General features: G+C 49.9%; 1 protein-coding gene across 3 annotated transcripts; it reads left to right on the top strand.

The window, feature by feature from the left end:
- The first annotated feature begins 39,716 nt into the window (after nucleotides 1-39,716).
- Mapt (microtubule associated protein tau) lies at nucleotides 39,717-140,980 on the top strand. 3 transcript variants are annotated; one of them, XM_052759680.1, is made up of 15 exons: nucleotides 39,717-39,854; nucleotides 93,041-93,152; nucleotides 96,252-96,338; nucleotides 99,509-99,595; nucleotides 104,765-104,830; nucleotides 108,181-108,921; nucleotides 112,230-112,285; nucleotides 114,828-115,025; nucleotides 116,729-116,861; nucleotides 117,966-118,019; nucleotides 119,619-119,884; nucleotides 132,094-132,186; nucleotides 135,601-135,682; nucleotides 136,691-136,803; nucleotides 140,576-140,980. In XM_052759680.1, the coding sequence occupies exons 2-15, from the start codon at nucleotides 93,053-93,055 to the stop codon at nucleotides 140,789-140,791; spliced, it is 2,292 nt and encodes a 763-aa protein (XP_052615640.1). In that variant the 5' UTR covers nucleotides 39,717-39,854; nucleotides 93,041-93,052; the 3' UTR covers nucleotides 140,792-140,980. The 3 variants fall into 3 exon arrangements, with proteins under 3 accessions (XP_052615640.1, XP_052615638.1, XP_052615639.1); XM_052759678.1 differs by lacking the exons at nucleotides 114,828-115,025; nucleotides 117,966-118,019 and having other exon boundaries at nucleotides 39,722-39,853; nucleotides 93,052-93,152; XM_052759679.1 differs by lacking the exons at nucleotides 96,252-96,338; nucleotides 99,509-99,595; nucleotides 114,828-115,025; nucleotides 117,966-118,019 and having other exon boundaries at nucleotides 39,722-39,853; nucleotides 93,052-93,152.
- Nucleotides 140,981-142,833: the final 1,853 nt, after the last annotated feature.

Below are 142,833 nucleotides of genomic sequence, written 5' to 3'. Positions count from 1 at the left end.
GATCGGGTGAAGCCCTCAAGCCAGGACTCCGACCTGAGGCATTGGCAGACACTCCCACTGCGGCCAGTGGCCATCTGGCCTGGCCAGAGGGGCCGCCATAGGTCCTGGCTCATCCCCAGCCCAGGCAGCCTCCCCACTGCTGGCCTGCGTCACTGGACCCATGGGGCAGGCTGCACCCCTGCCAGGCCTGAAGGGAAGGGCTGGACAGAGTTCAGACCTCAGCCCCCTCAGTCCTGAGTGGGAGGCAGGCAGGAAGCTTCCTCTCCCGGGCATGTGCAGCGGGAAGCTGTGAAGATGCCAGCCACAACAGGTGTGACAGTGTTGGGGTGGACACAGGCCTTCAAGGAGCAGAGCCTCGGGGTGGGTCAGGACAGGGCAACTAGCCGTCCTTGTTGACCAGAGTCCAGGTGAGCAGGAGCAGTTCATAGATCTGAATTTGCTTAGTTTGTGCTGCTGGGACATCAAAATGGCCACAGAGATTCAGAGAACAGGCCTGTGCTGGAGTTAACCCAGTATCCCAGTGCACCCCAGTGCAGCCAGATCTCAGCTCCTCACTGGAAAATCATTCCTGTCTATGAAAATCCAGCTCCCCTGGGCGCAGCCCTCTCTCCCCACCCCACCCCACCCCACCCCACCCCCAGGATGCCTTGGGGAAGCTTTTGTGTGAATAACCCAAGCTCCAGAACTCACTATGGACTGGCTCTTCCCCCACCCCCAACCCTGCTCCCTGCCCTCACTCCCAGGTGTCTCCCCAAAGGCCAGGCCTCTCCTCCTAGGACTCTCCTGAGCCCCATTCCTGGGATCCCAAGCTAAGGCAAAGGAACCAGAGCCTGAGTGTGACCTGCAGAATGATCTAGATTCCCTGCCTGCACCTGCTGAGCTGCTGTGTCCCAGAGGGCTGGGAAGGGCCAGGAGAGGCCCAGGGCCTTTTTTTTTTTCTTCCTATCAAGAATATACCACAGCAGTTCTGCCTACTGCAACCAGGTCTAGGCAACAACTCCAAGTAGATGATGCAGCCTGGGGTGTTTAAACACAGACACACAAACTCAGCTGCATATCAGGTACTCAGTTGGGGATACATTTGAAGAGTTCCTGGGCCCCAGATTCTGACCGAGTGAACTTGAGTGGGACTAGGTATCTATGGATTTGAAGGGTTCCGCCTCTGCCTAAGGCTGAGCTTCTTCAGAATTGGGCCCTGGTCCCTCCGTGCATCTGGGCTAGCAGGTGGGAGGACATTGATGAAAGCTCAAGGTACAGAACCCAGGGCAGCCCCCAACCAGCCTTGGCATATACTTCCAGCCAGCTCCTCATAGATTTCATGCCCCAGGCAGGGCCCTAGACACAGAAGTCCATCCCCAGAGGCTCAGGCTCCACTCAGCTTTACTGGCCAATCCTTGGGCAGGAGGAATTGAGTCAGATTCACCAACCCACCAATCAGCTTTACCCATGCCCTATACTCTAGAACATTCTGACACCAAGGCAAAGGCTAATTTTATCTGTTCATCGTGTATTGAGCCTGATACATGACAGGTGCTCAAGAAAGCAGTTGTCAAATCAATTGTGGGGTAGAGGAATGCTCCCCTTGGCCAGCTGGGACTATGGGGACATAAAATATTTTTACCCACTGACAGGACAAAGTAACACTAGCTGGCCTGGCATTTGCGTTCAGCGTTACCATCTGGGAGTGATCGGAACCCTGTGCCTGGCACAGTCAGAAACCTCGGTGTTGCGGTTGCCACTCTTGAGTGCCTCTGCCCCTCCTACCCAGAGGCCTCCTCCTGTGTACCTGCCCCACCTCACTTTGCAAGTCTGCTTTCTAGGGCTTGTCCTCAGTAGCTGGACCAAGCCATACCCTTCCAGAGCAGCCGAGAGCTGGCAGAGTCCACCTGGAAAGACAAAGGTACAGGGTGCTGCACATGTGTACCCACACACGAGCAGAAATGTGTACTACACTATGGGCTTGTACAGACACACAGCATCCATTCATGCTACATTATAGGTACTTGTACAGATACACACACACATACACAGAGACATACACACACACACACACACACACACACACACACACACACACGCACACACACACACACACCTGTAGCAAGCACACATTCCCTAGTGTACACCTGACCACACACATACACACATAGGCTCTAACCTGTTCCCCTCAGAGTCAACCCTTCCCCACTAGGCTTTTCCTAGTTCATGCACAGTTGGAGGCTCTGAAGATGTTTGTCTGAGCACGTAGGAGACACCAATCCCTGGCACATGGAAATCAAGCTGACGGCCAGGCAAGAGTGGCACAGGGGCTTAGCCACTTGTACTTTTCATGGTTCCAATAGTGGCTTTTACTCAGACACTTGCTCAGCTTGGGGACAGGTCTGGGTGATGGATTCCCCAGATGAAGCCCCTCCCACTTCCTTGGATATGGGCTCCCAGGCCCACTAAACCTCTGCTTCCTTGAGAGTCTCCTGTAGAACTGGAGGATCCAGGGCAAGACTAAGACTCCAGGTGGCCCGTTTCTGCACAGAGGCTGCATCTGCTCCCCGCTGGGGCTTCATTTAATCCCAATCAGCACTCCATAGGTCTTAGACTTGATCTTCTTAATGTGTTTGGTGATAGATTTCTGGATTCCCCAGCAGAGAGCCAGCAAGGACCTGTGGAAAGATCTGGTTCATGTGAGGAAAGGAAAGCTCAGAAAAAGCCAGGGCCTACCCGTAGTCACAGCAGAAAAAGGGCTCAGCTCCAGGTTCCTACCTCCCAGTCCAACATGTGGAATCAACTCCTGTCCTCAACCCCCTATGGTGATATTTTATTTGTGCTGAAATGTGATTTTATTTGTATGTTAATAAAAAGTTGCCTGGGGGTCAGAGCTAATAGCAAGCCATAGCAGGAGCCAGGTGGTGGTGGCACACACCTTTAATCCAATCACATGGCAGGCAGAGTCTGTGTGTTCAAGGACATAGCCATCTTGGAGACACATGCCTTTAATCTCAATACCAACCATAGAGACCTGGAGGTCTGTATAGACAGACAGTGATGAGAAGATCATGTAGTTAGGTTTACAACCAATGAGAAGGCAGAACAGAAAGTCAATAAAAAGACAGACACACAGGAAGTAGGTCTCTTTCTGAGGGGAAGGACGGCAGCGGCAGCGGGTGATAAGGCGGTTTTAGTCTCAGCTCTTAGTTTTTGCTCTGACCTCTTGGGCTTTTAACTCTGCATTTGGCTCTGTGTTTCTTATTTAATAAGACTGTTACATCTACAACCTCCTCCTCCTTTGGAAACATATGCCTCTCCCACTCCAGGAAAACTCTGGGTCCATTTCTCCCTTACCTCATTTCCCCCAACAGACATTCACACCACCAGCCCCGCATTCTCAATGAGAAGTTTTTCACTTGACGAGGTGTGGTACCTCAGGCACCTCCCTAGCTAGGGAGAAAGGGGGGGGCACAGTTGAACCTGTCTCCCCAACCTGATCTTAAAGCCAGCATCACTTTTGTTTATCATGAGACTTTGGACAAGTGGGGCCTTCCCTCTGAACCTGCTTTCTTCTCTGTAAAGTGGACTGATAATACCTACCGCTTTGCTTCAGTTTAACACATGCAGACACACATCTAATACTTGCTGCATGCTTGGAAAAGCTCAGAATGGCAGGTGGTGTGTCATACACCATCCAGATTAGCAGGTTTCCAAGACAGTATCCTCTTCCCTGGAGGCAGTGTGTGGATGGTCTGGGGTGTTGCTACCAGGAGGAGGCATTGCTGTGGGTTACCAGAACAACCAGACCATTGCGCTGTTTATTCTTCAACTCTACGCTTGTGTGCTCCTGTGCTGCCACCTGCTGGTCAATGTGCATGCAAGCAGGCTCTGGAATAACTCCATAGGGTGAACTGCTGTGGTGTTCCCGGTTGGTCAGGATTGACCCTTTAGGATCTGATTTGTGAGGGAGTGAAAGCAGCCTGGGAAAAGCTTTCTGGCTCTGAGAGGAAGTAGCTACAGCACAGCCTCAAGGAGAACACGTAAAGACGATCTCTACTCCACATGGGTCTTACCCACAGACCACAGTGAACCAGTGTTCTTGAGAGGGAAGGTTTCTCCACAAGGCCTGCCCTAGTGTGCACACCTCCAAACTCATGAGAACTAATCTGTTGCGGTAGTTAATTTTGTTTCTAAACTCCCATGTTGCTGTTGTTTGAGACAGGATCTGGTCTTGAACTGATGACTCTGAAGTGCCAGGATTCCAGATGAGAGCCCCACGCAGTGTTTTCAAGTGCATGACATATCTTTGTATCTCTGGTCTGAGAACTCTCATTTGGAGTGTTTCCTGATATGAGAGTCTGAGAGAGAGCCCAAATCTCACTCCTGGCCCCTCCTAGGATGACCCCACCCACAAAATGACTAGAAGAGGGTTTCAAAATCATGGTGATCACAGAGACCTTGTAGAACTCTCCAGAGCTGCAGACACAGAGAGAGAACAGTCTGCCCAAGGTCACCTAGCCGCCCATCCCCATGGGGCAAAGTGCTGTCCATTATAGTCTTGGTTTTCCTCTCTCTAGGACTGGCACACCATAGTCACTTGCACATCTTCCTTAGAGAAATGTTTGTTCAAACACTTTGCCCATTTTGAATCAGGTTACAGTCAACTACAGTACCAGGCACATAGATCTGATGATTTTTTTATTTCCAGAGGACTAGGGATGTGAAAAACCTTTAAAGCTTACAATGCACTTTACTAAATTACTCTTCAAATCATGTGTGCCGATTTCTCCTCTCGTGAGCTAGAGCATGGAAGAGACAGGAAGTTAGCTCTGTTAACTTGGCGTGATTGAAAATCTATCAATTTTGGTTTGTATGTCTCGAAGCTCCTGAAGCTGAACTTCTACTTCCATATTCTGGTATGTTAAGGGAACATTCCTCATTCCAGAGCTTAGAGCATCTGGTCAATTACCATCTCCTGCAAATCTTACCCTGAGAAACTCTTTGGGAGTTTCTCAGTATCTGTCATATCCTTTGCACTGTTAAAGCCATAGATGGAAGGAAGAAGTGGGGCTGGAGAGAGTTTGGACCACAGGTACCAAGTTACAGATGGTATTCTTTGGCACTGAGGGTAACTACATTAATAATAGATTGTAAATTTCAAAATAGCAAGAAGAATCTCCAAATGTTCTCATCACAGTGAAATGATAATGGTTTGAGGTGATAAGTATTCTACTAATGACTCAAATTTGATCATTTACACATCATATGCATGTAACCAAACACCATACAGACCTCTCATAAGCACATGCAATTATGTTTTCAGTTTTTTTTTTTTAAATATAAAGCCTAGCTGGGTGTGCTGGCACACACCTTTAAGCCCAGCACTCAGGAGACAGAGGCAGGCAAATCTCTATGAGTTCAAGGCCAGCCTGATCTACAGAGCAAGCTCCAGGCCAGCCAGGACTATGTAGTGAGAACTTGTCTCAAAACAAACAATGGTGTAAAGCCTGTTTCTAGATGCCCGTCCCATTTCCTGGGGAATTAGGTGAAGCGAGATTCTAATTAGTCTTAACAATTAAAAACCCGGAGTCAGATATTGAGGGTGGAAGCTGAAAGATCAGAGAAGCAGAGCAGCAACCACTAGAAACTTTTTACCTCTACAAAACCTCAGACCCAATGGGGGGGGGGGCGAGATCCTGTCTCCACCCACCTTATATTCCTGACTCCATCTGCCAGCCCTGTTTCTCTTTTAGACTGGTTCAATCTCATGTAGCCTAGGGTGGCCTTGAGCTCCTGATCTTCCTGCTTCCTCCTCCCAAGTGCTGGGAAAGGTGTGTGCCACCACTGCCTGGCCTCTATGGTTAACAAGTGGCTTAGCTCTGCCCTCTCATCTCCAAGCAAGCTTTATTTGTCAGAACACAAACAAAATATCACACAACAATTAGGATCCTTGTTAAAAAAAAAAAAAAAAAGAATACAGCTAATGTCTGTTATGTCCCTCCAGTGCTTGCCCAACAAGTCAGTTCCCACCCTTCAGCCTGGGGTTTAAGGTCATCCAGGATCCATCTCTTGCCCTGGCCAGACTTACCTCCCAGGAGCCCCTGAGGACCTGGGTGGTTCTTATCTGGGTCTTAAGCACGCATCCTCCCCATACCCATGCTCTGCTGTTCCGCTAACCCAGAACTTTATCCTTCTTCCCACACTGAATCTCCACTGAGCTGCCGCCAGCGTGTGCCAGTCCCGCTGTGCTGGGTACTGTCCAAGGTCCTGGAGAGAAACTTGAGACAAGATCCCCAACTGAGAGGGTCTCACGGAGGAAGGCAGGTGGGTGGGGTGGAGAGCACAGGCATCTCTCCCCTCTCTGCTTTTCTCTTTCTCTCCCCATCCCTCTTCCCCTCCTCCTCCTCCTCCTCCTCCTCCTCCTCCTCCTCCTCCTCCTCCTCCTCCTCCTCCTCCCATTCCCTCTTCCTTCACTCTCTCCTTTTCTCTCCAGGGTCTGGTAGCCCAGTCTAGCCTCAAATTCTCTGTGTAGCCAACCAAAGATGACCGTGGACTTTGTATCTTCCTGCTTCTGCCTTTATTCCCAAGGTTCTGGGATTATAGGTATGCACTGCCTCGCTTGGCTGTGCTTGAACTCAGCCTTTGTGCATGCAACACTCTTACAACTGAGCTACATCTCCACCATTTTTATTCTTATCTTTTAAGATGGGAGATGGTGCTGCCCAAGCTGGCCTCCAACATCTGGGCTCAAAACATCCTTTAGAACTCAGTTTCCCTAGGAGCTAGGACTAACAGGTATGTGCCACCATACATGTCTGTATTAGTGCATTCTGATAAGGACCCTTTGGAGGCTGACCATGGAGGCATAAACCTGTAATCCCAGCACTTGGGAGGAAAAGACAGAAAAGTATCCAATTTGAGATTAATCTGAGCTACATAGCAAGAATCTTTCTTTAAAAAGAAATGTGAGCTGCCTCAGTTTACCATGCAAATCTGATGGCCTGAACTTGATGACAGAATTTACGTGTTCTCCATGGTACATATGCCCCTTACACATCATACATACTCAATAATAATAATAATAATAATAATAATAAGAAGAAGAAGAAGAAGAAGAAGAAGAAGAAGAAGAAGAAGAGTTCAAACAGAAAGAAAATAAACCCTTTTGTCATCAAGGAATAGAAACTTCCTCAAAGGAACTCAAGCAAAATAGCCAAGGAGACGGACACAGAAGTTTCACAGAACCAGGACAAACAGCCCAGGCTGAGCTTGTGGGAACAGGGCCGTGAAAGCCTTTCCATGCTGCGGCTTCTGTGTGCCTCCACTACCTCCTCTGCCCTCACTGAGCTAGTTGACCCTCTCATTTTGCTTTTGGTCCATGGAGGAGGTATTGGCCCTGACTCCACATCCCTGCATCTCGGTCTAGGGGTCACCACCAAGGGCAATGGAGTTTATACAAACGGAGTTTATTCCACCATTCAGAATCCCAAGAGAATGATTCTGCTTGGCTTTAATTTACCATTCGGCCAGGCTTTTAACCTTGACTGTGGATGAGTCTTTTGGCCCTTGACTCCTGGATCCACCTGTGGTCAACCACTGAGGCTGAAGAGAGGCCAAGAAGAGCAGGGTCAGATGGTATGAAAGTGGTTCCAGCCCCGGGTAATTCATGTGCATAACAATTCTCCAGCTGGGGAGAGCAGGGGTTCTAGAAATATGGTCCTTGATCCAGCAGCCTCAGCACTGGCTGAAATTTTGTTTAAACTGCATATTCCTAGGCCAGGCCCAGCCCAGATGAGTCTAAAACTTAAACTAAGTTGCAGTCCATTGGACAATTATATGTGAGCCAGAATGGAAACATCATTACTCTAGAGCAGAGGCCAACCGATCTTCCTGAAAAGGGCCCAGACGGTAAAGACCTCAGGCTTTGCTTTCTCCTTTGAAGCCCATGGGTGTGTCTTAGGGTTTCTGTTGCTGTCAAGAGACACCGTGACCATGGCAACTCTTATAAAGGAAAACATTTAATTGGGTGGCCTACAGAGGCTCAGTCCATTATCATTATGGTGGGACATAGTGGCATGCAAGCAGACACCGTGTTGGAGAAGGAGCTGAGAGTTTTACATGTTGATATGCAGGCAACAGGAAGTGAACTGACTCACTGGGCATGGCTTGAGCATATATGAGCCCTCAAAGCCTGCTTTCACAGAGACATGCTTCCTCCAACAAGGCCACACCTACCCTAACAAGACCACACCTCCTAATGGTGCCACTCCCACTGGGGGCCACTTTCTTTCAGACCACCTTGGGGTGTAATGCCTAAGCAGCCATACTCAACAGATAACAAAGATCACGCAAACATAGCAGGCAGAATTCTCAGTGAGCCCACCCACCCACCAGTGTCTTTGACCCACGTAAGGCTCTCCCTCTTGGGCACAAGCCAGAATCTGGCCATGAAATGATGCCTCCCCAGTGACCAGATTACACCATGTGCAAAGTGAAGACATTTCACAGAAACAAGACAAGTCCTTAGTCAGCTGCCTCTGAGGGAAGCAAAGGAGAGATTGTCCCAGGTGTGCCTTGGTTTTGTTGGTGGTGGTGGTGGTGGTGGTGGTGGTGGTTGGTTGGTTGTTTTTTTGTTTTGTTTTGTTTTTTGTTTTTTTGTTTTTCGAGACAAGGTTTCTCTGTGTAACATTCCTGGCTGTCCTGGAACTTGCTTTGTAGATCAAGCTGGCCTTGAACTCACTGAGATCCACCTGCCTCTGCCTCCCAAGTGCTGGGATTAAAGGCATGAGGCACCACCGCCCGGCTTTGATCAGGTGAGTTCTTTAAAGAGAGTTTAGTGGTAGAGCTGGAATGGCCCAGTGGTTAAGATCTGTGACTGTCTGGGACCTGGGTTCTAGTTCTAGCACCCACATGGTGGCACACAACCATCTGTGACTCCAGTGCCAGGGGATGCAATGTCTTCTAGCCTCTGTGGGAGACCAGGCATGCACATGGTGCACAGACATACATGTAGGCAAAACAACCATACACATAAAATTTTAAAAAAAATAAAGAGAGTTTAGAGGTAAGAGACAGTAACCCTTAAAGATGCTCACCTAGAAGGTGAGCAAAGTGTCACCTTGAGAAAGGGTCTGTGGAGGGGACAAAGAGTGACTTCCAGACAGCAGCAGGGCATGGGGCACTTAGTCCTTGACCACAGAAATCAAACGATCTAACCACCTGAGGGTGTTGGGAGAGACTGTGGTCACCCTGGGATCACAGGCCAAGTGGAAACCTTGATTTCGGCCTGGTGAGATGCTGGGTAAAGGACCAACCTAACCTACCACCTGACTCCTGATTCTCAGAAACCACAAGTTAGTACGCGAGTTAGAATCACTCACCCTGCAGCAATAGAAAAGTTGCTCACCGTGGCTGTGCTCTGACAAGATTTTATGAAAGCAGAGGGTAGGACGGGTTAGCAGTTTGTTGAACCCAGTCTGGAGGCATGGTGTAAGAAATGCTATATTATATATGAGCAAACAATCCAAACCCAAGAGCTACACAGAGAACTGGACTACTCAGGAGACAAGAGAAGGGACAGCCTGGTGCTGCTCACTTTAGGCTCTTGGCCCCTGAGATGAGGGTAGGAAGGGTGGTTATCTGTTTCCTACCAGACCTGTGATAATAGAGTTTCTCAAGCCACGCATGAGTCATGCCATGTGGAAATCCCATGCAGCCACCAGTCTGGAGGAAGGTCTGTGAGTTGGTCATGGGGAACCAAGGCTAGGCTCTGTGGTTGAGGTGAAAGAGGCAAGACTGAAGACCAGATACAAAAGAGATTCTCACCTTGGTCCAGAACAATGAAAGGATACATAAGACACTTTTGACAGCGGGTTGTCTCTGAGATATGGGCCTCAGAGGCAATAGGTGGCTGGCTTTCCCCCCAAATGCCCCGTCTTAGTCATATACTGCTCCATAACAAATGAACTCCAAACACAGTATAATGCAGTCCTACACTTAATGTTTTTAGACAGGGTCTCACAACTGAGACTCGTCTTGGAATTCACTATATGGCCAGACTGCCTTCCCCCACCCAAAAGTTCTAGGATGATGGGTATGAACCGCCATGCCAGGAAAAAGGTTGGGGGCGGGGGCTATAAAGATGGGTCAGATTGTAAAGCTGCCTGTTGCACAAGCCAGGAGGCCTGAGTGTGATATCTACAGCCCATGTAACGGTGGAGGGAGAGTACCAACCGCCCAGCTGGCCTCTGACTTCCACACGTGCTGTGGCGTACATGTGGGCACGCTCACACATCATGAACACACACAATAATAAAGAGGTTTTGTTTTTTGGTTTTTTGTTGTTGTTGTTGTTTTGGGGTTTTTTGTTTGTTTGTTTGTTTGTTTGTTTGTTTTACATTTTTCCTGTGGTGCTGGGGATAAAACCAAGGCTTTGCACATACAGGCAAATGTTCTGCTTGTTAATGTCTTCTAGACTTTAGATTTCCATTTTTTGTTTATTTATTTGTTTGGGGGTTTAGTGGTTTTGCTTGTCTGTTTTTCATTTGTTTGTTTGTTTGTCTGAGACATGGTCTCTTGTACCTCAGACTGATCTCAAATTTGCTGTGTAGCTGAGGATGATCTAACTTCGGATCCTCCTGCCTCCTCCACAAGTGCGAGGCTAACCAGCGTGTACCAACACACCTGGTTTTATGAGGTGCCAGGGATCAAATCCGGCTTCAGGCACACTAAGCAAGCACTCTGACAACTGAGCTAGACTCCCTCACCCCACCCGATGTTTCCCCCCAACAAAGGTCACTGTGTTGCCTTGTAGATGGAGTTCATTCTTTCTGGATGCTTCCCTTCTGTCTGTGGTGCTTCCCACAGGACTGGGTGGCTCAGATGTGGGAGGCTGGCAGCCATATTTTCGCTTGGCATTGACTGGAAAAGGAACCACATTTCCTGGGTTTGGTTGTTTGATCGGGAGCCCACCTTGCTGGTCTGAGGTATGGCTTCAGTGAATTAGCAAAGGTCAGATGGGTAATGAGGGGACAATGAAGTCCCATCCTCCTCCCGTACCCACATGGCCTAGCAGTCACCTATATGGACCTCTAGAAGCTCCTTGTTTGCTGGTTTGAGCTGCTGTAACAAAACAAAACTTTCAGGCTGGGAGGCTTAGAGGCAGCAGATATGTGTTTCTTACAGTCTGGGGAGTGTGAAGAGCAGATGAAGTCTTGAGTGAATGCTCATCGTTGACATGAACACAGCCAAGTCACAGATGCCAGTGCCTTACACCCACGGAAATGGCAAAGCCTTCATCCAGTCTGAATACAGATGTTGACAGTGTACAGTGTATGCAGAAATATCTATGGCAACTTCCTCATCCTGGATGACAGAGCCTGAGACTGCTCCCCTACAGAGACCACCTACTCCCTACAGAGACCACCTACTCCCTACAGAGACCACCTACTCCCCTACAGAGACCATCTACTCCCTACAGAGACCACCTACTCCCCTACAGAGACCACCTACTCCCCTACAGAGACCACCTACTGAGAGTAGCTAGCTTGCCTCCTGCAGTACATAAATACACTTGGTTCCCAGACTGCTGGCACATCTCCATCAGAGAGCATACAGCCCTCCCGTATCAGAGGGCTTCCTTCCTTCCTTCCTTCCTTCCTTCCTTCCTTTCTTTCTTTTTCTCTTCCTTTCTTTCTTTTTCTTCCTTCCTTCTTTCCTTTCTCTCCTTTTTTTCTTGTTTGTTTGTTTATTTATTTATTTATTCCTTTTTTGGTTTTTGAGACAGAATCTCACTATGTAGCCTTGGCTGGCCATACAGACAAAGCTGGCCTTGAAATCACAGAGAGATCCACCTGCCTCTGCCTCCTGAATGATGAGGTTAAAGGCGTGCACCACATCCAGCTGGATGGTGAGTTTTAATGCCGTCATTGGCTCCTACAGGTTTCTTGTGGTTACGGTGACATCTGGCAATTCCAGACATCAGAAATCTATTCTCAGTCTGGAGATCAAGTGTGAAGGGCAGGTTCTGGGATGGCTGTGTGCCCTCTGAGAGGTCCCGGGTAACTCAGGGTCTAGTGACCCCAGGGTCCTATAGCTTGTGGTTGCATAGGCTCGAGTCCCTTCTTCTATATCCTGTGACCTCCTCCTATCCCTTGGGAGTATTTTTGTGCAGTGAGAGTAGGAAGAAGGGCCTCACATAGCCCAGGCTGGCACTGAACTTGCTGTATAGCTGAGAATGATCTTCAACTCCTGATTCTCCTGCTTCTACCTCCCAATGCTGGGATTACAGGCCTGCACCATCACACCCAGTCTGTGCAGTGCTGGGGGTCAAATGGGACTTGTGTATACTAAGTAAACATGCTCCCAACTGAGTTCCTTTCCCAGCCCCACTCCCCTGGGTCAGGAGGCCACCTCTGCCTGTCTCTCAAGCTTGGCTTTAGAACCACATGGGCGATCTAGGACAAACTCCTCCAGAAGTTCTTAAGCTACATCTGCAAAGACCCTTTAGCCAGATAAGGTTCCATTTACAGCTTCTGGGTGGACATCTCTAGGGGGAAGTGGCCGTGCAACTGACTATATCATCCTTCTGATCAAAAGCACAGGCCCCACTGGGGACCAGTGATGTCCTGTCTCGTCTCCATCTTTAGCAGAGCTACAGTGACAAGATGCTTAGTTAACCCCATATTAGAGCCAGAGAGAACCTCAAAGAAACCAGGCCGGGTTCCTGGGATGCCTCTGCTCCTGCCCACAGCAGTGCTCACACCCACCGCTTCCTGCTGGGTTTCAGGGCTGTGGCTAGGAGATGAGATAATGCCCTCAAGGGGAGTCAAGCATCTTGAATGGCATCCTGGGAATTACAGGGCTGGTGCTCTAAGATGCACAGCCCCCTCCTGCAGCTTCCGCTCGGCCGGCGTAGAAGGTTTTACTAGTGCCAGGATTGCAATTAAGAAGGAGACCATTCGCCAAATGGTGCGTTCTGGGGCCTCGGCAGCAAGCTTTCTATGCAGCTTGTCCCCGCCAAGAGAGAGGCTTCCCAGAAAGCTAGAAAGCAAGCTGCATCCAGACAAGACCCCGGCCAGATGCCCTCTGGGATCATTAGGTCAACAATAGTGAATGACACCCAGCAGTCCTGGTCTGCTGTGCTTGAGGGACAGCGGTAAGAATGAAGTCTGTGACAGCTGGGGTCTCTGCACAGGACAAGGGAAAAAGGAAGACCAAGAGGGCCAAGGAGAACTGGACAGATGTGGGTGGCAGGAACGGGAAGGTAGACTAGACTTAGGCTCTCTTCCTAGCTAGGCTGCTAATTAGCTGTGTGATCTAGGAAATTTTTACAGAACCCTTAGGATTTATAAGAAAAAGACAAATGATCCAAGAGGGGGGAAACGGAAAAAGAGTCTGAACAGGCATTTTGCAGAAGAAATACAGATGGTCCAAAAACACACAAAAAGATGGCTGATCTCCCTAGTAAAGAAAGAAACAGATTTTGAACAACCAGAACATAAGTGAGGAATTTGGTGGCATCTGACTCAAACCCCCCAGTGAATAGCAGCATTGACTTCTTAGTTTTGATCTTTCTTTCTTCCTCCCATTCTTTATTTCTTTCTCTCTTCGTTATTGTTTTAAGAGAGGGTCTAATCATAGGGTGAGGCTGACCTAGAACTCACTGTGTAGTCATGACTGATCTCAAACTCAAAGCAGTTCTCCCCCCAGCCTCCTGGGGGCAGGAATTAGAGGGCGTAAGGTTGTTGTTGGTGGTGGTGGTGGTAGTTGGTTGAGATTTGTATCTGGTTTTGGTTTTTCTTTTTCTGTTTGTTTGTTTGTTTGTTTGTTGAGACAAGGTCTCACTATGAAGCCCTGGCTGGCCTGGAACTCTCTCTGTCAGTGATTCTCAGCCTTCCTATTGCTGTGACCCTTTAATGCAGTTAGTTCCTCATGTTATAGTGACCCCTAACCATGAAATTATTTTCATTGCTACAGCATAACTATTACTTTGCTACTTCTATGAATCATAGCGTAAGTATCTGTGTTTTCCGATGTGTTTTCTTAGGTGACCCCTGTGAAAGGGCTGCTTGACTCCCAGGGGGGTCATGACCCACAGGTTGAGAATCACTGCCCTATGTAGCCCACACTGGCCTCAGTCTCACAGAGCTCTTCCTGCCTCTGCCTCCCAAATTCTAGGATTATAGCCATACACCACTGTACCTGGATTGAATTTCTTTAAATTTCTCTTGACGCTGTGACTGCTCTGGGCTACCATCTCCTTGCTCGGCCCTCCGAGGTCCAGCCTCTCAGACTCCAGCTCATTCTTTCCCAGGGCCCTTGCCCTGGTGTCCTGCTGGCAGGCTCTGGGTTTCGTCTTCACCAGTGCTCAGGGTAGATGCAGACGGTCCAGTGTAAGAAGAGCTAGAGAGAAAGGCAGGGCCCACAAGGTAGGACCTTGAAGACAAGAGTCCTGTCAAGTACAGCTCAGGAAGAATTAAATGTGGGTGACCACCTTCACCCAATGACCCAAGCCCTATCAATTCGTTCAATTCATGGTAGACCACCGAACACAAGATGGACCAGAGTCCCAGTGGTGGGATAGTTGGAGGCGCATGGAACTGAGAGAGGAATTTGAGATGCATGGGTGGATTTTTGAGGGAGCTTCCTTCAGGGCAGTGTCCCCTTCCCTAAGCAGAGGCCACCCTTCCTTCCTCAACTCACTTGAGACCATGGATTCCCTCCTGCTCTTGCTTCTTCAGATCCTTGCTTTGAAACCCAAATTATTCTGAAAGATTTCTCTCAGCGGGGCTAAAGAGATGGCTCAGAGGTTAAGAGCATCAGCTGCTCTTCCAGAGGCGCCAGGGTCTCTCTTCTACACCATCCATCCTTCTTCTCTCTCCTACTCCATCCTTCCTTGTTCTCTTTCCTCTTTTTGCCGTTCTCTCAACCCACTGTCTTCTTTTTCTAGCATTTGGCTATAGTCTTATCTTACTCTTTTCTTTACTTATTATTTGTGTGTGTATGTGTGTGTGTGTGTGTGTGTGTGTGTGTGTGTGTGTGTGTGTGTGTCTAAGTTAAAGGTCTCCATTGCTTATCTTCCTTAGTCACTCTCCATCTTAATCTTTGTAACAGGATCTCTCACTGAGCTTGGAGCTTGTCCCTTTGGTCAGGCTGGCTGGCTGGCAAGCCCTGGAGATGCTCCTGTCTCTACCTCCGCAGTGTTGGGATGGCAGGCACACCAAGCCTGGGGCTATTTCCATGGGTGCTGGGATCTGAAATCAGGTCTTCCTGCTTGGGAATCACGCCCCTTACCATCTCCCCAGCCTTTCTGTCTTCGGTTGGTTAGTGAGATCAGTCATTATTTAAGAACACCCCCCCCTCCTTGGGAGGGCTATATTTCTGATACCCCTACATTAGAGGCCTCTCAGCTTGTCCATGTCTCCTGTGTTTTGGGCTTTGTTCCTCATGCTGGACACTTCCAGAATGTCCTCCTGCCTGCTTGCCCACAGTTGACCCCACCTTGTGCAAGTCTGGAGGATGAAGGGGAAGGTGTTGCCTTGAGGCAGGCTACAGGGAAAGCAGAAAAGCTTATACAGTCAAACACTGGCCTGGATTTTCTGTGCCCACTGGAGTAGCATGGCTACCTCCAGTTATGGGGGTTTATTCACCATGTGGCCACCAGAGGACAGAGCCTCTTCCAGCTCCAACTAGAAAAACCTTTGAAGTGGACTCATTTGGATTATGAGCTCATTTGCATGGCCAGAGAGAGGATAGCTGGGCAGGAGCCCTCCAGAGCCACAAAATTCAAATAAAAGGATATCCCTGTCCTTGAGAAGGAGAAAGGATCTCAGCAGCTCAGGCAGTAGCTGTCTGTCTACATCATCGCACATCAGGCTGGTGGCCTGGTCCTGTTGCACATGAAGATGGGCAGGTAGGACCCCACGTGACCTCCCCCCACCTCTAACACCAGCCCTGCCTTCCCCTGATGCTCCCAGCCCTCACTGCTCACACCCTGCCTTCAGGACACTGGCTTCTGAGACGCTGCTGCTGTCCTGACTCTTCAGCAACCAGCCCAGATGGAGAGCGCTACTCAGACTTAGTCAGCACTTCGAGTGTTGAGATCTGATCCGCCCTGAAAGGCAGCATTTGTGTGGGACAGAGGGCAGGTTCTCACCTCACCCCAGGATGCTGCTTTTCAAAGGACTACAGACTTTTAGAGCTAAGAGACTCTTAGAGGTCTTCTCCAAACCCCTTCTTTCCTAATGAGACAGGAGGTGCAGGGCTGGGGAAATGACTCAGTAGATAAAGTGCTTGTCACACAAACATGGGGGACTTGAGTTCGAATCCCTAGAAGCCACATAATGCCAAGTGGGGTAGCACACCTGTCATTCCAGAGCTCCTATGGTGAGATGGATGGTAGAGACAGGAGAATCCCAGGGAGTTTGCAGGTCAGCTCAGGGAACACAGCAGAGAATGAGAGACCCTATGTCAAACGGTGGATGGTGAGAATGGACACAGTGGGCTGTTCTCTGTATTCCACATATGTGCTGTGGCATGTGTGTACCTGAACACACCACACACACACACACACACACACACACACACACACACACACACACACACAGTAATGATAATAATAGTAACATACTTACACCAGACTTTTTAAGTATTAAAGTTGAAGCTATTTCTGTAACTACATGAATATAACTCATTATTTTTTTCTTTTGTGCATTTGTCTGCAAAAGGCTTCACCTCTACATATGACCAATCGTTGGTGGAAATGAAACTTGTGCAGCCTCAGGCATGTTGGAGTTCTGTTGCTGAAGCAAAACACTTCCGGGCCCTGGAGAAGTCAGAACTAAGGCAGTTCTTGTAGCACTGACTGTGCTGCCCCCTGGTTTATCTAGCGGACTCTCACCCTTGCTGTCTTTAAAAAGAACACCAGATGATCCCTATAATCGTCTAGCGTAACCTTAACCTTTCTTCTTCACTCTGTTCATAATTTAACTCCATATCCCGACGCCAGGGCCACTGGCAAGAGAAAGACTTTATTGTGGATGAGTCAACAGAGCACGCAGGCCCGAGATGCTATTGTTGAACACAAAAGCCCCTCTGTGAGTGGTGGAGCCAATGCGCCACATCTTGCGGGAGAGAAAGAAGGGTACTCCCTGTGCCCATGCTCTGTGTGACCCTCCTGAATCTGTAAACAACCAAAACACAACACACAAGTTATGGGGTTTTCTTTTTAGCATGCTGGCACTTTTAAGTCAACAACATGTTTGTTAGTGAGCTCTATGCCCTGTTTTTTACAACCTTCTGCATTTGAGCTGGGCAGTGGTGGCACACCCCTTTAATCCCAGCACTCAGGAGGCAGAGCCAGGCAGATCTTTGTAAGTCTGAGGCCAGCCTGGTCTACAAAGTGAGTTCCAGGACAGCCAAGGCTACATAATGAGACCCTGTCTCAAAAAAAATTTAAAATTCAGGTATGGTGGCACATGCCTTTAATCCTAGCACTCAGGAGGCAGAGAAAGGCAGATCTCTGTGAGTTCGAAGCCAGTCTACAGATAAAGTTCCAGGACAGCTGGGGCTACACAGAGAAACCCTGTCTCAAAAAAGAAAAAAAATTAAAAACAAAAAGCTTCCTCGTTTGAATGGACTCCACCGCTGTTTTGAATTGGGTGTCTTTTTTGAATGTGGATTGATGTCTGTGTCGGGGTGTTGTAACAGTCAGAAAGGGCAAATTCATAGTGTAATAACAAATAGACCTAAATGGCACCAGACTGTTGTCTGTTTACAAACCCTGTGGCCTCTGAGGACCAGCAGTCCTGGAGCATCCACAACATCTCAGCAGACGGAAAGACCCCTGGAGGCCCTGGGACAGCAATCAAGTGACTCCAGCTGGAGATGTCACTTGCCTTCACAACCCTCTAGTCCAGAGTAACCAAACAACACCACCTAAGAAGGGGTCCACAGGCCGGGCGGTGGTGGCTCACGCCTTTAATACCAGCAGTCGGGAGGCAGAGTCAGGCAGATCTCTGTGAGTTCAAGACCAGCCTTGTCTACAGAGTGAGATCCAAGACAGGCACCAAAACTACACAGAGAAACCCTGTCTCAAAAAAAAAAAAGAGGGGTCCACAGAAAGAGGACTCCATGCCTGTGTTTGCTCACCAGGGGAGGAGAGTGGTCTATTATCCAGCCTAGGCCTCCATGGGTGCAGCATGCAGGGATCTCACTTTAACACTGGGACAGGGGACAGTCTCAGGAGAGCCTCGTGCCAAAGCACTCAGAAGCCTAAGCACTAATTATGGGCAAGACTTTTGTAATGGCTGGTTTTGTGTGTCAACTCGATACAAGCTGAAGTCATCAGAGAGGAAGGAGCCTCAGTAGAGGAAATGGCTCCATGAGATCCAGCTGTAAGGCATTTTCTCAATTAGTGATCAGTGGGGGAGGGCCCAGCCCATGGTGGGTGGGGCCATCCCTGGGCTGGTAGTCCTGGGCTCTATAAGAAAGCAGGCTGAGCAAGCCAGGGGAGCAAGCAAGGAAGCAGCTCCCATCCATGGCCTCTGCATCAGCTCCTGCCTCCAGGATCCTGCCCTGTTTGAGTTCCTGTCCTAACTTCCTTCAGCAATGTGAAAGTGTAAGCCAAATAAACTCTTTCCTCCCCAACTTGCTTTTTGGTCATGGTGTTTTGTCTCAGTAATAGAAGCCCTAACCAGGACAACTCTGAATGAGGCAGAGGAATCAGGAACGAGCATTTAGATGTATAACCAGTGTCACAGGGTTGCTGCAGAGGTCAAGGACGCGGTTATAATGCTAAATATCCCACAATGTACAGGACTGTCCATCAAATCAAGATGTGTGCGCTCATGATTGAGCCACTGTTGCTGTACTATGTTGTTTTCCTGCCGCTATGCCCAAAGCACCTCGCAACGCTACTGAAGGGAGGGTTTGTGTAGGCTCACAGATCCAGAGGGATCTGTCAGTGGTGGCGTGGCTCCACGCGCTTGAGTGGATCATTCAGCAGCAGGAGTGTGTGCCAAGAGGTTCCTCACCTCTTGGTAAACAGGAAGCAGAGGGCATGACATGACAGGGGTAATACGTTCCCAAAGATCCATCCCCAGTGACCTATTTTCTCCAAGTAGGTTCTGCCTCCTAAACTTTCCAGAAGTTTCTAAAATAGCACCACAGCTAGGTGCCAATCTTTCAATACATGAGCCTTTCAGCAGGGGACACATCATATCCAAACTGACCCAGCATTGGCATAGCACAAAGTTCATTCTGGGGGGGGAGCACAAAATCAAAACAAGTCCCTGTCTTGGTCAATGACCTGTAGCACAATCCTATCTGGTCTTAGTAATGAAAACCTGGAATCAGATATCAGGGTGAAAGCTGAAAGATCAGCGAAGCAGAGTAGCCAGCCACTAGTTCTTACTTCTATAAAATCCTCAGCCTGAAAGGGGTGAGCTCCTGTCTCCTCCGCCTTACATTCCTTTCTCCGCCCAGCCATATCACTTCCTGTCTCAACCTCCCTAGTGCTGGGATTAAAGGCATGTGTGCCACCTCTGCATGGCTCTGTTTCTCTTTTAGACTGGATCAAGGCCCAGGGTGGCCTTGAACTCATAGAGATCCGTCTGCCTCTGCCTCCCTAATGCTGGGATTAAAGATGTGTGCCACCACTGCCTGGCCTCTATGGCTAACTAGTGGCTTAGCTCCACACTCTGATCTTCAGGCAAGCTTTATCCGTTAAATCACAAACAAAATATCACCACAATGACCACGGCAACTCTGATAAAAGGAAGCATTTAACTGAGGCTTGCTTACAGTTTCAGAGGTTAGCCCATTATCATCATGGTGGCAAGCATGAAGCATGGTGGCATACAGGCAGGAGCTGGAGCAGTAGCTGAGAGCTACATCTTGATCTGTAGGCAGCGAGACAGAGACTGTTCCTGGCATGGACTTTTGAAATCTCAAAGCACACTTCTTCCAACAAGGCCACACCTACTCCAACAAGGTCACACCTACTCCAACAAGGCCACACTCCCCAATCCTTATAATCCTTTCAAATGGTGCCACTCCCTGGTGACTAAGCATTTAAATAAATGAGCCTCTGGTGGCTTGACCATTCTGTTTGTTTGTTTGGTTGGTTGGTTTGGTTTGTTTTTTGAGACAGGGTTTTTCTGTGTAGCTTTGGAGCCTATCCTGGAACTCACTCTGTAACCAGGCTGGCCTCAACTCACAGAGATCTGCCTGCCTCTGCCTCCTGAGTGCTGGTATTAAAGGCATGTGCCACCACGCCTGGCTGGCCTGGCCATTCTTGTTCAAACCATCGCACTCCCCAAATCACAACAAACAAAATGTCTGCTGTCAGGTACATCCTTCATACTGAATGAAACCTATCGAAAGAGCCATATAGGAATGACCCTGAGACAGGCCACAGGAAGGAATGGCCAAGGTGAATGAGGTCATACTTCTGATTACTGGTTACCAGGCCTTTACACTTCCTTTCCTGTAAGGACAGTCAAAACATCTGCAGGTATTGCCAGACATTCTGGAGACAAACTGCCTCTACCTGAGACCACTTGGCTAGAGCCTTATAGTTTACAGAGGCCAAGTTCAGCTAGGCAGAGGAGGGAACCAGGCCTAGGAGCATTGATGCCTGAGTTTAAAATATACTTCTACCACTGAATAGGTCCTAGATCTCCCTCTTTGGACCTTAGTTTCCCTATCTGTAAATTGGCAGGATTCAATGGGACAACTTCTGGAATCAGTTCAAAGCTTCGAGAATTTTTCAGTTTGACCCTGTTCTAATTCTTCCCTCACCTGGACACACACATACACACACACACACACACACACACACACACACACACACACGCACGCACGCACACACGCATGCACACATGCACAACCACACCATGAGGATATCACTCCACTTGACTTTTCCATTGTAGTAGATTTGAGACAGGGTCTCTTGTGGCCCAGGCAGGCCAAGAGCTGGCTTAGACTGAAATGACCTTGAGTTCCTCATCTTGCTGCTGGAATGACAGGCCTGTGTGGCAGGCATGCACTTAGGAAGTGCTAGAGAATCAAACCCAGGTCCTTTGACGTCTCAGGTAGTCACGCTACCCATTGAGTCTAGGTAATAAAAGGGGTGGGGTAACCCCAGAGCCGGGAAGGCTGGTGGCCAGTAGAGTGGTTGGTGGGGGTTGAGGTGGAAAAAGATAGTGTCCTGGTTAGTTTTATGTCAACTTGACATAGGCTAGAGTCATTTGGGCAAAGGGACCCTCAATTGAGAAGATGCCCTCGTAAGATCTACCTGTAGGCAAGTCTGTAGGGCATTTTCTTAATTAACAGTTGATGTGGGTGGGCCCAGGTCCCTGAGGGAAGTGCCATCCCTGAGTGGGTGGTCCTGGATGGTATAAGAAAGCAGGCTGAGTAAGCTATGAGGAGCAAGCTAGTAAGCAGCGCCCCTCCATGCCCTCTGCTTCAGCTCCTGCCTCCAGGTTCCTTCCCTGCTTGGGTTCCTGACCTGGTTTCAATCAGTGATTGTCCGTGATGAGGAACTGAAGTAAAAAGCTACCACAGAGGCAGACCTGGTGGTGCATGTGTGTAATCCCAGCTCTGGGGAAGCTGAAGCAGAAAGTTCATGAGTTCAAGGCCAGGCTGGGCCACAGAGTGAGTTTGAGACTAGCCTGAGCTACAAAGTGAGACCCTGTCTCAAGAAGGAGGGGACTGAGGCTAGCTAAGTTGGCAGAGCATGCATGAAGCCCTGGTTCATCATCCAGCACTGCACGAAAGTGGGTGTGGTGACACCTACTTATAATCTCAGAACTCCAGAGGCAGAGACAAAAGTACCAGAAGTTTAAGGCCAGCCTGGGTTACATGAGACTCAGTCTCAAAGAGAGATGGAGGGGAAGGAGAGAGGAGGAGGCAACATATACAGAGAAAAGAACATTCATGTCTAAGAAAGATGAAGGGGTGTGTGTGTGTGTGTGTGTGTGTGTGTGTGTGTGTGTGTGTGTTGATTATGTTGTAAACAAAATTCACCCCAAAGCCACCGACAGCATCTAAGCAGCTCCACTAGCGCTCTGGTCTCTGGTTCAGCTGTGATCAGCCAGGGCCGGAAAAGATAAGGAAGACAGGTCCCCACCCCCACCACTCACAGCTCCACCTGCTTCGTTTCAGAATCCAATAAAGCTTGACAGTGGCCTTGAGAGGGAGTGAGAGGAGTCTAATGAAAAGCATTCCATCTGAACAACGACTCAGGCCTTTTGGAAAACAGAGTGGCTCACTCACCTCCTCCACACGTGTCCCTGAGCAAGGGCCATCCGTACCTTTCCCTTGTCTTCCATGTGGTGGTTTCTTTCCAGCTGCATTGCCATTTTCTGGGGTCCCAGACTGTGGTGTACCCCAGAACCACACCTATTTCTCAGGAGTATCCTACTGGCTTGTTCATTTCTGAGTTCTTCCTGCGAGCCCTGTTTTAGAACGAGGATGTGAAGAAAAACACAGCTGAGGGATTAGAATGCTTGCCTAGCCATGCATGAGGGCCTCGGTCCCATTGTCCACCACACACGCGCGCGCGCGCGCGCACACACACACACACACTCAGAGAGAGAGAGAGAGAGAGAGAGAGAGAGAGAGAGAGAGAGAATAAAGCTCAGTCTGGGAGATGAGAGCATCACAGCATCTCATTCATCTGAGTCACTCCCCAGTGGGACACCTACAGTGACATTTGACACTGAAAGTGGAGGCAAGAGGATCAAGAGTTCAAGGTCACCCTTAGCTACACAGTGAGAGCAAAGCCAAACTATTTGAAATACTATCATTAAATAAAACACAAACAAACAAACAAAAAAAACCTACCAAGGCTAGAGAGATGATTTAGCAGTTAAAACCATATACTGCTGGTGGTGGTTTGAAAGAAAATGGCCCCCAAAGGGAGTGGCACTATTAAGAGATGTGGCTTTGTTGGAGTGGATGTGGACTTGTTGGAAGAAGTGTGTCATTGTGGAGGCTGGTCTCAGATATGCTCAAGCCACACCCAGTGTGTCTCATATATGCTCAAGCCACACCCAGTGTCTCAGTCCACTTCCTGTTGCCTGCAGGATCAAGATGTAACCAGCATCACGTCTGTCTGCACAACGCCGTGTCCCACCATGATGATAATGGACTAAACCTCTGAAAATGGAAGTCACCCCAATTAAATGTTTTTCCTTTATAAGTGTTGCTGTGGTCATGGTGTCTCTTCACAGCAATTGAAACCCTAACTAAGACACTGCTCTTGCAGAGGACCTGAGCTGAAATCTCAGCACCCACAATGGTGGGCTCACAACTGCCTATTACTCTAACTCCAGGAGATATGATGTCCTCTTCTAGCCTCTGAGGGCAACTACACTCACATGTAGACATACACATAGATGCATAACTAAAAATAAAACAAACTTTTTTAAATTATTGAATTAATATATTACTAATTATTAATATATTGAAAAACCTAAAGAGGAACCTACAGACTCCAAGTGCTGTCTATGACATCTAGCATAGCTTACTTCAGAAGTTTCTAACCTTGTGACATTTCAATGCAATGCTCTCATCACTAGAGTTCAAAAACATATGTGCAAAAAAAATCTCTTAACATTTTTGGCAAATTTATGAGTGTTGTGTTACATTCACAGCTACCATGAAAGGCATTCAATCCATAGGTTGTTTGTTGGACACTCCTAGAGTGGAGGCAAGAATGGATCTAGAGATGTTTGTGAATGGAAGGCTAGAGCTGCAGGAAGCCCCATCCAAAGCAGGAATCAGCCCCCAGCAATACACCTCACAGCCCAGAGGGTCTCTCCAATGGATGAATGGAGTCAGCCCCCTGCGATACACCTCACAGCCCAGAGGGTCTCTCCACTGCCCCAGCTGTCAGCTCCACGGCTCCACATTCCCAGGTGGAAGGAATTGACATTAGCTGTCAGAACTGCAACCTGCTATCTGCCCAGCCATGAGCTGTAAAAACTGTCTGGCAGGCTGATGCTTCAGAAATTTCCATGCACAGTGAGATGTAAACTACTGGGGCAGCTAACTAACGCCCAGGGCTCTCCCAGGGCAGTGAGGTGTTTGAAATGCTGCATGATGCTGCAATAAGTTTCATTTAATGTCTTACACCACAGATAGTGTCTTCCACAGACACAGATGGAATAGAAGCCAGTGCCCTGGAGGCAAAATCTCCTACCTGACTCCTGAATACACCAGGGACTTTGTCACAGCAGACGACACTGTGAAACTAGAAGCTGATTTTTCAAGGCACACCAGGTAGTTTGAATTCAACCATTTCACACTGCCTGCATGGCATCTGACCCCTAATTATCCTTTTGGTTTTTTCATACAAATGTTGTTTAAATTGAATTTGAGACAGGATCTAACATAACCCAAGCCAACCTCAAACTTCCTATGTAGCCTGGAATGACTGAACTTCTGATCCTCCTGCCTCCAGCTCCTGAGTGCAGGACTTATACATCAGCAGTGCTAGGGATCGAACTTAGGGCTCCATGAAAGGCGGATGAACACTCTAAATTTCTAACCTTTGCCTTTTCAAAGTTTAATTTTAAAATTAGACCTTACTGTTTATTTAGAGCAATTTTAAGTCTATAACAGAATTGAGCAGCCAGGGAAGAGACCTCACAGGCCTCCAACTATATACAGCCTTCCTTGCCCATCATCCACAGCCTGAATAGAGAGGCACACTCATCACTCTTTAAATGACATTTGAAACATGAACCTAATTAGTCTTATCAATAAAAAACGGGAGCCAGATATTGGGGTAAAAACCTGGAAGATCAAAAAAGCAAGGGAGCAGCCACAGTCACTTCCCACCTCTCTGGATCCTCCCACCAAAAGGGACCAAGATCCTGTCTCTGTCCGGCCTTATCACTTCCTGTCTCCACCTCCCAAGTGCTGGGATTAAAGGCATAAGCCACCACTGCCAAGCTTCTATGGTTAACTAGTGGCTAGCTCTGCCCTCTGATCTCCAGACAAGCTTTATTTGTCAGAGCACAAACAAAAGATCACACAACAGACATTATCAACCAAAGCCCATGGTTCATACTGGGGGTTACTCTCTGTGGTGCACACTATGGGTTCGGACAAACATGTAATGACGTGTGTACTAGTCTGGGTTTTCTTTTCCATTGCCTGAACAAAACACCTGCCAGAGACTTGAGGAAGGAAGGGCTTATTCTGACTTACAGTGTGAGGTAGAGTCTATCTTGGTGGGGACATCACGGTAGCAGATACACAAGACCTGGTCACAGTGTTTCTGTAGTCTAGATGCATGATAGCCAGCCAGTACAGCTTAATCAACAAGCCCCAGGTCCTAGGAGTGTACTCTAATCTCAAAACCCAAGGTGAACTCGAAATCAAAAATCTAAGGAATGTCATTCATTTGACCTCTAGCCTCCACACACACACACACACACACACACACATATATATATATATATACATGCACACATGCAAAATAAATAAACCCTGTCCACTTGACAATGGATATTAACCATCAGAACATGCACCACCATCCTAGTACAGCATGGAACAGTTTCACAGCCTGAAGCCACCGTGATCAGCCTCTTCTCCTCCCAGCCTTCTCCCCTGGCGGATGATGATCTTTGGGGGCTATATTTCGAGATGGGATCTTTTTATGTAGCATGGGCTGGCCTTGAATTTGCCATCCTCCTGCTTCTACCTCCCAAGCACTTGGGTTACAGGCATGTGCCACTACGTCCGGCTGAGATCTTTTCACTCTGCCCACATCTAACAGTATATAGCTGAAACCCTCCCAGGTTGGCTCATTTTAGATTTTTAAGAAGAATAAAGGTTAATAGGTCACTAAGAAGTCATCATGCTGAGCAGCCAGGGGGCTGTGTCACAGTTGCCTTCACTGGACTTTGGAGACAAGTTCATGTTTGTTAAAGGATAACTAGGATGAACATCCTGCTTCTCTGGGAGAAAAAAACCCAAATGCTATGTAATTATGGTCAGCGATTGTTCTTGGGATAGGAGGTTCTACCTAGAACAGTGGCGTGGGCCTATTGTACTAGAGCTTGCAAGGAGGAGGCAGGAAGATCAGGAGTTCAAGGGTATCCTCGGCTACATCATAAGTTCCTGGTCAGCCTGGGATACATGAGACCCTGTTTCAAAAAGCAGAAAACAAAAGCTTTTACCTGAATAGAGAACAGCTTGTAAAATAATGCAGCCACATACAAATGAAAGCCTTCAGGTCACAAGACTAAATGCAGACTTGTAGGTGTTGATACATTTTAGAATTCTGGTGACTTCTTCCAAACAGAGGGAAGCTTGCAAGTGACAGCATCTGCTGAAGTGAGAGGATGCCTGCTCCTCTTTGGTAAGTTTTGAATTTGAGCACCTCTGAGCACCACCCAAATGAGGGGATTGTCCTCCAGGCAGGGATAGTCAGTGTCAAGGGAAAGTCAAATATGGGGCAGTAGGGTGACTCATCCACCCAGGACCATCCTCGATTCTTGAGTGGAAATTAGACTGCTGTATCAGCCCCCTCTGCAGTGACCCTGAGGAGGGGAAACCAGCATCAGTGGGACCCTAAAAGGAAAGGAGAAGAAAGATTCCAGAAATGTCACACAGGCCTGGGAACTTAACTTCAGCCAAAAAAATCAGTGACATGTAAATTAGAGAAATTAAGCCCCAGGTCATTTTGTATATCAATATATTTACATATGAGCTCATGAGTGGATCATGTTTCTTTTTTTCTTTCTTTTTTCTTCTTCCTTTCTGTTTTTTGTTTTTCAAGACAGGGTCTCTCTGTATAACCCTGGCTGTCCTGGACTAGCTCTGTAGACCAGGCTGGACTCCAACTCCAGGATCTACAACTCAACCCCCGCCCCCAGGCCTGGAATTAAAGACCTGGACCACCACATCCGGATGAGTAGATCGCATTTCAACTGCATCAGAGAGAAGGGATTGGCACTGGAGAATCTGACCTTAGGCTCCTTGAGCCAGCCAGTGCTGTGTGCATGTTGCTGAGGTATTATGCATCCTCACCCACCGGGATCTCTCCAGCTAGCTTTGAAGGAGAACTGTCAGGCATCTCATTACAGCACCGGCTAGTGATTAGACAGATCAGTTATATGGAATGCAGGCTAGACTGTCTCAGCACATCCTGAATGTGGGCCTCTGAACACAAAAAGAGACAATAGAGGGATACAGGTTTTGAAAGCAGTCGTCTGCTTCAGAGAAGATACCTTTTTGAGAAATGTTTTCAGGAAATGTTCAAAGAGAAAGACTGCTTGTTCATGATAGGAATTAGCAAGTGAATTGGCTTCTTTGAAGCTTCTGGGCTCCTCTCCAGTGTTTCCTGGTACTGAGCTGGTCACAAGGCCCTCTATAATAAAGTAATATAATTGTCATTGTTTATTATTATAATCATAGTCATGTGTATTGCTAATGCTACATTCATTATTAAAAATTTAAATTTTAGCCACACTTGTCAAAATATGGCCACTACTGTGGAAGACCAGCTCCAAGCTGTTGAAGGGTTCTTGCAGGGATGAGGAAGTATTAGATAGAAATACAGACATAGACGACTAGAAAGACAGAGATACAGGATAGCTTCAGGAGGGCCCTGAGTCAATATCCAGCCACCTCCAGTTTTATTATAGTGGGCTTTTTATACACTACCAAGGGGAGAGGCAAAAGACCTCCCGCTTTCAAGATCAAAGCACAACATACAGCCAAGTGTAGGCCCTTCACAGCATCTGGTAACCATGCCCCTGGCCAAATCATCCTATTATGCAGCCCTGCTGGGTAAAGCAAGCTCAGACTTTCTGATCTTGAGTAAGGCCTTACTAGGGAGCCTCTGTGGGCCCCCATAGACTACCCATGTTATGTGTAAATCTGGTCAATAATACAGTAGCAAGAATATCATGTGTGGCCAAGCATGGTGCACACCTGTAATCCCAGCACTCAGGAGACTGGAGCAGGAGGATCGTGAGTTGGAAGTCAGACTTGGCTATTGTGAGAGTCTGTCTTAGAAAAAACAACAACAAAACAATATCAAGCTTAAAGTGGGGGATGGGATGTTTTCTGTGCTGTATGGATGGCCTGATGCAGACACAGGGTCTGGACAAATAAAAAAGGGAGGCCTGAGTGTCTGGTGAGGAGACGTCATGACAGAAGCAGAGACTGGACTGGTGCCATTCTGGCAAGAGGCCACATGCCTTGAAGTCAGGCAGTCCCAAAGCTGGAAAGCCACAGAAGCAGAGCATCCTCTAGACCTGTCAGGAGGAGGCTCATGTGACCCATTGTAGCCTTCCAGGACTATAGGACGAGGCATCTTCTCTACTGTAAGACATATGCTTATAGCAATTTGTTAGAGCATCATCTCCCTTCTCAGGCCTGGATGATATGTCTGTTATCCAACAGTCCCAGCTTGGTAAGAGTGGGCCAAGAAGTGTCCAGGTGCTGGGTGGCACATGGTGGCATGTTCCTGCAATCCCAGCTCTTGGGAGGCAGGAGCAGGAGAATGAAGAGTTTGGGGTCAGCCTGGTCTCTGTCAGCTTTTCTCAGAACACTGAGGGCTAAGGTGTAGCACAGGGTGCCCTCTGCTGACTCCCGACACACACAGAGCCCTGGGTTTCCTCCTCAACACCACACACAGAAATAAAGAGGAGCCAGGTGTGTTAGTGACTTGTCTTGCGGTTGTGACAAAACACCTCCCGATAAGCAAATGTGAAGAAAGGCTGGTTTAGTACCATTGGAGCGTTGACAATCCATCGTGGATGCGAGCGGCGTGGAGGCAAATGCATGAAGCAGCTCATACCACTCGGAAATTGGAGAGGTTGGAATGCACATACTCAGCTCACTTTCTCCTTTTGATTCAGTCAGGACTCCGGCCCATAGCATACTGCCATTTCTTCTGACCTCAACATGCTCAGCTCTCCTTGTCACCGGTCTGTGATTTGTGATCAATTACTCAGGCCATTTGTCACACCTACAAGCTTGAACATCTCACCTTGAGCACTAAAAAAAAAAAAAAAATTACATCTGTGTGTGTGTGTGTGTGTGGGTGGGTGTGTGGGTGGGTGGGTGTGTGTGTGTGTGTGTACAGCTGCTAAAATGCATGTGTGGAGGTCAGAGGACAACTTACAGACATCATTCCCCTCCTTCCACTATATGGGTCCTGGGTATAGAACTCTGGGCATCAGGTTTAGCAGTAAACATCTTTACCCACTGAACCATCTCACTGAGCCAACCAACCTCCAACTTCACTGTCCAAGCAAAATGGTTGAGCCGCTGAACCTTGAGAAGAGTTCCCTTTTCACCAGTTGTCTCTCAAGGCGACATTCTTTGGTTAACCTGTAGTCTGTCTCCTGTCACGTTTGGCCTGTACTCATATACTGAGCCAACTCACTCATATACAGAACTCTTCCATCAACAGGATGAATGGGACCCTAATGTAACCACAGGTATGTACAAGGGGCTGGGATGTGCATCTCTGGTGGGCAGGAAGGAGGGATCCAGGAGGATTCACATGCAATGACTTGTGTCCTGAGCTCCTGCTCAGCACCCAGCTCAGGTGCACCGCCTGCATCTATCAATGACTGTGCCTCAACCTGCCTGACCTTGTATTTTGGCTGGTCTGACAAGACCCGGTTAATGGAGGGTAGGTGTGAGGCCATTTGGTATTCCACAGTCAGGCACTCAGTTTTCACCAGCCCTCTTACAGCATGCCAGTTGTTTCTCAAAAGATCTACATCCCCTGCTCCCGGGGGCACAGTCTTGCTCTGAGACTTCAAGGGCTGGCTTTAACATAGTGATTCGTACACTGGAACACAGTATAAATGCCACACAACACCTCTGTCATAGTGGCTACCTCTAGCATCTCAGACTCTGTGAAGTTGACAGCATAAGCTTGAACTGCTGCTGGACCTGAGCTGGGACCTGCTGTAGAGTCTTTCTTCTTGGGGAGCCATTAATGCTGTCAGCCTTTTATGTCGGGGGGAAGGGGGGTATTGGTCCAAACAACATCCCCAGCTGGGGAATATGCTATCTCTAGCCTCCAAAAAATTCCTGCATCTTGTTCTCCCTTTATCACTTTGGGGAATATAAATTGTGTGTTCTTTATCCAAGATTCTTGAGAGCAGAATGCTTCAATTTCAAGTTCTTCTGGATTTGGGAGTATTTGTACAGACATAATAAGATGTCTTAGGGATGGGAGCCAAGCTGAAACCCAAATTCATTCACATTTTATATACACTGTATTCACAGAGCTTGAGGGCATTTATACAGTATTTTTTAAAATAACTTTGTATATTGAAGTTTTATTTTGAGAGACTAAGGAGATGGCTGAGTAAGGAAGAATGCTTTCTCTGCAAACACGAGGCCTTGAGTTTGAATCACCAGCCCTGACACAAAAAGCCTGGCATGGTTGGATGTGCCTGTACCCCAGAATTGCATGGCACAGACAGGGGGGTCTGAGAGTTTAATGGCCAGCCAGTCTAGTCAAGGCAGCAGCTCTAGTTCAGTGAGAAACCTTATCTCAAGGCATCAAGGTGGAAAGTGACATCTAACAGCCTTCTCTAGCCTCAGCACATGTACCCACACACACATGTGCATGAGTTATACACACACACACACACACACACACACACACACACACACACACACACAGAGTTTCATCTTTCACTTATAGTACCATATCAGCACTCAAAAAACTTTGCACTTTTTTGTGATTAGGGGTGGTCTATAAGATGTGATAATTTCACTGTCTTTGGAGTATGTGTCCGAAACACAAGACCCCTAAAATTATCACTGGTTTGGTATGCACCCTCCTCTCTCTCTCTCTCTCTCTCTCTCTCTCTCTCTCTCTCTCTCTCTCTCTCTCTCTCTCTGTGTGTGTGTGTGTGTGTGTGTGTGTGTGTGTGTGTGTGTGTGTGTGTGTGTGTGTGCACGCACATACATGCTCACACAGGACCATACATAAATGTGTATGGAGGCCAGAGGTCAACATTAAGGGTCTCCCTTTATCACTCTTCACCTTATTTTTTGAGGCAGGGTCTCTCACTGAACCTGGAGCTCACTGATTCAGCTGGACTAACTGGCCAGCAAATCTTGGGGATCCTTCTACCTCCACCTCCCCAGGGTTGGAACCACAGGTGCACACTGCAGGATCTGGCTTTGTACATGAGTCCTGAGATCCAAACTCAGGTCCTCATGCTCGCTGGTCAATCATTGTACCAATGATCTCTTTCACTTCATCCCCCCTTCAAATGGAATTTGTGTGAATTACCGACACTTTAAAAATGGGCTTTTTGTGAGTCTTCTGTTATTGTTTTGTTCTGTTGAGATTGAGTCTTTCTCGGTGACCCTGGCAAACCTGGTACTCACTATGTAGCTGAGACTGACCTTGAACAAGTGTTCCTCCTGTCTCAGTGTCCCGAGTGTTGGATTATAGGCATGCACCATCACACCCACCTTCATCTGCTGCATTTAGCATGATGTCATTGACTAGTGGACCCAAGTGATGCTCTAAAGAGTGACCAGATGGCACAGGTCCCTCTATATCAGGCTCAAACAGGAAACAGAAACCACAAAGTCATCTGACCCTTAAAACTTTAATTAAAAAGAATCTTTGGGCTAGAGAGCTGGCTCCTTCCCTGGCTCAGCTGGTAAATTACTTGCCATGCAGGCATGGAGATCTGAGCTCAGATCCCTAGCACCAATATAAAGGGCAAGTGTGGTAGTGCACTCTGGAACCTCAGCATTTAGCAGGAGAGGGAAAAGATAGGTGAATCCTTGAGACTCTTTGGTTGGCCTGTCTAGTTAATTGGTGAGCTCCAGCTTCCGTGAGACAGCCTGTCTCAGAAAGTAAGGTGGAAAAAGCAATTGAGGAAGACTTGGTATCTCTGCACACACAAATGTACAGGTGCTTATGCACGTGTGTGCACGCACACACACAACACACACAAGCACACAAACTTGTACACAACACACAGAGAGTCTTTACAGGCTGGGGACATAGCTCAGTTGGTAGATGCTTGCTTAGCATACACAAGGCCCCACGCTCAGTTCTCACCATCCTTTAGCCATTGTTGTCTAGCTCATGCCTGTCATCATAACACTTGGAAGCCTGAAGCGGGAGGACCAGATGTTCAAGGTCATTCTCAGGAGCCTGCCTACATTAGGACCGAGTGAAGCCTGGGCTGGGCAGTATTTGGGTAGAGAAAGTCCCAAGAAACACTGCTCCGGGCAAGCCAAAGCAGACAAGTGAGTGCAGCACAGAAGCTGAGCGCTCAGAAGCTGGATTTCCAGCAGCACCAAGCCTGGTGCAAATATCCCCAGTGGGAAAGCCACAGCAAGGTAGACACCAGGCGCTGGGTATGCAGCTAGGGCTTAGTGCACCTCTGGCATCCTATAAGAAAAAACCAAAGCCAACCACACGAGAACCAGAAGGGAAAGCCTCTTCCTTCTGGGTGCTCACTCCAGGGCATTGCTTGACAAAGCTTAACCAGACTCAGCACTAAAATGAACCACTTAATACGAGCCCAGCTCCATTAGCACCAAACAAGTGAGGAAGGACTTGAGGATGAAGGGCAGCAAACTGAAAGATACCCAAACTAGCCAGGCACAGTGGCTTACACTGGTAATCCCAGAACTTGGGAAACAGAGACAGGAGAATTGCTGCAAATGTGAGGTCAACCTGGTCTACGTAGCTAATTGTTAGCCAGCCAAGATTACAGAGTAAGACTAAAGCTAAAATAATAATAGGAAAAAACTTCTACAAACTAGATTTTCACAGAGGCTGGAAAATTTAGCACAGTCAGGATTATAAACATTTGGGATCTTCTTTCCAGAAAGGGAGAGAATGGAATAAATTCACAATATGTGTCTGAAACTATTAATCTCTTCTGGCAAAGACAGTGCCTCTCTCTGGCTTGGTAGGCACTGGGAGCTGCTACTCCGCTGAGCCTCCGGCAGCTCAGTATCATCTTAGATTCTATGCTTTGTGAGCCAAAGTGGTGAGTAATGGAGCTATGAAGGGACCGTCACTCCTGCTCCTCCATATCCCTGAGGGGAGCATCGATCTCCTCAACTCTCCTGTTTGCTCCTCACTTAGGATGCTGCCGTGGGGTGAAGAGTAGGGGCTCCCCAACTGCTGCAGTTTCACTCCAAGCCCACACAGGGTGTGTGTGTGTGTGTGTGTGTGTGTGTGTGTGTGTGTGTGTAGCAGTGATGGGACAGGGATACTCAATTCTTGAGTACATCAGTCTCAGTTTTTACATGGGAACCATGGAAATCATGGCTGTGTGGGGCTTATGGACCCAAAGGACTCCTGTCAGCCAACCATGGGACAGGACTCCATGTCTCTCTTTGGAGCCAGAGCCTCTTTCTATATGGAGACAGAAAAAGGCCCCAGACTAAATGAAGACCACAGCATATACCCTTTAATGAAGCAGGTACTAATTACCCTTTGCTTGTTTACTTATTCCCCTTTTCTTAAGATATAGTCCTATGTAGTCAGGTTGGCCTTGAACTCACCATGGAGTCCAGTATAACCATGAACTTTTGATCTTCCTGACTCTACCTCCCCAGAACTGGTATTCCAGGCATGAGTCACCAGGCCTGGCTTCCTTATATTTTTTTAGACTTAGCATAGAATCAAGTCCTCAAAAATTTGGAAGCTGTAGTCTAGATGGGCTGAGGGTCACCAGCACCATGGCTTGGGTCCCCTGGAAATGAACACAGGTTGCAACAAACCCTGTAATATTAATCAGCAAAGGGCCACATCTGGCCTCTATTGCTCTGGGGCCTATCAATTCCCATGACCATCAGTGGGTCTGACTCTATAAGAACATATTCTGGAGCTGGCGAGATGGCTCAGTAGTTAAGATTGTGTGCTTTGCCCACACCAGGTGGCTCACAGTCACCTGTAACTCCAGCTCCAGAGGGATCCAATTCCTCTGGCCTCCACAGGCACCTGCAGGCCCATACCCATACCCCCACACAGACACATATATAATTAAAAATAATAAAAAGAAATCCAGCACCCCATGTCCCTCATGCTGGTAACTACTGGTTATGTCTTGCAGGTCCCTTGGGCATGTTCCTTTTTATTCCTCGTTAGATCATCATACCTGACTGAGTCATACTGTGACTTAATCCTTGTTTTTATTTTAGTTTGTATTTATGCCAGGAGAGAGTGTAGGGGACAGACATTCTGCTGAAGTTACGTGTTAGTCTAGGGGAAGGCTGCATTTTCTTCCAAAAGAGATTGACAAGGGCACTCCTGCGGGCTCAGAGCTGTCCAAGGAATCTGGAAATCCAAACATTTTAGCAACATCACCTACAATGTCTTCCTTTCCCAACAAGGGCTCTGACCTTGCTGTTGTGCCCCTGCCTTGCTGGGAAGCTCAGCCTTTGGTGCTACTCAGCTACCCTGAGCAAACTCCACTCAGTGTTTCAAACGCCTTATACGCCACACCAAATACACCACATACCATGCCAAGTGACATTAACAACTGACTGCTGCCTGTGCTGAGCTGGCTGTGCTCAAATGACCATGGGTGATGGGGTCCTCACTAACTAGCCCTAACACCCTGCTTACCCTCTACTCTCTTGGACCATTCCTAACACCAATTGCCCTGGATTGAGGGCCATAAGCAGCAAAGAGTCTGTTTGTTAGAATAGTCTATCAACACCTGCCCAGGCTGGGGCTAAGAAAAGCCGAGCCTCCATTCACCATGAAACAGCCTGGCAGAACTTGACTTCCTCTAAAGTTAACATGAGCCATAATGAGTGTCTGTTGTGGACCAAGAAGACCTGGTCTTTATTCCCACACCTCCGCCAGTCGTTGAGTATGGGTCTTCTCAGAACAAGAGAATTTATTTATTTTTGGTTTGTTTTTGAGACAGTGTCATGTAGTCCAGGCTAGCCTCAAATTTGCTTAATAACCTATGATTATCTTGGACTTCTAATTCTCCTGATCGTTAGACTTACAGGTATGTGCCACCATGTCCACTTGAACCAGGAGACTTTTGTAGCTGAGGCTATCCCTGAATGTTTGAACAGCCAGAGGCCTGTCTGAAGAGAGCTCTCCAGTACTGGAGCATGTCCTCCTCCCTGAAGAGATCTGGGCAGGACATCACCATGTCACCACACACCGTAGCACAGTAATTTAATGTTTTGATAACCACACATAAAATGTATGCTATGTAATTGTACACATTCTAAAGATTTATTTCTTTTTACGTGTGTGTGTGTGTGTGTGTGTGTGTGTGTGTGTGTGTGTGTGTGTGTGTATCCACATGAGTTTATATGTACCACATGCATGCAGGTGCTTGTAGAGGCCAGAGAGCATCAGATCCCCTGGAATTGGAGTTACAAGAAGTTATAAGCCACCTAATATGGGTACTGGGAACCATACCTGGGACCTCTGCAAGAATGGTAAGCACTCTAACCACTGATCCAGCTCTCTGGCCTGTAATTATACACATTTCACTTTATGCATTTAAAAATGTTCTTCTGGAAAGGGATTTCCTGAGATGTTAAAGGGTTCCATGGTGTAGAACAGGTGAACCACTGTAGTGGCTGGTTTTGTGTGTCAACTTGACACGAGCTGGAATCATCAGAGAGGACGGAGCTTCAGTAGAGGAAATATCTCTATAAGATCCAACTGTAAGGCATTTTCTCAATTAGTGATCAGTGGGGGAGGGCCCAGCCTATGGTGGGTGGGGCCATCCCTGGGCTGGTAGTCCTGAGCTCTATAAGAAAGCAGGCTGAGTAAGACATGGGAAGCAAGTCAGTAAGCAGCACTCCTCCATGGCTGCTACATCAGCTCCTGCCTCTAGGATCCTGCCCTGTTTGAGTTCCTGTCCTGACTTCCTTTGGTGATGAACAGAAATGTGAAGGTGTAAGCCAAATAAACTCTTTCCTCCCCAACTTGCTTTTTGGTCATAACGTTTTGTTGCAGCAATAGAAACCATAACTAAGACAAACACTCTCTGATACAGAAGTATTAGCAATACCTTCTTTCTTGGGAGAAATTGGCTTCATCTTTCCCTAGAAGCTTTCCACCCCCCACCCCACCCCCATCCTTCATGGTCTTCCAATATATTCACCACATCCACACAGTCTCATAACAGAGTTTTCATTTTCCCAGGGTCCTTTTAGCCCCCAGCATAGAATATATGAGGCAGACACTGGCATTTACTGAAATCCTTTTTCCTCTTCCAGAACCCACGACTCTCCTGCATTTATTGATCTTTCAGTTGGAGATGACCATATGACTAAAGTGATCCCATGCCGGCCTCTGGGACAAACAGTAGCTCCTCCACATGCTCCTCCCCTTCCTCACTCCCACAAAGAACAAGGCCCTAAGAAGTGGTAGAATCACAAAATGTAAGGAGCCTGCTTCCGTAATCTCTCAGGGAGGGAGAATGTATGCACCCCAACCTGGAAAACCTACCTGTACTACTGAACTACTGGAACCAGGTTAGAACCAGTACAGCTAGGATCCATTTGTTTCAATGCATCGGGGTGTGTGTGTGTGTGTGTGTGTGTGTGTGTGTGTGTGTGTGTGTGTGTGAATACATTTAGTGGCAGAGCTTCCAGACTATCTATCGATCTCGGGTCTAACTGTATCTGAGACTGTTCAATAAAGGACTTGAAGCCAGGAGAAGGTAATGAATTTGTCTCACCTCACACGTGATGGCTAAGATTGGGCCCACAGTTCCTGCTATCCCTGTCAATTTCTCCCTTATACTAATCTGCCTTCTATGGTCCTACATGTGTGGGCATGCGCTGGACCCAAGAGGCCATAAGCTTTCTATTTCAGCAAGAGGGAGGGGCAGAGGGATGGGAGGGGATACATTTTCTTGGCCTGCATTAGTGAGCCATTAGCTACCCACAGTGATCAAATTATCTGGAATGAACACTCAGCTCCACATCACATACATTTAAAGGACAGATTCACTCACGACTCTTTCTAGCATTCATTACCTCCATTTAGTGTAGGCAAATGTGAACATTTGGTATCAGGGGACTAGTGTCATTAGGTCCTTGACAGTTCCAGTCACACTCTATATTACGGGCTCATAATGATAAGTTTGAATGTGGAGGGTGTCACTCTGATGGTTACAGGTGACACATATTAAGAAAATAAAGTGTAACAGAAGCATTGACCTTGAAAATGATAATGACATAAATACAATGTATCATTTAGTGAGTGAAATTTGTTACTGTGTAAGAAACCACACAGAGAGACATTCATTAAAATGCCACAGTCAGCTTTGTCAGGCTAACAACCAGCACCCAAAATCTCGGGTGCTCCTGCAACAAATTTTAATTTTTGCTCATTTTGTATGTACTTCCTTCGGCCTTTCACTCAAAGATCTGGGCGGCGGCGGCGGCAGCGGCAGGAGCAGTGCCAGGCAATATGGCTTTCTAGTAGTGGAAAGGAAGCCAAAGACACAGAAACTTGCCATGCCTTACGTTTCTGTTTGGACAGGTCCACATCCCATAGCTGGTAATGGGCAGGGGTGTGTGATTCCCCACCCAGGAAACATCGACTACTGAAGACAATAAGAAAACGCCAGCCCTGCAAGATAAATGCTAATTCTACTCCTCTCCTCGGGAATAATTTGGCTAAGTTCCTTGTAGAGACCAGAAATAGTCCTTCTACTTGGGTTGAGAGAAGGCGCTGGTAAAATCTGAGCTTGATTGTCAAGGTTAGGTGGGTATTACCGGGTGGCAGGGACCTTGGAGGCAAAAGGAACCCAGAGCACAGAGGTGGAAAAGAGACTCAGTTAAGCAGCCTTGGCCACAGAGCTGGTGATCGATAGAAGTGGAATAGACTGGAGTTCTGATCCAGGGGAAGGGCTTAAGCTAGGCCAGCGAGTTTCAGTGCACCTGTTTGGAAGCTGGTAGACATCTTTGGGCAAGGGATTCTCATGAATGAAAGGATCATGTCTGAAAATTGATCTGACCAGAAGAGCAGGGGAAAACTGAGAGCAGGGGACACTGAGAGTGGGGAGGCCACTAAGGTCCTAGATGTCCAGAATCTAAGTAGGAGTTTTGAAGCAGGGTGGTCATAGTTGGAAGAACAGGAAGGTCAGACCTAGAAATTCAGAACCCGAGGCTTAAGAAATTAGCCCCGTTTCTATCATCTACCCAGAGCTCCCAAAATAATACAGTAATTAAGCCCATATGAAAAAAAAATATCGGTGGTGCCTGAAAATCTAGCCCAAAGCCTTGCACATTAGTTAGTTCAAAGATTTATGAGTGTTTCGCCTGTATGTATGTATGCATGTATGTGCACCTCAGGCATGCCTGGTGCCCTTAGAATCTGGAAGAGGGTGTGGGATCCCCCAGATCTGTAGCTACAGACAGTTGTGGGCTGCCATGTGGGTGCTGGGAATCCTGGTCCTCTGCAAGCGCAGCAAAATTCACTAAGTATTCCAGGATGGTCTTGAACTCATGGTGACCCTCCTGCCTCAGCCTTCCTGAATGCTGGGATTAGAGATATGAGCCAACACACTGAGTTGGTACAACATTGGAGTTTTTTAAACAATAGCTGGGGCAGTGGCACACATCTTTAATCCCAGCGTTCTGGAGACAGAAGCAAGCGGGTAGATCTCTGTGAGCCCTGGGCCAGCCAGGGCTACGTAGTGAGAACCTGCCTTGTAAAAGAAAGAAAGAAAGAACAAAAGTTGTGCAAATTAAAGCTTCAAGACAAGATTCCACCTCTCTGGCAAGAGCTGTCTGCCCCTCTTCCTTGCACTTGAACAGGCTGCAGCTGCCCAAGAGCTTTGAGCTCTGGGGAAGTGAGAAATCTAAATTACAGCCACAGCCCACGCCTAGGTGGCTAGAATAAGGACTAATGGCCAATTTCCACATGGAAGCCTGACATCCAGGAGGTGGCCATCTCTAGCAAGCGCCTTAAAAATTCAGCTCTCAAGCTGTACAAAGGTGTCTCAACAAACGAGATAAAAATAACTGTGGAAACGCCTTGCAGTGCGGTAAGCGTCATTAAAACGTACCTATTTTAAGATTTTTTTTTTCTTCCCTAGGGTCACGGTTAGATACCTAATGAGATTGAATGCTCCTTTGATTAAAAAAAAATTTTTTCTCACGAAAACTCTAAACTGTATTACTATCAAAATTAACCTGTTTCAAGAGGATTTGTCAAGGAAATCATTCACTTTGGCCATTAACAAAAAAGGTGGAAAGAAAGCAAGCCAACAGCGGCCCCTGGGGAAGTGGTCTCCATCCTCCGGAGGACCACATTTCGGGAGACGCCTGCAGGAGGCCTCGGGGTCCCGCATGTACCGCCTGGCGAGCCAGCAAGGATGCGCACACGGCTCACCCGGGACCCCTCGGGGACCAAGGGAGGGGACCCCTGGACTAGACAAAGGCTGCAGCCCCGGGCGGCCAGGGTGCGCGTGCGCCACGGAGCACGCGCGTGCGCGCGGCGGTCAGCGCGGCGGCCCGAGGCGTGGCGGGACCCGGGAAAGGAAGCGAGGAGAGCAGCGAGGCCGGGCGGCGCGGGGAGGGGAGGGCCGGGGGGCGCTCGCGCGCGCCTCCTGGTGGCCGGAAGGGGAGGTGCCCCGCAGGCCTCACTGCCCGCCCCTCCCCTCGCGAGGTTCGCGCTCCCGTGGCTCGCGCCTGCGCCGCCCGCCGGCCTCGGGAACGCGCTCTCTCGGCGGCGCGCGCGCTCCCAGTCTCCACCACCCACCAGCTCCTCCGGCACCAGCAGCAAGCCTCGCCGCCGCCACCGCCCACCTTCTGCCGCCGCCGCCGCCGCCGCCGCCGCCACAACCACCTTCTCCTCCGCTGTCCTCTCCTATCCTCGCCTTCTATAAACCATCAGGTAAGTGCTGCATCTCTGAAATCCGGTCCCCATCTGGCCCTGTGCGCCATCCTCCTGTCGCCCCTCACCCCAGAGATGGATTTAGGGCGCTGGGCATCAGTCAGGCGCAACGGCGGGGGCCTCTCTGCGCCCTCCGCGCTGGGGAGCTGGGAAGGAACGCGTGCAAAAGATGCACGCACGCGGGCGAATGCGTGTGTCTGTGGGTGCTGGGGTCTGCACCATCCGTTCCACGCAAACGGGAGGGGGGGTGTCTGTGCCAGCAGGGTGGGGCGCGGATGGCGGTGACCTAGGGGAGGGGGTTGCTCTGTGCTCTGGATCTCAGCCTTTTGCCGCAATGGGCGTGGGTCTGTGTGTGTGTGTGTGTGTGTGTGTGTGTGTGTGTGTGTGTGTGTGGGGTCCAACGATGACCCCCGAAACTGAACCTGAAATCAAATTTCTCTGCCCCTGATTGCCATCAGTCCCAAGGAAGGTGTGGATTGGGTCCTAGAAAAGATGACTGCGTGCATGCTTCTCCCTACACCTCCTTGACAGTGATTCTGATGGGGCCTTTACTGGCCCTGATTTAAGGCGGTGTCCCTCCCCCTCCCCTTTTCCTCCTTCAGAAGCCGGCAGGGGACATTTGGGGGCTGGGAGGATTCGGGAGGATGGGGAGGGGTCCAGGCGCTGTCACTTTAGCCGCCCTTCCCCCTGCGCGCGCTTGGTACAGTGACAGGGGCAGCGCCGTGCCCGAGAGAAGGTAGTGCGCGGATCCCAGTGTGGAAGCTCGAAGAGGCAGGGGTCACCTGGCCTCGCAGTGTCAGCAGGCTTGCCAGGCGCGGTTCCCCCGCTCGAGGGCTCGCACAGTCACAGCCGAGCACAGACCTGCGCTAGGGCTGCAGGTGCATTTCAGGGCGGATTCCTTTCTCTGCGTTCTGCGCCGGGCTCCCGGCATGTGCGCTCCCTGCCGGAGGCACGGGCTGGCGCGCAGGGCTCGCCCCTCACTGCGGCAGTGGGTGTGGACCTGGGTGGGCGAGGAGGGGGAGAGTAGGATGTGTCTCCTCCCGCTGCTACCCCTCCCCCGGTTTTTTCCCCCTCTGAACGCGAGGTGCCATCTTTTTGCGGCGAGTCACGTCTCTATCGTAGCATGCCAAGTGCTGTGGCCAGGCTTTGGAGGACCCGGCTGGGACTCGCGTTAAGGAGCAAGTGGGGTGTTGATCGTGGAAATCTTGGCTTTTAGCTTCTGCGGCGTGCGCACCCGCTCGTTCACCTGAGGTCTTCTAAGGGAGCTCGCTGCTTTGTTCGTCGAGGTTGTGTGATTTAGCATCTTCGCTCCTAGCCCTGGTTTTCACTTATTTATTTATTTATTTATTTATTTTTGGCTTTCATTCGACGAGGATATTACCTAGGCGTTACGCGCAACTCCATCCCTTTTTTTTCACTGCTCATTTCAGACCCTTTGTTGGATCTATTGACTTGCTGGGGGTCTAGTCACAGCCCCCAGGGCACACGTGGAACGGACGTGACCCCACGCAGCCCTCTCCCCCAGTTCGGCCCAAATCCAGGGGGCGTTAGCTGAGCCACACGGGTGGGATTCGAGGTAGACTCTCGTGTGCAGGTGTCCTCAGAGGAACCACGTCCCTCCCCACACCCAGGGCGTCCTGGGGACAACACCCCACCATGTTTCACTGCTAGGGGCGCCAGCTCACCCTTGGGAGTGGGGAGATTAGGCAAGCTCGGCTTCCCCACCACCACTGTTGAGCACTCTTACCTCTCCCGGTGCGAGAGTGTGAGAAGGGGCATGAGATCCCCTAGGGTGCAGCGGCCACACCCATCCCTCCCAACCCACTGGGAGGAGGGCGGGTTAGGGGTTGCCATGGAAACCATACCAGCCAGAGGAGGAACCCCTGGGCGTTACCCCGTCCCTTACTCAGCCCCTGGGGTAGTCTGACAGTGCCAACATGTCCTACTGGAAGACGCGGGGAAGGAGCCCCTCGTCCCTGACCTCATCATTCCCATTGGCACTGGAAACCGTAGCCATCCAGATCCGTGCTTCGGGTGTATTTTATTATAGGCATACTGACTGATACTATTTTGTTAATATTATTTAAACGAGGGACCTTCACTTAAAAGTCCACATTTACAACCTCCCTTGAAACCGAAGAGTGATGGAAAGCGAACAGGTCCCAGCCTCCCCCATCCTGCAGTAAGCCCCAGTCTTCGAGGTTTTCTAGTTAATTCCACCACTGAATACTGGTGCAGGCGTGCAGTTTTTGAGACCAACGAGTACCTTAAGGGCAGAATCGCCCACATCGGCTGCTCAGCTTGATCTGAATTTCTGAGAATGTCTCGGATAGGGGTGGAACGCCCTCTCCCGGCCAGACGCGGCCCGAGGCTGTGGCGTCGTGGCTGGGCCCGCTCGATAGAGATTTCCGAGCAGCTGAAGGATGGATTCAAAAATGATGGATTCAAATGTTCAAATATGGGAACCGGATTCTTAATCCAGAGGGGGTGGACGCGGAAAAGGGAAGCTGAGAGGGACGCTTTCTATTGCGGCCAGTTGGGCAAAGGTGTCAGAGTCCTGCAGGTGGGAGATCGGCGGGAGGGGGAGGAAGGAGAACATTTCACCCAGTGCAGAAACAAAGCGCAGACCACGCGTCTTCGAACTCGCTCCATTTTGCACTGTGTTGGCGGTTGGGTGAGGTACTGTGGCCGCCAAGGCCTGAGTTGTTAATGAAAGACCATCAGGGGTTGCTGTGTGGTCCTTCTGCGGGGATCGAGAGACTCGGTTCCTGGCTCGGCCCTTGCTTTAACAAATGAGCTTCACTTCAGAGCTAGAAGTTTGTGCTGGAGCAAGGGCTGAGGAGCGTTGAGCCAGCCTGGGCTCATCCCAAAGGGTTCAAGTACCCAACAAAAGCTAAGATTTCAACCACTAGCCTCAATGGGTGGATGACCCTTTTTCTGTCCTGGAGGCCCTATTCATTTTTCGGGCTGGTTAGCATTGGGTGGATGACAGGATCTGGAACAGACTAACCATCCCCTCTAGATCTCTTTTGGCTGGGGCCGGGCTCTTCAAGATCCCTGCCCTGTCCCTTCAACTGTCGGGTCTCACAGCAATAAGTGACATATGGACCTTCGTAGGCTAATTCTGTGGTCACAATTCTGAGATGTCATCTTGTGTGTATTGCTGCCGCTTGTGTCCACCACCACGTAAGGACTGCTTGCCTGCTGCCCTTTGCAAAGCTTCTCTAAATCAACGGTTATCCAGCAGAGTGTGCCCATCCCTCCCCCAGCTGCCAGGCTGGCTGCAATGCCTGCTGATTTTTCTGCCCCATTTGCCTCGCTGGCAGATGTGTATAGATTACGGCCGTAACCTGGCTTGGCTTTGGGGTTCATCTTCGGATGATCTGAGTGTTCCTTAGCTTGGCTAGGTTTGTGGTTGTTGTTTGTTTGTTTGTAATGAGTGGCAGCCCATGGTGTGTCTCTCTGGCCCTGCACAGACCCCGTATACACACTTGCATGGTGGTGGAAGGGTGTGGCTTTTAAGTGGCTTCTGGTGTCAGGCTCTATTCCCCAGAGAGGAACAAAGGAAGCAGAACGTGCCCTGGAACTGCCAGAAGAGAACCTAGTAGTGGTTGATTGAGGTAAGGTCAGGCTTGCTCCCACTGGGAAAAGGAGCCCTTGTACTGAGCAAGCTCTGTGACCCACTCGTCCTCGGAGGGTTAGACAGGGTTCTGGTGCGCTTTGTGCAGACTACTTTTCCTTCTCCCTTTTTAAAACCAACACATCCAGTTCATGTGTTTAATATTGTAAGGAACTGTGTTTTATTCCATCTCCCCTCAGCATGTTGTATATGGCTTTGTGGCTCCCTGGCTGTGTGTGTGAATGTGCATTGTTTTTCCAGTTGAACGTATGAACCTGTCCAACCATGCCTTCTCTTCTGTTTATTTAGTTAAGATCTTCCTTGATCCCCTCTTGAAAAGGAATCACTTCAAAAGAGATTGTAATATATATATATATATATATATATATATATATATATATATATCCTTAGAGATCTAATACAGAGCTAGACATATAATAGGTATTTGGCCAAAATCGTTTCACAGATAAGTGGATAAAATAGAGAGAGGTCGAGAGGGCATCAAAGAGAAAGTGGAGTGGGGTACAGATTCAAGGTCACAGCATCTGGGAAGCTTGGGAACAAACCCAATCTATTTTGTCTGAGTGTCCAGTGGGTGCGCAGACAGCTGCCCACGATCTGCTGTGTGACCTTGCTCTGCTTCCGGTCCCTTGGCTTCCACAGGTGGCGCGCCTGCCCCTGCTGGTGAAAAGGGGAAGTAGTGTGGAGAGAGGGCTATCACACTGCACCAGCCCACCTGTGGGGTGGCCACGGTCCTGTTGCTGCTGGAGATGGCATCATATGGTCCTCAGCTACCTCACTTGCAGGGTCGTAACTCTTAGAGATGGAGACGCTGCAGTCCAGAGAGGTTTCATAACCAACTGAGGATGCACAGCACATGAAACACAGCTAAGCCTCATGAGGTTTAATAGACCTTTGTGAGCTAGCCTGGGAACCTAGTCCAACCACCCGGGCCTTTTGCAAGAGTCTGACTGGATCACAGGCTAGAATAAGTTACAGAGGTGTGGATTTAAGTGCTTGGTGTCTGATTTTGACATCTGGAGCAAAGCATTTCACTTCACCTTGGTGCTCTGCTCATCAAACAGAGAGAGAATCTTCCCCAGGGACCTTAACCCTGACCTGGTTCAGGGATTCTGGACTCATCTGTTATGTAAAGAGGCATCCAGGCTTGATCGACTCAGAGACAACTGTTAATTAAGACTGGGGGATCAAGGGCTGGGAAAACGGTTCAGCTGTTAAAATGCCCACCCCCCAGCACGAGGACCTTCCTGAGCTCAGATCCCCAGCACTGACATAAAAGCCGAGTGTTGCGGTGTGCATCTGTTACCCCAGTGCTAGGCAAGGGTGGAAACAGAAAGTTTATCTAAATTCTTGACCTCCAGGTTCACTAAGAGATTCTGTCTCTACAAAATCAGGTAGGAAGTGATGCAGGAAGGCACTGTCAACCTACGTATAAATATCACACACACACACGTGCACTCACAGCATACATACACAGAGATTGGAAGATCGGTCGGATTCAGCTGTGGCCAGGGTGAAATGACTAAGGTTTGGGGGATGTCAGATTCCTGTCTTAGATTCTGTCCCTCCTAGAGGTTGAGCATTGACATCCATAGCTGAGGCCCAGCTCTGAAACCATTGATCTGTGTGGAGTTGTGGGCACAAGAGGCCCTCACTGCAAGGATCCCAGGTCTTTCTGGGCAACGTGGGACCTTGGAGGCTGTGTTCCCTGCCTGGCCAGACTCTGAGGTGCATTGGCATTTCTGTGTGCCACGGCGCTGCTGAGATGGCTTGGGCCAGAGACTCACTGTTGCTCTCAGTGAGAGATGTGAGGCGGCTGCAAGTGAGCAGGCCTCCCTCCTACCCGGCCAGTGCCAGGGATGGGACATACACTGTCACACTTGCCTCACTACTGTCACTTTGCCAGGGGTGGCTGGCCAAGAATTCCTTCCCTGCCTCCAGTTGCTAGACTTCTGCTCTTGGTGCTCCCCTGGAGCACGGGGAGGCAGTGTTGAGTTCACCCCAGGCAGCTGTGGCATTCCGGATTGTTCGGTAGGTGTGTGAATAGAAGGAGCTTCTGCAAAATAAAAGCTTAAGTGACTTCCAGGCAATTATCTTAACTTTTTCTCTCTGATCATGGTCTAGCAGCCTCTTTGCTGAGCCCAACCAGCTACTCAATAGAACCCCAGGAAATGTATCTTGTACCTCAGCTACTCAAGGAAATGTTGTGCGTACTTGGAGAGCAGGTGCCCAGCACAGAGCAACATCCTGCAAAAAGTCCTTTGGTTTAGATTCCTTGGATGCCAGTCCCAGCTTCCCCAACAATTCAACATAAGGTGGTGCTTAGCTTCTTGGGGAGTTTTTTCTTTTTAATATATTTATATGTGACCCAGGGTATAATAATGCCTGTCTAGAAGGTTGCCAGGGAGTTTAAATGAGTGACATGGTACTTACCGTGGCCTGGCATGTAACTGCTCAGTAAATGGCTTCCCTAACAGGGTCCTTTGGATGGACACTTGTGATAACATGTGGAGGTATCTCGAGCCACTAGTGTTGGGATATGCTGTAATGGATAAATTATACCAAGTAGGAATCGAGCCTAGATCCTCTGGAGCTAGGCATTGTTGTTCGGGCGGAAGTGGATCTCCAAGATCACACACACCCATGTTTAAATGTACACACAGAACTCTTGCCACAGCAAGCACAGGGACTTATCTGTTGTCCTGCTTCTGTCTGCTTCCTTCCTGAAACCTGCTCCGTGCCAGGAATAAACTGCAAACTCCCCACACCAGCCTTCCCTGCATGCCCCGCACTGGCCCTCCCTCACGGGAAGAGTGGCCTGGCTCAGTCTGTCAGGCCCAGAGGTCTTCTGGTTTACTCTGTGGATAAGAGCAGCTGCTGATGACCGAGAAAGTGTTGGTGGTCACGGAAGGCAGTGCCTGTGGGGGAGATTTCAGATGGAGTGATTCCCATCCTGCAGAAGTCAGTAGATGAGCGGCCTTCGTGGCAAATGGTGTCAAGAGGCAGAGACAAATGTTAAGTAAAACACACTCCTGGGAAATGGAGCCTAGGGAACACCCAATAAGCCGAGTCGTGTGTGATTCAATATAGCAAGCTAAAGAAGACTTCTCAGCTGTGGAATCAAGACTAAGATCAAAATACGTCAGTTCTGAATCATTTTTAGGAATCGTTTTTAATTTTATTTATTTGTTTGTTTAGTTGTATGTGTGCCATGGATGTAAGGGTACCCTCAGAGGCCAAAAGAGCATCAGATCAGATCTCCTAGAGCTGGAGTTAGAGGTAGTTGTAAGCCACAGATGTGAGTGCTGAGAACCAAACCTGAGTCTTTACAAGAGCAGTGTGTGTGTGTGTGTGTGTGTGTGTGTGTGTGTGTGTGTGTGTGTGTGTGTATTTATGTATATCTGGCAAGTATTTATTTACTTAATGTGTGTGCATGCATGCCATAGCTCACATGTGGAGTTCACAGAACAATTTGTGAGAGTCAGTTCTCTCCTTCCAACATCTGCATCCTGCCACTCAAACTCAGGTCATCAGGCCTGGGAACAAGCACTTTACCTGTTTAGCCATCTCACTGGACCGTGCTTATACCTTCGGGGAAATTTTTATTATTTGTGTGTGCATATGTGTGCAAGCTTGTGTGGTGTATGTGTATACGTGCTATGTGCATGTGTACACACAGGTGGAGGCCAGAGGACAGCATCAGGTACCTTCCTACATTATGTGTATACGTACTATGTGCATGTGTACACACAGGTGGAGGCCAGAGGACAGCATCAGGTACCTTCCTACACTGCTTTCCTCCTTATTTGTTTACTTACGTCACAGTTTTTATTTTATATGTGTGAGTGTTTGGTCTACCTGTGAGTGTGTGCACCACATATGTGCCTGGTGCCCACAGAGGCCAGGAGAGGGCGTTGGATCCTTGGGACTGGAGTTACAGGTATTTGTGGGCTGTGATGTTGCTGCTGGGAGTCAAACCTAGGTCCACTGGAAGAACAGCTAGCACTCTTAACCACTGAGCCATCTCTCCAGCCCCCTATTTACTTTTGAGGCAACATCTCTTGGGGAATCCAGAGCTCTGCAATTGGCTAGACTGGCTGGCTCATGAGTTCTGGGATCTCCTGTCTCCATGCCTGCCTGGGCTCACATGCTGGGGTTACAGAAGAGCATCTGTAGTGCTGAGAATCTAAAGTAAGAGTTCCTAGGCTTCGTGGGAGGAGGTTTGGGAGGTGAAGTCTTTGCCAAACACCCATCAAGACCTGAGTTCAGATCCCCAGCACCCACATACAAGCCAGGTGAGGTAGTGTGGGTCCTCATGCTTTCAAGACAGGCAATTTACTGATGTCTCCCCAGCCTCTACCTTATACTTATGTGAGTGATGCAATTGTTATGGCAAGATAAAATAGCTATATGATGATTCAAGTTATATGATTAGCATGGCAAGTAGGTTAGCTGGAGAAGGTTTCCAAACAAGCCTAGACGGACCTTGAGCAAGAGCTAGGCTGTGGCAGGAGGCTGCCCTGGCCGAAGACAGGCCCTGTGGACCCCAGCCTTGACGAGTTGGTCTTTCATTTCTTACTGCAAGAGGCCAGGAAGGCATCTGTGAGGGAGACTTTTATGTTAAGTTCAAGGAAGGTGTATTCCTGCCTGCCCACCCTTGCCTGTCTCTGAGGCCCCCAGAACTGAAATCTGAAATCTTTCTTGTAGAAAACACATCAGACTCAAGTTTAAATTCCTTTGACCCAATGCCCTCCTCTTAGGTCTGACAAGATAAAGAAAGTTTGACATCAGCAAGACGTGAGTCTGTGGTCACTGAGCCTGGCGTTTCATCTGTGGCCCTTGCACTCGCTGGCTACATCAAAGCGTCGAGGGAAAGAGGGACAGAAATGGTCTCTCCCCTCTGTTGCTCGCTTTCCTTCCAGCCTGTGGCTCGGTGCCATTTTCCCTGGAAGCTTGGGTGATGCTGTCCTGGTACCTAGGTCACAGCTGTGCCACAGAAAATCCAGGGATGCACTTGGATCTTGGTGTCTTCCTCCCTGGGGCGCCAAGGACATTAGAAAATCTCTGGGTCCATAACTGCCTGTCATATGGTCTGCAGCCAGCAAAAGATAAGTAAGGAGTTCTGGGAAGACCCAGTGGGTGGACAGAAGGATGCCTTCCCCAAGACAGCTCTTCCCTCCAAATGCATCAAATTATGTGTAAACAAAATTGAAGCGGGGGGGGGGGGGGGGGGCGGGGGGAGCTAAAAACAAAATAAAATAAAAAGGAAGCAAAACTAACAAAACCCCTCAAATTGTTCTCTATTAAATCTAGTCCTGCCATTGATTTATATGTAACTTCGGGAGTGTGTGTGTGTGTGTGTGTGTGTGTGTGTGTGTGTGTGTGTGTGTTTGTCTGGAAGCCAGAGGCCGAGGTTGGGTGACTCCCTCTATGGCCCCACACCTTATTTTTTAATTTTATTTTATTATTTTATATGTATAAATGTTTGTCGGCATGTGTGTCTATGCACCACGTGTGTGCCTGCTGCCTGTGGAGGTCAGCAGAGGCATCAGATGGTTTTGAGCTGCCGTGTGGGTGCCGGGAATTGAACCCAGGTCCCGTGGAAGAGCAGCCAGTGCTCTTAATTGCCGAGCTACCTCTCCAGCCCCTCCACACCTTACTTGAGCTCTCCATTTCCAGTTGATTGACTAGCCAATGACACCCACCCGACACCCCTCCCCGACTGCCCATCCAGTATTGGTGTTAGGGACATACGCTTCCACACCTGGTTTTTTTTTTTTAAGATTTATTTATTTATTATGTATCCGAAAGAGGGTGCCAGATCTCATTACAGATGGTTGTGAGCCACCATGTGGGTGCTGGGAATTGAACTCAGGACCTCTGGAAGAGTAGTTGGTGCTCTTAACCTCTGAGCCATCTCTCCAGCCCCACACCTGGTTTTTATGTGGGTGCTAGGGATCTGAACTTGACTCTTCATGCTTGTGTGGCTGGCACTTTGCTCACTGAGCCACCCCCCCCAAAAGCTTCAGGATCACGTATTTCCCCAAATTATTTGTCTTGCCTTATCCTGCCCGAGTGGCCTCCCCCTCCCTGCCACAAAAAAAAAAAAAAAAAGAGGTTTGCTGATGAGCTAATAACCTCAGACCAGTGCGAAGAGAATGTTTTAACTTAAAGACTGTCTTTGGTTACACATGCCCGTAAATGTGAATATTTACTATTGTATGTCTGTTTCTATATTGAGTTTGCTGAAAACCTGGTCACTTTTTAACTTTGATATTGGCAGTGGGTCAGAATGTAAGTAAATTTATGTTAATAGTCAGAGGAAAAGTTGGCTATGTGAATTGAACAGTGTGACCGCCGGATGCCTCTGGGGCACAGTGAAAACCGCAGTGTGAACCAGTAGGAACAGGTCTCTTTCAAAGCTGCCCATTGCCTAGAAGACTAGGACAGCATTCGGAGGCACCGCTAACCCATTCCCTGCCTAGTCTTTTTCCAGAACTACACAGGAAATACTGCATGGCCTCAGTCTGCTCTGGGCGCACTGGTTCTGTCTCTGCGTGTCCCAGTGCAGCCAGCTCAGAACAGGAGGATGGACTGTTTAAAAAACAAAAAAAAAATCCCTAAATCCAATTAATGGAAAGATCGTCACACTCTCCCCCGACGTTCTTTAAGCCTGTTGAATATTCTTCCTCCAATAAACCCCAGGGAATGATACGCCTCCCAGGTGGCTCAGTGCTGGGATGAGCTCCTCCTCCTGACTCCAAAGTCCCGTCCTCCCCCCCAACCCCAGCTGTGCCTGGGAAAAGGCTAGTTGTGGCTGCACTGTTCCCTGCAGAGTGCTAATAAGGACTGAGAACACTGAAAATACTTGCCTTTTGGTGTCATAAAATATTATAAACAATCACATGCTAGTGTTTAATGGCTGATGGAGAATTGCAGGGGGGAAAAAAAACCCTTTTGATAAGCAGGATTCATGCTATAAGTTGACAGTCAGGACCAAGGCTTAAAATAAGACTTAAAAGATTTGATCCATCATTTGTCGCTGGTAAGACTGAATTAGAGAAGCCAGTGAGCTGCTCACAGTGTGGTCTTGGCCATCACCCGCTGCTGCGTCCTGAATTTAATTACGTTTCCCATTGGCCAATAAGAGATTTTTGGCAAAGAAGGAGAAGTCCTGGACCTCTAGGCTTCATCTGTGAAGTGGGGATGATTCCCTCTCCCCTTGACGTGGAATGGATAGTACGGCCTCAGCCTCCATTTTCACTGGCTAGTCACAGAACTGGAGTGAAGCAATCCATAAGAATTCCTTTGGGCATCTCAGAACACAGCGCACAGGGAGGGCTTGTCTCCCAGGAGCTGTTGCAGAGGCCTGATCAGAGGTCCCTCATGGACTGAGTGTAGCCTGATGCCTGAAATGGTACAGCTGCTGTCACCCTGTTCCTGTTTCCAGCCAGCCGGGGGCAGCTGGTCCCCTGTGGTGAACACCAGGTCAGCACAGGCTGTGCCCAGTAGGATGAACAGGCGGCCAAAGTCTGAGCTGTATTAGCCATGTCTGTCCTCATTTTGGAGAGAAGGAAGAGACTCAAAGTCAGGGTGCAGGGCACTGGGTGTGGTAACCTCAAGCCCATGCCAACACTGACTTCCCTGGAAAGGGGCTGGGACTTCCTCTTGGGCTAGAGTTGTGACCCTTGAATGGAATTTCCTGGGAGCGTTCCCATGTTTTATGGAATTTTCAGTTTCTTCCTAATTGCTGCAGACTTGATACAGAACCTTGTATTCTAAATATTCCCAGGGTGGATGCTCCCTGCCAGTCAATGTTAGCTCGTGGCAGGAATCGACCAAGGCAAGAGTAACTTAGAGCTGGACATTGACTTTGATAGCACAATACTCTGGTGACTCATTAACTGAATGTCTTTAATTGAACTGCAGCTGAAGTTCATTGGCATAGCCCTGTGAATGCAAGTTTTCTTCTTGCCCGCCCACCCCCCCAGGACTGGGGATTGAACTCAGGGCTTAATGCATACTGAGCGAGTGTTCTATCACCAAGCTACAGCTGCAGCCTGAATGGAAGGTTTCCAAGGCCTGGGGCTGGTGGGAGATCTGTAGGACCAGTGTTTACAGGGACCATTGGCTTCACCTCAAGGCTGGCATTCAGTGGCTAGTGTCCCCACATCACTGCTCCTTTGGAAGCCCAAGACCCATTACCATCTGATCCTTCCCACTTGGGCTGTTGAAACCTGCCACCTTCCAGTCCCCTGGGGGGCAAACTACAGTCTTAAGCTTTTCTCCCTCCACCCGGCAGACCCTTCAGTTTCCTGCAGACATCGTCCACCCAGCTTTGTCTCTCTAGTTCTGCTTTCACGGACTCCAACATGGGTGTAGTCCTTACCCTGGCATCCTTATAGAAACAGTGTTTCCTAGAGTGAGTCCTAAAATTTATGTCCAACCCATTTTGCATTCCGTTGCCCACGTCTCCCCAGAGCAGCATGTTGGCAGCCGTGCCCATGTCCACCCATAAATCCCCCGTCATGTCGTCTGTCACCTGCTAAGCCAAGCCTGCCCTCATGCCTGCCACGCAGACTCTGGACCTCCCATTTCTCACTGCCAGCCAGCTGCCTTATCTCCTTCAGAGATGGCACCCACTCGCTGCTCCCATTCACCATGGCACTGTGCAGACGGCACCCTGGTCACGTGTGTAGACCACACAGGCCCTGTCCACTCGGAAGCTGTCCCCACCTGTGTGCACTAGATCCAGGAGCTCCACACACTTCCTCTCCCCACTCACGCCTCCCCCCACCCAGTAGTTTATGTCCAGCATTCACCCTCTTGTCTTGCTTCGTGTGGATTCCCGTCTTTGCCCCACGGTGTCTATCCTCTGAGAGCAGAGCCTGTGCACCGCCAATCGCGCCTGCTCTCCTGGCGCATGCGCAGTCAGCCACCCAGCACTCAGAGCCCAGAAAGTTCTGTCTTGGTTTGGGTTTAAGACAGGGTCTCACTCTGGAGTCTAGACTGGCCCGGATCTCACTCGAGAGTCCAAGTGAACTTCAAACTCATGGCATGCCTCCTGTCTCAGCCTCTTGGGTGCTGCTGGGATTACAGAGTGTACCCGCTAGAACACGCTGGCAGAATGCAGCGGCATGCTCATAGGCTCTACAGGCTGGTGTTGGGTGAGCCTGACCTGTTTCAATAGAGCAAGCCTCTCCCCGCTGATCCACAGTCCCACTGCTCTGAACACCTAAAAATAAAAATCATTTTCTCTGAGTTACTTGATTGCTGTCTGTTCTACTTCAGACCAGCCAATCAGCCAGTCTCCCCCGTGATCCAGATCCGTTTGGCTGTATGAAGACGCACAGAACACAGCAATTATTGGCTGTGTTTCTTTTACTAAAAACTGTGCCTTGGTCCTCATTCCCCCATGAGGCTGGGTCATGGGGAGCAATCTTTGCAGAGGAGCAAAGAAATCTGGGGGCTTAGGAAAGAACCAGAGGGTCCCTGAAACCCAGGTCTGCCCCGTCAAGCCCGTAGGGCCACCTCCATCAGACTCCACACTCTCTGCCAACCCAGCAGGAGCCAAAGGACCTGTCTTGAGTGCTAAGGACCTGGGAAGCGTGCCCTGCGAATGGGTCACTTGTAACACGAGCCTGGAGAAATTATTTTAACCTGAAAGCGAGCTCTAAACCAGACTGCTGCTTCATGTGACGTGACGACAGAACCAAATTTAGCAGCATGGACAGGTCCGTCCTTACCAAACTCCACTCTCTTAAAATCTTCCAGCTCGCAGGAAGCAGAGGGGAACGTTCACACTCACCCTAGTGCCACGGGGTTCCGAATGATCAGAGGCTGAAAGATGAGTGTGAGAGGAGCAGTGTGTAAATAAACTCAGGGAGGAGCGAGGCAGTGTCTCCGGGGAGAGAGTTAAGTAAAGGGGGCAGTTTCCCTGAACGAGACAAAGGCAGCAGCTGCTGCTGGGGAGGAGGGTCAAAGTGGGTGGTGGGTTGGTGGGACAGAGGGAGACCCTACGGTGTGCATCTTCCAGCCCATTGACCCCCTGACTCCGCATTCACAAACTCCTGTGCTTTGTACTCTGGGACCCAGAAAAGGGGAGTGACGGGAGCAGAGGGGAGGTGGTCACAGGTAAGGCTGGGGTTCTCTTACCTGAATTGTTGAGGCTCAGGACGATTCTATGGCATTGAGATCCATCTCCCACAGCTCCTCCCCCTGACTGAGACAGCATTTCTGTTCCTTTCTGCCTCCCACATTCTTACCAGCATTTAAAAAAAAAAATCTACCAGCTGCAAAGAGAAGATACCATATGTGAGCCATATGAGATCCTACCCATTTTCTTCTCTCTCTCTCTCTCTCTCTCTCTCTCTCTCTCTCTCTCTCTCTCTCTCTCTGGGGTCATTTCAGCCTATAAAAAGTATTCAGGGAGAGAACTGAGAAGTTCTACAATAAAGTCCTAAAAGTACCGTAACTGAAGGGCACAGTCCCTGGAGAGCACATCGCCACTTAGTGGGTCCTGTGGCACCCTAGACTAGATGTCTGTGGCAGTCCTGTATGTGTGTGGCAGCAGGGACAAGAACAAGGGCATCTCTCTCAGTGGCCCACTAGACAGCTCATAGAAGACTGGTCACATTGGTGTTTGGGGACCCCATTGCCAAAGGTTGTGCCACGGAGGACTCCTGACCATCTTCACCGGGACTCCAGTAGTGAGGCCCCGGGAGTCGCCACTTGCTAGTAGGACAAACCCTGCCCCACTGTGAGTCCCGAATTGGCAAAGAACACTTGAGAAAACTTTTCTGGATTTACTAAAATTGGTGTCATTTGGACGAATTTAGGGAAGATGAGTTGTAACTTCTGGGAGTTTGAGATCAGTGAGTGACATGGGTCACCTAAAGCGGCATAGCAGCAGGGCATGGTGGTGCACAGCTTTAATTCCAGCACTCAGGAGGCAGAGGCAAGCAGCTCTCTCTAAGTTCAAAGTCAGCCAGGTCTACATAGCGAGAGCCTGTCTCAAAACAAAACAAACAGAAACAAAGGGGGGAAAAAGCAGGCACAAGATGGATTCATGTTTGGACTGCCTATGCAGTATAATTTCATCACTTTGAAGTGTCTCCTGTGCTCCAAATTATAATCAAGGAGATAGTGCTTTACAGTTTACATAGTGTCATTTCATTCTTGACAGGAGCCTGTACATTAAGAATTCTTGAGGGGCGGTGGTGATGAATACCTTTAATCCCAGCACTGAGGAGGCAGAGGCAGGTGGATCTCTGAATTCGAGGCCAGCCTGGTCTACAAAGTGAGTTCCAGGATAGCCAGGGCTACACAGAAAAACCCTGTCTTGAAAACAAAAACAAAAACGGAATTCTTTTTCCTCGAGGGTGTTTCAGTGGTAGAGCAAGATCCTAGATCCATCCCCAGCACCACAAAAAGGAAGGAGGGCAGTAGAGGCTGTGTGGGCGAGAGTGCTTCACCTGAGTTTAATCCCTCAACCCCACATTGGGAGGAGAAAACTGAGCCCCAGAGGTTTCCTCCTACCTTGACTATGGCGCACAAGCACCATATGCATGCACTTACGCATGCACCTGCACTTATGCATGCACCTTGTGTATGTGCACGCGCTTTAACATTTTTTTTTTAATTTAGAAAGAAGACAAAAAGGACATCAAGACCCTGAGATTTGGGGAGGTATGGTGGGGTCAGGGAAAGTCAAGGGGTACCTGAAATCACCTGGCTAGTTTGAGGCAGATGGGGAATTTGAACCCAGGATTTCTCCTTAACCCTTGCACTCACCTGAGGGGCTCCTGCCGTCGGGTATAGACAGACATCTCCACATTCCCCTCAAAGACAAAGAAATGGCTGCCTGGCTGGGCTGGTCAGAGACCTGAGAGTTGGTACCAGATGGTAAATAAAGGCACAGGTTGCTTTCTCCTTTAAAGGAAAACCTAAAACCATCCCACACACGATGTGCTTGGGCGTAGGTGTCATGTGTGGCTGCAGCACTCCCCCATGCTGTAGCCATGAGGGATAGATGAGAAGAAAAACCCACAGTCCAGCAGCCCCGTGGAGCTGAAGAGGAGTGGGTGGAGGCTGCGGGCCTTGACAGGCCGTCCTGGGAAGCAAGTGACTGCTGGACCTGGGGTGACCGAAGGAGGCTGAGGCCAAGGCCCATGCTCGCTCACATTTCCAGGGATCCAGATGGCACAGGAAGAGGAGGGGCCACGCCAGGTTAACCCAGCCCCAGTTAAGTGACTCATCTTCAGATATAAGTTGATTTTTCCCCCTGAAACTAAAGGCTTAAAATAGGAAAAAGAATTTAAAGATAATTGGTAAATTAATGAGTTTCAAATCAAACTGATTTTCCCCTTTCTCATTGCTAGTGGCCATTATGTGTAATTCCCATGACATTGTCTCATTCCACTCTTTTAAGCCTCCCTGGGGAGCAGGCTCCTCAGTTCACCTGTATGTTGAGGGGAGTTTCAGCTCTCTGTCCTCAGCCCCTGGCATACTGCAGGGCACAGAGTGAGTTCGTCACAATTGAGTGGATGAATAAATAGATATGGATTCATGAATGAATTAAAGGAACGGATAGAGGAAAGATGATGTGCATAAATCTATGTGTTCAGATACGGATTCATGAATGAATTAAAGGAACGGACAGAGGAAAGATGATGTGCATAAATCTATGTGTTCAGATATGGATTCATGAATGAATTAAAGGAATGGACAGAGGAAAGATGATGTGCATAAATCTATGTGTTCAGATACAGATTCATGAATGAATCAAAGGAACGGACAGAGGAAAGATGATGTGCATAAATCTATGTGTTCAGATATGGATTCATGAATGAATTAAAGGAATGGACAGAGGAAAGATGATGTGCATAGGTCTATGTGTTCCTCTCTCTACATTCTGGAGAGTAGTTACAGTTCTGCATTTGAGTTTTGCATGCAAAAAGTAGAAATACATGCCCAATTTGGCAGTGTGTGTGTGTGTGTGTGTGTGTGTGTGTGTGTGTGTGTGTGTATTACAGTTGCTTTAACTTGAAAGTTAAGTTGGTGCCTTTAAGTTCCCCTGAACACTAGAATGGCACCGTGAGCCATAAGTTCCACTTATGTGGTGACAAAGGATCTTTGTGAACAGGCTTGGGCCTGTGGCACGGGCCAAAGGCTAACCCCGGTACTCCAGCTGACTCTGTGGTTAGATTTCCAGATAGAGGTGTCAAATTAGGGCTGGTGAGATGGCTCAGCAGTTAAGGACACTGGCTGCTCTTCCAGAGGACCTGGGTTTGGTTCCCAGAACCCATACGATAGCTTACAACTGTCTGTTGTAACTCCTGTCACAGAGGATACAATGCCCTCACCTCATCTCTTAAGGACATAGGGCATGCACATGGTACACACATAGGCAAAACACCCATATATATAAAATAAATATTGTTTCTTTTTAAGCAACTGGAATTGGCGAAATAAAATATAGAATGTCCAAGAGCTGGAGAGATGGCCCATTGTTTAAGAGATCTTACTGTTCTTTCAGAGGATCCGAGTTCAGTACTGAGCTCTCATGTCCTGTAACTTCAGCTCCAGGGAAATCTAGTGCCCTCTTCTGGCCTCCATGGGCTCTGCACTCAAGTGCACATACCCTACTCCCTCACATCCATATACATAACTAAAAATATAATTATAAAAAACACACAAGGTGCCCAGTTAAACTTGGACAGCAAAAAAAACTTTTAGCATAGGAGTAGGAGGCTACAGAATGTCCCCAAAAAGTGTCTGATCCTAATCCCAAGAGCCTGTGACCTTAGCTGCTAAAAGGGTCTTTGCAGCTGTGACTATATGAAGGGTCTTCTGATGAAGAGGGGATGCTGGATTGTCCTAATGATCTTAGGACAGAAACAAGGGAGGGCAAGCTGGGGCTCAGTGGTAGGGCACTTGCCTGGCATGCACGAGGCCCTAGGTTCAGTGTGCAGAAGGGGAAAGGGCACAAAAAGTACAATGTTGGTGACGGGGACAAAGAGGGGAGTGATGTGGCCACCAGCTAAGGAGAGCTGGCAGCCACAGGAGACGCAAGCAAGGGTTTTTCCTCTTGACCCTGAGGGGAGTTCAGTCCCACTGACACCTGGCTGCCATTGTTGTTTGAGATATAGTATCACTCTGTAACTCAGGCTGGTCTTGAACTCATTCTCTATCCCAGGTGGCCTCAAACTCATGGTGATCCTCCTGCCTCAGCCTCTTAAGAATTGAGCTTACAGACTTGTGCCCCCACACCTAGTTCTGCACCGTTCCTGCCACTGGAACTGCCCCTGGGAATGTCCTAGCCTGTGGGGCTATTTTTATAATTTCCTATTCTTTCAGTGATGGGTGGTAGGACCCTGCTGAATGGGGCGGGGGAGACAAACAGGCCTAGAAGATTCTGTTGGGTCCAGATTCCCAGAAGAACTTTCAAGGAAAATGGATCAAAGTGCCTCCATCATTTCCTGTCAGACCATACTCTGAAAAGCATTGGACTGGAGGCCACTGTCACAGACTGACACCCCATTTTCTCATGTGAGGAGACCTCCTCCCAAGCCAGCATGGAAGGAAGCGCAGGACAGCTCTGTAAAGGTTTCTTTTTATCACCATTGTCTTTCGCACCAGGCCAGTTTCCCCACATGGGATCCACAGTTCTAGACCAACAAGGGGTCAGGGGTCATCCAGAATAGGACATGGTTCTTAGATTCCAGGATTGCTCTCCAAACACTCAGTGTTTGTGAAGAGAAAATGTGCTTCATGGGAGAAAGAGGAAAAGCAGGAGAGGAAAATAAACGTGAAAAGCTGTCTGGTCTCACCTATAATAGGCTCTGCTGGTCAGACCATGGTGAGATGTCCTCACTGTGCCCCAGACAACAGAGATCCAGAACAGTGTGGGCCATAACTGCAGCCAATAGACCAAGCAGCAGCCTTCGACAGAGAATTCATCCTTCCTGTGTGAGCAGAGGTTACATGGGGGTGGGGGGGTGGTGGGGAGGGGTTGTCTGTCACATGACAGCTGGGGAGGAACTGCTTAATAGAATGTGGTCCTTAAGGAAAGGCAGTGTGTCCCTGCATGTGGCTGTAGATGCCTCTTAAATGCATGGTTCCTTGGAGAGCAGGGTAGGCATGGCTGGTACCATGAGGTAGTAAAGAAAGGTGCCTGCAGTCTATAAAGCTGCACTCAAGGGAAGACAGAACTCAACTTCAACAGCAGCCTCTGTGGGGAACAATTTTGAGTGAGACACGGGAGAGACCATTTTCACTCTTTTTCTACTCTCCACTCTTTTTCCCAAGTGTGTGTATTGCTTTGCTAAAAGAAAATGTGTACACTAAGGCACCAGCTCATCTCAAAGTGGGCATATACCACTTTGCTTCTTAGCCAGATGGATTGGCGGTTCACACTTGTAATTCTAGACTTGGGAGGCTACATCAGGAGGGTTGTAACATCAGGACTAACTTGGGAAACACAAAAAAGACCCTGGCCTAGATACCACTGTCTACTCCTCCCTAAAAATTCAAGGCCTACTATGAAGACTCTTCTTTTAAAAGGTTCCCCTAGGCTGGGTGGTGGTGGTGCACTTGGGAGGCAGAACCAGGTGAGTTCAGGGCCAGCCTGGTCTACAGAGTGAGATTCAGGACAGGCACCAAAGCTACAAAGAGAAACCCTGTCTCAAAAAAACCAAAATAAAAAATTTTAAAAATTAAAAAAAGAAATAGAAGGTTCCCCAGGTGGAGGTGACCTGAGTACCATCCCTAGGGAAGAAGTTCTGGTCTTCACTAATCGTCTTACATCACAGAGAGATGGAAGCTGTTGCACCATGCCCTCACCAGCTAGCCTAGAGACAGAGGAACCTTCTAGATGAGGCATAAGGATAGAATAGCTAGGAGCAGCCAGGCAGTAGTGGTGCACGCCTTTAGTCCCAGCACTCGAGAGGCAGAGGCAGGTGGATCTCTGAGTTCAAGGTCAGCCTGGTCTACAGAGTGAGTTCCAGAACAGCCAGGGCTACAAAGTAGAGAGACTGTATCTCAAAACAATAAAATACCTTAGAAGCATAATATGCATGAGTGTGCACATGTGTCTGTGTAAAACATGCATAGAACATAGATGTAGTTGAACCCAGGAACCAAATGTTCTCATGGAGGCAAACATGGATGAGATAGGTGAGCAAGGAGAAGTGGGTTAGTGTGTTTCACTCTCTACCTTGACATGGACTGGGATAATCCAGACTAGTCACTAGGGTCCTACATGTCATGTGACCACTCATAGACAAAGCTGTTTTATAATGCCAAATCCTTTTTATATCAAAATAGCCCCATTGCTATTTTTTTCTCTTGGTGCTTTCATCCAGATGACCTCATTACAGCTCCAGGCCACTCCAGGGCTGGTGGTACTTCCTGTTTGGCCGAGGGAGGAAATGGATGCTGCCTGTCTCCATCTCCCTGACTCCCTGGGTGCAGATTCCACATCCTACCGCTGCCCAGTCCTTTACAAGGCAGATCATCATGGTGGGTGGTGGGCAGAACTCTTCCTCAATCCCTCCCTGCTCAGTTCTCTCTCTCTCTCTCTCTCTCTCTCTCTGTCTCTCTGTCTCTGTCTCTGTCTCTCTCTCTCTCTCTCTCTCTCTCTCACACACACACACACACACACACACCCCTTCCTTTGACAGATGGAGAGAATATCCTGTAGACTCCGCTCCTTGGAGACCATCTCTCCACCCCAGGAAGCAACCAGAGCCCCATCCCTCAGAAGGCTCAGCTCACCACAGCACAGCAATTTACTGAGCGGATTCCCTCCCCTGAGGCTGGAATTGGGCTGAGCATCTCCCACCGAGTTAGCAGGGATACCGTTGGCTCAGAATGGCTCCTATGACTCCATCCTTCCAGAACCATCACAGCCCCTGGCCCCACATCCTGCCCAAGCCTCCCCTTCTGCATGCGTGTGGTGCACATACATACTCTCAGACACATACACATTAAATAAATAAGTATTTTCATTTAAAAGACAAACAGAAATGAAGTGCACCTCGAAAGAAGGCTCCACTGGAGGTGGGTCCTCTCACCAAAGCAGGTGCTGGAAGCATCCCAAAATATGTGACATCCTTTGACTGTTTTCCCCCTTCCGGGACTTGACCCCGTATTCCTGAGGTTATGGTGAGAACCCACATGAAGGATCATGAGTTCAGCATTCCAACAGATGCCAGGGCCACTTGATGAGTGAGGGAACTGGGCCCAGAGAGGTAAAGTGACACTCCCTAGTCACACAGCAAGTTCAAGGCAAAACTCAGTTACAAAGGTCTCCTTCCTTCAGGTAGATGCCCTCCTTTGTTCCACATCAGCTCCCTCTAGTGACTGGGCCACCCACTGAGAGACCCTCAGATTCACCTGCCAGTAGAACCATGAAGCCTTGGTATCTGAGAGCCCAGTGAGGTGAGGGCTTAGCGTCCCAGATGATGGAGACAATGCCCTGGGACATACAGTCTGACTTAGAGATGCATCCCTGAGCATCAGATCCCAGAATTGTCTTCCACAGCATAAAGAACTCTTCTGTTGTCTGCTGCAGGGAGATCCTTGCTCACTGAATTTGATGAGCCCTGTCACTTTGCAGTATGGCAAAGCTCTGACTCAGAGGGGTGGCCCCAGCCTGCATTAGTGATAAATGTTGAGACTGACTTGTTACCCCCTTTATATGCTGGGCAGGGGCTTGAAGGGACTGGGGTTGGACCTAAGGAGAAAGATACACCACAAAAGCAAAGAAGAAGCAATGGCATGCCTCAGAAGAAGGTGGGGGTGGGGAAGGGGTCCTCTCTAAAGCAGCAGTGAGGCCCACCCATCTCCCCCATTCCCCATGACCCTTCAGCAGACAGTGGAAGAGGACGGTTGTTTCCCACATGCACGAACAGCTCAACAGCATTTGCTGCAGGAGAAAGTCAATCAGGCTTTCAAGGTCTCCCTGCCTAGGGAGGTAAGGCATTCCTGATGGTAAACACAGTCCAGAGAGAAAGGCGACCACACCTGCGCCTTGGTGCACCCACAGGGGTCCCTGGAGATCCAGGGGCTCTGGTCTAGAAGTTCATTCTCTGTCCACTTTGGCCATCCCTCTTTTACCATCTCCAAACTCAGCACGAAAGACTGGCGGCTCTTTGCTGCTCACTGCTCCTCCCCCAAGGCAGACCCACTCTCTGCTGGGTGTGAGATAACATTGACCCACCTCTCCTTGTCATCCTGGAGAGCAGGTAAGGCACAGTGGAAAGGGCCAGGAAGGAAGGCCTGACTGTAGTTGTGTCGTGGCTGTCTATAATGGACAAGGGGCTCAACCTCTTTGAGCCTGGCCCCACATCTGGAAATTAAAACAGTGCCCCTCCTGCGGAGCTGCGGAAGGAGTAGCAATGATGTGTGTAAAGCACCCAGTGAGCGCTGGTGCGTCACCCCCTCCTGAGACCTACTGTGCTGACCTATAACTAGGGTAGGCTTGTGTAAAGGGCCCACACACAGGCTCTGCTGTGGAGAGCATTTACAAAACATTTACAAGGCCACACAAATGAAGGCAGTAACAAATCGACTCCATTTTCTACACTTGGATTTTTTTTTTTCCAAAGCCAGTAGGTCCTCATTTCTTTAGTGAGTGGTTAAAAAACTTAAAAAAATAATAATAAATTAAACCAGAGAGAGAGAGAGAGAGAGAGAGAGAGAGAGAGAGAGAGAGAGAGAGAGAGAGAGAGAGAGCGCTAGGCAGTGGTGGTACACACCTTTAATTCCAGCACTTGGAAGGCAGAAGAAGCAGGTGGATGTGTGAGTTCAAGGCCAGCCTGATCTACAGAGAGAGTTCTAGGACAGGCTCCAAAGCTACAGAGAAACCCTGTCTTGAAGAAAACAATTAATTAATTAGTTATTTTTTAAGATTCTCAAGTAACTCACTATGTAGCTGAGGATGATCTTGAACTTCTGACCCTCCTCCCTGCACCTCCTAGGACTGGAGGGATTACAGGATCATTGGGATTACAGGAGTACACTACCACACCTGGTTTGTGTGGTGCTGGGGATCGAACCCAGGGCTCTGTGTATGCTTCGCGAACACTTTACCATCTGAACTATAACCCAGCCCCCCACTCTTTTTTTTTTTTTTTTTGGTTTTTCGAGACAGGGTCTCTCTGTGTAGCTTTGTGCCTTTCCTGGAACTCACTTGGTAGCCCAGGCTGGCCTCGAACTCACAGAGATCCGCCTGGCTCTGCCTCCCGAGTGCTGGGATTAAAGGCGTGCGCCACCACCGCCCGGCCCCACTCTTATTTTTATACGAGTCACACATGAAGAGATTTCCCATTGCTGAGGATCCTATAAGACTGCCTGAATTACTTCTGTTACAATAATATATTTTGAAAGCAGACATCATTTTGAAAAACTCACCAACTCTTATCTCCACCATGCCGGCCATAGGGAGTCGGCCATGATCTGAATGCTGTGTCTCTGAAATTGGTATAAGGAGATGGAGCTTAGATGAAACATGGAGCCCTCATGAATGAGAGTCTGGCCCTTTTAGGAGTCTCCAGAGAGCTGGCTCACCTCTTCTGTGATGTGAGGGCACCGTGTGAAGGCTGAGGTCGGTGAGGAAGACATGGAGTCCTCCAGAGCTTTGGTCTTAAACTTCTGGCCTCCAGAACGGTGAAGGGTACATGTCTGTTGCCCCTAAGTCGCCCCCCGGGCTATGGGCTTCTGCAATGTCCACTGGACCCGCTTTGCTCTCACCTGCCTTGACCACGCCTCCCTCCTGGTCCCCCTTCCCCTCCTGCATGGGTTCTTCTCTGCTGACTGATTCTACCCACATCAGGCATGCTCACCAGAAAGACACTGGAGGGAGGTTGGAAAGGCCTCACCCCAGCCTCCCACCTGCCTCGCCTCTGGAGTCCCGTGAAAGGTTCCTCACACCCAACACAGAGAGTTCTGCCCCCAGTCAGTCCCTGGGACTGGACCTACACATGCCCTCATGGAAAACAACTAGTTTACATCTGGAGTGGGCTGTGATCCCCGTGGGTCCTCTTCTCCTCCCTCCTAACCCTAACTCTGAGCTTGATGGGGCTGAGTTAAAGGGGCTGAATCCATGGTAGCTCAGTGTTCAATCAAGTACATGCTGTTACCAGTCTTGGCAGGCTAGCCTGGGCACCTGGGTGCCTCAGCCAGGGGAACCTTCCAGATGTGCTGTGGGCTTACAGCATGGGTGCCAAGAATGCTCTTCCCAGGCTCCTTCATGCTCAGACCCCTGGGTAGGTCACACACGTGATACAGGTCCCAGGCCTTGGGCCCATTTTCGGATTTTCTATTTGGAGACGTGGGGGTGGCCACTGAGCACAAAACAGCTGGTACATTCCTGGTTCACCTCCTTTCCTTGCCGTGATGAGTTCACATCAGTGTGTTTGCAGATTCTGTCTGTCTTCCCCCTGTAGGGAGACTGAGGATGCCCTTCCCGTGGGCCCTTCGCTCACAGCATCCTCTCTAGGCAGGGTTGCTGGGCCCTACTACCACCAACGTTTCTTCATGAGAGCTCTCCTCCCCTCCTCGCTGTGGACTTTCTGTCTCGTCCCCTAATCCACTGCCCACTCACCAGTGGCCTTGCGTTACCCTTACCCCTTTCCAGTCCCCCAAGGATGCCAGTCTAGCGGGAATAGGGTGGCTGCGTGGGTGCCTTCCTGTGAGTTAGAATCCCACAGACACACTGCACACAGCCCTGTTATGTGCAACCTCCAGAGAACACATCTGAAATCCACAAGACAGCAAGGCACATCTGCAGGGCCCAGCTGCGGGCCCAGGTCAGAGCAGCAGCAGATCAAAGGGTTCTAGACGCTGACTGGTGTGCACCTGAGTCCTGCCTGGCACCCAGTGCTGTCCAGCACCACCTAATTGCATGTATCGTTGCAGACATCACACTGCTTTGTCACATAACAGGACAGAGACACAGTTCATTGCAAACCCAGGGAAACCTGACTGAGGAGATTTTTTTTCACTCTGTTTCCCTCACCGGACTTTTATGTGAAAGTCTGCTGATAATGTCCCTTCATTTGTCCCAGCAGTTGGGTCAGGAACTGAAAATATTGGATCCAGACCTGTATGCACGTCTCCATTGTTCGGGGTTTGTTTGTTTATTTTGTAATCTTTAAAAAAAAAAAAAAAAAAACCTGGGTGGTGGTGGCGCATGTCTTTAATCCCAGCACTTGGGAGGTAGAGGCAGGTGGATCTCTGTGAGTTCCAGGCTAACCTGGGCTACAGAGTGAGTTCCAGGAAAGGCTCCAAAGCTACACAGAGAAACCCTGTCTCAAAAACTAAAATAAACAAACAAACAAATAAACTTGAGATTTATTTTATTTAGGTATATGAGTATTTTGCCTACATCTACGCTCCACACTCTTGCCTAGTGACTGCAGGGGTCAGACTAGGGTGTCGGAAACCCTGGAAGTGAAGTTACAGGTGGTTGGGAGCCACCATGTGGGTGCCGGGAATCGAACCTGGGTCCTCTGCAAACATAACAAGTGCTCTTCACCGATGAGCCGTCTCTTTGTTGTTTTGGTTTTGAGATTGAGTCTTGTGTAGACGTGGCTAGCCTTGAATTCCGGATCCTCCTGCCTCCGTCTCCCAAGTGCTGGGATTGCAGACAGGTGACACCATGCCTGGATTCCATCAGGGTTGGGTGTTCTTACCTGTGGAAAGTGGGGTACAGAGCTGAGAGTGGGGACGGTCCAGAAGCAGTTGTCCTTGTCAACAAACTCCATACCTGGCCTGAGGCTCTGACAGCCACTGTGTATCCTCAAACAAAGCCAACCTAGCCAGAGTCCAGTGTCAGCTTATCAATCTCCCCCTGCCTACAGGCTTTGAGAGCAAGAGGCCCAGCTCCCAACCTGCAGGGCAGGAGAGCTTGCCCTGGACGGGCTCGGCAGCCTACAGGCGAGGCTAAGGGTACCACAGAGTGTTTACAATAGTGGGTGACGGCACAATTCTTATTAACCAAGAGACGGTGTAAAAATCTCAACGGAGCATATGCCACCTGGTGCCCCTTGCAGTTACTGCTGTGGGGTCCTCTCTCCACCGCCTCTAATGCTGGCATCTCAAGGGAATGAGAGCCCAGAGCGGCCAGGTCATCCTGATTTTCCAAGCCAAGTTGGAAACTGTACTCTCTCTCATCAGGGCTGGCAAGATGGTTCAGTGGGTAATGGCACCTGTTGCCAAGTCAGACAACCTGAATTCAGAATCCCCATGGTAGAAAGAGAGCTCCCAAAAGTGATCCTCTGCCCTCCACTTGTGCACCCTGGCACACATGCGCGCGCACACACACACACACACACACACACACACACACACACACACACACTAAAACATAATATAAAAATTTAAAAGAAGCTCTGCTACAACCATCAAAAATCCCTCTTGTCACCAAGCACGGTGGCATATACCTTTAGTCTTGCCACTTGGGAGGCAGAGGCAGGCAGATCTCTGAGTGAAATGTCTATATTGTAAGTTCCAGGTTAGCCAGGGTTGCATAGTGAGACCATCTGAAAAAAAAAAATCCCACTTGTCAAATGTTGGCAACTACGCTAGAGAAATTAATACACTCCTGGGATGTTTGTCTGGTTTGGACTTAATCTGGAGGGAGTACTCTAGGCAGACGGCAGGTAGAACTTCCTTAGATGAGGGTTTGGGGACTGTAAGGAAGAGGACAAGTGGGCGAGTCAGAGAGCAGGGACCACCTCCAGGGGGCTGTGCCGCAGTGAAGAAGCCCCCTCTCACAACTCGTCCTGAATGTCCCTCTCGGCCACTCATGATCCGGACAACCTTGAGCCACACCCTAAGGGTGCCTCTTGGGACTCGTTTCCCTGTGTAGAGGCATAGTGGGGTCTCCCTCAACAGGGTGCCGAGAGGACCAGGCATGGGGACCCCGTCTGGCGGCAGGATTATACTAAATGCCCTGTCTCTTTCCCTCCGTCTGATGGCTGCTGCCAGGGGCTGTGAATTCTAAAGTGGCCGAGACAAACCTCTGCCTTCTGGAAGCCTCTAGGAATCCGAGAGCTAGACCATCTGGAAAAAAGGGAATTGGGGTCTAGATGAGGTTTGGGGAGCTCACGGAACAGGAGCGTCCCCAGACCTGGTATGGTCATGGCCAGGTTCACAGAGGACCCTCCATGGTGCGTTTACTCTCAATCTAAGACACCCTGGGGATGTTCCACCTTCAGGCCCCTTGTGTCTCTGGCTGCTCCTGTGAAGGTGACCCAAGTCCTCCACATTCAGGTCTCTCACATGCTCGGTCAGCAGCTATCTCGCCCAGCACACTTTAGTCCTCAGTCATCAGTCCCTTCCTGAATAACACAAACCAGTGAGGGGACAGACTCAACTCCTACCCCAGTAAGAGTTATGTGCCCTAAATGTCATTGACATGGCAGTGAGATTTTTCATGCACACACGGGAAGCTGGGGGGATTCAAAACCTAACTCTGCTGGGGTCATGACTGTGTGACCCTGGGCAGGTCACTCAACCTCTCTGGGCTTCAGCTGCCTCCTCTGTAAAATTCAAACAGTGGCTTATGAAGAGAATGTAGTGAATCGAGAATGGTGTAAGTCCTTGGCATAGAGCTTTTCTGTCAGAGGAGCGGTATGTGATGGAATGGAAAAACAAGATCTTTAAGTATCTTTTACATGCATTTTCCAAGCCCTCTGTGGTAGTTCCCACCGAGCTTGGTAGCTGGCTCCGCCTTGGGTGTGACACAGGCTGCAGCAGATCTGTGTGTAGGATGAAGAGGCTGCCCCAGCTGCAGGGGGTAAACTGGGGCACAGCTCCTCCACCCCCAGCTGCTGTCCACCGTCTGCAGCCTCCGAAGGCCATTCCCAGTATGTGCAGTGGCAGTCATTTACCCCTGAGGAGCCTCGGCTCAGGCTGTAGTCATTAGCAGAGGTCATGGGAATGGGGCGTGTTTACTGACCTCCCCGCCCCAAGACATTGGGGAGCCCTGGGTTGGCTTTCCTGCCTCCCGGTCTGGAGCCTTGTTAACCTGTTCATTCATCTGCCCTCTGAAGGTAAACCAGATTCCCATCAGTGCCAGAGTTGGGGTTGTTCCTATTCAAAGTTTCCATCAAAGGCCACAGACCCAGCTACTCCTGGGGTAACTGTGACGTCCTGTCCTCTGGCCCAGACCACCTTCCCCTGGGCTCCTTAAGGAACCAAAGATTCCATTTCTGTTACACAGGTGCAGGGCCCTGTCCCCAGGGCCATCCTTAGGCCAGCTCACCCATCTCAGCCTGTAGAGCCACTCCCAGCCACACAGAATCACGGTGACAACCAGGACATCATCCCAAGGGGACGACAGTGCCTCCCCTGGAAACCGTGGAGACAGGACTTCCACTCCATTCTAGCTGGAGCCAGCTTCTGGCAGAGGAGCAATGCTGCTGATCAGCAGGCCCAGCACCCTCTTGGGAGCGTTGTCCTTCCTTGGGAAGATGCTGTACCCTGGGCAGTGCAGAGGAAGTGGGTGCATGCACACCCAGTTTGCCTTCCTATGGCCTCTCTGCAGCTCTACAGGGAGCTGAATGGGGTTGGGACTTGTCCTGCAAGGAAGAGCCCTTGATGCCTGAGCATGATGGAGGCAGGCTTGCTTCCCGCCTGCTCCACCCCCCACTGGCCTGTTTCACCCCTACATTTCTTTTCCTCCTGCCTCCTATGTCAGGCAGAAATATGATGGCGATCTGCAACTCATGCTGCAAGCATTTTGTGTAAGAGCCAGGCAGAACGGGAAGTCTGGAATCAGTGTTCCCTGAACCTCTTCTCCCTGGGTTTCCACATGAAGAGGATTTGCTGTGGGTCCTGTGCTCCAGGACCTCACCTTTTCCCCTCCCATTCAGTCATCACAGGCTCTGTCCCCACTCCAAAGGCAGCGTTTGTCCAAGCAGGTGCCTACACAGTACAAGTGCCTACACAGACAAATTGTCAGGAAGCCATTCGGGGCGGGATGCACAGAGAGTCTTAAAAAAAAAAATGTTGCTGCTCTCTGATGCAGAATATCACTTCTAGGAACCTGTTCTAAGGAAATAATTAGTGAGGACAAAAGGTCCATATTAGAGCCAGACATGGTGGCACATGCCTGTCATCCCAGCACTCTGGAGACTCAGGAAGGAAGGTACGGAGTTGTAGTCCATCCTGAGCTACATAGAAAGACCCTGTCTCAGCAGATGGGGGACAAACAAGGACGATGTTTGTCAAACTGTTGTTGATAGTAGAAAATCTCAGCAAGATACAGTTCCACTCTATAGAAGATAGATATGTAGTGTCGTGCACAGCTATTGGAAAATTGTGTCTGTGGAATTTTTTAAAGATGTATTTATTTTATGCACATGAGTGTTTGCCTGTATGTTTGTATGTGCACCACATGTGTGCCTGGTGCCCACAGAAGCCAGAAGAGGGCATCAGATCCCTTGGAAACTGGAGTTACAGATGGCTATTAGCCACTATATGGATACTAGGAACCAAACCCAGGTCCTCTGCAAGAGCCGTAAGTGTAATCTAAACTGTTTCAACATGCACGGGGAAAGCTAAGTGTGGTGGTGTACATTTGTAATCCCAGCATGTGGGAGACTGAGGCAGGAAGAGCAATGCAGGTTCAAGTCCAGCCTAGGCTACATGGTAAGAGCCTGTCTCAGTGGATGGATGGATGGATGGATGGACGGACAGACAGACAGACAGACAGACAGATAGATAGATAGATAGATAGATAGATAGATAGATAGATAGATAACGGGAAAGAGGAAATGGGTGAAAAGATTAATCGGGATGTGTCCATTGGTAGCGAGTTCTATCTCTATACTTCATAATATAGAAACATGTTACTTCTAAAATACAGAATTTTAAATTGGATTAAGACAGTCCACTGGTATATATCTGTAGAGCCAGCTACTCCGAAAGCTGAGACAGGAGGATCAGTTAACACCAAGAGTTTAGGCCAGCCTGGGTAAGAGTGAGATCATATCTCCTAATATAGAATAGGTTGAAAAGGTCTTCTAGACCTTTTCAAATATCACACTTGCATGTAGCCCCAACATATAATCTAGCCAAGGCCAGAAGATCTTAAATTCAAAGCCCGTGTGAGCTACATGGTGAGACACTGTCTCAAAACAAACAAAATGCCAACCAATCTATAAAGGATATGGTGGACAATGGACCCACACAAGGTGAGCCCAGCCCAATGATTGCCTGAAATGCTTGGGACTAGGAGTGTTTTAGATTGAGGGGAGTGTTTTGGGGAAGGGTTGGAGTATTTATTTAGATATGCCAGTTAAACATCCCTGATCCCAAAGCCCTAAATCCAAACTGCTCAGAAATCTGAATTTTTGGATCATCAAAAAGTTTTGGATTTCAAAGACTCTATGGAGAGGTAGCTCAGCAATGAAGAACGTCACTGCACAATCATAAAGACTGGAGGTCGGGTCACAGCACTCAAGTAACAACCTGGGCACCCCAAGCATGCCCATAACTCCAGCTCTTGGGAGATGGGGGTAGGATGACCAGCCTAGCCTAGAAAATCTGAGTCCCAGGTTCAGGGAGAGATCCTGCCTCAAAGGAATAAGCAGAGAGTGGCAGAGAATGATGCCCTCTTCTGGCCTGAACTCCTGTGTGACTCCACAGACATTTTACACATAAATAAATAAGAAGCCTTTAAAAAAAGATTTGCATCTTGAGCATTTCAAGTTTTAGATTTCAGCTCAGGAATGCTCACTCTGTTCGTGTTGTTTTGAGACAGGGTCTTCTTATGCAGCCTTGGTTGTCGTGGAACTCACTACATAGACCACACTCTACAGAACATAGAACTCACTCTGTAGACCAGGTTGGTCTCAAACTCACAGAGATCCACCTGACTCTGTCTCCCAAGTGCTGGGACTAAAGGCATGCACCACCTGCCCGACCTGGAATACTCACCCTGTGGTAATATCACGTGAGTGCCTTAAGGGCTCTCTCTGTAGGAAGTGGGCTCATTCTCTGAAGGGAATATTCCCCTACATCCTCTCTATGCCTTGCCCACTTCTCAGCCTGAACATCACTACCCCTCTCCCAGGAAGATTCTTAGGGATGTGTCAGCAGCTGATTCTCACATAGTTCGGGTGAAAATATGGATATAAATATTCATACATGTACCTATGCACTTGATTACATATGTAACAGTATATACACCTAAGTAGAGAGGGCTGAAATGTAACCACCTTAGCAGTTGGTGAGGCTGGATCCTGGGCCTATGGTGTTCATTGTATTATTTGGGCAACTCTTCTATAGGTTTGAAACTTTCCAAAGTGGAAATATTTGAGGGAAGGAGTTCCAGCCAGCCCTCTGCCCTTTTGCCACAACAGAAGTTGAACCCATATAGTTTGACAGTTTAATTTCCTGAGTGTCGGTAATCCTTACATGCTGGGGGTGGGAACTCTTGGGCTGTGGTTGTCCAGTGTCCACACTCCCAGGGTACAGGTGTTTCGCTCGACTGACCTGTGGAGTGGGAGGTCCTGGTCTGTGGTGGGGATGTGCTGATTCAGCAAAGTGCACTGGCTGAAGCCTGTGCCTCCTCAGCCTGTTCCTCCCAGCGCTGTGGTGGCCCGGCCCCCCACCCCAAGCTTCAGATTCTGCGGCTGTCCCTCCCAGCGCTGTGGTGGCCCGGCCCCCCACCCCAAGCTTCAGATTCTGCCCGTTGTCTTTTCCTCCATCTCACAACCCTTGCTTAGATTTCGCTTTTCCCTTTTCTATTTCCTCCTCCACTGCCTCCCTGCCAGGATTTATTAAACTTTAAGTAATTCCCCTTGGGCTGGTGAGATTGTTCATTGGGTATTGCCACACAAATATAAACCAAACCGAATGACCTGAGTTTGATCCTCAGAACCCATGATGGATGGAGAGAACCAACTCCTGAAAGGTGTCCCGTGACCACTATACATGTGCCATGGTATACATGTGTGGGTACATACACAAACATAATTAAAGTCCCCAAAGTATTAATAATTAAAGAATAAATTAAGTAAGCAATTATTATCTTTATGACAAAGTAAAGCCAGGGCCTCCTTCATTCATCCTTAGCCCTCTCTCTCCCTTTCCCAGCTGGGTTTATTTGTGTGGGTTTGTTTTTTGTGTTTTTTTTTTTCTTTCCTTCTGTGCTGGGGCTTGAACCCAGGGCCTTATTTCTGTTAGACTCTGAGCCACTGAGCCACATCTCTAGTCCTTTTTATTATTTTCATTTTAAGACAAGGTCTCACTAAGTTGCCCAAGCAGGCTTCGGCCTCCTTATGTAGCCCAGGGAAGCTTTGAACTTTTGATCCTCCTGCCTCAGCCTCTGAAGTAGCTGAGATTACAGGCCTGCAACACCAGGCCCAGCTCCAGACAGATGTTTGCTAAGGCATCCTGGACATTTCCAACATGGTCACCGTCTTCACAGGAATCCGCAGCGGCCTGGACTTTGCCTTTCTCCCGAAACTACCTGTATTTGTCAGGAGGGCCAGGTAGACGCCTCAGTAACAAGCAAGTCCCAAGGTTCAGCGGCTTCACATGAGTCCAGCGCCCTGCCTGCTGTGTGTTCCTGCAGTCTGCTCTTCCTTTGAGTCCTCAGGACTTCCGTAGTTTGCTGCCCTGGGGCCTTTCATGTGCTAGCCCCTCTGCCTGGACCGTCCCTTCCTCCTGCCTCCCTTTCCTTGGGAACTTGTCTGCATCCTTTGGGTCTCAGCATGAATATCGCTTCCCCAGGGAACTTTCCTCCAAACCTGTCCAGGCTTGTGACCTACTTAGTAGGAAAATACAGAAAGAGCTCAATAAGTGTTACCCACACCCCAAAGCAAAACCAAAAGCTCATTGTTTTTTAATCCCTACTTAAACCTCCCGTCTTTCCTCGTTAGTCTCCCCACCTGCAATCCAGTCCCCTCCTCCTCAAGTATAGAGTGTTCTGGGGGTGGATTCACATCCACAACATGCACGTGAGTATTACAAATGCCATGTTTTACTGTTAATGGATTCCGGAAGCACAGGCTCCCAGGCAGGTGATCCTGACACTTAGTCCCTGAGGCGTTCACCTCTGACAAGCTAAATTCCTGCAGGGATGAGGCCTGGGGCTCTGAGGAGGGGTGTGGGCACCTGTAGAATTTACCGTTGCTAAGAACTAAAGGGAGGCATGGTGAGGTGGCTCAGGGGAAAGGCACCCGGCACCAAGTGTGACAACTCAAGAGTTTCAACTCCAGATCCCACACGGTGGACAGAGAGGACTAACTCCTTCAGCTTGTCCGCTGGCCTTCACGGGCCTGTGCCGTGGCATGTGCATACACACATACGTGAATAGAGAAGTAAATAAATAGATGAGTGAGTGGGAAAATTAAAGGAGAGGAAGCCGAGATGCTCTCCAGGTTTTAGATTTTGCTGTATCCCAGCACGTCGCAAAGCAAGAAATTGGAGCTCGGCGTGGTTATACCATGTATCCAAGATCACACAGCCAGCCTGTCAAGAACCAGACTTTGAACTCAGCTTCATGATGTTTTTATTTGTGAGTTCATTACAATAAAATTATATTTATTAAAAAAAAAAAACTAGAATTTGAACCTAGATCTGTCAGCCACAGCCTGGTTTTTTTTATCCTTCCCACACCCATAAATTGTTTCATTTCCAAGATTAGGTCTTCTATCTATGACTTTCATCCCCAGAATATGATCGCTATTGTTCAGAAATAAGCCCGTGATAACTCCGAATACACCTAATTCTGCTTTGTCATAGCTGCCTGGTCCCTGCCAAGCAGACCCGAGAAGTAGGTCACGGCTGTGGGGACCATGTGCTGGCTGATGCTTCTGTTTCCGGGACCAAGTGAAGGAAGGCCCAAACCTGCCAGGAGTATCGCCCTCCACGAGCCCTGCTTAAGTTTCATATCCTGACCCTGGGGAGCCATGGCCAGCTTTCACACTGCTGAGGTTTGCCTTCTAGAAGTCTCTGTCTGCGGCTGCTGTGTGAGGCAGTGTCTAGAGGAACAGGCCTTGGCAGTAACCAGGCATTTGATGAACTAGGAACACCTCTCTTCATCCTCCTGAGGGCTACTGACCACTGACTGACACCTGCCGGGTACTGAAGGAGGGTTACCCCATATCCCTTGCCATCCTACAGAACAGTGGCATAATCTATGACAAAATTATTTTCAAAAATAACCATGGGATGAGATGATCATAACAATGGCTAGAAAAGAAACAGTTGCTTTCATTAACTCTTGTATATTTTACTGTGACAAGATTTTTGTGAGAGTTAAAGTAAGTGTCTGGGCATGGTGGTGCGTCCCTGTAGTCTCAGACTCATGAGGCAAGCACAGGTGGATCTCTGTGAGTTCAAGGCCAGCCCAGAGCTACATAGTGAGACCCTGTCTCAAAGACAAATCAAATAAAATCATTAAAGATTTTAAGTAAATGTTAGGCAAGGTGTGGTGATCCTTGCCTTTAATCCCAGCACATGAGAGGTAGAGGCAGAAGGCTCAACAGAAGTTCGAGGCCAGCCTGAGCTACATAGTGAGCTCCAGGTCAACACAACCCGGGCTGCAAACAACCCTGTCTCCCTACCTCACCACCCTGTGAAATAATAGTACAGAAAAGGAGAAGGGGAGCTGGACATGGTGACGCCTGCCTGTGATTCCCCTACTTGGGAAGCTGAAACAGGAGGATTGCCACAAGTTTGAGAACTGCCTGGTTTGCATAGCGAGATTTCGCCTTATCGGGTGAGGGGCTGGGCGTATAATTCTGTGAGAGCACTTGCCTAGCATGTGAGGCCCTGAGTTCAGTTCCCAGCACTGCAAAGAAAAAGAGAAAAAAACTGTGTTTATTCGTAGATTCCTAAGTTTCGATCTTATGATTGCAGTCTGGCAGTGTGAAACTTGGTTTTATTTTGTTTGACTTTTTTTTTTTTTTTTTTTTTTTTAAGATTTATTTATTTATTATGTATACAGTGTTTTGTTTGCACATATCCCTGCAGGCCAGAAGAGGGCACCAGATCTCATTACAGATGGTTGTGAGCCACCATGTGGTTGCTGGGAATTGAACTCAGGACCTTTGGAAGAGCAAGCAGTGCTCTTAACCTCTGAGCCATCTCTCCAACCGACTTTTTTTGATATAGGGAATTACTCTATAGCCCAGGCTGGTCTGGAACTTATGACTAGTCCCCTGCCTCAGCTTCTTGTGTTGTGGTTACAAGCTTGAGCCACCACAAACAGCCCTCTGCTTTCATATATCACGACTGGATTGCTAATAAATTAATTTCAGGGGAAGGAAGTGTCTGAAAAAGTCACCTACGTTTAGCAAGCATTAAACCATACCCCGAGCCGGGCGGTGGTGGCTCACGCCTTTAATCCCAGCACTGGGAGGCAGAGCCAGGCGGATCTCTATGAGTTCGAGGCCAGCCTGGACTACCAAGTGAGTTCCAGGAAAGGCGCAAAGCTACACAGAGAAACCCTGTCTCAAAAAAACAAAAAAAAACAAAAAACAAAAAAAAAAAACAAAAAAAAAAACATACCCCGAGTTATAGTTTTGCTTTTTTATTCACTTTTTTTTTTTTTTTTTTTTAGATTTATTTATTTATTTATACAGTGTTCTGCCTGCAAGTATGCTTGCAGGCCAGAAGAGGGCACCAGATCTCATTACAGATGGTTGTGAGCCACCATGTGGTTGCTGGGAATTGAACTCAGGACCTTTGGAAGAACAAGCAGTGCTCTTAACCTCTGAGCCATCTCTCCAGCCCCTTTATTCACTTTTTAACTTTAAACAGTAAAAATCTTTTTTTTCTTTTTTTTTAAGATTTATTAATTTATTATGTATACAGTATTCTGCCTGCATGTGTCCCTGCAGGCCAGAAAAGGGCACCAGATCTCATTACAAGTGGTTGTGAGCCACCATGTGGTTGCTGGGAACTGAACTCAGGACCTCTGGAAGAGCAGTCGGTGCTCTTAACCACTGAGCCATCTCTCCAGCCCAGTAAAAATCCTTTCCTTTCTTTCTTTCTTTCTTCCTTCCTTCCTTTCTTCCTCTCTTCCTCCCTTCCTCCCTCCCTCCCTCCCTTCCTTCCTTCTGTATCCAAGGTTGACTTCAAATTTGCTATGTAGTCAATGATGACCCTGAACTTTTAATCCTCCTGCCTCCACCTCTGGGATTATAGATGTTTATCATCACACCCAGTCTGTGCAGTTCTGGGGATCCAGCCCAGAGCTTTATGCATCTTATGTGGGCATTGTACACATTGGGCTATATCCCCAGTCCAGGGGCTGGAGAAATTCTGTGTGTGTGTGTGTGTGTGTGTGTGTGTGAAGAAGAGATGGTCCAGTGGTTAGGAGTGTGGTCTGCTCCTGGTGAGGACCCAGGTTCAGATCCTGGCACCCATTTCAGGTGGCTGACAACCTTCTGTGTCTCCAGCTCCGGTGGATCTGATGTCTCTGGTCTCCTTGAACAATTGTACACGTGTGCACAAACCCACACACAGACACACATATATACACATAATTTAAAATAAATCTTTAAATATAACTCAAGTTGAGTTAAAATACAGCATGTCTAAGTAAAAATTTGTATTTACTGATTAAAAACATAGTTTGCAATTCAGTCTTGCTTTTTCACACACATTCATTCAGTCATTTGGGCTGTACTGGGGATGAAACCAGGGTCTACGTCAAGCATGCTTGGCAAGCACTGTACCGCTCACCAAACTCCCAGCTCTTGTTTCATACTTTATTGTTTGCTGATTTAGCTTTTTCAAATGGGATCTCCTGTCACTAAAGCTTGTCCTGAGCTTGGTGTATAGCTGAGGGTGACTTTGAACTCCCAATCCTTCTACCTCCACCTCCTGAATGCTGGCATTACAGTGCACACCACTGTCCCTGGCTCTTTTTTACACATCCAAGTAAAACCTGCAGGTGGTCACACGCAGTGACGGAATTGAAGGCCCTGGCCAAACTGTATCCCTCTGTCTGTATTACTATGCTCTTGTTCAAGTTGGGAATCTGCTACTTCAGTTCGGGGCCAGGAGTCCCTCAGGGGAGAGGTACCTATTGCCCCCAGAAGCTGGAAATTCTGACTGCTCAGCTCTTGAACACATGTATGTGTCTGAGTCCAAGTATGTTGTTGGTACTGACCACAGGCCTGGGAGTGCTCCAAATGATTTCCACGGGGAAAACAAAGCGTGTTAAAGAATGACCTCTTTGAAATGCTCATCTGGACTTGACACACGTGTTAACTCAATAGAGATGGCGCCAACTGTTTGTAACTTAGACAGGGAAAGTATTTCTTCCGAGAGGAGTGTCTTATCACGACAGTTAACGACTGCCCTGTAATGCTAAAGCAGGCTAACCAGCTTTTAGTCATGTGGTGTGGTGTTTCTGTTTTGGAGGGGGCATGTTTTTTTCTGGGTTTTAATTGTTTGTTTTTACTTTCTTTGAACTCTGGAGTCCACCTCTTTATTACTTGTCTTGGGGGAACTATTTGTCCCCAACAGCACATCCCAGACCCAGGTCGTTGGAGAGCTGAAGGAGGATTTGGCACAGCTGGGTCGGCTTCCTCGGAAGTGTCCTGGGAAACTGAGGCCCCTAACACAAAATGCCTTTGTTCAAAGCAGAGCAGCCCATCTGCCGGGTCTGAGACCCCATGACCTTCCTTCTGGAAGGAGGAAGACACTCTGGGTTCTAGTGCTGCTGTGCTTGGTCCTCTAGACATCTTTGCACGGGAAATTTTGTTTGTTTTTTTGAGACAGGGTTTCTCTATGTAGCTTTTGCTTTTCCTGGAACTCATTCTGTAGCCCAGGCTGGCCTCGAACTCACAGAGATCCACCTGCCTCTGCCTCCCGAGTGCTGGGATTAAAGGTATGCGCCACCACCACCCGGCTAAAATGTCTTTAGGTGGCCTTTTCTGTTATATTAACTTCTAAAAAGTAATAAGCAATAATATGTTAGATTTGAGAGGATAGACACAAGTGATTATTGTGAGCTAAATTCTTTTTTTGTTTTGTTTTGTTTTTGTTTTTTGTCTTTTTTTTTTTTTTGGTTTTTTGAGACAGGGTTTCTCTGTGTAGCTTTGCGCCTTTTCCTGGAACTCACTTGGTAGTCCAGGCTGGCCTCGAACTCACAGAGATCCACCTGGCTCTGCCTCCCGAGTGCTGGGATTAAAGGCGTGCGCCACCACCGCCCGGCTTTGTTTTTTGTCTTTTGAGACAGGATTTCTCTGTGTAGTTTGGGTGCCTGTCCTTGGAATTCGCTCTGTAGACCAGGCAGGCCTAGAACTCACAGAGATTCTCCTGGCTCTGCCTCCCGAGTGCTGGGACTAAAGGCATGCGCCACCACTACCAGGCAACTAAATTCTTTTTTAAGGCTTATTTGTTGTTTATTTTATGTGCATGGGTGTTTTACCTGCAGGTATATCTGTGCACCGCGTGCCTGTCTGGAATCCAAGGAGGGCAGAAGAGTGGCTGTGAGCAAACCTGGCGGCTGGGAATTGAACCCGGGTCCTCTGGAAGAGCAGCCAGTGCTCTTAACCGCTGAGCCATCTTTGCAGCCCATGAGCTAAATTTCAAACAGGCTTCTCATAGGAGAAGTGATGTCACTCTCGGGCTTTGCACTGTGGCTTTGTTCTTTCACTTACCATCATTAGTGAGCGCTCATAATTAAAACTGCTCATAGAATCTAAGTGATACATATTTCACTCTATTCTCAGATAGTAGTATATACTGTAAGTTTTAATTTAATTTTTAAAAACCTTAGTTGGGACCAGTAAGATGGCCCAGTAGGTAAAGGTGCTGGTCACACAAGCTTGATGACCTGAGCTGGAGGTGAAGAGAGAGAACCACAAATTTGTCCGCTGACTTCCACATGTGTGTGCCCCCCCATATCATGCACACACACACACACACACACACACACACACACACACACACACACACTCTCTGACTTCCACATGCATGTGGCCCCCCATATCATGCACACACTCATACACACACACTCTGACTTCCACATGTGTGTGCCCCCCCATATCATATACACACACACTCTGACTTCCACATGCATGTGGCCCCCCCATATCATACACACACACACACACACACACACACATACACACACTCTGACTTCCACATGCATGTGGCCCCCCCATATCATACACACACTCACACACACACACACACACACACACACACACACACACTGATTTCCACATGCATGTGTCCGCATATCAAATACACATGCACACACACTGACTTCCACATGCATGTGCCCCCCTTATCACACACACACACATGCACGCACACAAACACAAGGGCACACACACAGCAATGATGCTCATGATAAGTAAAATAAAGTTTAAGAAAACCTTAGTTGGACAGTTGCCCAGATGATATCATCGGCCATCTGGTTAAGTGTGTGGTCACACCGGCTTCTTCATCACTAGACTTTTACTGGCCGATGCTGCTGACCAGGTAGACCCAGGCCGCACCCTGACAAGTGTGAGACTGCAGGGTGAAACACTTCTCAGAACCACAGAAAGCTGCTGGCTGGGACTGGCACAGCCCAAGAGGAGAGGCCAACGTCTTATTCTCCCTTTGTAGTTAACTGGCTGGGCCACTTCCCACATCTTGCTCGGCCTCATCACAGTGGCATCCTCTTCCCTTCCCACAGAGAAGGTGGACCCTGGACCTGAGGCCGGCTCGTGTTTTCTCCTTTGTGTCTAACCATTGTGGGTTACTGACTGGGAAAAGCACAGGCAAGCACTTGACTCTGTCTGGATGAGTGAGCTGCCTGCATCCCAGGTTCCTGGGGTGACGGGGAAGGTCAGCAGCTGATGCTATGCTGGGACTTATCCCTCCTAAGAGAGCTTCCCCACCTTACAGCAGTCCGGGCAGCCTCCCCTGGGTACCCTGCCCCAGCTCCACTCTTCCCTCCTCCATTCTCTTCTCCTTCTTCTCATCACAAGGCCGGGGCCTCTTCAGAGCGTCATTTTGCAGCTTGATGGTGCTCCTGGCCCAAGACTGCCTGCAACGGTGGTCAGCGATGGGTCTGCAGAGGACTCCGGTACTCACCGTCCTATCCTTTGGAACCCAGAGACGGCAAAGGAATCTGGATTCTGCAGGACTTCCCCAACAGCCCCCGAGCCCAAACCTGAGGGGGGTGTTCTTCGACCTTTGCTAACTTCTAGCTCAGTCTCTGGCTCCTGTGGTCGTCAGGGAGCCATCCCCTGAAGCTGGTGCAGACTTTCAGCCATCTTTGGGCCTCATGTCTCTCAGATCTGGGTCCTTCCAATATATTCTTTCCCACTCCGCCCCTCTGTCTCTCTCTCTCTCTACCTCAGTAAAGCTTGTGTGGTAGCACACGCAGGCCTGGAAGTGAGACCAGAAGGGATGTATGGAGTGCACCCTGAGCATCTACTGTTCCACTCTCCCACTCATTCCTGAAGTGCCTGTCCCATGCAGAAGTATTGAGTGGTTCCCAGTAGTTCAAAATAATTCATTCAGGAGTCTCTACTCTGCTTAGCGCCGGGGGTGTGGTGTGACAGTGATAACCTACCTGCCCAATGTCAAGTGGAAAACAAGGAAGTCAGTGATTCCTGCCCGTGTCTCCAGGTTGCTAGATTCCAGCCCAATCCTCCAGGGAGAGAGGCAGGACCAGGAAGACCAACTGTGGAATTCTTCCAAAGTGAGAGTGTGCTGGTGGACCTGTTTCTAGCACTCTACACCTTCCTCTGCACTCCCAGCTTTGGAGTGGGGTGGGGAGCGGAGGGCCCCCCGGGGCCGGGGTGTCCCTCTGAAACCCACCCTCCACCCCAGCACCTTCTCCTGGCAGCCACCTGCTCTTCTTGTCCATAAACACCTGCCCTTTCCTGTTCACGAGCGCTTTTCTTCGATGCGCTACCCCAGCACCTGGTGTGTGTCCCCCAGCAGGGACGGTTGGTCTGCCAGTCCCTGAAGGCACCTTTGGCAGGGCCTTTTTCCTGTGCCCCTCTTCCTGGTAGGCAGCAGCCCACATTCCACCACGGCCCTGTCCTCTGGGATCCCCACCTCCAATAACAACCCTGAGATTGTACAAACAGTGGGCAAGCTACCTTGGCAGCTTAACACACACAAAATTTCCTCAGCAACGTGGTTTAAGCCAAAGCCGGATTGACAAGCGCGGAAATCTGTGTACACACCATTCCTTGGGGTGAATTGCTTTTTCCCCTGTGGAGCCAGAGGGCCCTGCTGAGCGACTGGAGACAGGGACGCTGAGGCTGACCAGCACCAGTCTCTGAAGGCCAGCTGGGAGTTCTGCCTCCTGTCCAGGCTCAAAGGGCATCTCTATTTTTAGACATGGCCAAAGAAAGGAAATTTAATTTCATGCCTTTTATGTAATATTTTATTTGAGATGTTTTCTTGTTAAATTTATTTATTTGTTTTGATTTTAGACAGGGTCTCACTGTGTTATTCTGGCTGGCCTAGATTCACTATGTAGTCCAGGCTGGCCTTGAATGTGTAAAAATTCTGCCTCAGTCTCCCAAGTGCCAGCAGTATAAGCACAGACCCACCACACCCACCCGAGTGTGCTTTGGCTAGTGACTCCTGAGACACTAGACGACCCAGAGTAGACATGCAGCGTGGTCATAGTTCTCATTGGCCGGTTTTCCCTCTTGATATGCACATGTATGTGTGTGCGCGTGCATGCACGCACGCGCGCGCGCGTGTGCGCGCACACACACACACACATATACATAAACACACACATACATAAACACTCAGACACATATACATACATAAACACACACATCCATGCACGCATACATACACATGCCCACATGCTCTCTCTCACCCACCCCAGTGAAATGTTTGGTTGTTTTCAATTTTCCAAATAGAATTTTATTTCCTACTGTAAGCCTAAGTTCTTCGGACTTCCTTCTCATTCCCCCTTCCCGCCTTTCTTTCCCTGCCTCCCACTTCTCCCCTCCCACCAGCCTCGCTGTGTCTGGACATAACTCCTGTCCAGACTGTCTTCAGATCTTTCTGTAGTAGGTATTTAGCATCTAGCAAGGCTGCAGCTTCAACAGCATGTTGTTGCCCAGGCCTCCCTTTCCGTCTCTCCCTGACCCAGATGGCTGCCGTGTCCACTCTAATTGGCCCAGGTCTGCAGTGCAGAGCCAGCCCTCCTCAGTGGGCTGGACTCTGGTGCAAGGGTATTTTGTGTTGCCCAAAGGAGAGTATGTTTGCTGCTCTTCAGCAACTGTCAACACGGCAGATGTTTGAAAACACTGCAATGGAGAAAATGCTCGCTCACAAGGGGACATATTGGGCCGGGGCGGGGGGGGGGGGGGGGGGTGTCCCCCATGATATGTATTTGAAGACGTGCTTGTTCTTCCTGCAACCTGAGGATTTTTGTCTGCAGTCACACTTTCTCTATAAAAGTAGCATTTGTGAATAATTTCTTCTGGCACTCTTTGCTCTTGCAGGGACCTCTGTAGGCCCCTCACCCCTCCTACAAAGTGGTTGGCTTCACGAAGGGTGTGCCAGGACAGAGTTTTGGCATGGTCCCCGGGGTGTCACGGGACCAGGGGATGATCTCACAGGGTCTGCCATCTGCCCTGCCTGGCCAGAGGCTGCATCGGGAGGGCCAAGGGGCACCACGTGCCCTGAGTATTTTCAAACAAGAGCCCTTAGAGAGGGCAGGCGATTCTCACAATCTCCCTTTTGCTGATGGGTGTTTCTCCTCTGGGTGGGCTCCAGGGCCTTCTGCAAGAGTAGGCTCGGGTAGAGTATTATTATAACACAACCCGAGGAAAACCTGTCCCATTGGAGGATCTGGGATGAGAGGGGGCATTTTCCTTGAGAAGCTTTTTGGTCTGAAAATACATTTATCCCATAAAGGTTCAGGCGCATTGATGAACGATCAAGCTTTAATGATAACTACCAGAGATGGCCCTTGTGTAGCTTTAAAAGCACATGTATTCATTGTTTAACCCCCACATCTTACAGACAACTGAGGCTCAGAGAGGTTGAATGATTGCCCTAGGGTCACACAGCTAGTGAGGAAGGAGCCAGGCAGTCAAAGCAGAGTGTGCTGTGAACTCTGTCCCTGCTGTCATTACACAGAAGGGTTGGGACAACCAGATATGGTGGCACATATCTGTGCTCCAAGCACTTGAAAGGCTCAGCAAGGGAGAGAAAGTGTTCAGGGCCAGCCTGGGCAACCCAGTGATGCCCCTCTCCTCACCCCGCCATTGCAGAGAGAATTCAAACCTCATAGTCCTTGACCCAGAGAGGCATTTCTTACATGTGTTCCCGGACATTGTTTATTTTCCGTCCTTCCAAGACAACACCAAGTTCGGGTCATTCATTACTGAGGGACAGCTGCTGGTTAACCAGCCCTCCTGACACCAGCCCCTCCCCCACGCCCCTCAGGACCTGTCCTCAGACTCAAAAAATAGCAATGAAGACATCGAAAAAATTGCCACCTTCCCTTCCCAGTTCTCCCCTTCCTTCCCCGGCTTCCTGGCTGTCCCCATCTAATGAAATGTCTTTGCACAAAGAGCCAATTTCAGCCTGCTCCCCGGGGCCTTTCAAACTCCTGCCTCCCCCTGCCACCCCCCACCCCCCCCACCCCCCCACCCCCACCCCCACTACTTACGGGCAAATCCCCAGCAAGCTGAGACTCTCCCGTGGAAAGTTCCAGGCTCACTCAGTCCGTCCCCCCAACACCTGCCTCATCTTCCCTGTGCTTCCTGTTCACCCAAGGCCTGCCCTAGGAGTGAGAAGCCAGCACCCCAACCTTCCCCTAAGGTTTCCTTCATTCCACCTCTGCCGGAACCACCACCCCCGCCCCCCCCCCCAGCTCCCTCCCTTCCCTTCCCCTCCAGCTGAGCCCCCACCCCCACCCCACCCCCCACCCCCCCCACCCCCCACTCCCCCCACCCCCGTCCATGGCTGCCTTCTCTCACCTCTGTCAAAGTAGAGCTCAGCTTAGCCCCCGAATGCCCCTCTTCCCTCAGTGTCTGTGTGTCGTGGTGACGGGTCTCTTCAGGCTACAGCCCTGCAGCCGCTCATGCACCTGCCACCTTCCAAATGCAGCGTTTCCGTACACTCACAGCAGCCTTGCATGTCAGCCGTAGCACTGCCCTGTTACACAGGAAGACCCTGCAGTTTGGAGAGGCAGGCGGCCCCAGCGTCTCCCCTTGGGTGAGTTTCCCAGCTGACTTAGACCTGGCTTTTGACTCCATGCTGGTATCTTTCTTTTTTATATATAAATTTATTTATTATGTATACAGTGTTCTGTCTGCATGTATACCTGCATGCCAGAAGAGGGCACCAGATCTCATTCTAGATGGTTGTGAGTCACCATGTGGTTGCTGGGGATTGAACTCAAGACCTCTGGAAGGGCAGCCAGTGCTCTTAACTGCTGAGCCATCTCTCCAGCCCCCACACTGGTATCTTGTCTAGCCAAGTCTGGGGAGCGGGAGATTCAGACCCCAGAGCTATACATTTAGAGTCACCAATTCATCTAGTAAGCTGGACCCGCTGCATTCTGGGAGGAGGTGGGTCAGGTTGGGGGTCTTTCCAGTGCAGAGAGCACTTGATACAACACTGAGTCTCCAGTTCCTGAGGTCTGGCCTCGGGGGAACCCGGTTCAAAGGGAGGCAAAAAAAAAAAATGCTCCTCTGGAGGCTCTCGGCCCTGCCATGAAGATGAGGCTGCACACTTCCAGGTGTCTTCAGAGAGGCAGGTGAGGGCTGAGGAGATGCTTTAGTGGGGAAATTAGTACTTGACAAGCATGAGGACTTGAATTCAAATCCCTTTGTAAAGCCGGACGCTGTCACATGAGTGTCTGTAATCCTGGTGGCACAGAAGGCAGAGACAGGAGACACTCCATAAGCTAACCTGTCACATGCAGAGGCAAAGAGAGTAGAAAGGGGGAGTTGAGACAAGGTCTCACTATGTAGACCAGGCTAGCGTTGAACGAATGAACTTACAGAGATCCACTTGCCTCTGCCTCCTTAAGTGCTGGGATTACAGGTGTGCCCTACCTTTAAGGCTGAACTATTTAGCCATATCAATAGTAGTTACAAAGCGTTTGGTTCAAACAAGCAAACAAAATCTCCAGAAACTCTTACTTAAAACCAAAATTATAGCCAAGCATAGCAGTGTACACCTCTAATCCTAGCAAGGTGTAGGGGGGAGGGGAGATGAGCAGGAAGATCATGAGTTCAAAGCTAGCCTGGGCTATATAGCAGGATATTTCAAAAATACCAGAACTGTCCTCTCAGGCACAATGTGTGACTTTTCTACACTGGTGGACATCAGCCAGCTGACATCAGCGTGACATCTGTGTGCACACGGCAGCACCGCCTTCTCTCCGAAGCAATTTCCATTCATCTTTTCACACAAATGCTATTGTTCTCCCATGACAGAGGCCCAGAGTCCTCCCAGCTCCTCAACAACATGAGCCTCCTCTACATATACTCAATTTTCCCACATTTAATTTGGCCATTCTGCTCGGCCCTTGGAGGGCTATTATTGCTCAGTTCTAGAATATTCTGTGGTAAACTGCAATGTGATATGACCATGAGCTCAGAGGTTGTCACGTGATGCTGCCTTCCTCCAGCCTCCAAGAGCACCTGTCCCCACCTGCCTTGCTAGAGTGAGGACATCCAAAAGAATCTGCAGCCTCTGAGCTGCCAGGATCTGGCTTCAAGAGGGCATGCGTGCATTTAAGCCTTAGAAGATCCTTCTTGTCATTTAGTTGCAGCCTGGTCCCCTGGCTCTTCTGTGTCCTGACAGGAGGGCTTTCCTCGAAGCCTGGGCTCCAGCAGAGGCTAGGCTGCCTGCTGCTTCAGTAGACTTGGTATGGAAAAGTTGGACCACAGGCGTTTGTAGTAGAGTACAAACTCGAGGATAAGGTCCTAAGAGGAAACCAGGGATTCCGTTTGAATGAGCCAGTGTGTTTACACTCCTTAGCTGTCATCAGCCACTACTAATAACTCATGTAGCCCAGGCTAGCCTCAAACAAGCTGAGGATGACTTGAACTCCCTCCATTTCCCAAGTACTGGGGTTGTTTTTTTTGTTTGGTTGTTTGGTTGGTTGGTTGGTTGGTTTGGTTTGGTTTTTAGAGACCAGGTTTCTCTGTGTAGCCTTGACTGCCCTAGAACTTGCTCTGTAGACCAGGCTGACCTCAAACTCAGATCTACATACCTCTGCCTCCCAAGTGCTGGGATTTAAGGCATGTGCCACAGCTGCCTGGCCCAAGTACTGGGTTTTGAACCCCGGCTCTCTTAATATACTTTCTGTGTGGCTTCGAGAAATTGATCTTTCTAAGCCACCTGTGGAAGCAGACACAGTAACCAGCTGCTGTAGGGATTAAATAAACCAATCCCAGGAACTGTTTAAAACTTGGGTCCTGGGGAGCAGAGGGGAGATGGGGTGCACAAGCCAAAAACAGCCTCTTTTTAAAGATGTTCTCACTCTGTGTGAATGAGTGCTTTCCCTGCATGGACATCTCACCACATGTGTGCCTGGTGCCCACAGAGCTTAGAAAACGGCACTGGAGTTACGCATGGTTGTGAACCACTGTGTGGGTGCTGGGAACCGAACCCAGCTCCTCTGCAAGAACAAGTGCTCCTAACCACTGAGCCAACTGTCCAGCCCTTGATTTTTTTGAAACAGGGTCTTACTGTGTCATCCAGACTGGCCTTGTTCCTGGGTGCTGAGATTATAGGTCAAAAATAACCTTTGAGAGCAGAGCCCGTTGGGAGGTAATTTGGGGACTCTGTCTCTACTTGCTTTTCGGCATACTTGTCTGATATCTATTTTTGATTTAGTGGGTTTCTTTGGCGAGAAGGGCTTCTTTTGTTGAGGTGGTCTCTCTATGTAGGCTGGCCTAGAATTCACTATGTAGACCAGGCTGGCCTGGAACTCCCAGAGATCCGCCTGATTCTGCCTCTTGAGTGCTGAGGTTAAAGGCGTGTGCAACCACTCCCAGTTAAGATTGTTGTTGTTGTTTAAAAAGAACAAAAAACGGGGCTGGAGAAATGGCTCAGCGGTTAAGAGCACTGGCTGCTCTTCCAGAGGACCTGGGTTCAATTCCCAGCACCCACATAGCAGCTCACGGCTGTCTGTAATTCCAGTTCCAGGGGACCTGATACCCATGGCAAAACACCAATGCACATAAAATAAAAATAAATAAATTTAAAAAAAAGAACAAAAAACAACTAATCACTTCTGGACATAATTCAAATGCTATTAAATGCCGTGCATGTTTTCAGGACATTCGCCGTGCATGTTTTCAGGACATTCACAAAGCAATGCAGTTATCCCTCTTATCCGAGCCCAGTTTGGGTTTTTAACCAGAGGCTAGTGAGGACGGTCCCTCCTTCCTTTGGATCAGAACCTGGCTGGCGGTGGCTGTCCAGCTGAGTCACAAGGCGGGTGTCCGCGGTGATCCTGGGACTTAGGTTTGGTGCCCCCTAGCGAGGCCTGAGCGCGGCCGAAAAACCCCACCCGCCGCCGCTTCGGGGACTGCGGTCCACCACCACCCTGGAAGCTTCTGGGGTCCAGGCTCGCAGTGCACCTGCCTGCCACTGAGTCACTCCGGCTGTCCCTCAACTACCCTCCCACTCCCCTTTTACAGAAGAATGATAGCTTGTGGGAAACGCGGCCATGTGACACAGTAGCTTAGAGATGGCAATGTCAGAAGATCTGAGTTAGAACCCTGCTTGCCCTAGCTACAAGGGTTACTCAACCTGTCCTCAGGTATGAGAAAACTGGGTGGTTGCACTTCAGAGATTATCCTGTAAACTCCTGGGGCTGGAGTTTAGAAGCCATCCTATTTAATTACCCAACTACCAAAGGGTGTTGAGGCCCCTCCCTTACTCAAGGAGCTCCCCAGAAACTCAAGCGCCAGTTACTGAACAGTTTTGCCATGAGCAATGAAAGATGCCTATTGTGTCTTCTCTTTAGCAAAAAATAAAACACAGCCCCAGACTGGGGACCCGCAGTCCAGGGAGGTTCCTGTGTCCCTTGGGAAGAAGGTTGGAAGATCTGGGAGTTAGGAAACACCAGGGCTTCTCTGAAGCCTGCAGGGGAGTTCTCACCAGGGAACGGCTAATTGGTATTTGTAGACTTCTTCTGCAAGTCAGTCCCAGGCAGGGAATCAGGCCCCAGCCCCAGTGCAATTGGGAACCTTGCTCCCAGGGTGGCAGGGTAGGAAGCCAGGGGGCATCAGTCAGGTCCCTGGTAGACTCAAGTATCTTCCAAGTCTGTCAAGTCCCTGGGGCACCTTGCCTATCTGGGATCCCCATTCTGCCCACCTTAAAGGTTTCCGGTGAGCTCAGCCGCTCTGTCATGGAAAGGAGCCCAGGGAAAATGGCAGACGTGTTGAAGAGAGCAAGCAGGGCTCCAGGAGAGCTCCAGAGGGGTCAGTGAGGGGGCCAGTTGCTGAGGATTCCCTTGTCCACCTCCCGACATTTTAGAGGGTCACCTGAGCTGTCAAATGGGCTGTATGGAAGACTCGCACTCTGCTGAACAGAAGGGCCGATGTCTTCCAGCTGGGAAGTCCTGTTCTTTGGAAACAGAAGGACCTGGGGCTTCATCTGCGCATCCCTGGGCCTCAGAAGGTCTGGGAAATGTATATGTCAGGATGAACACGGCGATGTCAACAGGGATACTTATCTGAAAGGATAGCCTGCAAGGGCGCCCCAGGGTCCTATGGGGAGCACACAGTGAATAATGCCCCTCTTTGGCAGGTGCCTGGTAAGCACTTCCTGATGCCAGGTCTTGGGGCTCTGAGGCATCAGCCCAGGCAGGTGCCCCATGGGGCTCTTCTGCTCTGTGTCATCAGTGTGGGTCATAAAGTTCAGGAAAGGGTCTCTCCTTGCTCTCCAGGGATCAGTTCTTTCTGGGGTTCTGGTCCCTCAAGGATGTTCCAGAACATTCTTTCCTTTTCTCACCATCCCTTTGTCCCTTCCTCTTCTCCTCCCTTCCTTCTGCCTTTCCTATGCTTCAGATGGAACACGGGGCCTTGTACATGATGAGCCAGTGTTCTACCACAGAGCTACATTCCTGTCTTGGCTTGGTTCCTAGGTCCTGAAACCCCAAGCTGACCCAACTCTGCCATGGAGGGTATGAAGAAGAAGCAGAATCCTAAGGACACCTGCCCTCCCAGGACTGGGGGACTTCCCTACTTACCCAGTTTTTCCTATTCCCCACAAAGGAAAATAGTGGCCCTTGAGATGTGCACAGTTTATTTATTTTACATAGTGAATAGTAACCTGTGTTTTTAAAGATGACTTAATTTCTGCACAGACCCCTGTAATTCATCCCACTTCCGGAGCGTGTGACTGGCCCTTTAGTCCTGACTTGAGGTCGGGGGTGTGTGCAGGGGCAGAGGGGTCGTTAGGAGCCAGGTCATGGCATGGATGGTGGCGTGTGAGTGGGTTGAATGAGATACCTGAGCCGTCAGACACACCCTGGACCATCATCCCCGACTGGTAAACTGCAGGCATCACCCAAATGCTTGAGTGATGCTTGGCTCTCCAGCTCCAAAGTTGGAACGTATAGAAACTTCTAGAAATAGCTGAAGACAGCCCAACATGGAAAGCAAGCCGAAGTTCACGTTGAGAATACAGGGAATGTGGCCATACCACCCTGAACGTGAGCGATCACTTGATCCTGTAATCTAAGCAGGGTCTGGGCCTGGCTCGTGCTTGCATGGGAGAATACAGGGAGAGACTACAAGGCAGGGATTCTTGCTTATAACCTCATTTACTTTTAAATTATTATTATTTGGAGGTGTATTGAAGATATACTGGAGAGGGGGCTGGAGAGATGGCTCAGCTGTTAAAAGCACTGGCTGCCCTTCCAGAGGACCTGGGTTCAATTCCCAGCACCCACATGACAGCTCATAACTGTCTGTAATTCCATTTCCAGGGCATCTGACACCCTCACACAGGCATACATTCAGGCAAAACACCAATGCACATGAAATGAAGATTTTTTTTTAAAAGAAAACATACTGGAGAAGAGACAGGTCTGGTGATGTAAACCTGAAATCCTAGCACTCAGGAGGCTGAGGCAGGAGGATGGAGAGTTTGAGGCTCACCTGTGTCTCAACAGTGAAATGAAGGGCTGAGGAGATGGCTTAGTGCATAAAGTGTTTGTAGCACAAGCGTCACGACCTGAGTTCTAGTCCCTAGAACCCACATGAAGCGGGACATGCCAGCACATGTGTCTGTAAACACACCCCTCCTACAGCAAACTGGGAGACAGAGACAGGAAATGGCTGAAAGAGAGGACCTAGCCTGGTGTCCACAGCAGGAAGAAACCAGGAGACCCTGCCTCAATTAATGTGGGCACAAAAGACAGATGCCCAAGGTTGCCCTCTCGCTTCCACCATATGCTGAAGCACCTAAGCACACATAAGTGGCATTCACACATACAAGTGTGCGTGTGCACTCACACACACACATGATTAAAAAGATAATATATTTAAAAAAAATAAAATAAGTGGTGAGTGGTGGCTCATGCCTTTAATCCTTGCCCTTGGGAGGCAGAGGCAGGTGGATCTCTGTGAGTTTAAGGGCAGCCTGGTCTACAGATCGAGATCCAGGACAGCCGGGGCTACATAGTGAGACTCTGTCTTGGAAAAAAAGAAAAGAAAGAAAGAAAGAAAGAAAGAAAGAAAGAAAGAAAGAAAGAAAGAAAGAAAGAAAGAGAGGGGGCGCTGGAGGTTAAGAGCACTGGTTGTTCTTCCATAAGGGCCTGAGTTCAGTTCCCAGCACCCACATGGCAGCTCACAACTGTCTGTAAGTCCAGTTTCAGGGGATCCGACACCCTCACACAGACATACATGCAGGAAAACACCAATGCACATTAAATAAATAAAATGGTGAAAAAAAAAAGACAATACAAGTTGAGCAAGCCATGGAGAGCAAGTTGGTAAGCAGCATTCTTCCACGGTCTCTACCTCAGCTCCTGCTCTGACTTCCCTCAACGATGAACTATGATGTGGATATTTAAGCCAAATTGGAAAAAAGAAGAAAGAAAGAAAGAAAGAAAGAAAGAAAGAAAGAAAGAAAGAAAGAAAGAAAGAAAGAAAGAAAGAAAGGAAGAAAGAAGAAAAGGTGGACAGTACCTGAGGAGCAACATCTAAAATTGGACCTCTGGTCTCCACTCTGAGCACACGCACACGTGAGCACACGCACCCTCTTGTGTGCTGGCGTGCACACGTGCACTCACACATGCATGCGCGCACACACACAGAGGCACACACACACACAGAGGCACACACACACACACCAATAAATTAATAAAGTGGAATACCTCTGTGTTGAAAAAAAAATTCCCTGGTCTACAGAGTTCCAGAACAGCCAAAGCTTTTACACAGAGAAACCCTGCCTCACAAAAACCAAACCAAAAATAAATAAATAAATTTGTAAAAATCCATAAAAACAAAGACCCATGAAAAAAACTTGTAATTTTAATGTAAGTCAGAAGGGGGGGGTAGAAAAAAATCCCTAGAGCTTATTGCGTCCTGGTTGTTTGTTTTGTTTTGTTTTTCGACTTGACCGAAGCTAAAGTTATGAGAAGAGAAACCGCGGTTGAGAAAACGGCTCCATCAGAGTGCCTGTGGGCACGTCTGAGGGGTATTTTCCTGACTGAGGATTGGCGTGGATGGACCCAGCCCACTGTGGGCAGCGCCACCACTGGGCAGATAGTCCTGGGTTGTCTAAGAAGGCAGGTGAGCAAGCCGTGAGGAGCAGGCCAGGAAGCCTCATTCCTCCATGGCCTCTGCTTCAGTTCCTGCCTTGAAGTTCCTGCCTTGAGCTCCTGCCCCGACTTCCCTCCGCGATGTGGGGCCTGACAGTTGAAAGATGAAATCAACGCTTTGGGTCCTGGTGTTTTCTCACAGCAGTAGAAACCCAATTAAGACAAAGTGAACTGAATCTCCAGGTAGGACCGTGCAGCCTTGGGAAAGCAGAGATCTGCGAACGGAACTGCCCTGTTGTCCAGCCCCTTCCCCTGTCCCCATGGTGTCCCTTTATCCTGCCCCTCTTTGCCCAGCCATGCTGGCCCCTGCCTCTAGTGTACTTGTGGATTCTAATCTCCCTGCCTAACTGCGGTCTAGCTTTGAAAGCCAGTCTATCATTTTCTCAGGTACACTTCTTGAGCCTACACCTTCCTTTCCATCTGCTGCACCCACGATCTAGTTGTGACCTTTGAACTTTCCCCTGGACCATGGCTGTCGCTCCCATGCCAGCAAGCATTCTTTTGTTCCCATTAACCCTGCACACTGCTGCCAAGATCACCTCAGGGCACCTCTTTGGTTCTGTCCCTGCTGGTGAGCAGAGTCTAAACCAACCACTTCACCCTCCTCCAGACACTGCTGTGCCCTGCAATTTACTCTGTTTGTCACTGGCTGGGTGGATTCTTTTGAAGGGGCTGGAGGAGGGTGCTAACAGCAGCTGCAGAAGCGTGTCTCCTGTCTAGATGCAAGGCAGGAGGCTATCTATCGTTCAGAGGGAAGATGGTTCGCTCTGCAAAAGTGCTCCCTTGACTTTGTGCCCATTTTCCCTGTTTGGGGCCTTGGCATATAGCCCAGTTGACAGACTGCTTGCCTAGGGTGCAGAAGCCCTCGATTCCACCCTCAGCACTGCATGAACAAGGCGTGGTAGTGACTAGTTTATGTAAACCACCCAGGAGATGGAGGTTCAAGGCTGTCTTTGGATGCATAGCTAGTCTGAGGCCAACCTGGGCTACCTGTGATCCTGTCTCAGAAATCAATAAAAGGAGTTCAAGAGTCAGAGACAGGAGCTGAGAGTGGGGTAGGGGTGTGGCTTACTGAAAAAAGATACAGGCTTGGGGGCTCAGCAGTTAAGAGCACTGGCTGCTCTTCCAGAGGACCCAGGTTCAATTCCTAGCACCCACATGGCAACTCACAACTGTCTGTAACTCCAAGATCTGACAAAGACATACATACAGGCAAAAAACAACAATGCACATGAAATAAAAATAAGTACAGTTTTTTAAATACTTTAAAAAAATACATGTTCAGTACTAACATAGCTGATAGCCAGGCAATCCATAGTCCCAACCATTTGGAAGGCTGAGACAAAAGGCTCCCTTGAGCCCAGGAGTTTGGAGAGTTGGTTTTGCAGTCAGTTGGCATTCACAGGACGAGGCCACTCACCATTTCCTGACTAGGGAGATGCTGCAATCACCTTCCCTCCAGAATGGTGGAACCACCTACTGGTCAGCAGCACTCATCAGTGCCGTGGAAAGAGTAGGGACTGACCGACCATAAGTCAGCTGCTTCCTCTGGCGGTTGTGGATATGAGCTAACGAGATGGCAGATGACGGGGATATTGAACACTCAGTGAGAGTGAGCATCAGTCTTCTGGATGGGAAGTGGGGAAACTGAGGTCCTCCTACTGTGACTTGGGGGACGGGGGGCCTCTCTCCTTGTCCCTAAGAAGTCAGGTCCCTGGTCTCAGCATCCCACCTGTAACACACACTCTCTCTCTCTCTTGCCTTATTTTTCTTCACGCTTTGAACCAGTATGGCCGAACCTCGACAGGAGTTTGACACAATGGAAGATCATGCTGGGGGCTACACTCTGCTCCAAGACCAAGACGGAGACATGGACCATGGCTTAAAAGGTCAGTGGACAGCCATGCACAGCAGGCCAGCCACAGTGGAACACAGTCTGTGTTGCTTCAGCAAGGGCTGGCAAGAAGGGTTCAAATCCTGGTTTTTAAAGGAGCGATTCATACTATGTCGTATTAGATCATTAGGAGAGGGACCTCTCAGTTTGAGTGGGCTAAGAAAAGTCAAAATGTGAACGTGTTTGAAAATTCACTTCCCCAGACAGTGTGACAAGGATTGAGAGGAGAGGTTGTCCTTCTCAGCTCTAAAGGAGCCTCTTCAAGTCCTTAGCTTCACAAACCGGCCATCCGGACTCTATTGGGCAAGAATAGGTTACTCTGGGATTCTGAGTCTATCCACACTAATGAACTGCACCAAGAGTGGAGCATGATGGCGCTGGTCTGTAATTCCAGTACTCAAAAGGTAAAGGCAGGAGGATTGCTGCAAGTCCAAAGCCAACCTGGTTTCCATAGTGAGTTTCAGTTCACCCAGGACTACATAGAGAGATCCTGTCTCAGACTATCTTAGAGAGATGGTTCAAAGGTTCAGAGCACTTGCTGCTCTTCCAGAGGACCCGAGTTGGATTCCCAGCACCCACATGGCAGCTCACAAAATCTGTTGTCTCCAGCTTTGGAGAACCGACACCCTGTACCTATATGGCATTCACAGATTCACACACATATGCATAAGTAAAAATAATAGAAGTATATTTTTAAAGCACTTCTTAAATTTAGTTTCATTAATTAAAACTGCAGTCTGTAATGTAGTCTTCTGGCCACATGGACTTGGCCTGACCTCTCCTCCTCCAAACTCACTGGTTGTTCATTTTGCTGTGTGCATGTGTTCAGGAGCTGTGGGGGTGCTCAGACACCACACACACACACACACACACACACACACACACACACACACACACACACACATACACGTTCTATGCTAACACTCTCCACACTGCCTTGCAAGACAAAAATCCAGCAAAGTTCATCTATATTAATACACCACACACATTCACATATTCACACACACACAAACACACACACACACACACACACACACACACACACACACACACACACAGTTGCTACCCCTTGGAAGGTGCTGTGAAACAAGTGTGTTGCCCTACCCATAGCTCCCCCCAAAAGCTAAAAAAACCTAAGTGATTTTCACGAAATGAAATCTTGCTACTGGGGTTTAGAATGAGCTGTTGGAAGGTGTGCAGACTGCTCCGACGGGCACAAAGTGTCACAGTGCTAACAACGGTTCAGAGAGTGACAAAAGACTGTTTTGAATAATGGCAAGGGCCTGCACGCTGAATACCGGAACAGAGAGGGTGTCTAAGTGCATGCTAAAAGTTGGAACAGGACTAGATCCCGCCAGAGAGGCTGTGGAGTGGGGGAGGGGGCCGCACACGCTCATGAATTAAAAGGTGCTGATGTGTTACACTTCCCGGCCCTTCGAAGGGGGGCTTCTTCTCCCTCTTCCTTCCCTCTAAGGATAATGTACATGATGAGGATGGGTGTACAAAGTGACTCTGAGGCCAGCCTAGGATCCGTGAGACACTGTGATCAAGAAAATATAAAACGGGCCCTTCTTTGGCTGTGCTCTGAGTGAGGCTGTGAAGCGTTTCATCCCTCACTGTACTTGAACTCCATATGTCTTTCTTTGTGTTCTGCTTTGCACATAGAACCAGCCGCCCCCTCCATCACCCTAGGACCCCAGAATATCACTGTTGCCCCAAGGGACAGCATCTGTCTCCACTGAATGTCTCAGCAGCCCTGCAGCCTAGCAAGTACCATCCATGCTCAGTGCTCCCCACCCACTGGTTCGCCATAGCCCTGGTCAGACTTCATATATCGCCCTGTAGCTCCCTGGGGACCTCACGCCGTCTCACTTAGTCTAGACCTCCTTGACACAAACCTCAGGTTTACCTCCAGCGGTTTTGTGACCTGAACACGCTCCCTCTTTGTCCACTCGTCCATCACCAAGGACACAGAGGGTCCTACTCTACCTTGCCCCAACTGTCCTGGAACTCACTACGTAGCCCTCGTTGGCCTCAAACTCACAGAAATCCCCCTGCCTCTGCCTCCCGAGTGCTGGGATTAGAAGTGTGTGCACCACCACACCCAGCCCAAGGGCCATTTTTTGTTACAGTACTGCCTGGGCAAGCACGGCCCTCAAGCCCCTCACCTGTGTGTGTACAGCCAGCCGGCTGAGACTGGTTCTCGGGCTTCACGTGGTTGAGAAAACCAGCCATCGTGAGTATATGGCTTCCATCTTCAAGCTCTCTCATGTATCAGGAAGATGGGTGCCTAGCTAGGCACAGCTGTGTCCTGAATTCTGTCCGAATTCTGTTTTCAAGGACAGCAGATTGACTGGGCTCCAGGTGGGACCCCTCTTTGCCAGAGAGTGGGTGCTCAGACTGCACCTGATGGGGGTGTTAATCTCTTGTGGAGCATGAGGTGATACTGGACTTCCCCCCATGGCCAGAGTCCATTTGTCCATCTGATACAGAGGACAGCTGGCTCTTGGAGCCTCTGGAGATTCCCAGTCAGCATCTGCACCATAACAAAAAAGAAAAAAGAACCTCCCTGTTGATACACAGGGCTACCCTGAGCCCTTCAACCAAGGCGAAGACAGACCGACAGAATGGCCGTCGCCTATTGTGGGTCTCACACGCCCTTTAAGCATGGCTCCAGTTACAAAAGCCTAGTAGTTAGCAAAAAAAACCCTTCAGCCAATGCAGGCATGGAAAGCAGGGACTTCTCCTGCACGGAGGTGGGTGAGTTTTCTGAGCTGAGCGCTGAGGCGCTGTGACCCAAAGCCTGAGAGGCCACAGGGGAGGGCTCTCTGAGCATGCAGGAGCATGCTTTCTAGATCGGCTGCCAGGTTGTCCTCAGTTGGACCTGGGTGATTAAAGGCTTTGTCTTCTCCCACCCAGGAGCAGACACACATCACCCACATCTTCCTCCAGGGACTGCAGGAGTGGAGTATGGTTGTGTCGGGGGTGGGGAGTGGGGGGAGGAGACTGGTCCCTTCATGGTTTGATCATGAAGCTACAATATCCACACTGAAGGTTCCTCTTGAGGTCTGAGGGCTCACTGTATATGTTCCAGAGTCTCCCCCACAGCCCCCTGCCGATGATGGATCGGAGGAACCAGGGTCGGAGACCTCTGATGCTAAGAGCACCCCAACTGCTGAAGGTGGGGCCTCCCTACTCCCCCCACGCCCTTCAGCCTGTCCTTGCCTCGCTTTGAGCTACCCCTCCAGCTGCACCCTCTGCTTCCTGTCCTGCTGGCTGCTGTACGCTTACGCAGTGCTTTGCAGGCCAGTGCTTTGCGAGCTGGGCCCAGCTTCTGTGCCTGGCTCAGCAGTGTGCAGCTTGAGCATCATCGTGTGTGTGTGTGTGTGTGTGTGTGTGTGTGTGTGTGTGTGTGTGTGTGTGTGTGTGTGATGTTCCATGCCTGGAGAAGCTGGGCTGCGCGGCACAGTAGGGCTCACGCACAGCTCAGGAGGGTTCCCATCCTGTATCCACTACCTTCCATGACCCCCTCAGAAGCCCCCACCTTTCAGGGATCATCAACCAGGGCCCAGAATGCTCATTTGGCTGAGGAGGGAGGCAGGTCTGACATCTCCCTGCTCATGTGTTAGGAATGGTTTTGGTGTGGCGTCTTCATTTCTTGGGTTCTGGACTTTGGGCATGGAGTATGTTTTCTCTCTTCTAATCCATCCACTCCAGATATTTGGTGTCTGGGTTGTCGTGAAGCTGCTTGTCTCTTTCCTGAAATGCTCCCTGGTCTCTCTTGCTTCCCATGTGGGTCAGTCAAGACTATACTACATTTCACCTGGCAGTGGTGGCGCACGCCTTTAATCCCAGCACTTGGGAGGCAGAGCCAGGCGGATCTCTGTGAGTTCGAGGCCAGCCTGGGCTACCAAGTGAGTTCCAGGACAGCCAGGGCTACACAGAGAAACCCTGTCTCGGGGGGGTGGGGGGAGGAAAAAAAGAAAAGACTACCATATTTGGCTGCAGAAAGCGGAAAGCCCTCCTAACTGAAGAGGCTTATTTTCCTGCCTCGCCTAGAAAGACGTCTGCACATGCGTAGAGCCCCCGCACCCAAGTGTCATTTATGTGCTTCTTACTCATCCTCGGCCATCCTAAGTGGTTGGACTGTTGCTTCATAGTTAAAAGATGGCAGCTGCTCCCAAACACTGTATCCTCCTTGGAACCAGGAGCTGGTGAGATGGCTCAGAGGTTAAAAGGTGCTTACCACACAAGCCCGGTGACCAGAGTTCAATCCCCAGGACCTGTATAAAGAAGAAAACAGACAGGGGCTGGAGAGATGGCTCAGGAGTTAAGAGCACGAACTGCTCTTCCAGAGGACCCAGGTTCAATCCCCAGCACCCACATGGCAGCTCACAACTGTCTGTAGGTCCAAGATCTGACACCCTCACACAGGCAAAATATCAATGTACACAAAATAAGAATAAATAAGTTAAAAAAGAAAGGAAGAAAGAAAGAAAGAAAGAAAGAAAGAAAGAAAGAAAGAGAGAGAAAGAAAACAGATTCCACAAAGCTGTCCTTGAAGCTCCCACGTGTTATCATGGCATGTGCCGACATAGACACATTATGCACATGTTCCATAATAATAAATGAAAGCTGGGTGGTGGTGGCACACACCTTGAATCCCAGCACTTGAGGCAGAGGCAGGTGAATCTCTGAGTTTGAGACCAGCCTGGTCTGTAGAGTGAGTTCTGGGATAGCCAGAGCTACACAGAGAAACCCTGTCGAAAGAAAGAAAAAGAAAGAAAGAAACAAATTTTTAAAAGGAAAAGAAAAGAACCAGTGCAAAACAAAGTAGCCGAAAAGACCCCCAAAGCCAGATGTGTTGCCAGAATTAAGAAAATGAGAACTTTAAGTCCAGCCTGGCAGTTTCCACTTTCATTCATTGGCCAGAACTGGGTCTCTGGCCAGCAAGGCTGGGATGTTGGGCATCTTTTTTTTCAACCTATTGAGTAGAAGAAATGAAGGAAAAAGGACACTGAGAATGGCGTTTAACTAACTGTCCATAACACTGTCCTTCCGTCTCTCTAACCGCCCGAGGAGGTTGGATCGTCCGCTCTGAGCCCTTTCTGCAGCCCGGCACATTGTTCTGGAGTTCTGTTACAGAATGAGAATTTGGCCTCCGCATCTCCCCCAGCATCTGCCTTTGGATAAATCCAGAACATGGCTGTCAAGCTCCTGCCATTGGCTTGGTATGCTGGCTCATCCCTGGAGGATGCAGGTGGCATGGCCCTTAGCCTGGTGAGAACATCCTGGCCAGATTCCCTTTGCCCTCCTGAAAACCAGTGATGCAAGACATTTCCTGCTCATCCTGTTCGGACAGTTCTGCAAGCTGTCTGCCACCCTGAGAAAGGCTTGAAACTCGATGCCAAACCTGGGACCGGCTTCCCAAACACGGCTTTCAGTACTCCATCAGCACTGTCCTGGAAGAAACCCCCCCTCATGCAGTCCGGACCTGTACATGCGTGGGCCCCACATACCTCACTCTCGCCCTCAAGGAGGGAGGCAGCCCAGGCTGCGTTTTGCCAGCAGTTTTATCGGCACCAGAGAGGATCATAGTGAAAATAGCCTTTGTGGACTAAGCTGTGTGGAATTCTGGGAGTCTTTTAGAGCTGGCCACTCCTTAGGTGTGTGTGCCTGTCGCGCCTGGTGGAGAGGCAGAGGGAGGGTTCCAGAGGACTTCTGAGCCAAAGTGTTTCCCTTGAGGAGATGCCGCCCCCAACTCCTAGCCTGTGATCCCTATCTCTTGCCTCCGCTAGAAAGCTGGACTCTGGACAGAACCTCTGGCCTGGTTGTTGCCACATAGGGAACTCTGTGCCTTTTAATTGGGTGTTAGGAGCTTGGGGAGGCAGGGAGTTAAAACTGGTAGAAGTTTTTAAGGTCACCAAGAGATGGCACTCCTGTTCTGTAAATGCAGAAGCAAAGGCTTAGAGGTGACAGAGTGCTTGCCCCAAGCCTCACAGGAAAATCACCGGCTCACTCTCACCCTCAGCTTCCTCACACTGCCGGGGTCCCAGCTGTGGGCACCCTGCATTGCCAGAAAGACCACACAGCTGCCTTCAGGACTTCATCAGTTCTCTTTAGGGGACCCCCCCCACACACACCAATCATGCTATGTCCTTGTAGTACTTACATGTCCCCTCTAGGCTTTCCAGGCAGGTGACTTGCTGCCTCACTTCTGATAACGTACTTCCTGGGGAAATGGGAGAACTGTGGCCCTGCTTCGAGCTGGCTTTTCTTGCATGTGGCTGGCAGGCCCTGTCCCTGCACTGCCCCTGTATAAACAGGAGGGTGACTGTTGGTGGTTTCCAGACGTGACTGCGCCCCTAGTGGAAGAGAGAGCTTCCGACAAGCAGGCTGCTGCCCAGCCCCACATGGAGATCCCAGAAGGAACCACAGGTGAGGGTGACTCCCAGAGCCCCAGGGCCGCCAGAGCCCAGCTGACCTGCCTTGAACAGGTCAGCCTCATAGACAAGTGAAACAGATATGTAAGTGACTCTGACTTCTGGGGATCTTGGCTAGTTAGCAGTGGCTGCCTTGGAGTCTAGCTGCTTCCCACAAGGGTGTAGAGTCCTCGGATTCTGCCTCAGTCAACATGTCAATTAGAAATGTTCTCAGCAAGATTCTCTGGGGAAAGAGAGGATAGACCTCTGCCGTCCTCACAATTTCTCTGGGTCCAGCTGTAGCAAGTAGCAGGTCGCCCTCAGGGAACAGTTTGCCTTTGGAGCACCCAGCATGCCATTGTGACCCCATAGCTGGATCTTTTTGAAGGTCTAATAGGCTGGTCCTGGAGTTCAGGAGTGTGACCACACGTCCATTTCTAGGACTGTGCTGCGTTCCAGCCCTGTCTCTGTATCCTGTTCTACCCATGGGGTGATGGGGGCATTGGTCAGAGGGCACCCTAGCCGAAATCGCGCTGGGCTTGGGGCTGCTCAGTCGTTCATAAGTCAGCCTGTGCAGGGCCCTAGACAAGAGTCATCACATCCCAGAGCCCCGGATAGCCTTCCCCACATGTCCTCTTCCAGGGGCTCACAAAAAACTCTAGTGTGATAAACCTGATGTGTCCAGTTACTTACCAGGAACTGCCTAGTCACTGCTCACGGGACACTGTGGCAGTGGAGATGGGAAATGCCCCTTCCTTTGGATGGGCTCTCTGCAACCGTGCTAGCTAGTTACTCTTTTCCTCGTGGTGATGAATGTCTGACAGAAGCAACTTAAGGTCTGTTCGGGTTCACGGTTTCAGGGGATGGAGTCCATGTGACAGGGAAGGCATGGTGGCGGAGGTGGCGGTGACTGGTCACGTTGCATCTGATGTCAGAAAGCAGAGGGTTGAATGCTGGTGTTCAGCTGGCTTTCTCCTTTTTCCCCAGGACGTCAGCCCAGGGGATGGCGCTGCCCGTATTCAGGGTAGGTCCTCCCTCCTGTGAATACCCTCAAAGACACACAGAGGTGTGTCTCCACACCCAGAGGTGGGTTCCAGCTCCATCAGGTTGACCACAAAGAGTAAACATCATAGCAGTCTGTAGTAAGCTTCCTCTCACACATTCACTGAGAACGCTCATTACGGAGCAAGCAGTGCCATCCCTGTCTTTCAAAATGTGTTTCCGCTTTGCAAAGTGATTGACTGGCAGTAAGATCTTCCAAGACAGGTGGACTAGATGTTCTGAAAGCCTGGCCAGGCCTCAGCTTTGAGCATGAAGGATGCTTGAAGGCCACAGAACACCTTATAGGGTGACGCCATGGCTGACTTGACTTTTGTCTCTTGGCTATCCCTTCAAAGTCTTGTCATTGAAGAAATTTGTCTTCTGTCTGGGATGAAAACTATCCACTTTCTCATCTCTTCTGGCTAATCAGAAATGCTTCATGGTCACAAAACAGCCTGCAAAAGGCTGGGATGCAGCTCAGTGCCTGGTTTAGCATACATGAACCCCAAGAACTTGATCCCCACTGTTATGCCCAGATCATGGGGACCCCCAAAGGACCACCACAGAGACCAAATCCTATATGTGAAAGCAAAGAGCCTTTATTTCAAGCTCTGAGCTTGGTCCCTCTGTCTGTCTGACACAGCGGTGAGAGCAGAGAGCCCAGGCAGGGTAGGGTTTTTATCATAGCAGAGGTTGGGGTGAGGGATTTCCGGGGTTCAGGACCCTGATTGGCTAGGGGTATCTTGGTAAGAAGGGGAAATAGGTATGTGCTAGGTTCAAGAACATCTGGCTATCTTATTTAATGGATGCAATGTTTGGGATGTTAGGTACTTCCCCATCCTTGGGTGGATCCCTGGGTGGTGTCAGCTTATGGCTTTTCCTGGATCTGGGTGTTGCCTGCCAGTAAGCCTGTCACAGAAGCTGTGTCTGGGCTTCTAGGCCTGTCCTGGCAGCTGTGTGGTCAAGCTGTTTCGGGGTTCTCCACACTCACCGTGTTATTAATTAAGTGTGATGAGGGAAAAAAAAAACACCACAGTTTATAAATGCTTATCAGAAGGGCCAGTCTGATGTGATGGTCAGGCCCACAACCTTGTTCTAAACCAGTCCCCACTCTGGGCTGGTGGGGGCAAGAGTGTAGGAGGAGGCAGTGGCTGCTTCCCACTCCCTGCAGGAGCTTAGAGGCTGCCGTCTCTCTCATGGAGACTGTCTTAGCTTCTCGTAAGTGTCCAGACACCTGGTAGAAACAACTCCAGGAGGAAAGCCTTATTTAGCTCATGGGCCCAGAGGGCTCACAGTTGTTCAATTCCATGGCCTTGAGCAGGGCATTCTGGTAGCGTGTGTGGTGGAGGAAGCTCTTCCCCTCTTGGTGGACAGGGAGCAGAGGAGTGTAGCATTGGGCACGCTTTCTCCTTCATCAGCTTTTGTTCGTCACTGCCCCAGCCCCAGTTCATGGGATGGTGCCACCCACGTTCGAAGCAGGTCTTCACTTCAGTGAATCCTATCTGTAAATACCCGCAGATATAGCTGTTGGTTACGCTGCGGCGCTCGTGGCTGGCCGCTGCCCATGGCTGGTCGCCGCCACCCACATCGGTCATGCCGACAGATGTGGCGGTGGCAGAAGAATCACAAGCCATGGTTACCTTTCTAGAGCTTTATTGGTAGAGAGGGAGAGAGAGACAGAGAGAGAGAGAGAGAAACAGAGAGACCGCGCGGAGGGAAGAGGACGGAAGGAGAGAGTGCGGAAAGGAAGAGAGAAAGGGGCGCACAGAGGGGCCGCCCGCTTTTTAGGCTGGGATACCGTCACAGGCTGGTGATGTAATTAAGGACAGAATCCTTACAATAGCCACGTGTGTGCCTCAGCAGTTCCCGAGGTGGTTCCAAATCTAGGCAAGCTGACTGTGAAGGTTAACGACCACAGAGACTTTTCTTGAATCCATCCAGATTCTTCCCTCTCGACCCCTATGTCCTGCTTCCATAAAGACTGACGCCTCTGTCTCGGACTCTGAGGGATATGTCATCCCTCCTCTCAGGGATCTAGCTGCAGCATCACCTCTGTGGAGGATGACTCTTTCTCACTAGTGACCCGTTAGGCGTGATCTAAGATGCCACCTCTGGCTGTGCCCACAGTTCCATGGGAAAACACAAAACAGTCATCCATCTTGGCTGGACCGCCTGCTCGCAGACTATCACAATGCTCCTTTGCTCAGCACTGTAGCAGGGCCGGCCCTCCCCTCTCCGGCTGTGATCCTGGGCAGGGCCCTGACTGCAGTCCACCAGCTCGCAAGCCAGAGGGAGCAGAAGCCAGGTGTCTTTCTCTAGGCGATGCCTTGAAGACCAGGGAGACAAGCCAGGCATGCCGGCACTTGACTGTTATCCTAGCACTTGGGAGGCAAGGTGAGAGGATCAAGAGTTCGAGACCTGCCTGGGGTACATACTGAGCGCAAGGATAAGCTACATAGCAAGACCCCATGGAGCCACCGCAGCCCCGGGGGCGGGCCAGTCGCCTCCTGCTGGGTTTAGAGTTGAGCGGGTTTCCAGCTGTTGGTTGCCCTCACTTGAGCACATGTCTGCTGCTTCTTGGTGCTCAGTGAAGCTGCCCAACGATGCTGTGTGACTTGCTACTGTGGGAGGCCTGTCTCCCTGGAGAGCAGGGGACCTGTACCTCCCTGAAAATGCTCCCCCACCCCACCCCCGGGGAACATTCAAAGTTGTTAGTGGTCCACCAGTTTGGCCTCACACCCGGGGCGGGATGTCACAATCGGGCACTGCAGGGGAAGATGAATAGACTCTCCCAGTGCCAGGACAGTGATGGAGTCCTGGAATGCCTCCTTATGTCTGGTAAGGACTCCATGGCTGCTTAGCTGGATTTGCTGTGGCTCTGAGCCTGTCTTCCGTTCCCGTAATCTTGCTCAGCCCAGATCCACACTTGGACTTTGCCTTCCCAGACAGTTGACACATATGTGATCATTGTTGTGTTATCTGACAAGGGACTGTCACCAAAATACCTCCTGGGTATCACAGAGGACCTAGATGGGTCTGAGCTGATAACTGGTGGGTGGAGAGCTTCCAAGTCCACTGCCGCCTCACTGTGGCTCCACCCTCACTCAACCATCTGGCTAGGTGCTTACCAGGACGCCACGTGACTGTGCGGTGACCCAGGCTCTTTCCTTGTTGTGCCCTCGGTAGTAAGTGAAGTGAAAACCGGCTTGCCGTTTTAGGTGCAAAGGCCGAGCACCTCAGTCCAGAGACAAGGCTGACGGCCCAGCTGGCACTGTGTGAACATTTCTCGAAGGCAGCAACCTCTGGTGTGCCTCAAGGCCTTGAGGTCAGCATGGGCCAGCTTGCTTCATAAACCCTACCGCTAGACTTGTGTGTGTGCTATCCCACAGCTGTGTTCTGATTTCTGTGTTCCCCCATAAGTGTTTACCAACTTGAGTACTGCTCCTGTGGTCTGGAACTTTCTCAGCCTTCTTTATTTGGGGTGACTGTCAGCTCCTTAAGTAGAACACAGAGACCCCCAAAATCTGCCCATAGGCCCCGTTGGCCTTGCTCCAGCCAGGTAATGCTGGTTTCAGGCGGCGTGATGCGTGAGGGGTTTAGAGGGAAGACACTTAGCAGCCTGAGCACCTCCCGCATGTCAGACTCTCTTCTCCATTCCTTCCTATCCTCCTACAAGACAGACCCGAATACTATCCTGAGGTTCCCGATGAGGAAATTGGCTCAGAGAGACCGGGCAAGTGGCGGCTCCTGGGTCCACACCCCAGCTACCTCACCCCAGCAAGCACAATCTCTCCCTGGGCCCCTGTCCTCCCAAAGTGCTGGCCAGGGCAGGCAGTGGTTGTGAGAGTCCTGGCGTCTCTGTGGAGCCAGGCGAGACAGCTGGACCCCGGACCCCTCTGGAGAAGCTCTTTCCTCCTAGGTCGCAGTCACCTGGAAGGTGTGTGGTAGCCGTGGGTTTTGTCTGGGCACATCTCGTCACCACTGTCCCTAGCTGCGGCCTTTGCAGAGTGGAGCACAGCAGCTGACCTTGCAGGGCACATCCCTCCTGCACGTTTCATGTGAGAAGCACAAGGTACAGAGAACACGGGTCACAGCAAGTAGTAACTGTCTGCTTCTGTCCTCTCCCTTTGCTGCCTTGGACCAGCTGAAGAAGCAGGCATTGGAGATACCCCGAACCTGGAGGACCAAGCCGCTGGGCACGTGACTCAAGGTCAGTAGTCCGAATCGCCTCTAGGACTCAGAGATCAGGAGGAGGGAGATGGGAGCACTCAGTGGGCTCTGCCTTGAAAAGACATCTTAGCCCTGGGTCCTAATTTGCAAGTCCAGGAGACCTGGGCTCTGTAGACACAGAGTTTTCTTTTCTTTTTTTTTTTTTTTTTTTTGGTTTTTCGAGACAGGGTTTCTCTGTGTAACTTTGCACCTTTCCTGGAACTCGCTTTGGAGACCAGGCTGGCCTCGAACTCACAGAGATCCACCTGGCTCTGCCTCCCGAGTGCTGGGATTAAAGGCGTGCGCCACCACCGCCTGGCTGACACAGAGTTTTCTAATACCATTCTGATTCGTTCCTGGGGGTGGGGGGTGATGGAGGGTGGGAGAGTCCTGAAGGAAACGGGCCTTGCCTAGCCTTGTGATGAGCACACTGGGTGATGCTCCCACAGTGCCCTGTGACCTGTCAGTCACATCACCATGGAACTTGTCCATTCGAGCTTCCTTCTCCATGGTCTTCACGCCTTATTCTAATTTTCTTCTCAGGAACCAAACTTCTGTGGTCAAGACAAGTACCTTTCTGCAGCTGTTTATCAAAAACACATTTTTTAAAAGAATTTTTAAAACCTTAGAGAGTCTTGATTTTAGGCAATGGAGACCTCTGGTGTAGCTAAAGCATGAGTTAGCTTTGTTTTCAACCATTTTTCTGGATAGAAGAACTTGAGTGTCCTGTATAACAGGGAGGCTCACAGACGACAGAGGAGCTGGGAGGTGGTGTCCTTTCCTCTGTAAAATGATAGAGCCTTTGTCCTCTGGGTAGCAGGGCTGGCTGCCTGTGAAGGCTCTGCCTCACTGACCTCTAGCCTAGTTCACCCCCCTTTAGGTGACTTGGACACTAGGCTCCTGAGGAGGAGGAGTTGGGGGAGACAACTCCTTTTTGTTTGGTCCTGTTTACCTTGTGCCCCTCCCCCACTCCCAGTGAGGCTGTGTCTTGAAAGGTTTGGGTTCTTTGTTTGTTTGTTTGTTTGTTTGAGATGACTTCCCATGTAGCCCAAGCTGGCCTCCATTGGTATCCAAGGATGACCTTGAACTTTTGATCTTCCTACTTCGGCCTCCTGAGTGCCAAGGTTGCAGGTATGTGCCTCCACACCCAGTATATGCAGTGCTCGGGACCAAACGCAGGGCTTCGTGTGTGCCAGGCAAGCATTCTGATAACTGAGCTGCATCCTGGCCCCTGTTTCATGTTTACTGAGAAGTTTATAGTATCCTAGAGACTGAAGAGATCATTCTCCCAGCCCAGATCCTCCTCTAGGAGTTTTGATTATGCTTAGGTTCCTCATCAGTTCACTTGCACAACAAAGAATGCTCACTGCGTGTGTTTACTGTGTGTGTATGTTTGAGGCCTCGCCTCGACTTGAATGGAGTCTTTGAAGGGCCTGTGGTATATCAGACTGCAGGACACCCCAGTCAAAAATAATTTCTAGAGAGCATCTTCTTGAAGGTAGTAGAGGCCCCAGTCTGTGGGGTGGCACTCATGGGTGGTAGCTGCCTTGGCCTCTGGTCCATGAGCCAGCTGGTACTGGGTAGCCGGACCCTGCTGGTTTCCTACTTCAATCCTTGAGCCCGATCAAGGGCCTCAATAAGGCACCTGATAAGGAGCAGAAATGGGTGCTTTGTCTAGACAGTAACTATTCTATATAGAATGCATGATTGATCAGCTGTCATGTGACAACCTTGACACTGGGACCATAAACGAATGTCACTGTGAACTCAATCTGTCAGAAGGAAGGAGAGGGCCGGGCTGGAGTTGGGTCCCTTGGTAGTGAGCCAGCCACACTGATTCCCACTGGGTTACAGACAGAGGTTTAGTGGACATATTACTGGTGTGTGTCCAGAGTTACACATACGTGTGGATACACATGTTCTCCCACTCTCCCTCCCCCCAGACTTCTTTTCTCTGTCCCCAAAGTCTTTGAGAATATGATAGGTTTTGTTAGAGGAGAACTGGGGAGTTGTTTGAGATATTGTGTTGGGACCAGATAGGATGTTCAAAAAATTCCGTTACCTAAGTGTGGTGGCACATGCCTGTAATCTCAACACTTGGAAAGTAAAGATAGGAGAATCAGGGGTTAAAGGTCATCCTTGGCCACATACTGAGTTTGACACCAGCCTCAAGTATAGGAGACTCTGTCCCAAACAGGCAATCTAACAGAACCAGAGGGTGCTCATTGAGGACCTTATTGAGTCAGTAAGACTCAAGTGGACTCCCTCATCCCTAACGCACAGCCAGATACCCTAAAGAGGGTTTTACATGAATATCACATGACTGATCCAGGGAAAAAACAACATGCTTAGACCGGCTGAGCTGGTGGGCAGTGTGCTGGGTGAGCAGTTAGAACAGGGGTCCCAATGCTCCTCCTGGCTCACCTGAGGCAAAAGACAGGCCATGAAGGTTGACCACAGAGCTATACATGTCCTGCCGTTCCACATAGAGGAATCATACTGCCGTCAGTTAGCAAAGCTCCATGCCAACAGTCATAGCTTGTGAATTTTCCAAATCAGAGCAGGGCTAGAGAGGACAGGTAACTTATGATGTCACTGGTTTCACCTGCTCAAAGGGGGAGGAGGGAGAGAGAGAGAGAGAACACAGAGATCACTGTCATAACCCAGACAAGGCCACTGGGAGCCCAGAATCTTCTGGGAGCTTGGGTTCTGTAAGTGGTAGCTGAGCATGCATCTGAGCCCATAATCACATGCTGGGTAACCACAGAGATGCCAGCAGGCTCTGGCCCAGCCGAATACCAGAGGACCTCAGAGGTTACCGAGTCTCAGTCTCCCTTTTATGGACAAGGACACTGATGATGCCCAGAGAGGGTCATGCAGCAAGCTAGTGGCAGACAGACCAAGAGAACATTTATTCCGAGCGATGAGCTGGGCCCAAGATAGGCTCCTGTCTCTGTTGGGAGAGTCCTGATACCTTTGAGGGGTCTTTCCTTATGGCAAGTACTGTGGTCCCCTTTAAACAATATCTGTTCCCTTGTTAACCATTTACCACCACCTGCCTCTTCAAGCAGCAGAGAGAGGTGCCTGAGAGGCTCCCGAGCAGGAAGCTTAGTGTTCAAGTCCAGCCCGGACTGAGCACAGAAGTTTCTGGGGTCTCACTGCCACCTCTAGGTGAAAAACAGTCAGGTACTCCAGGCTTGGCCATCACTCACTGTCCCCAGAAGCACCCCACCTGCCCAGCCCCTCCTCCACCAGCTGGTCCTCAGGAGGCCATCCAGGAGTAGAGACCAGAGCCTGTCAAGGTGGGCCTGCCCATTCTGAAGCCCTCCTCTGCTGGATATCTCCACACAGAGCCAGAGAAGGTCCAGATTTTCCCAGAAAGTTGGCTTGGAGGGCCAGGGCGCCATGAAGGCCAGGCTCCAGACCCAGGGATCTCAGATTGGATCTGCCAACCGGTGTCCACGGTGTCTGGGGCTCCCTTCCTGCCACAAGGCCTCAGAGAGGCTACATGCCAACCTTCGGGGACAAGACCTGAGGATGTAGAGAGAAGCCACCCGGCCTCTGAGCTGCTGCAGCAGGAGCCGCCTCAGAAGGAGGGATGGGGCAAAGACAGGCTGGGGAGTGAGGAGGAGGTGGATGAAGATCTTGACATGGATGAATCATCCCAGGACTCCCCTCCCTCCCAGGCCCCCCTGGCCCCTGGCAGGACAGCCCCTCAGGCTGTCTCCAAGGAAACCACTGGCATGCCTGGGTCTCCAGATGAGGGTGTCATCCCACTTCCTGTTGACCTCCTCTCCAAAGTCTCCACAGAGACCCAGGCCTCGCAGCCCGACGGGCCTGGCGCAGGGCCCATGGAGGAAGGGCCCGAGGCTGCCCCAGAGTTCACATTCCACGTGGAAATCAAAGCCAGCATGCCGAAGGAGCAGGATTTGGAAGGGGCTACGTTGGTGGGGGCCCCTGGAGAGGAGCCCCAGGCCCAGGGCCCCTCTGTGGGAAAGGGCATCAAAGATGCTAGCCTTCTGGAACCATCTGAGAAGCAGCCCGCAGCTGGCCTGCCAGGAAGGCCAGTCAGTCGGGTTCCTCAACTTAAAGGTCTGTGGTTTAAAGCCCTCTCACTCCTCCCCTGGCACCTTCCAGGCTGTGGACACTGTCACTGAGCTTCTGGCCTTCCTGACTCCCGTTCCTTAGATTCCAGGAGAGGCACTAAAGCCACCGCCTGGGCCGCTGCCCCCTCCCCAGCCTCTGCCCTGCAGCCTCTGGTAGCACCTTTCACGCTTGCCCCCACTGTGCATGTCACCAACACCTGGCCCTGTGCTTCCTGCCCTGTTTGGCTCTCTGCCCACTTGACGTATCCACCGTGGCCCACCAGCCCACGGGCGGCTAGTGGACACACTACATAGAGTGGATAACAGTGTCCCTCGTTTTTTGGAGGCATGTGATGCATTTTTACATTCACGATCTAGAACCTTCCCAGCGCTCTGAGTAGGCATCATGAGCCCCACTTTTCAGATGAGGAAACTGAGCTTCAGAGCAGTAAATTGATCTTCTGGTAAGCACCCAGAGTAAATAATGGTTGGAGTCAAGTTCAGAATCCGGTTAGGTCTGCTCTGAAAGGCACCCTCTTGCCATGGTCCCCCACATCGCCTTCCAGGAGACTCAGGAGTGTGTCTTCCTGGTGCAGAGCCGCTGAGTTCGCCTGCCTGTCTTCTGATGCTCTCACCGACAGACAGCATGTCACATTTGACAGGTGACAGCCACCCCTGGGAAGTGGCTAGCAGCCCCCAAACCTCTCCCCGAGTCTGCTTGCAGCAGAATGATGAATAAAGCATATCTTCCAGGTCCAGAGTGACCCTCCTGTCAGTCAGGGACAGGCTGGGTCCCTGTGACAGGCTGGGTCCCTGTGTGCAGCCCCATCTGGAACCCTTTGGAGGCTGCAGGGTGAGAGCAGCCTCTAGGCAGCGATATTCGTGGCTTTAAGGTTTTAGAATACTTGGCGTTTGGGCCTTCGAGACGGCTCAGTGGGTAAAGCTACTCGCCACCAAACCTAATGATCTAAGTTCCATCCCCAAGACCCACACGGTGCAAAGACATGCTGCCACATGGATACAGAGATCCGAGGACAACTGTGGAGTCAGTCCTCTGTTTGTCCTTTGACCTCCATATGCATGTGGTGGCATGTACGTGGTACACACACACACACACACACACACACACACACACACATGTTCATGTGCTCTTGTACGATAAATAAATGTCAGGATAGACGACTTGACATGTTAGAATTATTTGTAGGGCCCAGAACCTCGTAAGCGCAGAGTCAAAAGCATCTATTAGCTATGGATTAAATTCTGCTTATAGAGAACACTCCAATATCACAAGTAGAAGAGCCTGTCAGGATGGTGGCACAGACCTGCCATTCCAGCACATTCCAGCTAAGACAAAAGGGTCACTGCAAGTTTGAGGCCATTCTGGGATACATAGTGAGATACACAGTGAGTTCAAGGCTAGCCTGGGCTACATAGCGTGATCATGTTTTTTGTTTGTTTGTTTGTTTTAAAGTGGCCGTGATGCCCTGTGCCAAGAATGAGCACTGTACTCAGGATGGAGAAAAATGGGGATCAGGAGTTCAAGACCCGACTCCCCTACATAAGACCCTGTCTTAAAACAAAAATTAGGCAGAGTAGGGAAAGCCTCTGTTTTAAACTCCAAGGCAAAGGAGGACAAATGATTGCCTTAAATGTTTTCCAAAGTAACATTCTATCAAATTCTGGTCCTCCAGGTGTCAAGAGGAATGGGCGGGGGCGGTAGGGAGGTATAGTTCTATGACACAGAATTTAGAAGGAAAAAAAAAAAACCAGGCTAAGCAAAGCTCAAGAATGTCCACGTTTGTGGGAGTCCTCAGAGCCCTTACTGTGCTGTGCACAGGGACCCTCGACAGAGGATGGGTCCTCTGGATTTCCCAAGTGTATTTGATACCACGTGCTAACATCTCCCAGAACAGGGCTTGTTGAGTCCTACCTGGACTCAGGAAGTGCTGATCTAGCAGCTTGATTTGCAGTAATGACAGTGATAAGCGGGTTACTCCTGTGAAATAATTCACCAACACAAAAAGTGGGCGAGTGTGTTAGCTACACTGTAGTACAGAGGCAAAGGGCAACTCAGCAGGAACTGTCTACACAGAGCATCCTAAGGAACTGCTTTCACGGGTAGGGCAGGGAATTAGTCAGGAGGTGTTCCGATGTCACTGATGCCAGGAACAGTCTCAGTTGGACCTCTTGCGGTTAGAAACAGTCTGGTCTTGTGGAAATGGTGGTTTTTCCCTGAGTCAGAATTGGATTGGCACGGCAGTTTGTCCTAAACAGATACACATGGTTGACAGAGAAAGGAATGCGTAAGAGCCACTGAACTCCTATTGCAGTGCAGATTCCTGGGTACCTGTTGGCTGCACACCCAGCCTTGGGGCACCCAGGAGTCTGTAGGCCATCTCCGCAGGTGATTCTTCCACAGTAAGATGGGGAGACCCCTGGGCTGGAGAGTCAGTGCTGGTCACTCTGTAAGTCCAGTCTTCGTCCACCTGCAGGGAGCCACAGGTTAACAGTGGTTCCGTGAGCAGGATGTGGCATGTCTGGAGGGCCCTTAGGAGTGGCAGAGTGCCCTCAGGCCTGTGCCAGAGTTGGAAGGACTGCCTTGAAAGCAGCTGAGGTGGAAGGTCCCTGTTAGTGCGTTGCTCTGGGTTATGGGTTGCACTCCATAACAGGGGGAGGATATCCCCACAAGGCTCCTCTGTTCTGGTAGCAGATGACCTGGAGTGGGGGTTGGGATGGTCAGCCTAAGATGGCCAAGAAGGTAGGGCTGAGGACCCTTCCAGCGTGGGGCAGGGAAATAGAGAGGTGGTTTCAATCGGGCCTTGAGACCCCGGAGGATAAGTGGGGCTCTCACAGGAAGGCAAGGCCAAGCTTGGCCACAGAGAGAGAGAGAGAGAGAGAGAGAGAGATCCTCCCCACTGATCCAAGGATCCTGCTGCAGCCTGGAGCCAGGCTGGGCTGTCCCGTTCATGGCCTTGGGGCATTTAAATGGCCCTGCATTCAGTGTGGTTGGCAGATGCAGAGAGTGAGCTCGCCCCAGCCACGTGTGGACCTGCACCTCTAACCGCACCTGCTGCGTTCCCTCTGCATGTGCCCACCCTCAGCCAGCCTGCTGCCCCCTCGTGCTGGATTGCTCTGAGCAGTGGCCCTGTGTGCTGTGTGACACTAACCTTGGGAGACCTAGTAGATCTGAGGACTAAGAAAATCGGCCGGGTTTCAGCCAAAGGGAACTCATAACACCAGCCCTGAACTCTGGTGTGTCTGCGAACCTTACGCTTGGGGCGTCACGTGCATTCTCATTTTGTATTTTGTCAGCTCGAGTGGCCAATGTCAGCAAAGACAGGGCTGGGAACGATGAGAAGAAAGCAAAGGTAAGTTACTGACCGGCCGGTCTCCTTCGCCAAGAGGTTCTGCTTCACGCCTGGGTTTGCCCTCATCCATGATGTGTGCAAAGTGCTTGTCACTAGGGTGCGGCTGTCATTTTTGTTTTATAATTTATTTAATTTTATTTTATGTGCATTGGTGTGAGGGTGTCAGATACCCTAGAACTGGAGTTACAGACAGTTGTGAGCTGCCATGTGGATGCTGGGAAATGAACCCAGGACCTCTGGAAGAGCAGGCAGTGCTCTTAACCTCTGAGCCATCCCTCCAGCCCGCAGCTGTCATTTAAAGGCTTGTTTCCTTTTTTTTTTTTTTTTTTACAAAGGCAGTGTTTCCATCTTGGTATTTAACAAAGGGAAGGGTGATCCTCAAGTTATTCAGTCCCTCCCCCACGCCCACCTCTTGTCCTTTCCTCATAGTTTAAATGAAGGTGTGTGTGAATTTTCTGGGTAAAGTTTGGGGTTTGTGTTCCTTACCCTTACCACCACAGATCTAGGCTCAGTAAATATACAGTGTTTCATATCCACGGAGTCCACTGGGGTTCAGAGAGCTATGAGCAAGGGAAGAAGTGATCTCCAGACAAAGGCAGGGAGGATTCTGGGTCAGCCCTTGAGGAGAAGAGCTGGGAGGCAAACAGGGGAGCTACAATGCAAGTCGCTGCCTCAGAGCAGGGAGCAGCAGAGGAAGAAGGAACAGACAGCTGAGTCTGGGGAGAGCAGGCAGGCGGCCATGTGGGGCTGGCTGCCTTGGGTCTGGAATTAGTACAGCCTCCTTCAGGCGAAGTGTGGAGGAGTGTGGGCTGAAAGGAAGGCCTCTGTCAGTCTTCTGCAGCCACGCCCGGTAGATAAAGCAGCTGCGTGCCACAGACCAGCGTCCCAAGCCCCACCTGTCCCCCGCTTCTCATCTGTAGTCCCCTCCCTCCGTGACTTGTTATCTTAGAACCCCCTAAAGCTGTGCAGTCAGGTCTCCCTGGAAAAATCCCAGCACGACCCAGATTGGATCAACCGGGCACCTAGTGTGAATGCTGCGTGGCGCATTGAGCCTGTAATCAGTGCCAGAGCCCCAGGGGGTCTCCAGATGTGAGTGATGGTACTAGAGCCTGGTAGCAGGGGTAGAGGACCACTCCCAGAAGGCCCTGTTCTGTACGCATTAGGACTTCTCGTCATGGGTGCTCAGAGAGAGAGGCAGCTGGGCCTTGTGCAGAAACTTAGCCCTGCCCCACTGCTTGAAGCAGGAGCCATAGCTGCTTGTCAATCAAGATGGTCATTCCCTTCTGGGGGAGGGGCAGGGAGTTCCGACCTCATGCTTGTACAAGTGTGCACGTACTTATTATCATTTATGTATTCATTTAGTGCACAGTCCCTGCCCTGGATTGGCTCACAGGACAGCATGGAGCCAAATCTGTTACAGATCTAGACTGGGTAGAGAATGCTGCCTATGGAGAGGGGTCTTGTCCAGCTAGGGAGCAAGGGGCTCGGGTACCCACTCTAGCTTTTCCTCTATGGAAGCAGCTGTCCCTTAGCCTGTCCTGATGCTGGCGGCACAGACTGAGATCCAGCCCCTTCAGTGGAGATAAGGAAATAGACTGAACAGCACAGCGCAGTCTCTGGTCAGGACTCCAGACCACCCCACACTTGGCCTCTCAATTCTTTATTCCCAAAGGGTCTGGTTTCACACCCTGCATCATACCAGGCCCACCCTTCCAGTCAGAGTCCCCAGAGGCAAGCCTTGAGTGTCAGCCTACAGCCCTTAGGTACCCTGGTTCAGGGAGTCCTTCTCGAAGAACATCCAGCCACACTTATTCCCTTAGGTGGAGTATGTTCTGGTGTTAACTTTGGCCAGTTCAAGACTCCATAGCATTAAGATTAGTGTTATTCGAGTCTTTGTTTAATCAGAAAGTATGTGTGTATGTGTGTGAGTGCATATGCATGTGTATGTGTATGTGCGAGTACAGGCACACATGTGCATGTGCATATGTGTCCTTGTGGCATGTGTGTGTCCTCAGTGACATCTGAAGGAAGCTTTGGGTTGACTCTGGCACAATCCTCCTTGAAGGACTCTGTTGGCATGGTGGAAAGAGAAGGTGGGTGCCAGTGAGCCCGGACAGATACTTCCCCTGAGGTCGAGCAAAACATGGAAAGCCTCTGGCCCGTGACACAGTGGCATTCTTTCTTGAGAAAACCTTGCTGCCTTTTCTCTGAGGGTCTCCAAGTGGAAGCACCTCTGAGCCAGTGTTCTCCAGTGCTAGAGAAAGAATGTGCCAGAACGTCTCTCCATGTCCAGCATCTCTTTAGAAGCTCTATTTTAATCATGTCCATCCCATGTCAGCTGTGTAGCGCGCGTAGCGGATAGGAGACCCAGTGCTGAGGGGACAGGACCGCTGTCCTTGCTGGAAGGGCGGTGGAGAGGGCTGCTTTGACCTGCGACCCGCCTTCTTTGTGTTCAGGGGTTTTTTTTTGTTGTTGTTCCTTTTCAGTGTGCCTCCCTCCCAATGCTGACTTTTATTTCGATTTTATTTATTTTATGTTTAAGACATCCACACCTTCCTGTGCTAAACCCCTGAGCCGTAGGCCCTGCCTTACCCCCACACGCCCCAGTTCTGGTAGCTCAGACCCTTTGATCAAACCCTCCAGCCCTGCCGTGTGCCCTGAGCCAGCCACCTCTCCTAAACACGTCTCTTCTGTCACACCCCGAAATGGCAATCCTGGAACACAGCAGATGAAAGTCAAGGTAAGGAACGGACCTTCGGCGAGGCGCAGGCTGCTGTTCCGTGGTGTTCGAGGGCTTTCCTCACCTAAACTCACAGGCAGCACTAGATGGCTGAAGAAGGGACAGGGAGGGGACTGAAGACTAGGACCTGTACTCTGCCTCCCTCTCCCCCTGAAACAGCAGTCCCCAAGGTAACCAGGGGACTCCAGTTTGAAAACTGAGGCTCTAAGCTAAGCACAGTACCTGATGCCTGTAACCATCCCCAGCGCCGAGGAACATTCCTGTAAATCTGAGGCTAGCTTGAGCTATAGAGTGAGTTCCAGGCTAGCCTGGGCTACAGAGTGAGTTTCCATTTTGAAAACAAAAAACAAAAAAAGAAGCCAGGTGTGGTGATGCTTATAATTTCAGCACCCAGAGGCAGGGGTAAGAGGCAGGGGTATCAACCAGTAATACTTAGAAAGACTCTCTTAAAAAATAAACAAAAACAGCCAGTTGGTGGTGGCACACACCTTTAACCCTAGCACTCGGGAAACAAAGGCAGAAGGATCTCTGTGAGTTCGAGGCCAGCCTGGTCTACAGAGCGAGATCTAGGACAGGACAGGCACCAAAACTACACAGAGAAACCCTGTCTCAAAAAAAAAAAAAAAAAAAAAAAAAAAAAAAGAGGCCAGCCTGGTCTACAGAGCGAGATCCAGGAAAGGCGCAAAGCTACACAGAGAAACCTTATCTCGAAAAACCAAAAAAAAAAATACTAAGAAAAAAAAAGAAAGAAAGAAAAGAAAAACAGAAGTTAATTAATTAGTTAATTAAAAAATAAAAATAAAGCCGGGAGGTGGTGGCGCACGCCTTTAATCCCAGCACTCGGGAGGCAGAGGCAGGAGGATCTCTGTGAGTTCGAGGCCAGCCTGGTCTACAAAGTGAGTTCCAGGAAAGGCGCAAAACTACAGAGAAACCCTGTCTCAAAAAAACAAAAAAAATAAATAAATAAAAATAAATGGTGAAGAAAGCCTCAGTTCCCTCTACAGTTCCTATGGTAACTGGCCACGCCTCCAGCTGCACCCATCCCCACAGCTCCTTCTCTCTTCCCTTCCTCCGGAGTCTGTGGTTTATGTGGTATCTTTGTGAGGTTCTAAGGGTCGTCTACTGACCACCAGACCTGTCACCACTCACAATCAGCTGATTGTGTCTGTTCCGCCCCTGGCTCCCCGCTTTCAGCCAGTGTTCATGGCCAAGGGTTCTTAGCACACCTAAAGAGTCACCGAGACCCTTGGGCCATGGAGAGAGAAGAAAAAGACATGGCTTGGCTGCTGAGTGTTCTGCTGAAGGCTGAAGCATAAGTCTCTTCCAGGGCCTCTGGTGAACCCAGCCTCCATCAGCTACATCCATAGTTAAGAGTCTGGGGAGGGGTGACCACAAGGCATGGTCTTCCTGGGCCAGCCTGTTGATCTACCTGACCCTGCTCTTGCTCCAAGCACTGCTGTCATTTTATAGCACAGGCTAGCTCACAATTCATCTAAGAGGAAATAGGAACCTGATACTTGACTTGCCAGTGAACTGTGGGGTTCTGTGCCCCACAAACCCTCGAGGAGACTGTACAAGACCCTTCTAGCATCCCTCTCCACCTTCGCCATCTCCCAGTCAAGATGGGAGGATGGGTCTACCTCTCCTTGGTAATAGTCATCTTTCCCAGTGGTAAAAACCTTTTACCTTGATTCGGTTTACAGGGGGCCGACGGTAAAACTGGAACCAAGATTGCCACACCTCGGGGAGCAGCCCCTCCGGGCCAGAAAGGTACATCCAACGCCACCAGGATCCCAGCCAAGACCACGCCCAGCCCAAAGACTCCTCCTGGCTCAGGTGAGAATGCTCCCTGGAGTCTTAATCCAGAAGCTTCCAGAAGGTGTAACAATTAATAACCCCTGGCACCAACTAATGCCTTGCAGTTTGCTGAGCACTGGAGATTTTGTTTTCTTTTTCATCCTTTGACAATTGTCTGAGGTAGATGATGAACCCTTGCTTTTTAATCAATGAAGAAACCTTGTTCATTTTAAAAGCATGAGGAAAATGTAATCACGTGACTGATGAATAAGTGGTAGAGAAGGAGCATGCCCCCTAATCCATGGCTCTGGGGAGGCAGCCCCCGAATGAGGGTCCCCTGCCTCTTTGGAGAACAGTTAGCCTGGACAGGACATCATGGAGGATCTCTGGCAAATCAGCCTCATGCAGCTGGAATGTTAGGAATCTTCTAGCAAAACTCAAGGGTTTTAACTGAGCAGTGGCATGCTGTGGTCATTACTCCGGCTTCCTGTAAATAAAACCCAGTTGGCATGGAGAACCTGGCCAGGCTTCAGTGGGGTTGTTTCATGTCCAGCAGAGATACCAGGAACAGAAACCTAAAGACCTGCTCCCAGAAGGGACTTAGATGCCACGTGACTGTTGTCTAGCCTGCATTTGCTCCCTCGTGGTGCCCAGGAGACCTGTGGGGCTCTGTGTCTGGCCTGCCTCTTGGTGTCCCTGCTCTCCCGGCCAGGGGCAGTTGCTCTTGTCCGCTGCATGCTTCTGCCTGGATTGCAAAGGGTACTGCCTGCCTGACGGTCGGGCTTTTTCTTCGCTAAGTCACAGTGTGTCTGGTGTGTTTCCTGTGCGCTGATTGATGTAGAGGCATTAATGGCGTGTTAAGTGGATTTGCATCCTGGCATTTCTCCCTGGCATTCAGCACTGTGCTGCCCCCTCCCTCCGCTCACACAGTAGCCTGGAGCAAGTGCTCGCCTTGCTCTCCCGACCTCACCTGACCTTAGGTGGCTCCATGTCGATGGCTCCGTCTTCCTCACTGGTCCCCGCACCTGTTCCCGCTTCCGTCTCTCGTGCTAGGTGGACCAGCCAGACGCTGCCACCTGAAGTACTCGCAGAGACCCCTGTGAGCCTGATTATAATGAGGCTGTCTGGATTTTTCTTTTTAAGCTTCCAAGCAAGTGCAGAGAAAACTACCCCCTGCACGGGCAAAACCTGAGAGAGGTAATTCTGGGTCCACTGCCCTGGGTGGGCAGACTCTCTTGGTGTGTGTTTTGCCCCTGTGTTTGTCTGCAAGGCTGGGAGGGCCTGCTGCTTCTAGCCCAGGCTACCCCGGAGAGGTGCAGACTCGAAACACCATGTATGCTTTGCTTCTCAAGTGTGGTTTGTACTAGGGGCATCTGTGGACTCACATCCTGTGTGTTTGCATTTCCTTCAGCAACTAGGGCTGTTTGTGGGATGGGGACCATGTGCCTGGAGACATGTGAGAGTGTTGGAGGTTTGGACTGCCTCTCACCTAAGTTCCAATAGGACAGTGTCACTGGTAGGCAGAGGGTTTTGCTGGGCTGAGTTTTTTGTTTCATTTAAGAAATGGCATTTCGGGACTGGGAGATGGATCCGTGCTTAAGAGCACTGGCTGCTCTTCCAGAGGACCCAGGTTCGATTCCCAGCACCCACATGGCAGCTCACAACTGTCTGTCACTCCAGTTCCAAGGAATCCAGCATCCTCACACAGGCAAACCAATGTACATGAACTAAAAATAAATAAATCACTTAAAGAAATGGCATTTCACTCTGAGATGTTACAGACAGATGTAAGCTACCATGTGGGTGCCAGGAATAGAACCTGAGTCCTTTGGAAGAGTAAGGGTTCCTAAGACGTGGAACTGGAGACTGAACATTGATATTTAGGCAGAGATTGGCAGGAAGCATGTTTGCTATGATGCTTCTCGCTGTGGGTTGGGAAGCTTAAGAAAGGCCAGTTTTGCAGGCCTCTATCAGATCTGGATGGGGGCCCAAATATTTGCATATCACAAGTCCCACCTCCTGCTAAGAACATTAGAGGTTTTCAAACACAGAACAAAAGCCCAGGGGTGTGGTGGCTCGGTGAACTCTAGGTGTGTCCCAGGCATGCTGAGTACTATCATAGAAGCATGTGGGGATAAAGGACGCAGGGAGGGGGCTGGACAGAACCTGCTGGGAAGTCCAGGCAGGCTTCCTGGCAATTGATGGTATTAGGAAAGGAGTGTGGGGAAGGGCATTGTACGGGCTGGAACAGCAAGGTAGGGTTCAGCAGTGTGGGGTGTGGCTTGTATGCAAAGCTCTGGGCAGGTGGTTCATACACTGTTCTGCAGCCCTGTAGTTAGGGGAGCCCTGGATGTGCCCCATGGGGGAAGGGTCAGGAGGATCCCAGCTTGAAAGCTGCTGTGGGGTCCTGTCATTGCGTCGCCTCAGTTAAGGTAAAGGACGGGCAGAAGTGAGTTTGTGGAGCAGTACCCCATCCCTTCCTTTCCCAAGGTGAGGCCTCAGCTCAGTGAGAGGGGGTGACACACAGCTAGCTAGAACCCATCTTCTTGCTTCAGGACACTTCAGGGCTTGGGGAGAGTTGGGCTGTTCCCAGGAGGAGGTGCCATGTGCTGGAGCACGGATGAGAATGCGGTTGCTGTACTGGGAGATAGTTGTCAAAGCATCTAAGTGACAGGGCAAGAGGAGCTGCTTCCCCAGAGATGGTCCTCTCCCAGATCCCCCTCTCCAGGGGTTTTAGGGACTTTGCAGACCCCCATCCACCTGGCCTCAGTCCCGTCCTCTCTTCCCACCCTCCAGGTGAACCACCAAAATCTGGAGAACGCAGCGGCTACAGCAGCCCTGGCTCCCCTGGGACCCCTGGCAGTCGCTCCCGTACCCCATCCCTACCAACGCCGCCTACCCGGGAGCCCAAGAAGGTGGCAGTGGTCCGCACTCCCCCCAAGTCGCCATCTGCCAGTAAGAGCCGCCTGCAGACGGCCCCTGTGCCTATGCCAGACCTGAAGAACGTCAGGTCCAAGATTGGCTCCACTGAGAACCTGAAGCATCAGCCAGGAGGCGGGAAGGTAAGGGGCATGGCCAGCCATGCGGGTCGGGGTGCAGCCTGCAAAGGAGTGCAGGTGGGCCTCTAGCCAGACTTGCCTCTGTCGCCCAGAGCACACAAGCCATCAGAGCACTGGCCCCTCCCTCCCTTTAGCATTGCTAATTGGACAGTGGATTTCACTGGTACTGCCCAGGTTGGGCTTGGCTTTCCCCCTTGGTTCTGGGGAAATTCAAGGTTTTAACAGAAGCAGCTGGTTCTATGGCTGTCGTGAACTTTCTATCTAGGCCCTGAGGCTCCCCCTTCCTTGCATTCTGAGCATTGTCCAGGCTGACTGACATGTCCTCAGGGTTCTAGAATCTGTAACTGAGAGATTATGTGGGTGTCAGCAGGCCTGACTCTCCGAGTTTCTCCCAAGTCCTCCTGTGCACCCCGATGACTCACTTTGAGTCCTTGTCTCATTTAATGAAGACATTAGCCCTGTGGGATTAGGGTCACCCTCCAACCTCATTTCAACAGTCATTGCTCTAAAGTCGTATCTCCAAACACAGTTACATTGTGAAGTTGGGATGTCAACATGTAAATGAGGGAACACACAGTATGTCCCCTCCCTATGCTGGGCTGGAGTAAGGGGAGGCCAGTGAGGGGCCTAGATGGAGCTGTGATCCCTTGCTGAGTCCACAGTCCTTGTCTTCTGGACTGCGTACTTGTGGGGCACCTGAGGTGCCGAGAGAGCCCCACAGACTTTCAGGCCAATGCTTACCCCCCATTCCGCAGAGTGGACACTCCCCACGGCTGAATTTGCTTTGGGCTAGTCACTGGAGGGACGTTGGCTATAGCCTGGGTGGGCACCTTCCCTGAAGCCCCGTGTTTTGTTATGAGGAAGTCCTGGGGCCCTCCTGTTGGCTCTACATAGTGGGGTTTGTGCAGCATTTGGGTCAGAGTACACAACTCACATCTTCAAGCCTGAGGCTGACTTTAGGTTCAGGGCTACATCTCACTAACATCACTGGCTTGGACCATTGGCTTGGTCCTAGCTTGTGACCCCTCAGTCACCTGTGCTGTCCTACCTCCAAAGATACTTACCTGCCTCCTTCGGAAGGGGCCCTAGAGTCAGGCACTGCATTCGAGAGGATCACGAGTTTGAGGCCAACTTGAGCCATGTGATGAAAAAAAAAATAGAAAGGTGCATGGAACAAACCCTTAATCCCAGCACTCAGGAGTGCCTGAGACCTGATTCGGCGGGGGTTCGGGTCCCAAAGAGGATGTGTGGAGTTGTCGGGAGAAGAGGAAGAGACAGACTCGATCTGAGGGTGAATCGGGATGGCTGCCAGCAGCATTTAATTGAAAAAAAAGACTACACCTTTTATACTCTATAGTTGCACGTAGGATTAAACAGGAGACAAGGTGCATGTGAGCTGGGGTGTGGCCTGAGATCAGGGGTTGAGGAATCTAACATTGACCTTGACAGTAGGCACCGGTCATATGGTTAATGGAAAGGCCACAAGTTCCTCTTGCTAGAGATAAGAATGTCTGCTTTATCAAGCAGGAACTTTCCTCAAGCTCCTAAGAGAATAGAGACCCTTATTATCCAAATGCTAGACCTTGGAAAAGGACTTCTACGGAGCAGATGCTAACTACAATTTCTTACTGTGTGAGCCTGTTCCCCTCAAATGCTTCTAAAAGTAAAGGTCTTGATGTCTTACTCTTCCCATTATACTGGACCATTCTGATTTCTCTGTATTTATTAACTGAACTCTTACCTTTAATGGCTTCAGGGTTGGGATCTGAATTGTAGGCATTTCATCCTTGGGGTGTGTCTAGTAAATTTCTAACTTTCCTGTTCTTGGTGTAATTAGGAGGGTATATTGGAATTCCTGGTTCCATGGTGGTGGGGATTTTTTTTCCAAAGAATTATTTTGTTTAGAGAAGCTACCATTGTACACATTTTCATCCTTTACCAAAGCCCACCAAAAATTTCCTGAAGGGAAAGGCATTAGTAGTAAGAATCATTGAAAATAAAAGTAAAGCCGGGCGGTGGTGGCACATGCCTTTAATCCCAGCACTTGGGAAGCAGAGGCAGGCGGATCTCTGTGAGTTTGAGACCAGTCTGGTCCACAAAGCTAGTTCCAGGAAAGGCACAAAGCTACACAGAGAAACCCTGTCTCGAAAAACCAAAAAAAAAAAAAAAAAAAAAAAAAAAAGAAAAAGAAAAGAAAAGTAAAAAGGTGCTGGAGAAGTATGGTCTGCAATTTCGAAATGATGGAACTTTGTCAAGCAGCAGTGGTCCACGCCACAGGAGACAGAGTCAGGTAGATCCGTGATATGTGAGTTCCAGGCCAGCCTGGTCTATACAGTGATCTCCAGGCTAGCCAGGGGAATGTGTGAGACCCTGCCTCAAAGAAGGATAGGAGGAGAAGGAGGAGAAAATCCACAAAGCCACATGCTCACCTCGGAGGAAAATGAGCGAGGAGGTCACAATGGCCCTGGAACTCCTCTGGCAGCCACCATCTGCCCACATCCCACCCCCACTGACAGGATGAAACCGTGGACGGGGAGCTGCACCCTCCCCGCCTCCCCGGGAAGAGGACCAGCGGGCAGAAGAGGATGTGTGTTCAGAACGCCTCGGCCAGCAGCCTTCGAGTACCACTCCCACCCCGGAACCAGGCTGAGCAAAGACCCCTCTTCAGGAGGAAAAGATGATATCTACTTGTTTATCGCTCACTTATCGCATTGCTGGGGATGCTGCAGGGAGGTGAAAAAGTGTCTCTCCGCAGCAGTGGCTCTGGGTCCGTTAAAGATCCCAAGTGTCCCCATTGTGACTTACATGTGCTTTATAGACGGGAGGTTCACGGGGCCCCATGGCTTGGTCAGGGCCTCGGTAGAGTAACTCCGAAGCCACAGGGAGGCTCTGGCCAGCACCACAGCTCCCATCTGTCATTTGGCTTCACGGTCTCCGGACCTCATCCGCTTCTCAGAACTGACTGTCGGGATCTGCGAGATGGTTCCGAGCGTGAAAGTACGTGCCATCGAGCCTGAGGATGGAGTTTGGTCTCCAGAACCCACGTGGGCCGAGAGAGAACTGACTCCTGGAGGTTGTCCTCTGACAATATGCACACACATACACATACAGGCACACACACGCACACGCACAGTAGATTAAAAATGTCAAAACAAGCCGGGCGGTGGTGGCGCACGCCTTTAATCCCAGCACTCGGGAGGCAGAGCCAGGCGGATCTCTGTGAGTTCGAGGCCAGCCTGGGCTACCAAGTGAGTTCCAGGAAAGGCGCAAAACTACACAGAGAAACCCTGTCTCGAAAAACCAAAAAAAAAAAAAAAATGTCAAAACAAAAACAAGTGACCTCCTGGAAGCTGCATCTCGGGAGTCCTGTGACTGTCACTGTCCGGGTGTCAGGACTTAGGGCTGCCCAGAATCTGGGAGGCACCCTGACTTGTTCTCTAGCATCCTTCCCAGCCACAGCACCAGGACTAGGAGGCAGACCTACATACAGTACCTGCAGTTCAGAGATCCTGAGGCAGACACAGCCTCCTCTCTTTCCACCACTCCAGATACCACTCTAGTCTCAGCCTCTGCCAGGCCCCTGCCCATTCTCCCCCTTTCCTGTTTGTGCGCCCTCCTTCCTTGCTGAATCATCCTGTTCCCACTGGTTCTGCTCCTGGATGGCGGCTCCTCCAGCACTGTGTCCAGTGAGCTCAGGGATTCTGCCAACCCCAAGCTGGGCTTCTCAGTCTCACCTCTGCTGCCTAGCCCTCCGGAACTTCCAGTTCTTGCGTTGTCCTGAACTGCGCGCAGGACTGCCGTCAGCCTAGAATGCCTTTCCCTCATCTCTCTCTTCCTCCTGGGAAGTTCCCCCTGGACTCCCCCGTCTAAGTAGCCTTGGGCACCCTAGTATGTGGTAACTGACGGGAACTCTGCATCCCATGAGGCCTTGAGGGTGGTGAGCCCTCATGGATCAGGGCTGCTGGATCTCGTCTTGGACTCAGCAGAACCTGCAGTGTTGGTGGAGGGTGTCTGCCCGGGCAGCCCCTGCCCTTGTGGGGTGGCTTGTCCGGTTGGGCAGTTCTTTCAAATGAATACCAGGAACTGGCCTAAACGGGGAGGGCAGCATTCTGCAATGTTCCATAGAAGATGAGGGCTTGGCTTGTGGCTTGCCCCATCTGAGGAGTTGTGCTGGGCTGTGATGACTTGCCCATGTCCGCAGAGGGCCAGAAGAAACAACAATGTGACTTGTCCTGGGACTTCAGGGGTGACAGCGTGGGAAGTGACAGAGCCAAGGGACAGCCTCCGTCACATTCTGTGAGAGCAGAAGGATTGTCTGAACAAGCCCTCAGTCCTGTAAGCCAAGAGCAACACAATGACAAGCCATTCATTCGGGGTTGATGGACAAGGCCTGTAAGACCCGCTGACGAAAGAGTCTGAGAGCTGAGCTGAGCCCTTGGGTCCCTGAAAGGTTTGCTTAATGAGACCCTATCGCAAAGTAATGATTGGCCTTGAAAGGGCAAGATTCTAGGAGTCTGAAGAACAGGGATGGAGATGTGGCTCCATTAGCCAAGCGCTTGCCTAGCGCGCACGAGGCCCTGGGTTCAGTCCACGGCACCAGATGAACACATCGTGGTAGAGCTCGGTCAATCTCAGAACTCCAGAGGAAGCAGGAGGATGGGAAATTCAAGGTCGAGCTCCAGTGCATGAAGATTCAAGGGTAGCCTGGGTTATATGAGACCCTGTCTTTATTTTAATAATAATAATAATAATAATAATAATAATAATAATAATAATAATGTGATTGAAAAAAAAAGTGCCTGGGGCCTGGTGAGATGGCTCGTGACTTAAAGGTGCTGGCTGCCAGGTCTGACGACCTGAGTTCAATTCCCAGGGCCCATGTTGTTACAAAGTGTCTCACTCTTGCAAGTTGTTTTCTGACCTCCAGGCACCCACCTCCCACACCATCAATGAACTGGGGCTGGAGCCGGGCGTCGTGGCGCATGCCTTTAATCCCAGCACTCGGGAGGCAGAGGCAGGCGGATCTCTGTGAGGTCGAGGCCAGCCTGGTCTACAGAGCGAGTTCCAGGAAAGGCACCAAAACTACACGGAGAAACCAAGAACAACAACAGCAAAACCCCTGGGGCTGGAGAGATGGCTGAGGGGTTAAGAGCTCTTGCAAAGAACCAGAGCCCCAGTCTCAAGCACCCACTGTGGGCAGCTCAAGACTGCTTCTGACCCCAGCTCCGTGGCGCCTGACACTTTTTTTTCTCACTTCTGTGAGCATCCACACGCAGGCATATACACAGACACATATATAAAAATAAAAATAAATCTTAAGTGCAATAATTCTAAAAAGTACACAGGGGTCAGTGAGATGGCGCAACAGTTAAGGGTACTTGCCGTGGACATCTGAGCTCGATCCTCAGGACCGACATGATGGAAGGAGAGAACTGACTCCCGCAGGGTTTCCTCTCATGACCACAAGCACACTCTGTCACATTCCTGTCCCTACACCCACACAAATAAATAAATGTAATTTACATTTTTTTGTTTTTGTTTTTGTTTTTGTTTTTCGATACAGGGTTTCTCTGTGTAGTTTTGGTGCCTGTCCTGGATCTCCCTCTGTAGACCAGGCTGGCCTCGAACTCACAGAGATCCGCCTGGCTCTGCCTCCCAAGTGCTGGGATTAAAGGCCTGGCCACCACCACCCGGCTAAAATTTACATATTTTTTAAAAGACACTAAGGAAGGGATTGGGGATTTAGCTCAGTGGTAGAGCGCTTGCCTAGCAAGCACAAGGCCCTGGGTTTGGTCCTCAGCTCCGGAAAAAAAAAAAAAAAAAAAGACACTAAGGAATACAGACCACCTTGGAGTGACACTTACCTTGCAGAAAGGGACTGGAGGGGACTCAGCAGACACTGAGCATCCAGAGAGCCATTCAGATTCTCTGTCAGACTGAACAAGATAGTGACATGCTAGTAATCCTAGCACCTGAGAGGCTGAGGCAGGAGGATGCCTTGCCTGGGCTCCACATCAAGATCGTTGATTAGAAAAAAGAGTGAAACATCTCTTCCTCTGCTTTGAGCTTTTTCCTAGCTTCCATGATTTGCTGCAGTGAACGTTTCGCCATAAGACTCCACAGAGAGGTGGCGTTAAAGGGGAGTGCAGCCGGTCAGAGATCCTCACTGGAGAACACAGAGACGGAGTGTGAAACTGGAGACAAGAGCCAGTCACTTGGAAGTTCTTTTAAATGCTTAATGCTGTAGTCTACCCCAGCCTCTCTGTAACCCCAGGGATGGACTAGGGTGCTTCCAAGGTACAGCCCAGGCTGAGGACCAAGATCACCATGTCCTTACCTGCTGGCTTCTAGTCCATCCCAACCCCTGGGGATGCCTGTGCACAAGGATCTTCCCCATTTGCTAATTCCACACCTGCCTCCTCAGCTCCTGGGTCTACATCCCCCCCATCCAGAGCTCTCCCAGCTCTGTACAGTGTCTGAGGGGAGAGGGTGGAGAGTTCACAGTGAGAGGAAGGAAGGACCAGTATTCAAAACAGATTTTTAAAAGTACCTACCTATTGGAGCCAAGCATGATAGAGCATGCCTAGAATCCCAGCTCTTGAGACAATAAGACAAGAAGATTTGCTGTGAGTTCAAGGACAGCCTGCTTTGTGTGTAGCAAATGCCAGGTCTGGCAGGGTTACATATCAAAATCCTATCTAAAAAAAAAAAAAATTGAAAAAGGAAAGGATAGTGATCTCTTGTGAGATCTCATGTCCCTGCCTCTAGAGCAGTGGTTCTCAACCTTCCTAATGCTGTGGCCCTTCAATACAGTTCCTCATGTTGTGGTGACCCCAACCATGAAATTATTTTCATTGCTACTTCATAACTGTAATTTTGCTAGTTATGAATTGTAATTATATATATATGTTTTCTAATAGTCTTAGATGACCTATAAAAGGGTTGTTCTACCCCCAAAGAGGTCTTGACTCACTGCTAGAGAATGCCTGGGAAGCCCACCTTAGATCATTCTGTCCTGTGGGGCTTCTCACAGAGCATGAAATACAGTGAGTGCTATATTCTTGGAATGGAGGAAACCAGGTGTGGTTCTCATCCATGACTGGGAGGTGGAGGCAGGAGAATTGGTAGTTCAAGACCGGCCTTGGTTACACCGTGAGTTCAAGGCCAGTTCACTTGTACCCGGAAGTATTTAATAACAGGAGGTGATGGTAAAGTGTGGGATAAAGGGACAAGCTAGGGCTGTAGCTCCGGCCCAGGTCCCATCCTGACACTAACACCAAAACTGTAGCCTGGGATCCTTGAGAGCGTCTTAAAATAGGGTGGCTCTCACCCCTCCCCACCGTAATCCCAGCACTCAAGAAGTAGAGGTAGGAGAATCAGGAATTCACGGTCATCCTTGGCTTCAGAGTGAGTTCAAGGTTAGCCTGAGCTGCATGAAACCCTATCCCAGAATTAATTAACAGAGAAATGTTTTCAGATGGAGTCTACTTGTTAAGAGTTTACGTTTTCCCAATGATCTAGTTAGGCCTTAAAGAAAAATATTTAAGCCAGGCGGTGGTGGCACACACCTTTAATCCCAGCACTTGGGAGACAGAGCCAGGCGGATGAATCTCTGTGAGTTCGAGGCCAGCCTGGTCTACAGAGTGAGATCCAGGACAGGCACCAAAACTACACAGAGAAACCCTGTCCCGAAAAACCAAAAAAGAAAATAAAAAATACTCAAAACACCAATTGTGGTGGCTTATGCTTGTAACCCCAGCACTTGGGAGGCTGAGGCAGGAGAATCATAGTGCAAAGCTATGTAGCTTCCTCTACATAGCAAGTTAAGGCCAGCCTATGTTACATGAGACCCTGTCTCAAAAAACTAAATACTGCCGGGCGGTGGTGGCGCACGCCTTTAATCCCAGCACTCGGGAGGCAGAGCCAGGCGGATCTCTGTGAGTTCGAGGCCAGCCTGGTCTCCAAAGCGAGTTCCAGGAAAGGCGCAAAACTACACAGAGAAACCCTGTCTCGAAAAACCAAAAAAAAAAAAAAAAAAAAAAAAAAAAAAAAAAAAAAAAAAACTAAATACTACTAATACTAATGGGCCAGCGAGGTGGCTGAGCAGGCATAAGCCTGCTGAGTAAACTCAGGTACACTCAGATGCAAGTCTGGCAACCTGAGTTCAACCCCTAGACACACGTAAGGTAGAGGGAAAGAACTGACTCCACACAGTGTCACACACATGCCTGCATATGTCCATACATCATGCATGCAGTGCACACACGCTAATAATAAGCAGCAATAATAGTGATTTTAAAAAAGGCTTTAGGAGCCGGGCAGTGGTGGTGCATGCCTTTAATCCTAGCACTCGGGAGGCAGAGGCAGGTGAGTTAAGGGCCAGCCTGGTCTACAGAGTTCCAGGACAGTCAGAGCTCTACAGGGAGACCCTGTCTCAAAAAGAAAAAAGAAAGAAATTCTTTCCTAATCAGTTTTTGGTTAGTGTCCAAGCATGGAAGCAGCCTGGTTGACTGAGCAGTTGGAGCGCTCCTCTGAAGATTTCCAACACAACCTGAGTCCCTCAAGTCAAAAGGTTACAGAGCCTGGGGGCACCCAGGGCAAAGGGTTGTTATATTATGGGTGACCACAAGATGGCGATAGAGCGCTATAGACAGCAGCCTCCATTCCTGGACCACCTCCTCTCCAAGTGTGTTGTGGTTTTGAGTGGTCTTCTTTCCTGACCCTTTGGTTTTTTTCCTCTCTCTCATCCTTGCCCATTTCTTTCTGTTCCTGTGTGCCCAATCTTCTTCTCCTTCACCACTGGTCATATGGAAATGAAAGCATTTTTTAAAAAATGCTAATATTCATTTAATTGTGTTTAGGTGTGGGAGTTGGAAGTGTTTTAAATGCAACATATTCACTGACACAGAAAAAAAAAGTCACCACTTTCTTTTTTTAGACAGAGGCTCATGTGTTCCAAGCTGGCCTCATGTGGCTGAGAATGGCCCTGAACTTCTGATGTTCCTGCTCTGTCTCCCAAGTGCTAAGATTACAAGCTTGCATCACTACATCCAGGTTTATACAGCGTGAGGGCTTGAACCCAGGGCCTTATGCATGCTGGGAAAATCCTCTACCAACTGATCTACTACCCCAGCCACTGTTTTTTTTTTTTTTTTTCCCCCTTTGGTTTTTCGAGACAGGGTTTCTCTGTGTAGCTTTGTCCTGGAACTCACTCTGTAGACCAGGTTGGCCTCGAACTCACAGAGATCCACCTGCCTCTGCTTCCCAAGTGCTGGGATGAAAGGCGTGCGCCACCACCGCCCAGCTCCAGCCACTGTTGAAAGGACAGCCTTAATAGTGCCTGGCCTTGGTACTTCATTGCCTTTCACAGGTTGGCTGGACTGGATACAAGTCGGCTTTCTGCATCCGTCCCAAGCTGATGACCTTGGACTTTCAGGCAAGGCTTTCTGTGGGCCTAGCTGCCCACACCAGGTTCATTAACCAAATGGGGCGTTGCCCTGGCCCACTGTCCAAGTGAGGCCCAGCCCAGTGCAGCTGGCACCAGCAGTCTGGGAGCCTCCTTGGTCTAGAGGCTTGGGGCCAAGAAGGGATCCTCTGAGAGTTCTGAACCCAAGCAGAACCAGAGGGCTTTAAATGGCTTTGGGGGTCTCTGGGAAGTTGGGTAAACCAAAGTGGACCCAGGCAGGTTCTCAGGACGACTCCGTGACCCCAGACACTTCCCTCCTGAACAGAAGGCCCTCAGATGGAAGCATCCTCCTTCCCCTCCGGGGTATTTCCAGTGACTAGTCAGAGCCAAAGCCCAGTACGGTAGAAACGGAACATGCCACTGTCACTGCGACGCCGGTTTCACAATGCCCACCACCTCCCTCTTCTCCACACTCTGTAAATCTGAGCTCCAGTAAAGGGCATTGGTTTGACATGGCCACTAACAGTAACTCAGTTTGCTTTGTAAATATCCATCTAGTGCCAAACCCCACAAAAGCGTGTTTCCTTTCCTGTGGGGTTAGAATAAGAACAAACCACCCAGGGGGCGAGTGGGGGGTGGGGCTCTATGTATGATACAGACTGTGATTGCTTAACGTCCTTTGATTAATTCGGTTTCTTTGTATCCAGAAAACAGCTGTCTTCCTCCAGAAGCTTTTCTTTGTCAAATAAGGAGTTATGTAATCAATCGTGTTTCCTTTTTCTCACTGGCCTTCGGGAAGCTCAGGGCTGAACATACTAGTGCTGAATGCGTCGCTCAGTGACCTCCCTTTATTGTAACATCATTCTTTTTTGTTTGTTCAGTTGTTTGTTTTTGTTTTTTTTCAAGACAGGGTTTCTCTCTGTAGCTTTAGAGCCTGTCCTGGATCTCCCTTTGTAGACCGGGTTGGCCTCGAACTCACAGAGATCCGCCTGCCTCTGCCTCCCGAGTGCTGGGATTAAAGTGTGTGTCATCTATGGGCAGTTGATCCGTGCAGACCCTGTTCATAAGGCCTCCCAGAGGTGGATTCATTTCACTTCTCCCATGTTCTGGGAAGTCAGCAGCCCCCATCTGTAGGGGAAGCTGAGGTACAGAGGGGCTAAATGGCTATCCAAGACCAGCAGTTGAGTGGGGTTCACACCCAAGTTTTTTAGTGCCAGCCCATGCTCTCCACTGGGAAGCACTTGCCCCCACCTGGAACTCACCTCTTGGGTGAGAGTCAAGCACCACTAAATCCCTGCAGGCGGCAGCACAGCGAGCTGGCTTTGTCAGCAGAGGGCCCAGGGAGGATTAACCACCCTTTCAGGAGGCCATTTGGAGGGTTGGCTTGAGAGTTTTTAGAACACGTATCATTTTGACTTAGAAATCCTATTTCTAGGAGTCTATGCTATGAAAATGATCCACAATACGGAAAAATTCCTTGCTGAAATATGTTCATAGTGGGCTGTTCATACTGCTTAACATGGAGTCAATGCAAATATTTGGTGGCCCACGGACGGCCCATACAGTGAGGATGCTTACGGGAGCAATTTTACCCATTTTGGCCAGAAGCTCTGAAGCAGGCTCCAAGCCGGTGCTTGGGAAGTAGAAACAGGAGGCTGTGGTGTTTAAGGTCATCCCTGGCTACACCCTGAGTTTTGAAACCAGCCTGGGATACATGAGACTCTCTTTCCAAAAAACTGAAAACATGTCTGCAAAAGGAAACAAAAAAACAAAACAAAAGAACACTTTTTTAGCCACTTAAACCAGATATTAGCATTCAAATCCTAGGTCAGGGTTAGGTCTAGACTTGCCTTAGTGCCCCTCGGGTTTGAGAACAGCCTGTAACACTTCCTGGGGATGCTCCGTGGCTCCTCCTGTGAGCGAGAACACAGCTGTCACCTCAAAGGGAAGGAGAGTTTTTTCCTGAAGCCAAATGTGAATGACCATGGCCCCCAAACAGGAATTTACGTCACCCCCAAATACTATATTCTGATCTGGTAATAGTGGAGTGAAGGTTTCCTAATAACATGATAAAATTATACATGGAGGTTGTTTAAATTTTTTTTAATCTAAAATTAAGCTGGTCAGGTGGCGCACACCTTTGATCCCAGCACCTGGGAGGCAGAGGCAGGCAGATTTCTGTAAGTTCAAGGCTAGGCTGGTCTACATAGTGAGTTCCAGCACAGCCAGGGCTATATAGAGAAACCCTGTCTCAAACCCCCCCAAAAGAAACTAAAATATATTTTAAAGTATTTATTGCATGTATGAGTGTATGAGTGTGTATGGGTGTGTGTGTGTGTGTGTGCGCGCCACTGCATGCATGTGGGAGTCAGAGGGCACGTGGGAGTCTGGTGGCAGCTGTCTGTACCCTCACTAAGCCATCTCACCAGCTCAGCTCAAGATAATTTGGCAGGGAACCTTTAACATTCCAACTCTTCAGTGGCCGGGAATCATATACGTTGTCTTGCGCTGGTGTGGGTGTTTGGGGTTTTGTTGTTTTTCTTCTGAGAACTTGACACAGGGGACTCCCTATTTACACTTGTCAGTGCCCCCCAACCTGGCAGCCTCCCACCCCTGCTTCAGAGTGCCTGGTCGGTCATGTTTTGTGATGTCCCAGGGGAGTGGGTTTGCAGTGTGCCTTCCCAGGCAGCCTCCTTGCATCCCCCGAGGAGGCGGGCCTCAGACCTGGTTCTCCCCAGCAGCCCACAGGTCAGGGGTCCATGCTCTGGGTGTGGTCATCACTCATTCTTTTTTTTGGCTATCAAAGGTGCAGATAATTAATAAGAAGCTGGATCTTAGCAACGTCCAGTCCAAGTGTGGCTCAAAGGACAATATCAAACACGTCCCGGGTGGCGGCAGTGTGAGTACTATCACACTCTCCGTGCAGTGTGCTACAGCCTTCCGTGTGAGAAGTGTCTGAGTGTGTACTTGTGAGACATTGCACAGAATAAATCACCGCAGGCTCGGGGCCTCCTGTGTCCCTACACTTACATCTGCTGTCCCCAGACTCCCCTCCCCATGTTCAATGGAGGGTCCAGCAGAATAGGGATGGCAATTGGCTCCCGCTGGCCCTTCCCTGAGAAGCTGGGTCCCCACAGTACCATGCCATGTCCCCAGGAGCCCAATAGCCTACTAGAAATGGGACTGAAGACCGTGGCACCCAAGACTGGCTATCACCTCTTCCCTCAACTCTGGAACAGGTTCTGCTGTGGATGGATGGTCCACATGATCCTAGAGGACACTAAGGACTTCTGTCCCATGTCAAGGGCAGAAAGGGCCCTAGCCACCCTAATCACCCTCTATTTCTCATCTGAGTCTCCATCTTCAAGAGAGGAAGCACTTCCTAAGCCTCAGTTAAAGTTTAAAACCAGCTCTCGCCGGGCGGTGGTGGCGCACGCCTTTAATCCCAGCACTCCAGAGGCAGAGCCAGGCGGATCTCTGTGAGTTCGAGGCCAGCCTGGGCTACCAAGTGAGTCCCAGGAAAGGCGCAAAGCTACACAGAGAAACCCTGTCTCAAAAAACCAAAAAAAAAAAAAAAAAAAAAAAAAAAAACCAGCTCTCCCCTCTGCCTCCCCCCCCAACCCCCACCCCCGTACAGGGACTCTGGTTGCAAAGAGCCTAATAGAAAGGTCATGGGTGGTATCTATTGTCCAAGTTCAGTTTGCCAGAGAAAGGCTGCTTAGGGTTTTAAATTTGTCCTCCTCTAAACCCCCCTGTGGACCCAGCTTGTCCCCAGTGAGTCTGTGTGAGATGTTCTCAGGCTCCCTCGATGGGCTTAGAAACTCCGTTGTCCTTCAGGCTGGCCTGTGCCCACAGGGCAGGATATGCAAACTGTTCTCAGGTCTCTCCTGGCCAGCTCCCTCATCTGCAGCTCTGGGTCAGTCCCAGGAAGGGCCCAGGCTCTCCGAGAGAGAGTTACTGCTGGCTCAGTCCTGTGACTGCTGGAACATTGGGTCGGGCTCTTCCCAGAGACTGCCTCGGCCCACAGGGTTTATTCTTGCAATGTGCTTCTGCCTCCTGCCCTGGCACCTGCCCTGCCTTCTGACTCTTGGACCCTTGGCCCCAGAGCAGCAAGTGCTGGCCCTGTGGCTACTGCTTCTCACGCTTACTCACAGTGTCTGCCATTTCCTCTGTCCTCCACTCCCCGCCACTCCTGCCACCCCCACCCCATACTTTTTTTTTTTTGCTTCAGAAAGAGAGGCGCACACTGTAGTTACTGCCCAGCCTGACGCTCTCCCAGTGTATACTCAATAAACTGTTCGGGAAAGCGATGGGTGGGGCTAAGAGATGGTCACTAACGACTCCCATTGCTGTCTTTGTCCCTGGGCCCTTGAATGTTGTCATTTAGGGTACGCTGACTTCCCAGCCCAGGCCTGCTGTGGTTGGGGAGAAAGGCAAGGATGTCTGGTTTGCCTCATGTCTGATGTGCTGCTGGGGCTGAAGGCTCTGGCTCCGGTGGGCTGCAAAGGGCGGATGCTCCTCCAGGGGAAGTTGGGAAGAGCCAGCTCAGGGCAGCTCTGGTCACATGCTGATTGCTTGATGAAGCTCCAGTGTGCAGGCAATCAGGGAACTTTGTAATGTGTGCAGCAGTGTGTGAGCCTGTGAACTAGCCCGTGACCACCTTATACAGAGTCACAAGATAGCCTAGGCTGGCCATGAGGGCTGTCCTTGGCCTGTGGCCACTGTTGACTACAGGATGGACCTGTAGAGAAGCGCTCTCGAGGGAGGGGGCTGGTGGTTATAGCCTCTGGCATTTCGGGCTGAAGGACCCCTGGTCTGGGCTGCACATCCGGGTTGCTGCTTGCTCTCACTCCATCTGAACCTCCTGGCTAAGCTGTGGCCTCCTCTCTAGAGCTGCTTCTCCAGGCCCCGTACATTCCTTTCTCCTCTGGCCAGTCCAGGCTTCCAACATCTCTTACCTCTCCCACACCCTGGCACTGACCCTCAAGGGACTCTACCTAGGCCAGAGGGAAGAGTGAGGCTCTGGTCCCTGTAGCATCCCTGTCCCTTCTTGGAGGTCTCTGGCTCCCATGGCTGCAGAGGGCAAATGCTCCTGTCAGGGAGCCAACTCCTTGGCTCTCCCGTCATCAACTGCCCCAGAACTCCCACAATACCCTGGATCTGTTTGTAGAAGGTCTTTGGGATCATCTGCTCTTCACCCACCTTCACAGGGGCAGGCTGACACCCCAGCACACTGACATGTGAGGCCACAGCCCTCCTCTTCCATTAGGTCCATTAGCAAAACACACACACACACCACCACCACCACCACCACCACCACCACCACCCATGAAAATGAGAGGGATTTGTTCTTTTACACCTCTGTAGAACATCCACCTTGCTTTGCTGACTCTCACACATGAGGCCACCCCTCTCCCAGGAGATGACCCTCTCCCTCACTGGAATGACCCTACCTGTGGTCTATATAGGAGACCCATGGGACTTGGAAGGTGGCGGTTAGTGACCAGCTCTCTAAGCTGTAAACCACAGTTCTGAGAGACTGGTCTCCAGGAGCCCCATCCGCCTGGGTGGTCTTCTTCTGGGCATTCTCTCAGGAAGCAGCAGCCATTCCTCAGAGCGGGCATTGCTGCTGGGCCACATGAAGGACCCTTGGGCTGGCAGGTCTCCCCGTGTGTCCTGTCTGCTCACTCACGCTTGCTGAGACACTAACCTGTGATTTCTGCTGTGTGCCTGCCCCCCCCCCTTGCTGGTGTCGCTTTGCTCTTTTCAGTAGAGGATGAAGTACCCAGGAGACTGTGTGCCCAGACACCAGGCGGCTCTTGCCCTGAGCCGTAGCGCTGTCCTGGGCCGTTTGCCGACCGGTGGTCCAGGACTGTGGGAGCTTCCAGGATGAAGCACACCCATCCTTGTTGCCTCTCCTCTTTGAATCCCTTCCCAGGAGACCACCTGGAGGCTGCATAGGCCTATCACTTCTTCCTCCATTGCGTGTGACCGGGCTTTCCTCAATGAAAGGATTTATGTCTTTGTATTTAAGTATCTGCTAAATAGATATCCCTGCTTTTCCATGGAAGTCTCTTGGGTTTCTGAGATTGAAGATGTTCAGGTCCCAATGTTCAGTTACTTTGTGAAGACCCAGCGTCCTGGGGGACGGGGATTGGTTGGATTTGGGGATCATATTTTCCTCCCTGAGTGGGGTGTATCCAGTAGCTGATGGGAACCACTGACAAGTCGTCCATCGGGCTTTGCATTGTGTTACACACCTGGTGACGTAACCCCTTTATTCTGTCTCCTTCCCGCCCTCTCTGACCCACAGGTGCAAATAGTCTACAAGCCAGTGGACCTGAGCAAGGTGACCTCCAAGTGTGGCTCATTAGGCAACATTCATCATAAACCAGGTAGCCCTTGAGGAAGGCAGGCTTTGGGATGGGAAGGTGCTGGCTAGGCTGCCAGGTGCTTCCTGGACTCCGCCAACCTGGGCAGTGAACAGTAAATGTGAAAGTGCTGTGTGGCCTGGGAGGTGTGACTATCCCTGCTGGCTCCTGAGAAGGGCCTTTTCAGCCTAGACAAGGGTGGAGGGAGAGGACAAGCTGGTCCCATACTCCATCTGTGGCTCTCCAGAAAAGCCTGTAATAGAGGACCAGCCGTGGGACTGATTGGGTCCCCAAAGGCCAGTTCTGTGGACACCTCAGCTTCGTTCTAGCCAGCATGGGGGGCCACTTCATCAACAGTTATAACGTGAGACCATTCTGGGCTGTTGTCCTTTCCTTGCTGTGACTTTGTTTAAACAAAGCACCCTTCCCAGAACAGCAGTACAGGTCACCTCCCCTCCTGCCACACCCGAGTGTGGTGACCCAAATCAAAGAGGCAGAAGGGGCGGGGGTTTGGGTTTCTCCTCTCTGTGCATTTGACATGCAGTTTCACCCCAAGGTCTTGTGGGGTTCCGCTTTACAGGACGATCATATGAAAATCTCCACCGCTGGAAGGCATTCAGTTTAGAGTTTAGCATGCCTTCTCCTGGCCAAGCTTCCTGTACCATTGGACCATTTCAGGAGGAAGATTTTGTAGAGTAAATATCCAATGTGCATCTCGATTAGAGGCGAGGCAGGTGGTTTGGAAGCCCTTACAAGGGCTGCCTTGTGGCTAAGCCTCCTTTTCCATAAGTAGAGCCCTGGCAACTCCCAGAGGGTGGGCTGTTCTTGTGATCACTGGCCCAGCCTCTGTTGGAGTCAGAATGGGCACATTAGCTAATGTTCCCCTCCAGAATGGTGACATCTGACCTAATTTTTATCAAGCCTCCAGCAGCCCCAGGCGCTTTGCTCTGCAGGCTGAGACTTCATTTAATACATGCTAAGTGCCCAGACCACAGAAGATGGCAAGCGGCTCTTGTGTGGGTTGTGTTCCAGGAGGTGGCCAGGTGGAAGTGAAATCTGAGAAGCTGGACTTCAAGGACAGAGTTCAATCGAAGATTGGTTCCCTGGATAACATCACCCACGTCCCTGGAGGAGGGAATAAGAAGGTAAAGAGGGACAACTGGGGAGGTCACATGGGGATATGGGGGTTAATGGAGTGGACAAGGCTGGTCCTAGAGGGTCCCATATGGAAATAGCTAGAGACAGATTCTCACTCTCAGCCCAGTGTACCAAGAACAAGGCATGAGACCAAAGACAGATCTTTCCCACTGGTTACCAGAAAGCTGGAGCAGAATAGTGATGAATAGTGACACTGGCTGAGGGTGTGGCTCAGCTGGTACTTAGAGTGACTGTTGGGCTGCCCTGTTTTTCCTCTTCGGCATAAACCACCTCCACACTTGCCTAGCCCCATATTGTGGAGGTAGCCTCCTCGGCAGGGTCCTCCCAGCAAATGACTGAACAGAGGGAATGTCCCGCAATCAGACCCAGCCTAGCCCGAGAAAGGGTACTTACCCAAGGAGGCTCAGCTGTCTTTCTACTTGGCCGTGTTGGTGGCCCCTGGGAGTCCCCTGGCTGGCAAGTCCCCCCAGATCCCTGCTTTCCTCTGCAGCCACATGTCTGCATCTGCTGTTTATGTAAAGCCCTGGTATTACTATGAAGCACCTGTTAAAGCACAGGACACACAGCCAGCAGGCCGAGAGGGCCTTGCCCCGAGATGGCCTCTCAGGGCAGATCCTCTGGCCTTCAGGACCCCAAAGTGGACATGGACCTTTGCTGCTCCAAAGCAGGAGACCCTTCAGTCTTGGAAGCTGTCAGAAGCTGAAGACAGGAGGCCATACCTGAGGGCTGCCAGGCAGGGCTCCCTTCTCTGGGAAGGTGGGAAAGCATCCTCATCAAAGGCCAGAGCTCTGCCTTTTCTGCCACACACCACTCAGTTTAAATGCAACGCCTCTGTATATTGCTCACATATGGGGCCTCTTGGCCCCAGGGGGTCATAGGGGGTCACAGGCCTAGCTCTACCTCAGTCTGACTCAGTGGGGCTGGAACAGACCTAGGCCTTGGAAATTCCCTGGGTCCGGAAAGTTCTCCACCAGCTTGGGAAGGAAACCCTGGGGAGGCAGGACTCCCTTGGAGGTCTGATTTAGGCAGATCTTCAGCCTCTTGGCTGTTTCTCCTTCAGAGAAATACCTGCACCCCAGATCCGAACAAAAGAACCCTGTATCCCAGGACTGGAAAACTAGAGAGAGGTGGATCAGGAGTTCAAGGTTATCCTGAGCTACACAGAATTGGAGCCAGCCTGGGCTATATGAGACCTTGTGTCACAAAACTAGAAACAGCTAGACATAATGGTGCATGCCTTTAATCCCAGCATTTGGGAGGCAGAGGCAGAGGATCTCTGTGAATTTGAGGGCAGCCTGGTCTGGACAGGTGGAGCTAATAGAATGACCCTGCAACATGCACGCACGCACACACACACACGCACACACACATACATTTTTTATCAAAGCTTCTTGCAAGTACAATAATAATATGGAAGGCCCCTGTTTATCAAAAAGAACAGCATATGCATGTAGCCTAAATGAAGGCCTAATTTTTCTCTATGTCCATATTCAAGCACCCAGCAAGAAGGGCTCTTCTTCACCGAGGGTCTCTGCCTCTGAAGTTGTATGGAAATGCAGTAGGTGTGCAGCATACATATGTGCAGACATGGTTCATAGCCTGGGATCCAGAACAAGGTTGAGGCATTTTGTGTCCACCCCTTATATGTAAATAACCTGCCTCAAACTGCCACCTCATGCTTTCTGCTTCCCTCTGGACTCCTGGCTATAGCATTGTGCGTCTCCACCCCCCACCGTGTATGCACGCGCGCGTGTGTTGCATGTACATGAGTATGCAGGTGAGCACACCCATGCACATACATGCAGAGGCCAGAGCAGAACGTCAGGTGCCTTCCTCTATCACTGTCCACCTTACTGTCTTGAGACAGGGTGTCTCACTGAACCGGAAGCTTGCTGTTTTTGCTGGGCTGGCTACAAGTGAGCTCCTGGACTGTACCTGTTTCCATCCCCAAATGCTGAGGTTACAAGTTACAGGCATGCGCAGATGCGCCCTGCTTTTTTGAGTGCCGAGGATTCGAACTGAGGCCTTTGTGTTTGCAGAACGAGCACTCCTACCCACTGAACCACCTCCCCAGGCCTGTGGTAGCGTTTCCTAGGAAGGGCTTCTTGGCATCACAACTTCTAGCACACGTGCTAGAGGGTGCCACTTGAAAATACCTTAATAATCTTTGACAAAAAGTGTGTGTATCATGGTGGCTACCGGTACCAGTGATTCTACAGCCAGCCCTTTTCCCTCTTGCGGCTTCTCCTTCAATGCCTTTAGCAGCAAGTTGGCAATGATCTAGCAAAGCAGAGTCCAGATCAAGGGGTGTGAAGCATCAGTACAGCATGTGTTCAGTATGCTTGAGGCCTCGGGTTCCACCCCCAGCACAAACAAACAAACAAACAAACAAATAAACAATCATTACATTTTTAGGATACACATACACATGTAAAATGATGTGTGGAAGGTCACTGAAGGTTATTCATACTCAGCATTGTAGTTGCAGAAAAATGGAACTGCCTCCACTTCTATCTGCAGGAAGGAGATAGATTTTGATGCAGATGCTGTCATGGTGTAGAATAAGTAGCCATTGGCATGAGGACGTTCTCTCTGGAATAACAAAGTATTAAGCCTGAACTTTGGTGGCACATGCCTGTAATCTCAGAAATTGAGAGAGGGAGGGACTCATAAGGACAGCTAGTTCCAGGCCAACCTGAGCTAAATAGTAAGATCTGGCCTTAAAAATCAAACCAGGCCAGTGAGATGGCTCAGAAGGTAAAGGTGCTTGCAGTAAGCCTGATGCCCTGAGTTCGGTTGCCAGGACCCAGATGTTACAAGGAGAGAACTAACTCCCACAAGTTGTCCTCTGATCTCCTCACATGCACTGGGGCACAAGAAAACACACACACACACACACACACACACACACACACACACACACACATAATGGTCTACAGAGTGAGTTACAAGCAGGCCAGAGCTAAATATTGGTATCCTGTCTCAGAGTAAATAAATAGATAAATTAATACAAACTAAGCGAGCAAGAATGAAGCAAGTATTAAGTAGAAGAAGCAAAGTGCAAAGCCCTCCCATATGGGTTAAATGCATGTGTTTACTTGCACATGCATGTATGTTTCTATGTGTGTGGGATGTTGAAAGGACATAGAAGCAGTGGTCACTGTCACTGGGCAGGCAGGTGAGGGATGGACCATGTACAATTATTGCTAGTTGGAAAACAATACAAATAAGTAGGGGTGGTGGCTCCTGGAGATGCAGGTTGGTTAGCAGAGTGCTTGCCTAGTGTGCAGGGAATCCTGGGTCTGACCCCTACCATTACATGAACTAGGTGTGGTGTCATATACCTGTGATTCCAGTGCTGGGGACAAGGAGACAGGAAGACCCAAAGGCCAAGGTCATCCTCAGCTGGATAGAGAATTCCAGGCCAGCCTGTGCTATAGGAGAGAACCTGTTTCAAGAATAAATGTATAGCCAGGTGTGGTGGCGAATGCCTTACAGCCCTCGGGAGGCAGAGGCAGGCAGATCTCTTGAGTTCCAGGTCAGCCTGGTCTACAGAGCAAGTTCCAGGACAGCCAGGGCTGCACAGAGAAAACTGTATCAAAAAAAAAAAAAAAAAAAAAGTGAATGAGTGAATGAATGAAAAATAAATAAATAAGTAAATAAAGAGTGGTTTGCTGCCACCACAGACTGGTGTGGAGACGTCAGGGTGTGTCTGCTCTCCCCAGCATTGACTTTCATCTCACCCTACACTTCTTGCAGATTGAAACCCACAAGCTGACTTTCCGGGAGAATGCCAAAGCCAAGACAGACCATGGAGCAGAAATTGTGTACAAGTCACCCGTGGTGTCTGGGGACACATCTCCACGGCACCTCAGCAACGTGTCCTCCACAGGCAGCATCAACATGGTGGACTCCCCACAACTGGCCACACTAGCCGACGAAGTGTCCGCTTCTTTGGCCAAGCAGGGTTTGTGATCAGGCCCCTGGGGTGGTCAATAATCGTGGAGAGAAGAGAGAGTGAGTGTGGAAAAAAAAAAGAATGATCTGGCCCCTCGCCCTCTGCCCTCCCCGCTGCTCCTCACAAACCGGCTGACCGCCTTGTCACCTAACCTGCTTTTGTGGCTCGGCTTTGGCTTGGGACTTCAAAATCAGTGATGGGAATAAGAGTCAATTTCATCTTTCCAAATTGATTTGTAGGCTAGTAATAAAATATTTTTTAAGAAAAACATGTAAAAACATGGCCAAACCCAACATTTCCTTGGGCAATTGCTATTGATTCCCCCATCCCCACCCCACCCCCCGCTTTGAGTATTAGAGGGTGAAGGAGGCTCTGGAGGCTGCTTCTGGGGAGTTCTGAGGGACTAGGGCAACTGATTGCCCGCAGGCAGCCCCATCCTGGGGGCGTCAGGGACAGTGGCAGCAACAAAAGATTTGAAACTTGGTGTGTTCGTGGAGCCCTAGGCAGGTGATGTGACCACGTGTGGATGTGAAGGAGGGCTGAGGCAGCGAAGGCTGAGGGATGGGTGGGCTGGGAGTCAGAGGGGAGGGGTGAGGAAGACAGGCTAGAGAGAGGACACTGGCTCCTGCCAAGTCGCTCAGGAAGGACAGGTAACCTCAGCTGCTCACGTCAGTCTTAGATGGCAGAGCCGCCTGTTTGGTAAGGCCCTGTGAGTGCTGTGGGTCTCTGTGCCCCTTCTGTAGGGCAGCCTGTGGGAGAAGACACAGTGGGCAGAAGGAAGGTGGCCAGAAGGTGGCCCCTTGTCGATTGGTTCTCTGAAGGCTGACCTTGACATCGCAGGGCACTGGCTTCCTCCCTCTCTGCAGGGTGGGAGTCCTGAGCTGAGGGGCTTTGCTCTCCTCTCACAGAAGAACCTCTTTGCTGAGTTCTGGATTTCTGCAGCCATGATTGGGCCACTTCACAGACCTGGGACATTAGGGCTAACCAGTTCTTTGTAAGGACTTGTGCCTCTTGGGGGACATCTGCCTGTTCTCAAGCCTGGTCCTCTGGGACTTCTGCAGTGTGAGGGTGGGGTGTTCTGGGATGATGGCTCCAGGTCTCCCATCCCTCCCACAGCCACTGCAGCCCCTCTACCTGTCCATCACACCCACATGTCTGCCATGAGAGCCAGTCACTGCCGGTCTCCCATCGTGTCTCACTGTCCTGAGTGCTCCGCCTCTCCCAGCCCCTACTCTGGCCCTTGGGTAGATGTGGGTAGTCCCTGCTCTACACTAAGAGGTGGAGTCCTGGGAAGGCAAAGATTTTGGGGCTCAGTTTCTAGTCCTACGAATCCAACCAGTGTGCCTGGAGATAACCCTGGACACTTCTGTCTGCTCTTTTTTTTTTTTGTTTTTAAACTTTATAGTGGTTGCCTCCTAGGCCTGGCCCTCTTCTCGTGTTGAGCTGGAGGCAGCCCAAATGCTAGCACCAGTATGAGCAGGCAAGAATCCCAGGGCAGGGTCACGCTCCTCCCATCTATCGCTTCCACCCCAGCTTGTGATCGCTAGCCTCCCAGAGCCCAGCCGCCATTAAGTCCCCGTGCACGTAATCAGCCCTCCATACCCCAATTTGGGGAACATGCTCCCTGGAAATGTTTTTCCTCCAGTCCCCATGAAAGTGGTGCTGCCTGCCCTGCTGGAGCGGCCAGACATCTCCATAGATACAGCCCTTCCCTCCCTGTCTGTACCCTGTTGTGTTATAGTTGGATTTGTCTGTTTGTCTGGGTTCACCAGAGTGACTATGATAGTGAAAAGAAAAGAAAAAAAAAAGAAAAACGGAAAAAAAAAAAAAAAAGGACGCATGTATCTTGGACTGTTCGTCAAAAGGTTCTAGCTCACCACCAGGGACGGAGGTCCTCGGTATTTCTTGTCTCCACTGGGACTCGGCTCCAGGCCAGTGCAGTGCTTCCCTGCTAGGACAGCCCATGCTTTTAAGGTTTTCTTCTGCATCTGGGACCTCACAGACACTGGATTGTGACATTGGAGGTCTCCTAGCTGCCAAGGCCTGAAGCACAGGACCA

The sequence above is a fragment of the Peromyscus californicus genome, unplaced genomic scaffold (genome assembly GCF_007827085.1).
Source record: "Peromyscus californicus insignis strain IS unplaced genomic scaffold, ASM782708v3 Scaffold_3__1_contigs__length_106647218, whole genome shotgun sequence".
Lineage (NCBI taxonomy): Eukaryota > Metazoa > Chordata > Mammalia > Rodentia > Cricetidae > Peromyscus > Peromyscus californicus.
Note: the sequence above shows the minus strand (reverse complement) of the source record. Positions and strands in the feature narration are given on the sequence as shown.

Excerpts from the sequence above, each read along its gene's own strand:
- Mapt (XM_052759680.1), top strand. The coding sequence starts at position 93,053 with ATGGCCGAACCTCGACAGGAGTTTGACACAATGGAAGATCATGCTGGG. Across the intron at positions 96,339-99,508 it reads GAGCACCCCAACTGCTGAAG|ACGTGACTGCGCCCCTAGTG; the intron begins GTGGGGCCTCCC and ends GGTGGTTTCCAG. Across the intron at positions 99,596-104,764 it reads GATCCCAGAAGGAACCACAG|CTGAAGAAGCAGGCATTGGA; the intron begins GTGAGGGTGACT and ends GCCTTGGACCAG.